Below are 139,529 nucleotides of genomic sequence, written 5' to 3'. Positions count from 1 at the left end.
GCTCTTTTATCAACAACCTTTTCTCTAGATCTTAGTGCATGCATGCTAGGCTTGTTTTTTTTTTTATTATCACAGTTTGGGTTTATTGCAGTAGATGAAAAAAAACCCAAGTAATTCTGAGTTTAAAACTTTGGTAGATGTGTGAAACATGTTTGGGCATTAAAACTAAACAAATGACAATGAAATAGTTTTAAAAAATCATGCTGGTTGAGAGAAATGGATAATTCCTCTAGCCTAATTGTCCTCTCATTGTGATCAAGGAAAAGTCTCATTAATAATTTGGAGGATATTTGTATGGGGTACTTCTGTACAAGAGAAAACTTTGGGAACATAATTATAATAGGCCTATCTGGGGGTCATCGCCCACTCCCACATATCTGAGTTTCCAATAATGCTCCAAAAGCAGTCCCACCCAACCCACAAACTAAACAAAATGGAAATAGAAACATGTTAGGCCTACAGAACTCTCGAGTGTCAGGACACAAAATACAGAAAAAGTGGTCTTATTTCTTTTCTCACTGATGACCTTATACCAGCACTTCTCACTGATGACCTACCAGCAACAACTCATCCATGAGTAGCTAAAAGCCTAATGAAGAAAGAGATATTTATGCAAGCTTTGGTGAGTTAATAATGAGTATAATTGTCCTGTAAACTTTTATCAGCAAGGCCTGAGCAATCAGCCTGTCAAATGATTGCTCCTTGCAGCTGCAATCCGAACAAAGATCACAGCCCAGCAAACAACTAGTATTGTTGATGTTTCAGTGGAGAGTATTTAAGCTTTATTCTGCGAAGCTCTCAGTAAACCCTTATCAGTGTCTGCAGTAAGCCTTTGCAAGTCCCTTTGTATCTTCAATTGTCCGGGTCCACAAATGGAGGTAGCCCAGCACAATACATGTACCCCGCTAAATCAGCAGGATCGATGGAGATAGGCTGATTCTATGCAAAGCACACAACTCTGTGACAGGAAAGTTACCATCCCAGAAATCCCCTACCCCCTCTTGCTTGCCTTGTTCACCAGACCAACTATTGATCCAAGTTCTTTGGTACACCCCTGACACAATTAATGCTTTTGAGTTTACAACCACTGCTTCTTTCCCAGAACACTACTCAAAAGAGATTAACACAAGGTGCTACCTCAAACCATGGAGGAAGCCCCCCCCCCCCCCCCCCCGGGGTAAGTCTCCCCCCCCCTAAACCTCACCTGATTACAATGCTAATTGCAGTCTTTTCATTGTGTCTTGATGGTATGATTGTATGGTGATCCAGGTTTATGGTGGCTTACCATTTTTTAACTTTCCTAAACAAAGTTCTAGGGACAGTTATCAAGTTTTAAGCTTGTCGTTAGCTCAAAAAGGTAGCCATCATAACGCTTGTTTACAAATCTGGCGAAATGTCCTCAACATGGCCACCTTTTGAGGTAAACGTTTGACAGGTTAGTTTTATTGTATGCATCTACATCAATATAGGCTTAAAACAATTGAAAGGTTCCAAAAACCAAAGGTATACAATTCCTTTAAAGGAGTCTTTGGTTTTAATTATCTGAAAGATATAAATGAACGACACAGTAACACAGTACACTGTCTTTGTACTCATAAAGAATACAAAAATCACACGTATGGCTGCGGCCTCTCATTGACAATACATAAATTACCTGTTAAAGATTTTGCAACAGCACTGACCCGTGGAGGTAGTTTCTACCTCCATGACTGACCCAAGTCCACAGAGGGTTTTCAATGGGAGTTAAAAGACCAGACCAAGTAATTTAAACAACCAAAACAATGTTTTGCCTTGCCACACACAAATAACCATGACAACACAGGATGCTTCTCTCAAACATTACTTGTTTATTTCAAACCAATAAATAATTGCATGTTTATAAAACTTAGTGGCATTCAATTCAATTTGCACAATAACAATGTGCATTACGACATCAGTTCAAGTTGCATGTGTGTTAATAGCTAAAAGATGAGGTGCATGCTGGTCTAGCAAATGCTAGACCAGCATGCACCTCTTTTTACAGCAAACCCCCCCCCCCCAGAACTACAAATGTAATATGTGGTTTCTCCAGAAGACGATCAGAGCATACTGATCGCAACTCGAGTTTAAACCAATGGTTCTTTTCAGAACCTCCCCAGAGATAGTCATTACATGGTGTTACTTTAAACCTTTCCATATCGTATTTCCACCATGCAAAGTTTCAAACACTACTTAGAAATATCATGTATTGTGAAGTAGTCAATGCACTCTGTCAAATGAAATGTGAATTAAAAATAGGTAAAACAAGAAAACGAAAAGAGTATTATAGATTTGAGTCAAGTTTTACTGTTAGATAAACATATGAGACAAGGACATGACAAAAAAAAAAAAAAAATCAGCACCAACGAATTCTGAACGTTGATAGTTTGTTGCACATTACAAACCAGTTTATATTTTATACCAATTATGGTTGTCGAGTATACAAACTATCAAAAGAGCTGAACACAGTACACAATACTTTGATAAATTTTCACTGATACATTAGTACATTTATTTCTACAGGACACTGGACACTTTTGGTAATTACTTAAAATAATTGTTAGCATAAAAACTTACTTGGTTACGAGTTATGGGAGCTGTTGATAGTATACAACAGTGTGAGAAATGGCTCCCTCTGAAGTAACATAGTTTTCGAGAAAGAAGTAATTTTCCACTAAAATATTTGAATTTGATTTCTAGACCTCAGAATTAGATTTTGAGGTCCCGAAATCAAGCATCTGAAAGCACACAACTCCGTGTGACAAGGGTGTTTTTTCTTCCATTATTATCTCGCAACTTCGATGACCAATTGAGTTCAAATTTTCACAGGTTTGTTATTTTATGCATATGTTGCGATACACCAAGTGAGAATACTGGTCTTTGACAACTACCAATAGTGTCCAGTGCCTTTAACCCTTTAGAAGACCTTGATGACAACCAGCTGTTTGTACCAAAATTTCCATAGCAGTTGTAAAGGGCCGCAAGGTTCAACCTACCTTGGTTCACTTAAAGAGGTCAAAGTAAAGGTCATGTTCAGATATGAAATTTTCAAATGTCGCAAATTTCAATTTAACATAGTATCCCAGTTTCTGTTTCATGTTATTTCTGTTGACATTTTTACTGACCAAATTTGATTATTAACACTACAAACAATGCATATCTGTTGTGTGATGATATACCGAAATGAATGGTCAATAAAGAGGTTAATGAACTTTGCTCAAGACACCCCAAGCACTTAACATCCAAGATCTCTGCTTCCCCCGTCTTCTCTGCTTTCTGTCTTCACCGTTCTCTCGTCTTGTTGACTTACACTTCCTTTAAGTTCCAGCTTGAAATCTTATAGATCCATCACTGCTTGTCAATCAACCTGTCGTCTGAGCAGATCTTAATTTCAGAATCCGTTTGCTGAGGTGTTCGGTGTGATGCTTCAAGTAACGGATCATATCTGCTTGTCTCTCTAGCAGAGAGTCGACGTATTGGCTGTCCCTAATAAAAGCAAACAAGAAAATTATACCAGAGATATCTGATGAACAGCATCTTTAATACCCAATGAAACTCTTGTTATTTCTTGACTTGGAAAGAAAGTATTTGGAAATACAATTTAAAAAAAAATTTATTTACAGAAAAGCAAAAAGTAGTTAATGGCCAGATGTTTAGACCTTCAGAGTCCTTCTCAAAGGCTAAATGACAACACACATGAAGAGCATAAAGAGGTATGTAGGATTTGAAACTTTGCATGGTGGACGATCAGAGCATACTGATCGAAACGTCGAGTTGAAACAACGGTTCTTTTCAGAACCACCCCAACTCATTAGAGATAGTCATTACATGGTGTTACCGCAAACCTTTCTATATCATAAAGAGGTGTGCAAGTGCATAGAGAAAAAAGTCCTTTCTCTATGGTAAGTGTAAAAAAAGCAGACAAGTGGAAAAACACATGAAAGAGAGAGAGAGAGAGGCAGGGGGCAGAAACCACACAGAAAAAGCAAAGGGTAAACAATGAAAAAGGAGGCAAAGGGGTAGAAGGAAGGAGCTGGTTTGACCACACTAAGTTGGAAACACAAAGGACAATATCAAAGGTGGGAAGAGGGGGGAAAAAAAGTCATTATTGAGTAATTTAAATAGCAAGCTAGGAGGATGGATATGAGGCATGTAATTAAGTCTGCTTGGTGTGTGAACCAGTAATAGAGAGGTTTCGCAGAGTCACCGATACTCTTACGTGAATACTGAACGGATACGTCGTAAGACGTCGTCACTTTTTGAGGTCCATGTGACGTATTAGCGTTGTACACAAGTAAGAATAGTCGCTCAAAACGGGAATCTGTCGCCATACACGTAAGTAAACAACGAGTATATTTTGTTCATGTTTTTGTAGCGGATTGTTATTTTTTAATGCACCAGGTTTTCACCATGTCTATTAGAGGTATCATTCATTGATGTAGTTGGACATTTGTTAACCACCATGCTTCAGAAAAAGAGAAATGGACTAAAAAGTTAGGCGACGGATGTCAGTTTAGCCTGAGGAGTTTTTATGTACTGTACATTTGGTTAATAGCGTCCTCTTGAGCCTCAAGTTGAGGGTATTCGTTAGAATTTTGCGAAACAAAACTACACAGCTCACTTGACGGGAACGCGTACGGTTCGATATCTGTATGCGTATTTGTATCCGCGACTCTGCGAAACCTCTCTCTTATCAGGGTTATCCCCTATTCTTCCATGATAAGTGTTCTGGGTTCTCTTACGTACACTACCAATGAAATGTTCCATTCAAAGGATGAAGCAACTTGACCTGTAAATTGAATTGACTTGCAAAAATTTGACTTGTGACTTGGCCTGAGCAAAGATCAAGTAACATCAGGGTCAACCCCTACTCTTCCACGAAAAGTGTTCTGGGTTCTCTTACGTGCCCTACCAACAACTACAGCTTAAATGTCCAATTCAAAGGACAAAGCAATATGACCTTTGACTTGACATACAAAAATTTGACTTGTGACTTAGCCTTGAGCAAAGATGACTTGCGATTTTGACTTGACATGATAACAAATGACTCGTTTACAACCCTGTCAGGTACCATATGAAAGTAAGAGCGGAAAAGTTAAAGGGTGGCTGGAGTTTTTTTTTCACTCATTTAAACGATTAAACATGACTTTTTAAACCTGATATATTTTTTTATATTTTTTATCAAATGCGCAAGTATTTTAAAAATGGTTTTCAAGAGATTAGGGGAACCACCCCGCCCCTAAAAGGGAGCCTTCATTTGCATAAACGTGACGTCATGTCGGTAACCTGAGCCGTCGGGCCCCCTGTCTGTGTGCATATAGAGACGTGTGCACTGAGTGGCCTGGTACCTAGGCGCGTGTAGTTAGGGACCAGACTCTTTTTGCCGACGATATGTTTGAATTCCCGACGTGACGTCGATGGTAGGGGGCGGTAACAATCCCCAAAAGGGGGGAAGCATGACTTATTCGCTAATTACGCAAGTCAGATATGTCGGGAATAAACAAAACACATTTTATTGATGTTCAATACATATATCAGAAATAAATGACAGCAAAATTAACTGTTTTATTTGAATTCACTGCAGCTCCCTTTAAGAGGAGTGAAGTTGGATGCTAACCTGTAACCGACGTCCGGTAGGTGAGTACTCGGCTGCATCACAGCAATCATCTGCTCTTCATGCTCAACGTCTGGCGCTAGTTTGGCGCTGTTAAACTTGTAAACAAAAACTGTAAACAAATATCAAAACAAACAAATTAATGGACAGAAATTGATGGTTTTTCTAAGACGTAACTTTCCATTTAGAAAGAAGGCTTTTAAAATTAACTCTTTCCTAGATATATATGACATAAAAAATAAAAAACTTAAAGGCAGTGGACACTATTGGTAATTGCTCAAAATAATTATTGGCATAAAACTTTTCTTGGTGAAAAGTAATGGGGAGAGGTTGATGGCATAAAACATTGTGAGAAACGGCTTCCTCTGAAGTGCCATAGTTTTCGAGAAAGAAGTAATTTCCACGAATTTGATTTCGAGACCTCAGATTTAGAACTTGATGTCTCGAAATCAAGCATCTAAAAGCACACAACTTCGTGTGACAAGGTTTTTTTTCTTTTCATTTTTATCTCGCAAGTTCGATGACCGATTGAGCTCAAATTTTCACAGGTCTGTTATTTTATGCGTATGTTGAGATACACCAACTGTGAAGGCTAGTCTTTGACAATTACCAATAGTGTCCACTGTCTTTAAGTACTGTGTCTGAATGACTTCAAAGATACAAGTATATAAAGGACATCGCACCTGCATATCTTAGGCAGCAGAAAAGTGCAACGATAGACTCAATACCAATGATGATCTGTTGGAAGTAAACTCCATACACTGTTCCTGCCTTTAGGTTGAACGAGTTGGAAGGTGGTATGAACATATAGCACAGCATCACTGCTACAAGCATAGCAGCATTACCTAAGGGTCAAAGGTCACATGTTGATTAGAAAACAAACAATCTGTCTTTGTGTCAAACTGCAAAATTCTTTACCCTTTTTTTTTTTATAGCTCAAAAGTGCTTTCAGATTTTGACAGTTGGCCTGGTGCCTTTCTCGGGTTTGGCTCTGGCTCTAGGCTATATCTGCTGATGAACCACCCCATGCAAAATACACAATGCTCCAAAAATGTATAGACCTGAACGCCGAGCTGTGATTCCACTTCTCGGCAGCGCGCGGAGGTCAATGGTTTTCAATCAATCAATCAGTTTATTTCCACAGTTTCAAAATCACAATCAGTATCAAATCATAGGCAATGTATTAGTTGGAAATAAACAAATAAATAGTTGTTTGATAAGATTAATTAAATGACTAATAAGCATTGACATTCTTGAAACTGTGGGGGACCCATACAGAAGCAAGGCTTGTAAGGGTATGGTTCCCTGAGCAAGCTTGTGCATTGAGCCGATAATTATTTAAATTGATGTATTGTAGAAGAAGATACCCCTCCAGGTAGGAAACATGTCCCGCAAAGGACAGGTGTACTCAAAAAGGCTCAATGCACAAGCTGCTAACAATGAAAGTAGTTACCTGTAACAACGAACAATGGAACAATGGTTTAACATTTAAGCAAAATTTGAGTTTAGCGCCCCCGCTGTCCGGGGTATTAAATGCTTGTCGGTGGGCCTTGTGTGTTGGAATATAAAGGCCAGCCCTGTTCGCTTCGTTTTCGAAAGAGCAAGGGTAAGGCTTATGGCTACCTTTCAGGAAATTATAAATTCCTATCTGAGCATGAAGGCAATGACTAGGACTCTAGGAGGCATGGAGGCAATATTGCCTTCATTGCCTCCATAATAATAATCCGTTTTTTTATAGCGCGTTTCACACCCGCAGGACGTCCCAAAGTGCTTCACCCGGTCACCCCTGGTCACTGGGCCTTATAACACTCCTTAAACCATCTCAGCTCCCTGGTGGGGAGTATGCAGCCTGTGCTACATTAATATGCGCTACTCGGCTAAATCACTCACAAGAACCATCTCTGCCCTCACAGGTACCCATTTACCCCTCCATGAAGTATCAGGACTTAAAAGCTGATAGTAAAGATTTCTCACCTAAAGAAAACATGAATTCTGTCGTTCTTCTGATGTATCGAGTATTCTGTGTGAAGTCCAGATACCCATAGCGTCTGAGCACAATGTGTTTATACTGAAGATAGCGGTCGATAATTAAGAGTAGTAACCACATAGCAGGCTGAGCAAAGGCGACGTAGGTAAAGGCGTCGTCAAGCTGTTGTGCTTTGGTCTCGTTGGGATGAATGTGAGGCTCAATTACGTAGGGTAGGACGATTGAGCCGGCCAGAAATAAGACCTGCAAAAGAGGAAAGTTAAAAGACACCGTTAAAGCCATTGGACACTTTCTGAACAGAACAAAAATTAAAAGATTAACAAATAACTTACAGGGTTTACAGAAGGTAATGGTGAAAGACTTCCCTTGAAATATTGTTCCATGAAATGCTTTACTTTTTGAGAAAACATTCAAACAATTATCAACTCTCGATAAATATGCATCGAGAATAACAGATTTATTTTAAACACATGTCATGACACGGTAAAATGGCAGAAACAAGGGTGGGTTTTCCCGTTATTTTCTCCCGGCTCTGATGAACGATTGAGCCTAAATTTTCACAGGTTTGTTATTTTACATGTACATATAAGTTGTGATACACGAAGTGTGGGCCTTTGAACAATACTGTTTACCGATGTTGTGCGATTGCTTTAAAGGAGATCCTGTCCTATGGAGATTCCGCGCCCCCCCCCCCCCATCTGGCAAACTGTGTACAAACTTCTTATGATAGATATCCTCATGGTATGAGCACTAGTGGTTATTTAAATGTCAAAAGAATTTGGGCCTGAAAAGTGTTTAAAGGCACTGGACACTATTGGTATTTACTCAAAATAATTGTTAGCATAAAAACTTACTTGGTAACAAGTAATGGGGAGAGGTTGATAGCATATATAACATTGTGAGAAACGGCTCCCTCTGAAGTAAGGTAGTTTTCGAGAAAGAAGTAATTTTCCATTTATATGTTTGAATTCGATTTCGAGACCTCAAAATTTGATTTTGAAGTCCTAAAATTAAGTATCTGAAAGCACACAACTTCGTGTGACAAGGATGTTGTTTCTTCCATTATTATCTCACAACTTGGACGACCAATTGAATCAAATTTTCACAGGTTTGATATTTTGTGCATATGTTGAGATACAGCAAGTGAGAAGACTGGTCTTTGACAATTACCAATAGTGTCCAGGGCCTTCAAGGAGATACAAAGAATCTGATTTTTTAAATAGTAGTAGCCTAAGGCTGAATCCGAATTGGTGGCTACGGCTGCTGCTAAGGGTGTTGCTAAGGACGTCCTATACCTCGACACATGATGACGCGGAAATCTAGCCGTAGCTGAAGCTGTAGCCGCCGATTCGGATACGGCCTAATACTCACTATCAATATAATCTGACATACGGCAACCCACAATGTGTTGCACTTCTTAAAGTGGCACTCCTCCTCAGTCTGAAGATGGTGTGTTATCAAAAGATCTTCATCTTCTGGCGATTGTAAGACGCTGGGCTCACTAAAGAAAATACCCTGTGAACAAAATATTAAGATTTTATTCAGTTAACAAGTCAATTCAACAAGATGCAGAGAATTCATTTTAAATACCACAAGAGTTCTTATACAATAACAAGTAGAAACAAGAATGGTGTGTTGAGTAAGTTGACACACACAAATGCCCCCTGAGTTTAGTTATGGCACGGGACGGACACAACTTCTTTTGTTTTAGCTATTTATAATGACAAATTTGCTGCAAGGGCATGAAGGGGTCTAACTCTAAAATCAAATAGGCTTCTTGGAGATCCCAAGACCAAGGAAAAGTTTCCGTATGGTGCCACCACTTTTTCATTCTATATGAAATAATATAGTATCTAATTTACCTCAATGATATATCCCTTTTTGTAAAAATGAGTGAAAAAGTGGTGGCGCCATACTGAAAGTTATCCAAGACCAATCCACATATAAAGTTTGGTTGGAGAAGACATTGCAATGTAGATATGCCAGGTTCTTGAGTTATTGCTCGGACAATACTTGCACGCATGGCACCCCATACCAAGGCTTTACTTTAGAATTCCCCCCCTTTTTTTTAAGAGGGGGGGGGGGTACACCCCTTGTGGTTCCTTTTCTATTTTATTCTCAGTCAGTCTCCATATGATTATGAATATGATTATGAAATCACACATGTCCAGACGACCAAAGGCAAACACCGTATAATGTTTGTCCATATTTAATTGTTATGCCCCTTTTTGGTCTGCTTCACCAGAGCAGAGGGACAAAAACGTTAAAAATGAATGAAGCAAATAATGTTGTTATACCTCGGTAACAAACTGTGAGGTTTGATTGGTCGAGAACCAATCATCTGACGTGCAACAAAAACGCATGTTACATGGCTCGACGGGCCGGGTAACATGAAAAGTGATGTACACCGGTGTATACTTCTAGAAACTATAAGGCTCCCCTGTGAGCCTTATAGGGGTCTCATATTTAGGGCCTCCTTAACGCTATACGTTTTTCAAATCAGCGTTGATGGGTGAAAGTTTTACGACCATTAGCCAGCCAGAACTGTAGTTTCCTGTGTACTGTACACCTGAAGCTTTCCCCACCCTACTCAATATACATTCATAATGCTTGTATTTCCTTTTTGTTGAGTGAAATTTAAAAAACATCGTAAAAAAATACAATTTTCTGCTCGGTACTTACTGTTGTTTTCCTGCCGCATCGCACGTTTTTTGACTTCTCAATAATGCTCAACGCTTTATCTTTTGGTCACTCGACCACCAAGCGCTGTACACCAGCCTACTCGCCGAACTGCCAAGCCCCCACCGAGTTGGACTAAACCTTTTTGTGAAAGGGGTGTTCCAAACCCGTGTGGCAGTGCGTGCGCTGTTTGTTTACAATATTAATACCTGCCGGTCACGCATAAAACGCCCAGAATGGTTTAGTCCGACTCGGCCGCGGCTCGGCAGTTCGTCGATCTACATGTAGTAGGCTGCATAATGAGAAGGCAAAAGACATGCGATGCGACAGAAAAACAACAGTGAGTACCGAGCAGAAAATTGTATTTTTTGACGATGTTTTTTAATTTCACTCAACAAAAAGGAAATACAAGCATTATGAATGTATATTGAGTAGGGTGGGGAAAGCTTTAAGTGTACAGTACACAGGAAACTACAGTTCTGGCTGGCGTAAAACTTTCACCCATCAACGCTGATTTGAAAAACGTATAGCGTTAAGGAGGCCCTAAATACGAGACCATAAGGCTCACAGGGGAGCCTTATTAGTTTCTAGAAGTAACCGGTGTACATCACCTTGATCGTTCCCAGCGTTGGTCGATTTCCAGCGCTCTGTACGAAACAACCGCGGAATCGAGGGAACTGTTTCTTGGTCGTCTGCTCATTAAACAATGAGTAGTCTGTCATATTAATGTTTGAAGATTACAACAGAACTTCGGGAAGAGGAATAACATTTATAAATTATACAAAGGTATAAAACAAAACAATTGTTGCACGCTGTAAGTGTGATTGGGGTCCATGGGTTTTGTACACCCTCGGCTTCGCCTGGGGTTCCATTTTCCCCCTCGAGAGTACAAAACGCCATGGACCCCGTCACAGTGTGCAACAATTGTATAAATAATGTACAACACAGGAAAAAAAATCAATAATACAAATCACAGTGTCAATTTATTTGTCACTGCTAGAAAAAAAAAACAATTTAATAAAAATAGGCCTTGCCCTTGGTAGTAGCACTTTCAAACTGCTATTCTAAAATAGGAACGACAGATTACAAAAAAAACGTAAATGGTGCAATACAAAAAATAAGATAAGCCTAAAAAAGGGAGTAGGCCTATGTATATTGTAATGTATAGTCAGGCTAAGGCAAAACAAAACTAAAATTTAATGGGCCTTGAGGCTTGAATGATTTATTAATTAATAACTAAATTAGAAACGTACCCCTCTTTGTCTGTGTCCTTCTCTTCCATCCCCATTAAGACTAACCATGTTCACACAAAACTACCAAGACCAGTGGTTTTCACTAATTTCTGAGACTAGTAAAACACCACAAAATGAAGTTTTAAATTAAACTGAAAAGCAGACTGTCACGTTTTGTCATCACGGACGGGACGGGATGTGGTTTTTATTTCTAAATGCAACAGCGCCACCGTCCGTGTGGTGAAATAAATAACTATATTTATTGAGGGCGCTATTGCACTTATGCGGTTGGTTATCAGTTTATGAGCTGCTCTGAAGGAAAACCGGACTGGGAGCAACTCTATTTATTTCACATTGCGAGCAGTTTTCAAGATGGCGGACAAAAAGGGAAAGCAAGACCCAAATGTTTTTAATAAATCAAAAGGACCTACCAATGAACAGATTGTTGGAAAATTCAACCAGCTTAGGCAGGAACAAAGGTCGCTTATGAGCAAGATAGCTGAGCTAGAAGGAGACCAGAATGAACACAGGTAAAACAAAACCTCGAGTTACTTTCCGTTACTGCAGTGTGACTGTGATGAGTGAGTGTGCACGACGTCCGACCCGCGCACACGCTGCATGCACGATCCGACACGGGGGCACAGCGGACGGGCGGCCACTCGGCCAAACACCTGGCTTTTTAAACAGGCAGATAGATATGTGACTGCATGACGAGACAAGTCGACATTGATATATCTAAATTGAGTTAATTGTTGTTTTACTATAATTGAAAACTGAGATAAGCTAAAGAGTAAAGGAAAGTTATGATGAGTTTTATTTTAATTAAAAAAATATTAAAAGTTCTGCCAATGAATCTCAAAAAACCAACCAACATTCCAACAACAAGACTGAGTTTTAAAAACAACTCTTTTGTTTTGACTTTTGTTTGTAAGTGTGAGACCGTGCTGTGGAGTGCGACTGTTCTTCTGCTGCGCATCATGTGAGAAGTGCAAGTGTGACAGCCGAGTTTCTGTGACAGCTGTCTCTGAGTCACTAACTCAACTTAAGTGTTTTTAACTTTATACAAATTAAAGGAACACGTTGCCTTGGATCAGTCGAGTTGGTCTTTGAAAAGCGTTCTGTAACCGTTTGTTAAAAAAATCGATATGGTTAGAAAGATGTTGTAAAAGTACTAATACAATGATCTACACAAATATGCCTTGAAATTGCGTGGTTTTCTTTTTACCTCGTCGACTAACACGGTCGGCCATTTATGGGAGTCAAATTTTTGACTCCCATAAATGGCCGACCGTGTTAGTTCGCGACGTAATATGAAAACCGTGCAATTTTGAGTGATACTTGTGTGGATCATTATATTCTACTTTTAAAACATCTTTCTAACCGTATGCATTTCATAACAAACGGTTTCAAACGCTTTTTATAGACCAACTCGTCCGATCCAAGGTAACGTGTTCCTTTAAGGGGGAATAAGGAGGGCAGGCAGTGGTGTCATGCATTTACTTACACTTACAATTTGATGCAAGTATAAAACTAGGCAAAGGGGGACGCACAAATAGTGCGTGTCCAAAGTTAAAACTAACACTTGACAGGGTTTCCTGCAGCAGCACTTCTCTGGCTAAACACTACAGTCAATGTCACATCTTTCTGCAACTCCTTATTTTTTATATATAAGATAAGATACATAATTTGTTTTTCTGTTTCCTTTTGTCGTAGACTCGTTATAGAAGCCCTGAAGGATGTTAACGGAGAACGAAAATGTTTTCGATTAGTGGGTGGCGTCTTGGTGGAGAGAACAGTCAAGGATGTGACTCCGGCACTACAACACAACAAAGATCAGGTGCGTTATCCAAGACTCAACAACTGCAAAAACACCAACCATTTTATGTTAGAAAAACAAGTAAATGAGTAATTACTGGACCAGGGTTTTATTTACAAGACAGAATCAAAATGAAAAGAGACTAGAATTAAAGTGAGGACAGGGTTCTACCCAAACTATGTCATTTGAACAAAACACTTAGAGAAACTTTTCTGCAGGATACTCTTCAGGATTTAGAGATATTTGAGATCTCAAACTCAACAGTTTTAACATCTTTCTGTTGAGACAAAATTATTAAATGGGTTACTTTTGAGATGCTTGATGCTTATATATAGTTGACGCTACTCGGGCCGAACTCGACTCGAGACGTTGTGACCTTGGGTTTGTCCAATGTTAGAAATTAGTCTCTGCAATCCAGGCCGATCCAGGGCAGCTTGAATAGCTTGATCGTGTTGTAGGCCGATGGCGTTGAGGTCGTCTACAAGCTGTGATATGTAGGTGCAGCGGAGGCTTCCACCCTGGTGAAAGGGTTCAGATGGCTGGTTTAGTGGATTTACGAAAGTAGCGAGAGGCATCTCAGAGTTAGATGCTTAGAGTTAGACACCTAGATAGCTAACTGCTTGTCCAAGGTGACAGCAGAAATAAAGGTGGCATTTTGCGGCTCTGAGCTTGTGTGCACATGCTCAGTATTGGGTGCGTAGGTGTGAGCACGCGCAATACTAGCGAGAACTTAAAAAAAGAATCATCCAAAGTCTTCCGAATCCATTGAACGAAAAACAAGACCACTGGATAATTTTGTTTTTTACCCATACACCAATGTGTTAGCACTGTAAAATCAGTACTTTCCCCCCGAGTCCTGTGAAAAAATATCATAGGCATATTACTTAGGTGGGATTCGACTTTGAAACCACTGGCCTTGGTAAAATCATATCCTACCTCCATGGTAAAATTGGAGCCCTGGTATTGTGATACTTATAATACAGGACGAGTTAACTCCAGCTAATTGATGTAATAATGTCTCTTTCTTTGCAGCTTGGAAAGCTGGTGGAAGCCTTGACGAAGCAGGTAGAAGCTAAAGGCAAAGAGATTAACGACTTCAGAGAGAAACACAATATCAGAGTGAAAGGTGAACAGGCTCCGGATCAGGCTGATGTATCGAACGACAAAGCCAACACACAAGGAGTCCTGGTTGCTGGAACATAATCCATGTATTATCCCACGTTCAGGGTGAATGAACTTTACTAGAAAATATTGGCCCCGTACCAAGCACTACCCAATGTGGAACTGATCTAATCATTCTTCTTCTCTGTACAGAAGATTATCCATGTTCCGGGAGGAGAGTAAATTATTCATGTTCAAGGACATACTTGTGTGCATGTTTTTATGATGCCGAGTATTTACTTGGATGGGGTTAACCAGTGCTTGTGAAGAATTATGCATGTTGAGGGGTCATTTTTGATTTTATCTTTTTATGTTGTGTGATTGATACCAGTTGTTAACGATTAATGCATCGAAACCAAGAACTTAAAGCAAGGGAAAACAAAATGCCCGACCCCGACCCCAACCCCCTTTGAGCGGTAAAAAAAAAAGGGAAGTTAAAACGTGATTTTCCGTGATCAGAAAGTTTTGTTTAATAGTATGCCACGATCCAAGCACTTTAAAGTAAACCTTACATATCTTTTTTGTTTTATATTCAGTACTCTTTTTACACTACTGTCACAGTTCTTGATTATAATACCAGAATGTATGTTCAAAGACAAGACCTCAGAAACAAGGTTAAATTTGAAAACTTTATTTCAACTTAATACTGATGATTCTTGTTGAAGTTGAAACCCACCCAATCCCAGATTAAAACGTGTAGTTAGAGATATTCCGCTTAGCGTGTGTAAATACCAATATCTTGGAGTTACTTTTAGGTTTTTTGAATTTCTTTTGTAAGACTGTTTTGTGAAGTGTTTTAAATTCCCAGTTTATTAATGCCGCATGCGCTGTGTGAGACACTTGGTGTCTACTCTTTTATTTTCTCAGAATAGTTACCTAGATCTCAATTTTGACCGTTCAAAGTTTCTTGTACTGTTCTGTCTCTTCTAAAAACAATCTTCATTCGTCCGATGGAGATGTAGTCACTAGACATGACATTTAAAGACACTGGACACTATTGGTAATTGTCATAGACCAGTATTCTCACTTGGTGTATCTCAACATATGCATAAAATAACAAACCTGTGAAAATTTGAGCTCAATTGGTCGTCGAAGTTGCGAGAGAGTAATGAAAGAAAACACACCCTTGTTGTACAACTTTGTGTGCTTTCAGATGCATAATGAAAGGCTTCAGTTGAAGCCTTTTGTTATTTGAGTGAGAAATGACCTCTTTCTCAAAAACTACGTTACTTCAGAGGGAGCCCTTTCTCACAATGTTTTATACTACCAACAGCTCTCCATTGCTCGATTCCTAGCAAGTTTTTATGCCAACAATTATTTTGAGTAATTACCAGTTGTGTCCAGTGCATTTAATCCTGGACAAAAAACACACAAATTTTTATTGTGTACAAGAGCTTAGATAATATCTTCATGTGCTTTTAAAGTATATTTAGTAACAATCTTAGAAATTTTGGGGAGGACAACACAAATTGGAAACTAGATTTAAATGAGCGTACCAAGGTGCTCAGTCTTATTTTTCCTGCAAGGTATGTGGAGCTACGTTTGTAAAGTATGAGACCTATTCCTTTGTAGCACCGAGGTAAATGTCTTAAAGGAACGTTACAGAGTTGGTAAGAAACAAAAAGCGTGAAGATCACAGATTTACATAAAACTTACACGGTCTAACATCCCTTGTCATATTTGATGAGAAATGAACAAAACTTGTTTCCCGTTTTGGTGAGCGTTTTATTTGAATCGACGTCATGCAAACTGTGTAATCGGTTTTCACTATTTTCTCCTGATGCAGATGGCCGATCAATCTCAAAATTCTACAGGTTTGTCAATTTATGTATTATGGTGGATTACATAAAGTGCACTGTCAGCAAAGGGTTCTGTAATGTACCTTTAAGTAAGATTTTAACCTCTACATGGCACAGAGTATAAAGTAAAGTAACATCCATGTACCTTGTGGAATGAGAGACACTGTGTCAAGGTCGCAGTGTTCTTTTCAAATTTGCAAGCTTTATTAAAACACATGTACAATTCAAGTACCTTGTGAGTTGTGTTTTGACTTGTGAAGTACAATCAAATTCGTGGAAAATAACATTACTTCAGAGGGAGCCGTTTCTCACAATGTTTTATACTATCAACCTCTCCCCATTACTCGTTACCAAGAAAAGATTTATGCTAATAGTTATTCTGGGTAATTACCAATAGTGTCCACTGCCTTTAAGTTCTATAGACGATGTGACCTATGTTTACATACATGTACATTCAAACTGCTCTCTGTTGACAAAACGCCATACGTCATGTTTCGCTGGGCAAAAAGACGCGCAGTCATGGTAAGATTGCGTGTACTTTCTAGCTGGCTGCCAAAACAAAGGTTTTGCCCGACGGTATGCGCGCGAATCATGTTATGGTTTTCGAGTGACGTCAGAGGTCACATCGTCTATAACCCGAGTTCAAAATGTACACAAAGGAACTGACCAGCATAATGATTTAAATCAAGCAACCATTCAGTACAATTTCTTTAAAATTGACATATAATTTATCAAACAATACAAATATTGCTTATCGGTTCATCAAAGATAATGCAGGAAGAAGCCTACCTGTAACGGAAAGGGTAGATTGATGAAAGGTGAAAATAAATTTATACAATACACCCGAGTGAATCGGTTCGATGCGATCACTTTAAGATCATTTACTCTTCTTATTATAAAGAATAGGAAATTAAAGTAACACAACAATTTGCGCACTGGGATAATCATGTGCTGTGTAAGAGTGCATGGATGTAACGCACACTGGCCATACGATGTGCGCATTTTGCGGAGGTGTGTGCTGCATCTTCAAGGGATCAAAAGATTCAGAAGGACTGGGGCCAGTTGGCACAACCAATAAGTTTGATTATGCTTATAACTTGGTGTGACAATAAGATCTTATGCAAGTCCCAACAACTTGGTGTTGATTGACAAAGGAGTAAAGGAATTTAGAGGATTCGGACTCGCTCTTGGCAAACTGCCTTGTCTGTAATAATCTATACTTTTTTTTGTTCAGGGGTGTCAGATTGAACAACCGTTAACAAGCTCGTAGCCAGGGATCACACCATGTCTTTTAATAATTGATCTGGGGTGGATTTCACAAAGGTAGTCCTAACTTAGGACTAGGCAATGCTAAGAGATAGGACCAGTCCTAAGTTAGGATGAGTTACTGGTCCTAACTTAGGACCAGGCCTATCTCTTAGCATTGCCTAGGACTAGTCCTAAGTTAGGACTAACTTTGTGAAATCCACCCCTGGGTTTGAAATTGGGGGAGAAAATCCAGACCGGAATCAAAATGAAAAGGCATTAGAATCAAAATGAGAACATGGTTTGATCACCTAAACTGTTTCATTTGAAAAAAAGACACAAGAAAAAAAAGTGATCTCTTTTGTTTTATTGATCATACTCGACAGGATTGAAAAACACTTTGAGAACATTTGAACGCCATTCTTTTGAGACAAAGATTTTAATTAAAAATAAAATAAAATTAAAAAAACACAAGAGTTTTCATGTCTTGAGCTTTTGCCCCCGACACTGAAATCACTGGCTTGGATCAAGTGGCCTAGTGAAAATATTGGAGCCCTGTTGATGTATGATGGTCTTGTTTGTGAAACTACACAAGCAACATTTACAACTGATCGGACACACAACTAGGCATGACACTCCTCTCTCAATACTCCTGGACAAGAACACCCAACAGTCGTGGGTTCAAATCCCACCCGAGTAATATGCCTGTGATTTTTTTCACAGAACTCTCGGTAAGTACTGAGTATACAGTGCAAACACACATCAGTGTATAATATGGGTAAAAACCAAAATGAATATTCTCTATCCCCGATGAAAATTTAACATCTATTAAATTGTTGCAGTACCCGTTGCTAAAACATAGGGTTTGAACTGCCTCTAGCTACCAGGCAGTCTCGATGGTCTAGTTGGTATGACACTGCTCTAGAATTGCAAAGGTCGTGGGTTCGAATCCCACCCGAGTAATATGACTGATATTTTTTCACAGAGCTCGAGTAAGTACCAAGTAGACAGTGCTAACACACATCGGTGTATATGGGTAAAAACCCCAATGAATAACGCCCAACCTACAGAACCCTATTGAAGAGACGGAGCACTCATACCAAAATCAACTCTCTGATGACCTGAGGATGGTTGGTATTGGATTGAACCAGCCTCACCAAGCCGCTTAAAATGCAGAATAACATAAAAAGAACGATTATCAAATCAAACAAATTGTAGCCACCGAGCAACGCCTATGCGCTTTCACCATGATGATGGTAGTTCTGTTGTTCATATTTTTATAAAAATACAACCGGTGTTCTATTTGGGTGGAACTAACTTTACACTTTGCCCGAGTATCTGTAGTATTTCTGGAAGTCGTTGTAGAACGTCTTGAAGATTTCTCTAAGATTGAGCGGCATGTTAGCATTCAAGAAGTCAATCGCTCTTTCATCAGCTACATCCAGTAGGTTATACACACCTGTTACTAAGGTTTTCTGCAGACAAACACAACAAAAGAAGAACAATCAAATACTTTCGATCCCAGATTGTGCTCCGTGGACACATCATTTTTATGGGTCGATGTGGCTGGTTGCCAAAACCACACTTGCATGCGTGCCGTGCTATTAAATCTGTTGACCCCCTGTACGATGAGACCAGTCCTGAGATCTATCAGCAATACGCTTCATGTTCCTCGTCCTCGCCTAGCCAGGGACAGGGCCTTTTCCAACATAGCACCAAGACTCTGGAATTCACTTCTTAAATACCTTCAGACAAATGCATAATATTGCACTCTTCAAGCAGAAACTCAAAAGGCACTTGTTCCACTTGCTTTCCAAACAAACTTCTCCTATTAGACCGGTGCCTTTGAATGGTTTACAGGAATGTGCGCCTTACAAAAGCTGTACTAGTTTTATTATTATTATTATTATAAAACAAACACAAAAAAAAAAACTCAAACAAGGGAAATATATATAGAAGAAATGTGACAGATAATTAACCCCCAATTACGATAGAAGTGCTGGATACTGTTCACAATGTGAGACCTGTGATACATACCTTAAATAGAGGGAGTAATGTTCCTTTCTGTAGTTCAGCGATGTAATCAGCAACCAGAAACACTGCCAGTTTATTAACGTCCTCCTTGTACGTTGCTATCATGGTCAGCAGCCTACAAAAGAACAGCTTGTCAGATTAGGGCTTGATTCACCAAAAGTTAATCAGTCTTTATTGCTAAGCAATTTGCGATGTCACATTACAAATCACTATGGTAATATTGAGGAACGTTACAGAATTGGCAAGAAACAATAATCATGAAGGTCACAGACTTACATAAAACTTACACGGTCTAATGATGACAATAGTTGAAAACATCCCTTGAAATATTTCTGTCTGAAATGTCATGTTTGATGAAAAATCAAGAATCTAACTTCGCGTTTGAAGTTTATCGCTCGGTGAGCGTTTTATTCATCTTTATTTTGGCATCGATGCAATGCAAAATTTGTAATCAGCTTCTCACTATTCTCTCGTGACCAAGTCGGCCAATCGTTCTCAAACTTCTAAAGGTTTGTCAGTTTATGTATATGGTGGATTACATAAAGTGCTTACACTGTCATCAACTGATTTGTTAGCAAAAACCAATTCTGTAATGTTCCTTTAAGATGAATCATAATGGTTTGTGAAATCGGCCACAGTTTATAGACGTTACCCTTGTATGTTGCTAAAATGATCAGGAGCCTGAACAAGAATAGCTTGTCAGATCAGGGCCCGATTCCAAAGAAAGTTAAGATTGTTCTGAACTGCAAATCACTCTTTCTGGCTAAGCAATTTGTGACGTCACAACAGTATCACTACATGGTAATATTGACAACTCATCTTAAGCCCAGTCTGAATGGTTTGTGTAATCGGCCACAGGTTATAGACGTTACCCTTGTACACTTTGCTAACATAAACAGGAGCTTGAACAAGAATAGCCTGTGATATCAGTTTATTGATGTCGTTAATATTAATTGTTTCAGTATTTTTTGTAAAGCATTATATTTATATTATATTTAAAAAAAAATTAACAAAACAAATTCTGATTTTTCCCAAGGGGAAACAAATCAGAAAATTTATGATCAGTTTAATCAGGGAGGAAGGGAAGGTCAAGACAAATTTAAATGGGGGACCTCTGTGGAAAAGAAGAAGGCAAACATAAAAACAAAAGTAATGATATGATTGTCTAAATGCAATTAAAGGCAGTGAACACTATTGGTAATTACTCAAAATAATGATAACCTTACTTGGTACCGTGTAATGGGAGAGGTGGATGGTATAAAACATTGTGAGAAACAGCTCCCTCTGAAGTGACCTAGTTTTGGAGAAACAAGTTATTTTCCACGAATTTGATTTCGAGACCTCAAGTCTAGAACTTGAGGTCTCGAAATCAAGCATCTGAAAGCACACAACTTTGTGTGACAAGGGTGTTTTTTCTTTCATAGTTTTCTCGAAACTCCGACGACCGATCAAGCTCAAATTTTCACAGGTTTGTTATTTTATGCATACGTTGAGATACACCAAGTGAGAAGACTGCTCTTTGACAATTACCAATAGTGTACACTGTCTTTAAACTCACCTTTCCATATTTTCTGCACACATATACAAGTCATGATCGCTTAATCTGTCACTGGTACCTGGCCTCTGTTGGCCTCTCTGCATTACATTCTTCAGAAGACGTTTATCTTATGGTTAAGAACAAATTGTGCACAAAAGATGTTCATCTTCGCCCCTCAAAATTTGTTTTATACGTAAAACACTCCAGTGCAATAGTTCAAACCCTAAAGTTATTCACTACGATTCTCAACAACAGAGATTCTCATAACAACTTCGTTCTCAGGGGTGATCCAACTCGCTGTGCCATTTTTTTCCTAGCATACCTTGCTAGTTCCTGACCCCAGTACAGGGATGTGTTTTGGCACCATGACCTTTGACAAGTTTTTTTCTGGCATGAAAATCACTAACCGAAACAATTTCCGAGAGCCACGCGAAAACGGGTCGGTAACCAGAAACAGTTCATGACGTAGATACACCTCAAGAGAATTAATGTTCTTAAAATAAACAGCCTTCATTTTCTTTTCAAGTAATGGAACTTAGTCTTTGGACTTTCATCAACATAATTTAATTGTTATGCTTTAGGGTTTTTTAATTTGTGAAAGAATTCTATTGAAATGTGTTAAGACTTCTTAGAATCCTCCATGTTGAAACCAAGCCTAACCGAACCAAGAAAGTCGGTTACTGTTTGGTCAGAACGAACAATCTCAGCAACTGATAACGCGAAAACACTCAACCAAATGAAAACAAACTCAAACATGTTTCTGGTTGGGGTATCCAAGACGCACTCCTTAAATTGGTTCAATAAAATGTGGCAAAATCTACAAAAACAATTTTCTGGCAAAAAAGTACCTATTTCAGGAATATTTTTTCTTCGAAAAGGATATTTTGAAGACACGCAAAGTAGCTCGCCAATGATGCCATCACTGTCCTTGGGTAGCCAATCAGAAGATGTCTTAGTATCTGGCACAGTGTGTTGAAGACCAATGGGAACTCAGCATCAGTTACCATGGTTACGGGTATCAAGACGCAAAAGTGTTGGGCATACAATGTATCGTCAGGTAGAACAAGAGACTAAAAACAGAAAAAAAGTAAAATACTTAAAAATTGAACTCATATTTAAATTTGCCAGTGTTCAATAGATGGAAATTTACATTGGGGATAAAGAATATTAATAAGGGAATCAATGTGTGGTGAAGAGGTTTTCAGCTAGTGGTGTAAACCCGCCGAGGCCTGGTTCTTGAAAACCGATTCAACACACTTTGATTCCCATTCATAAATACCTTTTTGGTCAAAAACATCAACACTTTTTGTCAAAAAGTAAAATAAATGCAAAAATTATAATTATTGTTAAATGATTTCTTTCAACACAACACCCCTCCAGCTATGATATGGTAAGGCCCTCGGGTAAACAACTCCTTATTAGGAGATTGCTGTGCATCGGGTGATGTGGCACAACTGTCCCGGCCGTTGCTCTCGACCAAAAGGAATGAAGAAACTGTCCTGTAAGTACAGGTGCAAGCTCGCGTGTCACGCCCATGTTTCAACACTTTTTACTGGTCATTATCAAAGGTTTAAACACCCCCATGTGATGCGCTCTCCACCAACAGGAATAGCGAAACTGTCATAAGTATTTATGAATTTTGGTTTTACCCATATACACCGATGTGTGTAAGCACTGTGAACTCAGTACTTTCCCGGGACCCTGTTTTAGAATTGCAAAGGTTGTGGGTTCGAATCCCGCAATATGCCTGTGATATTCTTTCACAGAGCTCAGGAAAATACTGACGGAGTATACAGTGCTTACACACGTCAGGTTAAACCAAAATTAAACAGTGTTCAATTGGAAATAATCAAATTTTAAAATGGTGATTAAAATAAAGTATGTACTGAGAAACAACATTTTTGAACACAGGCATGATAGTTGCCTTGGAAAAAAAAAATAGGCAAGTTCTTTTTTGAGTACAAGGGTCGACCTACATGTACACATGATGTAGGCTCTAGTAAGACATAAAAAACCTTGATAATACTCCAAAAAGATGGCTCGCACAAGTTTAAAAAGCACCAAAATATCAAAAAATTACAAAAGGCAGAAATCTTTTTACTTTCTAGGCATTATTATCACTAACACTTTTTTTGATTTTACCAAGGGCAACAAAAATCGGAGAAAAAACTAAAGTAGGAAGAAAATCATGCCTGTAACAGAGCATCTTCGTGTCAGATATGACGCTGTTAAAAATCGAGACCAAAGTCTTCACAAAATCGTTTTTTTTTGCTCAAAATACTGTTGCAATTTGTGAAAATTTGTTTACAGGAAAATAAATATCCAAAAACGTGTCTTCTGATTTGTTGATTTGATTTACCTCTCCATGTTCAATAATACTGGTAACAGCTCGTAGAACCGACAAAGCTATAGCGCCACCTCCAGTCCAGTCTTGAACAGCATCTAGCAGAACGCTCATCAAGTTATGAATAAGCTGAAATAAATAACAAGAAACTTTTGTTGAACTTTACAATTTTAGTTTCTATGGTTGGAGTTTTATACTTTTTAATTTTATGTTGTTCATTTATAAAATCTAAATATGTTTTGTGATTCAAATTCTGGTAGAAGACAAATAACCATGTATATTTGTTCTCCTTCTTCTCTACTTGCAAATGCAGACTTGCGAATAAACTATATTATAATAATATAGAAGTCTTATATAGCCCAGGTATCTACCAACTAGGTACTCAAGGCGCTGAGTACATGTTTATACAAACTTTCAGGATAGGTTATTGCAGAGATGAATTCTGAGACCCAATTATGTAGCACCTTCTAAGGGTTTACAAGGTGCTACGGCGCATACAGCAGCCACAGCCAGGAACACCGGGGCGAACCCCTTCTCTTTACGATGAGTGTACAGGGTTCTTTTACATGCGTTACACAACACATGGGACTATCGGCTTTACGTCCCATCTGAAGGACGACGCAATGGTTAAGTGTCTTGCTTAAAGGAACACGTTGCCTTTGATCGGACGAGTCGGTCTATTAAAAGCATTTAAAAAAAAAAGCATATGAAATTTATATGGTTAGAAAGATGTTTTAAAAGTAGAATATAATGATCCACACAAGTATCACTCGAAATTGCACGGTTTTCCTTTTACGTCGCGAACTAACACGATCAGCCATTTATGGGAGTCAAATAAATGGCCGACCGCGTTAGTCAACAGGGTAAAAAGAAAACCATGCAACTTCGAGGCATATTTGTGTAGATCATTGTTTTCTACTTTTACAATATCTTTCTAACCATATACATTTTACAACAAACAGTTACAGAACGCTTTTCAAAGACCAACTCGACCGATCCAGGGCAACGTGTTCCTTTAAGGACACAAGTGTCACGGCTGGGAATTTGAATCCGCACTCTGCTGATCAGAAACACCAGAGTTTGAATTTGGTGCTCTGAACCACTCGGACATTTCCAAAATGACACCGTATGACACTACAAAGTTCAAGCTGAGCTCCTATCCCAAATTATTCCGACTCAAAACCAGCGAGAGTCACACTTTGACAAAGGTTTCCTAAACAAACATTGCCTAACAATCTTGTCTTGCCTTTTCACCTCTGGGACCCCGGTTCAAATCCCACTGGGGGCACTGTGTGGATTGGGTTTTCAGTCAGTACGTGATTGTGTGGGTTTTCCCTGGAATAATTCTCAGGGGTTCTCCCACATCTAAAACTGAAACTTCCTTCCTTATTTTCTCTCTATTTGGGCATTTGGGATTTAATTGGGGTATATAGGCTAGTAAGTGTAATGCTTTTCATTTTGCTGTTAAAGCCATTGGACCCTTTCGGTACAGAAAAAAAAAAAAAAAAGTTCACAGATTTACAAATAATTTACAGGGTTTACAGAAGGTAATGGTGAAAGACTTCTCTTGAAATATTAGTCCATGAAATGCTTTACTTTTTGAGAAAACGGTAAAACAATATAAATTCTCGTTAGCGAGAATTACGGGTTTGTTATAAACACATGTCATGACACTGCGAAACGCGCGGAAAAAGGAGTGGGTTTTCCCGTTATTTTCTCCCCGACTCCGATGTTCGATTGAGCCTAAATTTCCACAGGATTTTTATTTTATATATAAGTTGTGATACACGAAGTGTGGGACTTGGACAATACTGTTTACCGAAAGTGTATAATGGCTTTAAGTGCTTTGAGGAATGCCAATTCATACTGCGCTATATAAATACTGTTTTTATTATTATTATTATATTATTGGGCCCAATTATTACGTTTGGGGGGGGGGTTTGCTTTTCTTAAAGTCCTTGGCTTCACAACCAGAATCAATAAAGAAAATGAAATGAAAAAGTGATTTTTTATATCGGACCTTGGGAGTAACTTCAGCCAAGGCTCCTTGTGACTCCTCCGATTCAACACTGCTTGGTAACAGTTGCCATGCAAACAAGGCTCCAAGGAGGTTCTTATGACTAGCATCGTCATCTTTACTGGGTGCCTAGACAACCGGAAACAAAGAAGACCAACAATCAATTAAACAAACTTATTCCAAAAACTGTTAGTAGCCTCATGTTTCGACCCTAGCAGAATTTAACCTCTGCATTTTAAAATGTATAAGTTTGTTTGTTTTCAACGTGAGGGCTACATTTAAAGGCAGTGGACACTATTGGTAATTACTCAAAATAATTATTATCATAAAACCTTACTTGGTAACAAGTAATGGGGAGAGGTTGATAGTATAAAACATTGTGAGAAACGGCTCCCTCTGAAGTGACGTAGTTTTAGAGAAAGAAGTAATTTTCTGCGAATTTGACTTTGAGACGCTAGATTTAGAATCTGAGGTCTCGAAATCAAGCATCTGAAAGCACACAACTTTGTGTGGCGAGGGTGTTTTATTATTTCATTGTTATCTTCGACGACCAATTGAGCTAAAGTTTTGACAGGTTTGTTATTTTATGCATATGTTGAGATACACCAGGTGAGAAGACTGGTCATTGACAATATGTACCAATAGTGTCCATTGTCTTTAACTGACTTCTGCTATGGACCCAAATCAACTGGCACATTGCCACCTACTCCTGTGGCTGAAACAGGGTTACCCCACCCCGTTCATAGTCCGTTAGGATGTACCCATGCACTCTTTGGTAAAATTGAATTCACCATTTTCTTATTATTTGAGTTACACACGACAAAGTGTAATGATTATAATGCAGGCCTTAGAAGAGCCCTTGTTGTTCAGGCCCACTGGCCTCAGTCCTTCTGAAGAATCCTTCTCTTTGCAAATGGATATCAGAAGAATTTTGAAGTCTCCGATCACTGTAAGAGTGAAAACTTGACAAAAGAATTCGAAAAACTTACTGTATCTTTTAATAGATCACTTAAAGACATCTGCAGCTGGACCATATCCATTGTCCCAACAATTCTTTCAAAAGTAGTCTGAAACTCTGAAGAAAAAAATAAAAAATAAAAATAAACGAATGTTATTATTTGGAGATGTTTATTTAGAGATGCAGTTCTTGCTTAATGGCATTATGGTAAGGTTGGATTGCTAAAGCAAACGGCTCTTTGTGGCGTGTCATGGCCGAGTGGTTAAGAGCACTGGATTCAAGCTCTGGTGTTTGATCGGCAGAGTGTTGGTTCGAATCCCGGTCGTGACACTTTTGCTAGGCAAAATTGGGGAGGTAGTGCTTTCTGCTCTACCGGCCAGGCTTCGGATTGATGACACCCAAGCCTACATCCGTATGGACTGTAAAAGGGGTAACCCTGTTTCAGCCCTAGGAGTAGGTGGCAACGGCCTCTGGAAAAAAAATACTTGTAGCCCACACCTTGAAGTGGCCTTCAGGCCTTGTGTGTCTGGCGACTTGCATAAAAAAAAAGAAAAAAAAAAAAGTTGTAGGTTCAAATTCCACTGTGGATTTTTGCCTTTGGATTTTTTTCTCCTCAGAACTCAGGAAGGTATTAAACGTATACAGTGTAAGCCAGGTTCATACTTCCTGCCAATGCAATTGCGTTACGAATTTTGACATCACTAAATAACTTGCACCGCATAATTCGTAGCAGTTGAAATGCGCTCAACACCTGCGAAACATTCGCTGAGAAAACTGATGTAAAAATTAATTTCGCATTCGCGTTCGCAGGAAGAATGAAACAGGCTTCCTACACAGGCTTCCTCGCATTCGCGTTCGCAGGAAGAATGAAACAGGCTTCCTACACAGGCTTCCTCGCATTCGCGTTCGCAGGAAGAATGAAACAGGCTTCCTACACAGGCTTCCTCGCATTCGCATTCGCAGGAAGAATGAAACAGGCTTCCTACACAGTTAAAACAAATCATAAAAGTCGCTTACCATTTCTCATTTCCTCCGTCCATTCGACCCTGGTACCCATCAGCGATATCAAAGCCAGCCACATCGAACTGGTGTCCATGCCACTCGTGCTCACACTACAATGTCGACCAATGAAAATAGAGCTCGTTTGCATAAACGAAAGGCAGCAACCAATCACCGGACAGCTCTTATCGTCAGCTGATGTGAAATAATAAGAGATTTCTGACAACATTAAGTTGATAAGATTCCGCCATTGTTTGGCTGTGACTGTTACCACGGAGACGTTCGTTTCCATGGCGTCAGAGTCATCTTTAGAACTCTCAGCCGATGTTTCAAAACTAATCTTAGTGAAACGGAGGGCGAACTTCACAAGTCCCGTCGCAACTTTCGTCATGTGGTGAAACAAACGTGGACTCTTTCTCGAGCATTCAACATATTTCATGACAGCACTGAGTGCGTTAATGATCCCTGGTATCCTGTCTTCGACCGACTCGCTGGTTTGGGATATGAGCGATCCCCTGTTGCCGGCTAAAATTGCGTTGAGGAGTGTCGTGCAGGTCGTTAAGAGTGGAATGTTTTGAGTCAGGAGGTCGTTGGGATGCTTAGACTTGGTCAGATGCTTGACGAGTTCACTCAACCTGGATTCCATCTGAAATTCAAACAAAACAAATTCTATATATCAAATACAGAGTAGGCAGTTCAGCTAGCATGTGGCCTCATTACTCCAATATCCTCTCCTCCTATGTCACTCCACAGGGGTTCCAAGGGTAATCGATCTTGCCTCACCATTTTTCTGAACATGCCTTGCTTGCTCATAACCCCTTGAGTCGGTTCGTTAAAATTGTGCTGGAATCTTGCACATTAGGCTTTTGGCCGATCCACTCCATGAGTCTTCTCAAGTATGGTAACCTGCAAAAGAGGCACTGTGTCAACGAGCAACTGGTCCCCTCTCATTCTTCTTTGATCTTTGATCTTTTTTTCACAGGACTCAGGAAAGTACTGAGTATACAGTGCTAACACACATCGGTGAATGGGGAAAAAAAAAAAAAAAAAATAAATAAATAATGTTCTTTATCACCGATGCAAATTTAACATCTCTTATATCGTTGCGGTACCCGCTGCCAAAACATAGGATTCGAACTGCCTCTAGCTACCGGACAACCTCGGTAGTCCAGTTGGTAAGACACTGCTCTAGAATTGCAAGGGTCGTGGGTTCGAAACCCACCCGAGTAACATGCCTGTGATATTTGTTCACAGGACTCGGGAAAGTACTGAGTATACAGTGCTAACACACATCGGTGTATGGGTAAAACGCCCCCCCCCCCCCCGCCCATTGTTGCGAGGCTGGGTATTTTGTTTTGTAACTTTCAGGAACAATAAACAGACAAGCCAGTCCAAAGAATTTTAATCAGTACATTGGTGCTTTAACTGGCATCACGTCAGTGAACCTGTTTTTACTTGGAAAAAAACTGCCTTCATAATTCTAAACTTGAACAAAAAAATAAAAAAAATAAAAGGAATGCATGAAACAATATATATACCATAATGCAATAGTCACTGGCAGCAGCTTCCTGATTGGTCATATGCATGACTCTTTTCAGCCAATAGGTGAGCAGTTCTTCGGTGACATCATTCAAGTCTCCGGAGCTCTGTTCTGTTTGCGTCGTACTCTTTTGGAATATCTACAAGATGACATAAAGAAAGGTTTGCTAAGATTTGAAAACAATATCACATAATAAAGTCGCGTCCCTATAAGATGATCCCCTGCATGGCTGCCGCTTACCAGCTTGTAGCGTAAACTTGGGTGTGACTCCTGATTATATACAGCAGTTACAGTTGTATGGCTTCTGACTGGCACCTCAAACAAAGATATTGACAAAATAGGGAGAACGCCAAAACAGGGCTAGATAGCTCAGTTGGTAGAGTGCTGGAGTTAATCCGGAGGTCGTTGGTTCAAATCTTAGTAAAATGATGTGTTGCAATGCTGTGCTTTCCATGCCCATCATTTCCTACTCTTGAAGATGAACAAAACATGTTTGTGTTTGTAATAATTTCAAAGGAAAATTTTTGCAAAACAAAGGGGGCCTATAAACCTACCTGATTGTCAGCTTGAAGAAACACATTGGTGATTTCAGTCGCAATTATTAATGCATCAATACTGTGCAGGAATTCAACCTTTCCAATCCCTTTCAAGATGGCCGCTTCCACTTGTCTGCATAACAGCAGTGTCTTTCCAAACTCGAGGACGTCTTGCGATTTCTTTGGAGGTTTATAACCAATGGTTAGGTCAACGAAGAGCAATCCCAGCATGCATCGGGCTACGTTGCTAGGCAACAGGTGGTGGAGAGGTAAGAACTGAAAGATCTGTTGATTTGAGAGGGATCAAGATAATTTTTCGGAGAGTTACTCTTTTTGGTCATTATGGTTGCATTCAATTAGCTTACACGCTTAAAGCCATTGGACACTTTCGGTAAACAGTATTTTCCAAAGGCCCACATTTCGTGTATCACAACTAATGTATAAAATAACTAGACATAGTGTTTTTTGTTAATTACAAAAACACGGTGTTCGGTTGGACGTTACGTGATGACGTAGTTCAAAAACATTGAACCATAAAGATGTTTTTTATACAATGCGTCGTTATTTTATAGTTAAGCTTGTATCACACTTTTGAACGCCTTGTTTCTTCACAAATGCAATATGTTTGTGTGAGATTGACATCAGTTTTTTTGTTTGCAACTTATGAAAGCCCTTTAAAAATCTAGCTCACCCCTGCACTGGATGCTGTACACAGATTTGATAATCAACAGCGCCCTCTTTGGTGGGCAAAAAGAGAGCGCTGTTGGGAATTCCCCCACAAACTTTCGCGCCATATGATTTTTACACATTTTATTGTTATTCAATACCTGATGACGTCATTATGACGTAATTAGGCCTGTGTTGTCTTAAAAATACTAAGGTTCAACTATCTATTGAGTTTCAAGGTTCAAATCGATCTCAATCTTGAGTTATGCCGTAGATAAGCTCAAAAGTTGTTTTTTTATGGAAAAAACACGAAGGCGAACTTTGACCCAGGGTAACGACCCGGAAGTTAAGGTGGTACGATTTTAGCGTTAACTTTTCAAATGTTGTCCAAGTCTTTATCTATCCGATGCCCAAGTATGAACATCATAGCTTTTATATTCGTTGAGATACAGCAACTAGCAAATGGTCCTTTTTTAACATTAAAAACCCTGTCATGACGTCATCATTCTAAAAAAGTGGCGGTTTCATCAACTCACTGGTGCCTATGTACATAGTAAGTTTTAAGTTTATACAAGCTTAACTTTTGTTTAAAATTGCTTGGGAAGGTCAGAGGTAAAGAAGAACACGAGGAAAATTAAATCTATGAACAGATTGTTGATAGCTTTTTAATTTTCACAGAAAGTAAAAGTGTAAATCTATTACATTTATACCTTTCTTTGCACAGAAAACAAATGCTAAGTTCAATACTTGTTAAAGCGATGTATTTTATTAGTAAAGAGCTAACTATGTGCAAAGTTTGAAGGTTTTGTGATCCTTGTGATGTTTAACTCAAGAGTAAACTTCTTAAAAGGTTAACTGGATTTGGGGAAACTTTATACGAAACAACAGTTTACTAATTTTAGACTTGTGAAGTAAATAACTGTAAAAGACTTATTTATTAAGTATTACAGAGGTTTCGCAAGTGTACGACACGGGTACAGATACAACTAAGATAACTGGGATGCACGTTAGATTTTGTTAGGCATTAAATAAACACTTATTTTGAAAAGCAATGATTTGTACACAAAGCTTTACCGTGTAGCGCGCTAAACACTGCCGTGAGTGCCGGATAGAAACACCCTTCACGAGTCGATGTCACGAATCCGCTTCCCGGTGTTTGATCAAAACATAACCAATGTTCGTCTTTTTCTGGTTGCATTTTCTCACATAATTAAAAGTCATACGAATCGCTGCAGTAGGTGGCCATCTCAGCGAAGCTTCGTCTTTAATTCCGTTTTGATAATTAAGCCATGAGAAGGGCGAACAGGGGAACAATTTGACGCCGAATATGATATGAGCGGACTTCAATTGTAAAATGTAGGTACACCATTAAACTAGCGCTACGTTGTAAGTACAATGACCTGAGACTTGTCAAAACATGAATCGAAATCACGCGTACAGTCAAACGATGCACTATTCCGAGCAGAACACACAGGCCTCGTGGACTGAACAAGGTGTGATCAATGGAGCGGAACGGCCAGCCAAAGCGCTTTTGCAGTGTACGCAGTTATCACGCGGGTCAACACATCAGTTGGCTTTATCGTCAGAGTTTCAGGTCAAATTGGTATCATCTCTGTGGGAAAGTTTGAGCAGGATCACTCATCTATAACGGGATGCAAAATTTATGTTGAAATGTTACGTAGTTTTAGAGATCAAAAATTGTAAAATTGTTCAACCTTTGGTTTGAACCGGAAGTCAAGGTCAAATGGGGTCATTTTGTGTGTAGCGTTTTTTGAAGTTTGATCGACCTGTCCGATGATATGTAGATTGTCAAAATCCACCATGTGGTTCAGGAGTTATGATTTCTTTAAAATATTTAACTTTGATTTGTTGTAATTCAAAACCTGATGACGTCATCATGACATCATTAAGTTTGTGTGGTCTTATTAGTAAGGTTCAATTGTCTGATGAGTTTCAATGTTAAATTCCATATCAATCTTGAGTTATGACAACAAATTGTCTTTTTTTACAAAAAAACACAAAAAACACAAAGGCAGAGTTTGACCTTCCGGTACGACCGGAAGATGAGGTCATACGATTTTGGCGTTAACTTTTCAAATGTTGTCCAAGTCTTTATCTATGTGATGCCCAAGTATGAACATCATAGCATTAATATTCGTTGAGATACAGCGAAAAGCAAATGTCGTTTTTCAACTTTAAAAACCTTGCCATGACGTCATCAATGACGTCATCATTCCCAAAAAGTGGCGGTTTCGTCTACTCACTATTGCCGATGTACATAGTAAGTTTTAAGTTTGTACAAGCTTTACTTTTGTTTAAAATTGCTGGAGAAGGTTCGCAGGGAAAGAAGAACGCGAGGAAAAAAAAAAACAAAAAAAAAAACAGAACAATAACAATAGTTGTTCGGCTGTTGGCCGAACACCTAACAAACCTGTGAAAATTTAGGCTCAATCGGTCGTCGGAGTCGGGAGAAAATAACGGTAAAAACCCACCCTTGTAACCGGACGTTTCGACCGTGTCCTTGACATGTGTTTAAAATAAATCCCTAATTCTCGACATCGAGAATTGATATTGTTTTAATGTTTTCTCAAAAAGTAAAGCATTTCATGAAATAATATTTCAAGAGAAGTCTTGTACCACTACCTTCTGTAAACCCTGTAAGTTATTTGTAAATCTGAGAACTTTTATTTTTTTTTCTGTACCAAAAGGGTCCAATGGCTTTAGAGGGTTTGGGTACTTTTTGTAGCACACAAAACAAAATGTCCACAGATTTTCTTGAAGATAATGATGGTAAAAAGATTCCCTTAAAGGCACTGTACACGTTTGGTAATTGTCATAGATCAATGTTCTCACTTGGTGTATCCCATCATAAGCATAACATTACAAGCCTGTACAAATTTGGCTTAATCGGTCATCGAAGTTGCGAGAAAATTATAAAAGAAAAAACACCCTTGTTGGAAGAATTTGTGTGCTTTCAGATAGGAAAAAAAGACTTCTAGTCTTTTATTATTTTAGTGAGAAAAAAAAACTACGTTACTTCAGAGGGAGTCGTTTCCCACAATGTTTTATATTATCAACAGCTCTCCAATGCTCGTTACCAAGTCAGTTTTTAAGTTAATATTTGTTTTGAGTAATTACCAAACGTGTACCTTCCCTTTACCATCTAGCTAGAAGTCTTTTATTCCTACTTAAAGCACACACAATTCGTCATCATTTTCTCCCAACTCCGATGACCAATTGAACTCAAATTTTCACAAGTTTGTTATTTTATGCATATGTTGAGAAACATCAAGTGAGAACACTGGTCTTTGACAATTACCAATAGTGTACCTTCCCTTCAAGTGGTTAAACGATGATGAAACGAAAAACAGATTTTGTAAGCGAGGCGCACAGGATTGGAGCATGAAAAACCTCTAGGCCTGGGGCCCTAACGACATCATGAGCATAAGGTATATAGCATTACTGTAGAAACTTTCATAAATCAAATAATCAAGCTTCATATACCAGTTTGTTCAATCCATGTCTCGGTACATGAAGGAATTTACCTTAAGTGTTCCATACAGCGATGTCATGGTATTCAACCCAACAGGGCGAACTTTTTTCTTAGCGACAGAACGATCGGTCAGAAGTCGGTTGAAATCCATGGCAACATCTTCAAGATGTCTAGACACATCATCGTCTTTGCAGGAGTCTGAACTCTCTACTTTACTCAGTCTTTGGATGAAGGCCACTTCTTGTGGTGAGAAAGAGCTGTATATAAAAGGCAAAGAACTGATTGTTTTAATCAAAGGGTGGTACGAGTTCTTCAATGTTCGTTTAAAAAACCTTGCAGGGTCGTGGCTGTTTGACAAAGGACCTCGCCGCCGATTACCAGTGTATCTATTGCATTTTGCATATAAATAAGAGCCAAACGTAAAGCTTGCGCGCCATGCCTTTGTTTCCACATTTCTAGCCGTGTTTTTAACACGTCTAAACACACCCGCGTGACGAGCTATCCACCAATAGGAATAGCGAAAGGTATCTTGGGTATTTATGAATCCTATGTAAGAAAAGATTTTTATCTAGATGCAATAAAACTAACACATGAACATTTCATTTCAAAAAGGTGTTTTTGAGTTATCATCGAAAATCAGGAATGATAATTTCCACATGGGAAGATTAATCCGTAATTGGAATGAGATGTTACAGTCAGTAAAGCCTGGACATTTTGTAGAAACACAAGCCCTCATGTGTCTCATGATTAAATTCAGAAAAAGATTCCAGACTACTTGGTATTTGCCCCTTCAGCAATACTGTTGTTACATGTACATTGACTAGAATTGAACAAAGCCTGGAACCTTAATAGAACAAAAAAGTGAGAAGTAGAACTCGAACTGACCTTGTGACCTCAGAGAGTTTGTTCAAGACACAGTTCACCAGTGCAGTTTGTAGCCTCCTAGACTCCATACAAAACTCACTGCTCACAAATTGCTCACATACTCTGTACAAAACTGCATCTTCCCCTGGGCCCTCTTCTAGTAACTGCTTGTCTGAGAGACTACACCTTGACATTAGTATCTCACAGAGGAGACTAATTAGCTTAGCGAGATGTTGGGACGGAAGATATGGTAGGAGGATTGGAAGGTGTTCTAAGAGAATCGGCAGCAGGTTCCTGGAGCTGCTTGGCTGCGAAGAGAAAACAATTGAGTTTAACTATTTGTTTCTAAAAAAAAATATTTTTTGGGGGTTGAACAAAGAATTGACTAGAGTGGGATTCGAACCAACGACCTCCGGATTTACGTGCCGGTGCTCTACCAACTGAGCTACCTATAGCCCTATGTTGGCGGTGTCCCTAGGGCTAGGTAGCTTAGTTGGTAGAGCGCCGGCACATAAATCCAGAGGTCGTTGGTTCGAATCCCACACTAGTCAATTCTTTGTTCAACCCCAAAAATAATTTCAAAATTTACCCAGTCTGTTTCCCTTGTGGTTTATATTAATAAAAAAATATTTTCTTTCTACTGAGGGAGAACTGGACACTATTGTTAGCATAAAAAAACTTACTTAGTAACGAGCAATGGAGAGCTGTTGATAGTATAAAACATTGTGAGAAACGACTCCCTCTGAAGTAACATAGTTTTTTCAGAAGTCATTTCTCACTAAAATATTTCAATTTAATTCGAGACCTCAGCTGTGGTTCTCAATTCAAGGCATCTGAAAGCACACAACTTGTGCCTAAATTCACACTCTGAGATGGTTGGTGTTTCTCTTGAAACTGAACACAGTTGTAATCATAGATTATATGTAGAATTAAATAACTATAGATCGGCCGCGCGTACATACGCGGGTTCTGGCATTGGGGCAGCCATTAGCCTATCTTCAACGTTCATGCAAACCAGCACGGGACTTTTAGCGCGTCCATGGTGGTTTAAGGCCTATCTCCCATGTTCATCTCCAGCGCGTTAAAACCAGCACGTGACTTTTTAGCGCGTCCATGGTGGTTTAAGGCCTATCTCCCATGTTCATCTCCAGCTCGTTAAAAACCAGCACGTGACTTTTTAGCGCGTCCATGAAGAACCAGGAATGTTTGTGCGCGGCCGATCTAGGTGTTATATTCTATATCTACGAGTTGTAATCTATAGACTCACCTCCATGTCGGTAACTTTGTTACAAACTTCTATGGTCATGTTAGTGAGACTCTGTTGAACAGAGTCAACTTCACTGTGTAGGATCAAGGCTCTGATCTGCTGTATCACAAGAGATATCTGTGAAAATATGAAACGGTTACAAATATTGTTATGTAAACCATTATCGGAGTCTGACAAAATAGAACAGTAGTTATGGCATACAAATACCTTAAAGGCACTCAGTATGCCAATATGTCGATATGGGTTGATATGTCGATATGAGTAAGGGCTAGTCCTAACTTAGGACAATTCCTAGGAGATATTAACAACTTAACCAGTCCTAAGATAGGACAAGCAACTCGAGATAAGACTAGTCTTTACTGTTTGTGAAATCCACCCCTGGACAAGTTTGGTAATTACTAAAAATATGAGTTAGCATATAAACTGACTTGGTAACGAGCAACAAAGAGCTGTTGATAGTATAATACATTATGGGAAACGACTCCCTCTGAAGTGATGTAGTTTTGAAGAAAGAAGTAATTACTCACTCAAACATTTGAATCTGAGAAAGTCTTCAGGCCTGCAGCATTTCTCAGGCATCTGAAAGCACACACATTTGTGCACAAGGGTATGTTTTCTTTCTGTATTATTATCTCGCAACTTCGATGACCAATTGCGCCCAAATTTCCACAAGCTTGTTATTTTATGCATATGTAGGGATACACCAACTGATAATACAGGTCTTTGACATTTGCCAAAGTTGTCCAGTGTCTTTAAAGTGTTTCGCCAGCTGTATTCAACTACAGTTTTAACAAAAGATATTAACTTCTGAAAAACAAACTTACCTGCAGTTGCAAAATGTCCTCTTTGTCGCAGAACAACTCACTAAGACTTGACCAATCAGGCAACGAGTCTAACCACAAGGAGTCTGTAATGTTCCACAAGGCACACTTCTCGGTCCTATCTGCAGAAGGGTTCCCATAGTTGGTGTGTTGAGACAACATGAGGTAAAGTTCTCCCCATACATGACATAGAAGAAGAGTGCAGTGAACTTGGCTCTCGGACAGCTGTAACAAAAACACAGATTTGAAACTGATTGTTAGATTGCTGGGGCTAACGCTAGATTGCTGTGTCATAATTTCATTTACTAATTGTTTCCGAATGCATAAAGTCAAGGCTGTGTGGTTCTTTTGTAAACATGTGATGTCACAGATTATAAGGTCTGTACTTTAAAACTACAATAAACATAAAGACAGATGAGAATGAAATCATACAAAACCTTCCTTGACTTAAGGTTCACAACAATTATCTTTAATGGCAGTGATTGTAGTGTGTCTTGGCCAAGCAGTTTAGTTCAACAGAACTTTGGTGCTGTCTGCAGCAGAGTGTGGGTTCGAATCCCGGTCATGACACTTGTGCAAATGGCTTGTGCAAGTGACTTAAGCAAGGCACTTAACCTTAGTAGTTCCGTAAACAGTTGGGAAGGTACTAGCCTACGTCTTTACAAACGGTAAAGGGGGTAACTCTGTTCCAGCCCCAGGAGTAGTGGCAATGTGTGGGTCAGAGTGTGGGTTCGAATCCCGGTCATGACACTTGTGCAAGTGACTTAAGCAAGGCACTTAACCTTAGTATTTCCGTAAACAGCTGGGAAGGTACTAGCCTACGTCTTTACAAACGGTAAAGGGGGTAACTCTGTTCCAGCCCCAGGAGTAGTGGCAATGTGTGGGTCAGAGTGTGGGTTCGAATCCCGGTCATGACACTTGTCACCTTGAGCAAGACACTTAAACCATTAATGCGTCGATAGGGTGGGGAAGGTACATGTAGTGCATTCTGCTCTGCCAGCCAGGCTCCTAGCGGATGACACCCATACCTACATCCTTAAGAACAGTGAGAGGGGCAACCCTGTTTCAGCCCCAGAAGTAGGTGGCAACATGCCCCTGCTTACAGTTGATTTGGGTCAACAGCACAAATCCGTTAAAAGAAAGCCTGCACCTTGAAGTGGTTGCCCATAAAAAAAAAGTTAAACAAAGTTATGAGGGGCTTGTTCAAATAAACTACAAAAAAATATATAACAAAAGCACAAAGATAATTACCTTCGACTTTCGACTCCTATCCAATAAAAGTTCCAAAATGTCTCCCTTCATTTCATTCATCACCACTTCTACCCGCTTCAACAATGGAGCAGTCAGACTGGCATCGACCAATCGCATGCTTCGTAGATAGAGGTGAAAGGTCCTTGACAAGGGCTCAATGTTGACCTCTTTGGCAATCTCTTTGACCTTCTTCCGTTTCTTGCTAGGAGACGGCGAGGAGATGGTTGAAGACGTCTGGTTGAGTTGAGGAAGGTAGGTCTGGGAGAATGCTTGGTGGAATTGCTTCCAGATGGTGAGAGTCAGGCCGGGTGGTAATAGTTGCACGCTCTCCGAGAAACTACAACAAAAATAATTTAAAGAATCATTACAGGACTGGTAAGAAAAAAATTGTGAAGACCACAGATTTACATAAAACTTCCACAGTCTAATGATGATGGTAGTAAAAAACATCCCTTATTTCCCGTTTGGATTTTTTAACCCATTTTTGTTTAAGCGATGGCCGATCGATCTCAGTTTATGTCAGTTTATGTATGGGGAATTATACAAAGTGCTTACACTGCCAGCAACTGTTTTGTTAGCAAAAAACAATTCGGTAATGTTCCTTTAAGTAGGAATTGAAACTTAAATGTTTTAGAATAAACAAGATGAAAGTCTGTAGGCTTATTCATTTTACAACTGCACACTCTCCGAGAAACTACAACAAAATGAATTTCGAAAATACAACATGAAAACCTGTAGGGTTACCGTAATTCTCTATGTATAAGGGGCCGTACCCTTAGATTGCCGAAACAAGATGAAAGTTTTAACGTATAAGGCACACCGCCACAGCAGTGTACTGTTTACAGCATGAAACATCACTGGTTCGCGCCGGTATTATAATATTGTTATTGACTCGTGGGCACTGCAGCAGCATTGTCAGTGGTTTCGTTCTACTCTTAAGTTTTATCAAAGCATGTTTTAACTATACAACGAGAAGGGAGTAGGTTTTATTTGAAGTAAAATTAAAGCAAGTGTAGTGAGTGTGCGTTGAATAGCTTGTTGCTCTTTGAGAATGAATAAGTCAGTGCGTCTCATAATGAACACAATTTGAGTTCTGTCTGCGTTTTGCTGCAGAGAGAACAATGACCCGTTGGCAGTACAGTACAATAACTTACCTGTCAGCAAAGTGTTGAGGGTAACCAAGTCTCTGTGAAGTTGTTGAGATCATGCTGGCCTCTAACAGAGCGGCAACAACTTTATCAAACTTTAATAATGGAAAAACAAAACAAACAAAATCTAATTAAATTCATCAATGTCATTTGCCCTAATTCTTTTCCTGAGACTACAAAATACACACCAAAAAAACCCAAGCTTTTTCTAAATGCTGATCCCCCAAACCCCTTACACCACGGAAAAGTATACCTGAATTTTTTTGAACCGTTCGATTGCTTTAATCCTCTACAAAATGTAGGAGTCTACATAAAAAACTAACATGTAAAATTTCCTTATAAAAGGTTGTATAGTTTTTGAGATATTTGAAAATCCGAAACGATGTCCATGCAGGAAAAATAATCTGTAATTGGAATACACAGAAGAGAAACATCCGACAGTCAAGTTTCTCAGATTCAAATTTTGTTGGAATAAAAACTGATATAACCCTAATAACTACATTACTTTGAATTCATAGATACCCCCAGACAGTTTCGCTACTCTTTGGTGGAGAGCGCGTCATGTGGGGGTGTTTAAACGGTTGATAATGACCAGCTGGAGCTGTTTGTAACTGGCTGGCTTCCGCGTGTCGGGCGCGCGTACGCCGATATTATCACGCGGAAGGCGCAATTCAAAGCTATTAGTAACAGCGTGAATGTATTTCTAAGCGTGCGCGTGTACACAACCCACGCGCATCAAACAGATTCTTCACAAAGTTTTTGAAAAAAATACTTCAAACCTCAAATTTTCAATTGTCAAAGTGTCTCTAATTGTATTTTTAAACGTTTTTTAACAAAAGTGCATTTATGAATAGGATTAAAGGCAGTCTGGCAGTGGACACTATTGGTAATTACCCAAAATAATTATTAGCATAAAACCTTACTTGGTAACCAGTAATGGGGAGAGGTTGATGGTATAAAACATTGTGAGAAACGGCTCCCTCTGAAGTGACAAAGTTTTTGAGGAAGAAGTAATTTTCCACAAATTTGATTTCGAGACCTCAAGTTTAGAATTTGAGGTCTCGAAATCAAGCATCTGAAAGCACACAACTTCGTGTAACAAGGGTGTTTTTTTTCTTTCATAGTTATCTCGCAACTCCGACAACCAATCAAGCTCAAATTTTCACAGGTGTGTTATTTAATGCATATGTTGAGATACACCAAGTGAGAAGACTGGTCTTTGACAATTACCAATAGTGTCCATTGTCTTTAAAAGAGTAGTGACTCGTTCTTAAATGTCCGTTTAAAACCTTGGCCTTTATCACATGGCAACGACCGTGCCGGTTTTAAACGGCTATTGAAGAACTCTTCACTACCCTTTTATTCCCTTAGTAAAATGATTCTCAAAATGCTTTATACTATCAAAAGCAGCTGTATTCCTAGCCAAGAAAGTTTTTAATGCCAATAATTTGAAGAGTACTTACCAAATGTATAGCTTCCCGTAGAGCTTTTTGTAGAATTTAGAAGCTTGTTACTAGTTTCAGGACTGCTCTAGAAATCAACAAATCAGAGGCAAACTAATTTTCAGGTTAAATCTTACCTGTCTCAGCTTTGTGTAGACGCCCAATAATTTCTCCAAAAAAGAATCCCTCAATTCAAGAAGCTGTGCGTTCTTCTCTGGGCTTTCTTTGGCCGAACAATAGAGGGCCTCCTTCAGGATCTGTGGCAATTTATCTTCCAGTAAAAGGTGGTTCATATCCAATAATTTGTGAAGACAATTGAACCAAGATATTGAAGAGCTGTAAAAATAACAAAATAAAAAAAGGATAGGATTCGAACTGCCTCTAGCTACCCGGCAACCTCGGTAGTCTAGTTGGTAAGACACTGCTCTAGAATTGCAAGGGTCAGGGGTTCGAATCCCTCCCTAGTTACATGTCTGTGATATTTTTTCACAGCACTTGGGATAGTACCGAGTATAACACACATCGGTGTATGGGTAAAAACCAAAATAAAAAAATAAAATAAGAAAATCTGAATATCACATAATATTTGGGTATAATTATTTCATTATTGTTTTTATTATTGTTATCTCTAAGATTACAATTCTTATCCTAGATTCCTCTTACCTGTCAGCATTTGACATCAATTCATTGACAAGATGAACAAGCCATGCAAATTGGACTTTGCCTTCCATATTGTCAGATGCCACCTGAAATAGTAATCACAAAGAACAAGATCTCAAACACCTTTTTTCAATTTTAATTTTATTTCATACGAGCATAAAATCACAAGGCCGGAAAGAAACTTCCAAGGCGCAGCTACTTTGGGTTGACTGACCCACAGCAAATGTCACCAGGGGCATATTTCCACCCACTCCTGGGGCTGAAACAGAGTTGCCCCCTTTACCGTTTGTAAAGAAGTAGGCATGGGTATCATCCAGTTGGAGCCTGGCTAGAAACTTTACAGCTGTTTACGGAACTACTATGGTTAAGTGCCTTGCTTAAGTCCCTTGCACAAGTGTCCTGTCCGGGACTCGCTCCCACTAAGCTTGGGCGATATCGATTTATTTTATTCACGATATATCGGCGACAATATATCGCGATATTCGTTATAATCGTGATTAATTAAATTTGACATCATCAGTCTTAAAACTCCAAGTGAAAGTTGTAGAAGAGACAGTCATGGCATAAGAGAGGTGTTCTAATGACCTATTCTTCTGGTTTTACTCCGCTAGGAAATGTCTCAGCTAGGAAATACATTGCGATATTGCGATACTCAATCGATATATCGCGATATATCGATATATCGATTAAAACCAAATCAAAATCGCTTCCAAATTAGTATCGCGATATTCGATAATATCGTGATATCGCCCAAGCTTAGTTCCCACACTCTTCTGCTGACAACACCAGAGCCTGACTACGCTCTGCCAAGACAAGCCAGGGATGAGAGTCATTGCTGACAAAAAAGATGTGAAACTAGGATCAAAATTTTAGGTGCGTTGAGATGAAGGCATTGCCACCCTCTTGTAAAGCCCTGCAAGGGCCTGGGCCCAATTTCATGGCTCTGCTTACCAACGATTTCTGCACTTAAGATCACGATTCCCCGCTTACCTGCAAGCGACGAATTTCTGCGCTAGCCTCGTAAGCCTAGAATGCCTAGTAACGGGGAGTACGCACGCGCAGAAGCCAAAATTCGCCGCTAACTCGTGAAATAGGCTTGCCGTAAGCACAGAATTCCCTGCTTCCGTAAGCGCCGATTCTGTGCTTACTGTAAGCAGAGCCATGAAATTGGGCCCTGTAGATGTCAAGCGCTAGAGAAGAGCAAAATTCCATTATATCTGAAATTGGGCCCTGATGTATTACAAATATAAAGATGACCATTTCAACATGTTAATTGACGTTAGTCTTTAGAAAGTTTGTACCTCATAAATTTGTTTCTCAGAAACAACATCAAGGAGTTCGCTCAGGGGTAGGAGACAAACACTCCAGTTTCCACGGTAACCCTCCCTCGAGTCTTTCTCCTCTTCCATTGGCTGACAATCTCCACCTTCGATATCTTCTGTCTCTGTGTTTGGTTTTGATTTAACTTCCAATGGCATGATACCCATGATGTGACAGAGTTTACAAAACAGGGCAAAGGAGACGTCCTTTGGGTATCTGTGAAATCAATCAACATTTTATTTTAATTTATTCTGGTTGTGACGCCAAGGACTCTCAGAAAAGCAAAGTTAACTAGCCGATAACCCAAATGGAGAGCAGACAAGGAAGGAGGTTTCGATTATAGATGCGAAAGGAAAACACACATAGTTAGGTAAAGACTGAAAACCTAACCTAGCCACAAACTACAAAATAATTCTTTTTGCTCTCCCCGCTTGAGATTCCGAAAAAAGCACAAGACAGGAGAGAATGGGAAAAGCAGCCGACTGAAGATGAGCGAATAAATGAAGTAATCAAATGATACTCACTGCTGTATACTCAAGAATGCCGAGAATAAAACAGGCATGCCGGCTATGTAGGAACATGAACAATCATCCTATAAGAAACAAAAAACATCACATGCTCTTTATTTAAAGCATGAACACTATTGGTAATTACTCAAAATAATTATTAGCATGAAAACTTACTTGGTAACGAGTAATGGAGAGAGCTATTGATAGTATAAAACATTGTGAGAAACGGCTCCCTCTGAAGTAACGTAGATTTCGAGGAATGGACAGAGCTATTGATAGTATAAAACATTGTGAGAAACGGCTCCCTCTGAAGTAACGTAGTTTTTGATAAAGAAGTAATTTCTCAATAACAAATTCAAATTAGATTTTGAGGTCTCGAAATCAAGCATCTGAAAGCACACAACAAGAGCGTTTTTTCTTCCATTATTCTCTTGCAACTGCCGACATTTGAGTTCAAATTTTCACAGGTTTGTTATTTTGTGCATATGTTTGAGAAACACCAAGTGAGAAGACTGGTCTTGGACAATATTACCAAAGGTGTCCAGTGTCTTCATTGAACATAGTTTATCAGCAATTATGAAGTTAAACAGAATGGACACATTTTTTTGGTAAATAATGTGTAATTATTATTATTTTGTTGTGGCTCGCACTTCCACCACCCTAGGCTCACAAGCCCTACCAAATTACCCCAGACACCAGTGTCCAGACTGGCTGTTTGTGACTTGATAGATTTATGTCTTGTTAATGACCTCTGGCCACCCTATCTTCACTGACCCGTCCTGGCCAATCCATATCTAAGAGCCCCGTTTCCCACTAGACCCCGCATTGATCTCGCAATTCGAGAAAAGGGCAGTCAAGACCCCAATCAAAGAGAAATAAGCTTAAGTGGGAACGTGAAGGCGGTCAGGATCTGACCATGCAATTTTGATCCTCCTTTGGGAGTAGGATTAAAGTGGGATCAAAATGGATGAATAGGCGATCAAAAGTCAAGTGGGAACGCAAAGAGCGATCCGACCCCGCAATTTTAAGGGTGGATATCCGGTAGTTGCCTGCGCACTTCACACTTGAACTACCTTCGTTGGTGAACTTTGAATCCACTTCCCGTTCCCAAAGGGGGGATCAATGCGCGATCATACTCAAGTGGGAACGTGCCCACGATTTCACCCCTGCAACTGTTCCTGTTGCGGGATTCCGATCACGCAATTGTGGATCCAGTGGGAACGCGATCTAAACGTCTTATTTTTCCAACCCCATTCATTCTATCCGGTGCTGGTTACCCAATTAAGTGTCACTGTGGTCCAATCCAGTCTCTGTAATTCTGCTTTGGTTTACCTCTTGCTGGTGCCACACTTTGCCGGAGATGTTTTTCCAGAGGGCAATGATTGCTTCATGTAACAGCTTGACCTCTTTCTGTTTGTCTGTGTTGACTTCACCCGGTGATAACCTCAGATATTTGATGTGACCATCAACTAAGTCTCTGTAAAAAACACAAAAATATAGAGCTATTAATAACTTGTCCTGACAACTGTCCTGCTACCGTGGCGGAAGTTAGGAATTCGGCCAGGACTACTACTTTCACATTGTGGATCCAGGGGCCTTCTCAATATTGAAAAACCAAAATTTACTCTTTGGCAGTAGAATAAAATAATAGAAAGACAAGTACTGAAAATAACATTATCTACCCAGCAAGTAGGTAGCTATACAAATGGTGTCATCGCAGACCAAATATAGATTGATTTTTGTTTTTTTTGGTGAACAAACTCATCATACTAGCCAAGAACCCAATTGAGAGAAGATAAGAAAGTTTGAGATGTTTTAGAGAAGTATTCCAGGGAAAACCCATGCCGTCAGGCACGGATTGAAAACCCTAATCCACATAGTGCCCTCGATGTGATTCGAACCAGGGTCCTAGAGGTAGAAGGTGAGGAGAGTTACAGCTACGCCAACTCGGCTGCCGAAATCTCAAATCATCAGAATATTTGTAATTGGCAAGCTTTTAATCTTGTAAGGTTTGCAAAGAGGTAGGGACCGACAACCCAATTGAGACAGTGCCCCCCATGGGATTCGAACCGAGGTCCTAGAGGTGGAAGGTGAGGAGAGTTACAGCTACGCCAACTTGACTGCCGAAATTTCAAATGATCAGAATATTTGTAATTGGCAAGCTTTTAATCTTGTAAGGTTTGCAGTCAGGTAGGGACCGACAACCCAATTGAGACAGTGCCCCCCCATGGGATTCGAACCGAGGTCCTAGAGGTGGAAGGTGAGGAGAGTTACAGCTACGCCAACTTGACTGCCGAAATTTAAAATCATCTGAATATTTGTAATTGGCAAGCTTTAATCTTGTATGATTTGCAGTCAGGTAGGGACCGACAACCCAATTGAGACAGTGCCCCCCATGGGATTCGAACCGAGGTCCTAGAGGTGGAAGGTGAGGAAAGATACAACTACGCCAACCTGGCTACCATAAATGAACATTGAAGTTTGTAACTTACCGTTGAAAGAGTCCATTTGCAATAAGATCCTGAATACACGTTAGTGTATCTGTGTATAGAGCATCAGAAGTGGGACTCAAGGATGTAATGGTGTAGTGTAACATTAACGATGGCTGGAGCAGTTTCGCAAAGATAATTGCAAGAATCTGTCGTTCAAAAGAAGATGCAGATGAACTCAATGATAGGCTTTATATCAAGTTCAACCAAAACAAGCATTAACACAAGTTTTGTGATAGAGGTTGGCACAAATTGCAAGTAACAGGAAGGCGAGATCAAGTTTAATTCTCAATTCATAAATACCCCAGACAGTTTCCTAGTGGTGGAAAGTGCGTCACCTGGGGGTGTTTAAACGGTTGAGATTGACCAGCAGCTGGAGCTGTTTATAACCGGTTGTGCGGGTTAGCCCACAATCTTGTTTGCAGGAGTGATCGATCTCGCCACGCCATGGATACGAGGATGCATTACGCGCACAAATACATATCTGAAAACTGTCTCATAAAAATGCACCACACGTACAGAGCTAGACATCGGGAAACAGATAACTTTTTACAGAGTTTCCTACTTTATTATGTCTTTTCACCGAAATGGCATTTATGAATGGTAATAAAAGAGTAGTGACTCATTCTTAAACTGCTGTTTAAAACCTTGCAGGGTCGTGGCCGTGCGATAAAGGCCCTCGGCTTTGGGCTTTTATCGCAAGGCCACAACCCTGCCGGTTTTAAACAGCAGATTAAGAACTCATCGCTACCCTTTCATTCTCTTATTTATTTACTTTATTTTGTTGCATCGTTTTCCTTTCATATTTGTTCATCATTTAGTGTTACATTCCCAACAACATAGATAATTTTCATGGTCATAAACTACGTTAAACTAAAAAAACTCATGAAACGAAATCTCGCCCGCGTAAAACTCTATATCGTTAGGTCCACAATGTTCCCAGAAGTTTGAATACTCACAAGACTTGCACAAGTCTATTGGCTTACCTTTCTTGGGTTGGGCTGCTGTCTCTGTAGTGAAGCAAAACTCTCAAATGCTTTATGCACCAAGGAATTCAACTTGCTACAAGTCCTTCCATCGTCAGCTTTCAGATATGATATCAACAGATTCAGTACAGCACTAAGAAACTTGACCTGGGTGGAAACAGAAATACTCCAATATCATTATCAAGTGGAGACCGAAGGCCTTTTCACAATACTCTATTCAGACATGATATTGGGTCCTTGCAAAAAAGTAGGAACATTTCACTAAAGGATTTGGGTACTTTTTGTAACACAAAACACAATGTCCACAGATTTATATTAAACTTACACCGTTTGAAGATGATGATATTAAAAAGCTTCCCTTATAATATTAGTTCCTGAGGTGCTGTAGTTTTTGAGAAATGACTAAAAACAATGTAATGAAAATAAATTTTAACATGCTAGAATTTTTTTTGTCTCATGATCACTGAGACGATTTTTTGTGTTTTTGTCCTACAAAAAGTACCTAGACCCTTTAAATGCAAGGGCTGACCTAGAGCAAGTTCGAGTGCGCACATTTAGTCCACCAGTGGTCGACCACAGACTAGCAACGCACATGCGCAGTGACGTACTCACCCGAACGACTCGTTTGGTAGTCTAGTCAACCTTCCCCCTTTTCGCTAAAGTGTCACTGGTTCCCCTCTGCGCTTAACACAATGTTAGAATGGAACATGCTGTTGGGACCAGTGAAGAAACCATGGGCTCGAGACTGATTCCAAATGGTCGATCACAGTAGTCAACCAACGGTCGACCAGCCTGGGGTTCGAGTCAAAATGGTCAACCTTTAGTTAACCATTGTGCACACTCGAACTTGCTCCTATGTGCAGGCCTTGAACTTCCCTCTTGAAGGGGCGCAGGAATTTCCCTCTGGTAAGAGGCCCCTCTGTGAGGAACCTTGCACAGGGCACCACAGCAAACGCACAGGGCACCACGGTAATAGACCGATCCACTAAGCTCCGCCCCATTGCTAATTGACCAATCACAACGCGACGAAGGTCCGACAAATAAGGTCCGACATGCGTTCGCGTATTATGGCGTGCACGGCAGAGTTGTGCGGAAAGGCATTGGAGAGCCCCACGTGTTCTTGCTCACACGTGCGTCATGGGCGGAGCCTACTGGATCGGTCTATTGATGTGGGTGCAGTGGGTTATTTTGAGGGCTGTACATACTATGGTGTAAGCATTAAAGGATTCGGGTACTTCTTCAAAATGTCTACAGATTTACATTAAACTTACATGGTTTGAAGATAATGATAGTGGAAAGCTTCCCTTCAAATATCACTAACTAAGGTTGTGTAGTTTTTGAGAAATGAGTAAAACAAGTCACAAAATAATTTTTGTCTCATGAGACCAAAATTATTTTAGCATGTAAAAATCCCCTTAACCAGTTATGATATTATACCAAAACCATAGCATAACTGGTTGATACGTTTTTACATGCTCAAACTGAGGTGAAAATTATTACTTTTACTCATTTCTCAAAAACTACAGCACCTCAGTACGTAAAATTTCAAGGGAAGCTTTCTACTATTATAATCTTCAAACTGTGTAAGTTTAATGTAAATCTGTGGACAGTGTGTTTTTTGTTAGGAAATAGTACATATACCCTTTAAATCACTCCTTAAACCATCTCAGCTCCCTGGTGGAGAGTATGCAGCCTGTGCAACATTAATATGTGCTACCTGGCTAAATCAATCACAAGAACCATCTCTGCCCTCGGAAACCAGACTTAAAGTCACCTGGAAGTGGTATTTTTTCAAAATAAAGCTTTTGTCACTAATATATGTGTTTTGATGAGTGGAATGTGAATAAACAGTTAGCTAAGGTTTAAAAAAATCAGTTCTTATGTTATTTACAAATTTAAGAGTAGACCCCGACCCGAGAGTGAGCTGTTCGTGACGTCAATCGAAGCAGACTTTGCCTGTAATGCGTAGAGTAAACACAATTGCAAAGTACATGTCGGACCAAGTCGTGAGTTTGTACGTTTCTGAATGCAGAAAAACACTTTTTGAAATGTACCAACTCACGACTTGGACGTACATGTACTTTGCACGTGTGTTTACTATACGCATTGCAGGCAAAGTCTGCCTCGATTGACGTCACAAAAGGGGTAGGCGGAGTCAGCCCCCAAACAACTTTATATATTTTTTAAACATATAAATCGTGACAAACAATTACTAAAAAAATTGTTTTATTGTTCGTAAGCATATACTCTTATGTTTGAAAGAAAAAAAAATTCTATTTCCAGGTGACTTTAAGTAGGAAGAATATCATGTCTGTTTATTCTTCGGGTTTTCCCCCAGGGAATAAAGCCCACCTGTTCACATTATGATCGCTTAACCCACGGTCTACCCTGGCAAAATGGGCATACCCCAGGGAATAGCCAGTAGCCACCCCTGCTCCGGAGTAAACCTGGGTAAGCAGTACAACCCTGGGGTATTATTGAAATGTGCAACCGGAACACAGTGGAATAGAGACACAGTGTGAAAGTGCGCCAGAGTTACGGTGGATTAAAAATATAAATAAACGTTCTGTTGAGACCACAGCAGCCACAAATGGCTTGTACCAAATGCCATGGCAGCCTCAAAACGGCTGCAAGAACCCAACATACGACCAGTCAACCCAAAACTGCAACTTTGTTTATACAAAATTACACAGCCAGTCAAACTGCAGAGTGCTCAGCAGGTTGCATTGGCACACAGGGCTTGTATTTCATGCACTGGAGAACTGTGTGCCTTTCAGGGAGTAAAAACATGTCTCTAATGACTTTTTGGAATAGGGGTAAGCGGTAAACCCCGGGGGGTATTCTTGAACTGTGCAACCGGAACCCTGTGGAAGGTGCGCATTTGATGCTATTGCTCAGTTGAGGGGGATCTTGTCAAAAATAATTCAAGACAGGTAGCTGGATAACAATTCTCAAATTTGTGTTGGATTTCAATCGGACTATATTTCTATGAGAGACATGTCTCAAAATTATAATAAAAACATTTTTTTTTTTATTTCTTCAGATAAATAGATTTTAAGCTCACATGAGGAATTTTAAAAATAGCATCAAGTAAAATAATTTAGAACCATTTTACCTGATTTTCTAGTTGCCCTGTGATGACAGTCCCTAGTGAAGCGTAGTCTAGTAGATGAAGACAACATCCTATCGCTTGCTCCTCATACTTATGATGAGGTTCTAAGGATGAAATCAGCACCTGGATGGAGGAGAGAGCAAAAGATTCAAATGAACGTTAGTTAAACGCAAAGTATGCTTTTTTGTTTAACCTTTAATTGTTGCAATCGTATATAAATGTAGAAATATGCAATACTTCAAAGTGAAATGTTTCTCATGAGGTTTTTTTGTATAGGATTTGAGGCATTGCATGGTGAGGTATCAATATATATTTGGTTTGCGGTAACACCATGTGTGTACCTACTTGCCAGGTAGAGTTTGTTCTTAGCGAACTGTCTTTCTTTATTGTACTACCGCGGAGTAGATTGTTCAGGTGTTCAGGGGACTCCTCAGATCTGAAAAGAACTGTTCTGCTTTTTAACTATTCCCCGGGCGGATGGTATAGAAAATAGGCTGGGACTACTACTTTAGCTTATAGGATCGTAATTAACTGTACTACCGCGGAGTCAGTTCTTAAATTGGTCTCATCATTTCGACTAGCTTGCTCTAGCCATCGTTATGAGACTGAATTTTTTTTTTCTTACTATTTAAAGCTGCTTCAGGCTTCTAACCAATGGGTTTCTATTGCCATTATTTTTTAACCAAAAGTATACCTTCTCTTTAAAGTCACTGGACACTGCCAAACACCAGTATTCTTACTCGGTGCATCCCCACATATGCATAAAATAACAAACCTGTAAGAATTCAAGCTCAATTAATCGTTGAAGTTGCAAGAGCATAGTGAAAGAAAAAACACCCTTGTTGCACAAACTGTTGTGCTTTCAGAAAGGCTCTGAGAAAGGCTTCAGGCCTGAAGTCTTTTTCAGATTCACATATTTGAGTGATGAATTACATTTACCTCTTCCTCAAAAACTATGTAACTTAGGGGGAGACGTTTTTCGCAATGTTTTATACTATCAACAGCTCTACGTTGCTCATTACTAGGTAAGTTTTTTATGCTAACGCTTTGAGTAATTACTAAATAGTGTCCAGGGCCTTTAAAACACCCAAAGACCTGGGAAGTGTCTATTTTATTGAGGGCGTACACAGTAATGCTGACTTACTGGAAATAAACTTGGTCTGATGGAAAGTCTTTCAAGTCGACTCCCCATGCTCTGAAGTTGTTTGCTCTGGAGGACATCTTGAAGAAATTGCCACAGGGCGGGAATGACATTGTCTGGGATACTGAACCTAAAAAAAAAAAATAAAAAAAACATAAATTGTTAGTCATATTGTTGTTGTGAGAAGTTTCATGCAATATTTGGTTTTGCTTGTGTTTGTTTCACATCTTTAAGTAGTCTATCGATTTTCTCAAAAATAATCTAAGAAATGATATCAAATTATGCACAAATTATCAGCTTTTAGCTCTAAACTGGAATTACAATACAGTCATTAAGACATTAGACACCTTTGGTGATTGTCAAAGACCAGTCTTCTCACTTGCTGTATCTCAACATATTTTTATGCACAAAATAACAAACCTGTGAAAATTTGAACTCAATTGGTCGTCAAAGTCGCGAGATAATAATGGAAGAAAAAACACCCTTGTCAAACGAAGTAACTTGTGTGCTTTCAGATGCTTGATTTCGGGACCTCAAAATTTAATTCTGAGGTCTCAAAACCAAATTCAAATATTTTAGTGGAAAATTACTTCTTTCTCGAAAACTACATTACTTCAGAGGGAGCTTCAGTGGCAAGCAGAATCGTGAAACTGGGCCTCGAGCTTGAGTCAAGTGCCCATAACCGCTTGGCCATGACATACCACAATGGAGAAATACTATAGAGTTATTTATAAGAACTAGAGGGCGCACTGGTGATGCTTCTTGCACAAACACGACGGGACTGCAAGGAGACACGCGCGCCATTCTGCACGCGCGCTAAATATAATGTACACTTTGGGAATTTGTGTTTATTGAACGCCGACGCGATGCTGTTTTTTCAACTTACAAAATGGCCGCACAAACACACGCTAAGCATTGCCTGTTTTGTCAACTTAGAAAATGGCTGTCTGCGTGCATGCCGGGACGCATATATAGGCCAGTGCGCCCTCTAGTTCTTATATATAACTCTATGAGAAATACTTACTTGGAAGCGTTTACTATTGAGTTTATAGACCAGTCAATCAGCACTTGCTCCCTGTTCGGAAGGAAGCATTTGGGAGAAATCCAAGCAAACTTTGCCAGTTGTATTTTCTGTAACCAAGGGGTAGATGCATCTTTCAGTAGCCGATTGACACCTAGAAAGTGAAAGAAAAAGACCATTATCTGTAGTGAACGATTTCCCTTGTATAGCAGAGCAAAATGCTACACAAAGTGTTTCAATTGCTACATCTGTACACCTATGACAATTAAAGCCTTTTCAGCATCCAGACAAGGTGAGACGACAACGAAGACATTTCAGTTTTAGAAGTGGGAGGAAAACTCCAGAGAATTGTACCAGGGAAAAACCCAGGCAGTCAAGTAGGGACTGAAAACCCAATCCACATAGTGCCCCATGGGTGGATTTCACAAAGGTAGTCCTAACTTAGGACTAGTCCTAGGCAATGCTATAAGATAGGACCAGTCATAAGTTAGGATGAGTTACTGGTCCTAACTTAGAACCAGTCCTATCTCTTAGCATTGCTTAGGACTAGTCCTAAGTTAGGACTGCCTTTGTGAAATCCACCCCTGGTAGGATTTGAATCGGGGTCCCAGAGGTGGAAGAGAAGGCAAGACACCACTGCGCCAGCCTGACTGAAAACAAATCATCATTCGATACTCAATATTAGCATTCAGTGTGCACAAATTAAGTTCAGGATAAATTTCTTGCTAATGCAAAATTTGCTGGTCGGTATCATTCCCTGGTCTGATATAAAACAGAAAATTAACTGAGTGTGAAGCAACGACCTCCATTAAAAATCATGTGTAGAAATTACACTGTTTACAAGTTCCAAGTTGGAAAATTTCTGTATCCGCCACCATTTATACACTCATCATAATTTTTACCACAGCAATCTACATGTAACTTTTGTAATAAGAATACAAGATACCATTTGACATCATAATGTAAACGTTTATGAACGAAAAAGTTGTCAGTAAGTACTGTAGCCGGATACGGACATTTCCCCCACAATTTACGTACTGAACCATTACACCTACTGACCGGTGATCCTTCTGATCTACCCATCCTATTCACCATTTTGGGCAAAATTTGCAATGTTCAGTTCAAACTTCAATTCCAAAGAAAATCAAAATACATAATTTACCCTTAGTATAGGTCTGCAGACTTAAGTCTCTGTAAGACTTTAGTCTAGACACTGTAATTGTTATTATTATGGAGGAATGGATTATAATAATAACAATAACACTTGACACTGCATTAAAAGTATGCAGACCAAGTAGACGTAAAGAAAATATGTATTTTTATTTTGAAAGAACTGAACAATTGCAAATAAATAAACCAAATTCTAACTATCTAACAAACATAACAACTGGCACTGAACTGGACCATCATTTGGTGGATATCAAAACGTGGTGCCTGGTTTTCTGTTGTTGAAAACAGTACACAGTGTAGACCTGAGAACTCTGTCCTTTGTAAAAAACAAACACTTTAAAGTTAACACTAAAATTAACAAGACAACGGAGCAAGTTGACATGTGTCCGGAAATTGGGCATGACATGAGTAAAAAGACCTGTACTGTGTTGGCTAATTTTAACCTACAACTTTACAGCACAGTACTGTGAAATGAGGAAATAATATTATGACATAAAAGCACCATGTTATACAACAAGTAGTTTTGTATTTAATTTTTGTTTTGATTTACCTGCGTAAGGAATCGCCATAGCTGCCCGACATGTGTTTCGCCATTCACAGAAAAGTACACACACGCACATGTGGATGATAGCGCCCTCTCGTGGGGAAACTTATTGTGACAAACTCAACAAGAAAAGGGCGCAACACTTGTAATACAGTGTGGTCCTGCCGCCTTCCATATCCCATCTCTGCCCCGGATCGAATCACACGTCCCGTGGTGGGCAAGATTATAATTATGGGGATTTGCTTTTCAGTCCCTCTACTTTACTGCGTGGGTTTTCCCTGGAATAATTAATAATAATAATATTAATAATAAGAAATACTTATGAGCGCAATTCAGTACAGTGCAAGTACTCTCAATGGCTTTACAAAACAAAATAATAAACAAATTTAAACAAGAAAAAGTAACAAATAAACTAAATAAGATAACAAAAAAGATTGAGTGAACAGGTGGGTTTTGAGATGTAATTTGAAGAGGTCCGGTTTTATCTGGGAACGGAGGGTAGCAGGAAGAGAGTTCCAAACGGTTGGTGCGCTGAATGCAACGCTCTCTAATGGGAGACTTTGATGCGCTAGGTGGCAGCAGACTTACTAGGTAAATTCCCATTGTTTACGTAGTTCTGAGCATGCGCACATTACCGAGAACAATGAATTTGACCTGGTAAGTCTGCTGCCACCAAGCGTCCTGTAAGTCTCCCATTCTCTGGGGTTTTCCTCCCACATCTAAAACTGAGATTTCTTCGCATTGTCTTCTCTCTTCCCATTTTGCTATAATAAGAACCATGGAAGTAGAACGTTTTGAGAGAATCGAAATATTTTGAAATCCTAATAAGGTAGCAAAATCATAGGGGATACTCAGAAGTGATGCCCCAAACCGTACGTGGAGTGCGCATACTTACATATAGTTTCTTTCTATAATCTCCCCCATTTAAAGGCACTGGACACCACTGTTAAATATTACTCAAGATAATTTTAAGCATAAACAATAATGGTAACGAGCAATGGAGGGAGCCCTAGAAAATTATGAGAAACGGCTTCCGTTTGAAGTAACGTACTTTTTGAGAAAGACTCTCCCACTCAAAATAGAGAAAAGCTTCAGGCCTCACCAGAAGCCTTTTCTAGGCATTATGAAAGCACACATTATTGTGCTAAGCACACATTATTGTGCTAAGCACACATTATTGTGCTAAGCACACATTATTGTGCTAAGCACACATTATTGTGCTAAGCACACATTATTGTGCTAACAGGGTGTTTTTCGTTCATTACTCTCTTGCAACTTCGATTGACCAATTGAATTCAAATTTTTACCAACAGATTTTGTATAAGTTATGCACATAAAATGGGACACACTAAGTGAGAGTACTGGTCTTTGACAATTGCCAAAGGTGTTCAGCGCCTTTAAATGAACACGTTGCCTTGGATCGGTCGAGTTGGTCTATAAAAAGCGTTTGAGACCGTTGATTTTTTAAATGCATATGGTTGGAAAGATGTTTTTTTTAAGTAGAATACAATGATCCACACATGCTTCGAAATTGTGTGGTTTTCCTTTTACTGTGCGAACTAACGCGGTCGGCCGACCGTGTTAGTCGAGGAGGTAAAAGGAAAACCGTGCAATTTTGAGGCATGTTTGTATGGATCATTGTATTCTACTTTTATAACATCTTTCCAACCACATGCATTTTATAACAAACGCTTACAAATGCCTTTCAAGACCAACTCCACCGATCCAAGGCAACGTGTTCCTAATTGTAAATTTGATTTACCCAGTTCAACCACAAGAGAATTGTCAAGAATTTTTTTAAAGTTATGAAAAAAAGGTGTAAAGGCTCATAAGCTATCGAGAGACACACAACACAAAATACCAAAGAGATACAATACAACCAAGTTCATGCATTATTAAGTGTGAATTATTGGAGCGTGCACTCCCTATAAATAGTCAGTTGATCTTGTGGGCGAGCCACAAACTCATTGCGACGACTTTACGCTCTATACCCATACAACAATGACTTCTTGTGTGCCGGAAGCTATGCATGCTACTGCTTGACGTTCGATATCGTCTTGGACGCTCAGAGTACGGGGGGACTTCAACCTTTTGTCTCTGTCAAGCGAGACTTTTTTTGTTTTGATTCAACGCCGGAGAAGGTATAAATCTTTCTGGGGGAGGTGTGAATGGCGACAGAGGCTTCAAAATAAGCTACATACACTAATTACGCTGCTCAGTGAAATGAAAATCCTGGATATTTAATCTGCTATTTTTAATAATGCAAATCGTATCTTAATAACAGATAAAATCTTAATAATACTTGATTTTAAGACCAGAATAATGCTGTCAATAGTATGAACTCTATCGCGATTCTAAAAATGAAACAAATTTAGTGTGAAGAAAAGTTGGACAACATTTACAAGTTTTGAAAAAGAAATAAGAGGAACTGATTTTTGTCAAGCAAGCAAGTAAGAGAAATCTGCTTGATTTCGTTCACTCACTTACAAAAAAGGAGGTAATTTATATCGCAGTCATGGATACATCAAGAATCGCAATGTTTCTCTTTGGCACAATTCTGTGGACAGCAAACATTGGTAAGTTTTTTTAAAACTTTATTTTTGATAACAACGTATAATGATGACGTTTAGAAAATAATGGCTTAGCATTATTTTTTTACTTTTAAAAGCAAAGTTTGTTTTTAAATGCATTCTGCTACTATGTTTTTTTTATACAGGGGTTGGAATAAAGCTTATGTAAATTACTACTCATACTGTTATACAAATCTTATCAGATACTAATGAGGACACAATAATTTCAAGCTTTCTTTGAGAAGCTCGGAGATTAATTTTATGGCACTGCTTAATGCGGTATTGCTCTTTTCGGCACTCTGAAATGGGCTGGCGTAGCACAAAATTCAGAAATGAGCAGAGCCATGTGTAGACCTTTTTGCTTAAGTTGGCTTTTAAATTGAAGGTATAAGTTTGGTAATCACTCTACAAATAATGGCAAACAACTTTTCGGTAGAAGCTTAAAGCAGTTGTTTTTAATTAAGCGTCTCTTTTTAAAAGAGATTATGTCATTTATTTTTACCGTTAATCTATTTTTATGGGGTGAAATTTAGGTCACACTAATTTTCTTCTATTCATTGCTTTTGCGTCGTTTTTCGTTATTTCTAAGCACCTCCCCAGAGAAAACAGCATCTGCACTGGATGTGTTCTTTATTGAAAATGACTCGTAAGCCGTCCGTACCTCGGCTCGAAAGGAAAACTTAGTGTGCTTTTTGAGGATTTGTTAACGAACTTGCAAGTCTCGAATGTATGTTGACCATTTTTTATGGGGCCACGTTGGTCTCCGCGTGCATTGCGTTTATAAAGCGTGAAGGAAACACACTCACATCATTAATATGAATCACATACGCTGGTCCAAAGGTTCAAATAGGCCCAGGGTTTGCGGACTTTTTCGTTTTTTTTTTAAATTACCTCTTATTTGTCGAAAATGACTGACAAACATGTAATTTTTTCAATTTCATGTTTTCATATTGTTATCGCAGTGTTCTTATATAAACTAAAAACCACCGACTGGTTGCCTTATAATCTACGGAACCATTGATCCGTTAGAAATTGGGCTGAAATATCGACTTGAAATTCTACCAATTAATCACAATCTGATTGATCAGCCTACGTGGTGCCAATTAGCAATCAGGCAGAAACGTCCAGAGTATACAGGCTCAGCAATGAATAGACTAACAGTTGAAATAAAGTTATTGTGTATACAATTGTTAATCGGTTTTGTATAATATTATTGAAAGGCACTGGGCACTGGTAACTTTATTGTCAAAGACCACTTGGAATATCTTTTAAAACAATTAATGCATAAAATAAATAAATTGGACTCAATTATTCATCGAAGGAGCAAGGTATTAATGAAAGAAAATCACCATTGTTGCACACAATTTGTAGGCTTTTCAGTTTGAAATTACTTTCTCAAAAACTATCAACAGCTCTCCGTTGCTCGTTACCAAGTAAGTAATTATTTTGAGTAATTTCCAATGGTGTCCAGTGCCTTTAAGTATGTCATTAGCTTTGAACGGTGGACCAATCATTTATATAAGTATGGTGATTATTGGAGTTACATTGATAATTAGTTCACTTTTAGGTAATCTTGGTTTCGTTACCAAATTGGAGTTTTCCAAGCTTGACTAATTATGAATAGTTAGAACTATTCCATCATCCAAATAACCTTTGTTTTGTTAAAATTCTGTCATTGTAATTTGACAGGTAGTCAAAGCATATTTCATAGGGTGAAAAATTGTGAGAGGCTTGCAAGCTACATTGATTAAGTTCGCTGATACGGCATCATTGGTTCCATTTCCAAGCTGACCACTTGCTAATTATGACCATCCATACACCACCATTTAAATAGCATATGGTTTTTCCTTTTAGAAGTCTCATTTGCTGTGGACGAGTAGGACTAGCATTTTGTATATAGGTAGGGTGATACATTTTGAGTAGCTACATTAGGCTTGCAAACTACAATGATAAAGTTCACAGATATTCTTTGTTTCAATACAAAGCTGTAGTTTACTCAAACTGGGGTAAAATGCTAACTAATATCACTATTGTTTTGTTCTTGTTAAAGGCACTGAACACTGTTGGTAATTATACATCAAAATAATTGTTAGCATAAAAACTTACTTGTGTAATGAGCAATGGAGAGCTGTTGATATTATAAAACATTGTGAGAAACGGTGTCAGATGCAATTGTGTCCGCCATGCAATACTGTCCGCTCCGGACACTTTTGCATATGCAATCGTGTCCAGGGCTTTGCAAAAACCTTCCGGTGGACATGTACATGAGTGTACATGTATGTGCGCGCGTAAGCGAGCGTGCATGCGCACTGAACCTAATATGCAGCATGAATATTCACGTATTTTATAATTGCAGCGAATACCCAACGGCCGAACATTTTCTATGTCATTTATGACATGCACTTAGCTTGTAAAAAAAAATGGCGAAAGTGTTCCGTCTACCAAGGGCGTTTAATTTAATGCAAGGACGGTTTTGCACGGTGGCGGACACAACTGCATACGCAAATGTGTCCTGGCGGACACAGTTGCATTATGCAGCAGCGTCCGGGCGGACACGATTGCATAATGCAAAACCGTCCAGCGGACATTATTGCATATGTAATAATGTCCCCCGGATAGTATTGCATAGAGGACATAATTGCATGCAACAACGGATCCCTCTGGAGTAACGTAGTTTTTGAGAAAGAGGTAATTTCTCACTCAAATAAAAGACTTCACCATACAGGCCTGAAGCCATTTTTAGGCAGTTAAAAAAACACACATTAAGTGCAGCAAGTGTTTTTTTCTTCTTTCAATATTCTTTGGGAACTTTGAGGACCAATATTGAGTCCAAATTTTCACAGATCTGTTATTTTTGTGCATTATGTTGGGATGAACCAAGTGAAAATACTGGTCTTTGACAATAATTATCAGAGGTGTCATGTGCGCTTATGTTCATTGAAGGCATTCTTGGTTTTATTACCAAACTGTATTAATTTTTATTCAAACTAGAGCAAATGCCAATTATGAATTCTACCATCTAGATAGTCTGCTTTTTGTCTTTCTTGTTGGGTCTGCTATTAGCTTTGTACGGGTATAGGCCTAGCTTTTTATACAGATAGGGTGATAAATTGTGAGTTGATTGGACGGGACGGACGATAGGTTCCATATGTTTTACGGGTAATTTGACCTACTTCGCGCACCGACGCCTTAGCTGAATATGATGCATACTTGATTTGGCTTATTTATGTTGGGGAAATTCCTTAATAATTTGAAGAAAACTTATATAATTAGAAAATGTATGGTTTTATAGCGGTTATTATATATAAATAGGGAAACCACCGGCATATGTCTATATAGTTCAGTTGGTAGATCGAGCACCGACACGTTAATCCGGATGTCGTTGGTTCAAATCCCGCTCTAATTATGTTTTTTCTTTCAACCCCAAGTTATTACAATCTATTGCGAGGACACTTTGGTGCTTTTGGAGTCTTGCTGGGTCACACAATGGGTTTTGGGAACACTGATGGTACTTGTGTATTCCTTTTTGTGTATAGTGGTATTTCGGGGACCGACACCTCTTGGGAACATCGATGGTCTTTTCTTTGTCCTTTGCAGTTAAAATCAAAGTATAAAAAAGTTCAAGTAAACTAGTGTTGAAGTATAACATAACTCCCTGCGATTATGATGCACACATGATTTGGCAGATTGTGAAGGGGGAATCTCTTTCAGCTGACCACTTGTTAAGCCAGTAAATGTTTATTTTGTTATTCTTTTCAAAACGTGCAAGGGCCCAACCGATATTTCGTGTCGAATATTCCCTCATTTTGATCAGAGAAGTTATAGCACAAACGAAACAGAGCAGGGGACTGGCTGGTACTTCTGTTTGGTGTTACACCTATAGTTCACTGTAGTTTCTTACAGTGTTCATATAGGGAGACCGCCAACAATAGAGGTAGACTGCTCAGTTGGTCGGTCGCCGGCACGTTGATATACAGAAGTCGCAGGTTCAAACTTCGCTTGCATTTGTCTTGGTTCAACCACAAGTAAATGATGTTTAAATGAACGTTTTGCGTAAATACACGCTTAGAAACAAAACATTATTTGAACAAACAATTAAAGATCTGAAAGTTAGTATAGCTTGCTTACTTTAAAGGAATATGTTGCCTTGGATCGGTCGAGTTGGTCTTTGAAAAGCGTTTGAAGCCGTTTGTTATGAAATGCAAATGGTTAGATGGTTAAAAGTATAATATTATCATGATCCACACAAACATGCCTCGAAATTGCACGGTTTTCCTTTTACGTCGCAAAGAAACACGGTCGGCCACAGATGTGGAGTCAACATTTTGACTCCATAAAATGACCGACCGTGTTAGTTCGCGTGTTAGTAAAAGGAAAATCGTGCAATTTCGACTGACATTTATGTGGATCATTATACTCTACTTTTAAAATATATTTCCAACCACGTGCATTTCATAACAAACGGTTTCAAACGGTTTTCAAAGACCAACTCGTCCGATCCAAGGCAACGTGTTCCTTTAATGTCGTCTTGTCGGCTTTCCGAATATCTCTTCAAAATGATCAAGTAAAATGTTTTAGATGAACCAGTGGGACTTTGCCTCGACAGCCCCTGTATACCTCTACATGCATCGTGTATTCCCTATGACACTCTTCTTCTGGCGTCGTGAGTATTAAGCGAGGTTTAATGTAGATGAGCCATAGTAAATGAAGGGGAACTAAAGATACCAATACTGCTAATTCGTTATCATAATGACACCTTCATCGTATTAAAGTATACGTGACTTTAATGTTTTTATGAAATGCATTTCTTTATTCGTCATTTTTGCGGAAACTCAAATCATTTTGACTGGCACCGTGTAGAGCGTTATGGAAACTTCAAAGAACTGCCCAGACATGATAATATTGTAGCAAAAACAGCACCTTAACGGCACCTGACACCTTTGGTATGCAAGTACCAGACTTCTCAATTTGTGTCTCCCAAAATGCATCAAAAACAAATCTGTGAAAATGTTGACTAAATTTCTAAAAGGCATCTGAAAGCAAACAGTCATTTGTTTTTGCAACAAGGGTGTTTTTTTCTTCAATATTCTCTTGTTTCAATCTTGCAACTTCGATGACAGATTTAGTCCAAATTTTCACAGACTTGTTATTGCATAATGGTGCCACCAAAGGTGTCCGGTGCCTTTATCTGTCTTATCTCAAAGGTCTATTGATTGATAATACAACTACCAACGGTAACAAAGTACATTGAAATCAATTTGTATTCCAATCATCACGGACGAGCATTGTCTCAAAGTGTCTCAATATTAAGCAATGGTTTTCAACTTGGTTTATAGTGCCCATCGTTAATCATTACATAAATTTAAGACAGTGGACACTATTGGTAATATTGTCAAAGATTAGTATTGACAGTTGGTGTATCTTAACATATGCATAACATAACAAACCTGTGAAAATTTGAGCTCAATCGGTCGTCGAAGTTGCGAGATAATAATGAAAGAACAAAACACCCTTGTCACACGAAGTTGTGTGCTTTCACAGATGCTTGATTTCGAGACCTCAAATTATAAACTTGAGGTCTCGAAATCAAATTCGTGGAAAATTATTTCTTTCGCGAAAACTAAATTACTTCAGAGGGAGCCGCTTCTCACTATGTTTTATACTATCAACCTCTCTCCATTATTCGTAATCAAGTAAGGTTTTATGATAATAATTATTTTGAGTAATTACCAAAAGTGTCCACTGCCTTTAAACAATTCTGTAAATAAATAATATAATTAAAGGTGTACAACCCTTAAACTAATCCAGCATGCCTTATATAAAAAATCTACATAGCAGTAATGTTACAAAATCTCAATCATATATCAAAAGCTGAACGTTGAATTTTATCACACCTCGAAGCTCTTTCCCAGCCACGTTTTTTTCTTCTCTCGCTCTCTTGGCATTGTGTCTAATTACTGCACCATCCCCAGGGCCTTTCGAACCGTTGAAGCGAAGCTCCCCCTGGTTTTTCATAGCTGGTTATTTACTGCGTCATTGCATTGTAAAGTGTGATGCATTTTTTTTCGAGATTTCTTTTTCTCCCATTTCCGTCCCCTCTGGTACAATTTACTCCGGTGGGGTTAAAGTTTATATTAAGTGGGTTGCTTTGCGAGCAGGTTCAGGACGAATTGTCATGGGATGAGAGTTGTGGTTCATTGCATTTTCTTTTTTTGCAGTCGCTTGACAGGTTATCTTTTCCTATCAAAATGTTTGTATCTGTAGGTGTCATTTGATTGTTTGCATTAAATAAACATCAAGGCTACATATTATTCTTATAAAACATTTTGCTGCTCGATGATTTCCTTTTGAAGGATTCGGCAGCTTGCATTTACAAAATTTTTCACGATCTAGTTTGAATAATTCGGACAATACATTGCAAAAGATAATACTCTCAACTGTTTTTATACTTTCAAACTAAGGACATCTAACTTAGGAACAAAGTGATTTCATCCCATTTGCTCAACATAATGCATAACACAACAAACCTGTGTTAGAATCTGTTTTGCCAGGCAGTAAGTGCAGGAGAAAAACATTGTTGGTGCAAATTTTTCAATTTTGTTGCACTGGATTGGGTTTGGGTGAGCGTGTGTTTCCTCACATCCCCATACAAAAAGGAGTCTAGGTTACAAGCCGTATTTGTTTGTTGTCACTTCTGCGGGCCACATAATGGCTTGGAGTAGTTACTACTATCAAAAGGCGTCTTCAGTTTTGGTGGTATGATTGCTTTGAAGCAAGACTATGGGAAGACCCCCACACGTGCAAGAGTTACCTAGTGTGTGACCCCTCGCTAACAAGCGCCCATTTTGACATTTTGATGGTGTAATGTCGCTGGCACCATGGGGCAATCGCCATCACCAACATTATTACCGAATAGTCCCAAAAGACATAACGATCAGACCTGATCTCTGCATAGCAAACGAAGCTCAGATTTACCAAGAGTCTAGTTTAAAGGCACTTGTGTGATAATTATCAAAGACCAGTATTCTCACTTGGTGTATCTCAACATGCATAACATAACAAACCTGTGAACATTTTGACACAATTGGTCATCGAAGTTGCAAGAGAACTAAAAGAAAAAAAACCCACCATTGTTGCACAAATTTGTGTGCTTTCTGCGATGTCTATATTATTATAAAAGGCTTCAGGCCTAAAGTTTTTTATTATTTGAGTGAGAAATTACCTCTTTCTCAAAAAAACTACGTTTACTTCAGAGGGAGCCGTTTCTCGCAATATGTTATACCATCAATAGCTCTCCATTGCTCGTTACGAAATAAGTTGTTTTGTACTAACAATCATTTTGAGTGATGACCAATAGTGTCCAGTGCCTTTAAAATAATGACAATAAACATTTGGTCTAGACACCTACAGCAGCTTTCGATGATATAAAGCCTTTTGAGAAACAACTTCGATAATGTGTAAAAAGGTAACAGGTTTTATGCCCTAAAAATGTGAACCGTAAAAGCGTTACCGCATAACGCTTCTCAGATATTGTATTCCTTATGGATTTTTCTTCCTGCGTGGACATTATTCGCCCCGGATTATCAGCGACGTCTCAAAAGCACTACCACCTTGTGAAATTAAATTTTTCTAACATTTAGTTGTATACATCTATAATTATAATAATATTTATTTAGGTAAACACATTAACAAGTACATGTACACACATTTATAGAGAATTAAAACAATCAAACGTAGGCCGATACCTTGCCTTTAAGGGAACACCTCTAATACCGAAGACAGATTTACCATCAGATCGACTTTAGCAAAATAGTATTTGTTTTTCTCGTTCCATCCGAACACAAAAATCACACTTTATGAATGATTGCATCCGTCTGCCCCTGAAGACTGAAAATCATTTCACATTAGACCACTTACAGATTCCAGGCATTCTCAAAAACGAAAACTTAGTCACAGTGAAATTGTTTGACTATTTTCAAAGGAATTGTTTTGGTGGGTTTATACAGCTAGACGAATGTTTCTTGTGCTATACCGAAGTGTTTTTAATGTGTCTGTCAGTGCAGCTGTGTGCCTCGCCTCCAAAGAGTCGTTAACAACTGCACTCTCTGGCCTTCCGAGAAAATCGGCAAACATTTAGGAGACTATGTGACGGGGGTTCTCGCCTAAACCATTAATGACTGGAATAAACACATCATGATGGATCTATTTTGTCTAATGAAATCATCTTTCAGAAACTTGATACTGTACTGTTTGACTTCGTTATGTTCACTTGGTGCATGCAGCCTTTCTACCAATTCTGTTTGTTGTTTGAGATAATCACGAGAATAGTGACCAACAAACAATACCCAACCCAAACATTCCAACAAACGAATAAACAAATACACAAAATGGACAAACATGTAAAACACCCTCACCCAGCACCCCCTTAAAAAAAAGGTGGCACAAATTACAACATTCAATTAAAATGGCTTAATCTGCGTCTAGACGTGTTCTTGGCTTCAGCAGTCACGTCTGAGAATGTTTTTATTCAATGTGCGGGTAGTTAAAGTCGGAACTGAAGCCTTGGAAAAGGTCAATGAATGAGTAATTTGTTGCTTTTGACACATTACAACCAGTCAGCACATGGAATGGTGATTCGTATTTAAATGTTTAATAATCAGTGTCAACCCTTATGGTTTTAACTTCTTTCCCGTATTCACTTTTGAGCCACCAGCCTTTTTCAGCTGCTACCCGATTCAGTCCTTGAAGTAAAACTGACTGAATAGTGCATTTAATATTGATCTAAGCTTGAAATGTGTAATGCAAAAAGTGAATCTACAAATCTGTACAATTTGTCTTAAAAATAACTGCATCAATATTAGTTTTATGTTATGAGTGTTCTTAATAGCATAGGACAACTTTGGTAATTACTAAAGACCACCTCAAACTTAGTGAATCCATGCATATGCATAAAAACACAAATCTGTGAAAAATTTTGACCAAATATTGGTCATCGAAGTTTCAAGAGAATAATAAAAGAAACCCTTATGGTTTTATTATACCTTTCCCGAGTTTGCTTTGAAGTAAAAGTACGACGAGCATTTTGCATAACATCTGCTACCCGGTTTAGTCCTTGAAGTAGAACGGGCTGATAATGATATAAATAGATCTATTTGAAGTTGTTTTCTGACTTCCTCATTTGAATGGATATAATAGAAACAAATATATCTACAAAATGTGTACGTCTTAAAAACTTACTTCATATTAGTTACTAGTTAGTGTCCTTTAAGGCAAAATAAATATCGGTAGAACACTTAATTTACAAGATAATTAACAAGATACGAATGAGAACAATAAAAAAAAAAACAAAAAAAACAATTGACGAACCAAATAAAAAGAAAGAAAAATAAGAAGAGAAAAAGGAATTAAACTAATTAGACAATGACAACAATTTCAAACCCGATATTTCTTTTTATAGACCATGGATATTTTGAAGCAATAGCTACAGCAGCTTAAAATTAACGCGATGACCTGATCAACAACTCAAGAAATTATACACCCGCAAGCCTTTAAATTGTCGTGCTCCCTCTGGTAAACTATCACCCAAATTAATGGTAATACCCCCTGGCAATGCAAGAGCGTAAGAGGTGTTTGGGTAACACGTACTGGAAATCTTGCACCATAGATCAGGTGCTAACTGCCTGCGCTGTAAAAAAACCTAAGACTCCGTCTAAGAAACTAGCCAGGCTGAGTATATTGTGTTTCGCCCACACATGTCAACATGTGGAGACGACCTAAGATAATGTTGAAGGCACTGGACACTATTGGTAGTTACTCAAAACAATAATTTGTTAGCATAACAACTTAAAGGCAGTGGACACTATTGGTAACTGCCAAAGACTAACCTTCACAGTTGGTGTATGTCAACATATGCATAAAATAACAAACCTGTGAAAATTTGAGCTCAATCGGTCATCGAACTTGGGAGATAATAATGAAAGAAAAAACACCCTTGTCACACGAAGTTGTGTGCGTTTAGATGGTTGATTTCGAGACCTCAAGTTCTAAATTTGAGGTCTCGAAATCAAATTAGTGGAAAATTACTTCTTTCTCGAAAACTATGGCACTTCAGAGGGAGCTGTTTCGCACAATGTTTTATACCATCAACCTCTCCCCATTACTCGTCACCAAGAAAGGTCTTATGCTAATAATTATTTTAGGTAGTTACCAATAGTGTCCACTGCCTTTAATTGATGCGGAGCAAATGGAGAGCTGTTGAGAGTGTGAAACATTGTGAGAAACGACTTCCTGTGAAGTAACGTAGTTTTTGAGAAAGAAGTTATTCCTCACTCAAAATATTAAAAAGTGTAAGACTTGAAGCCCCTTTTTTGGAATTTGAAAGCACACAAATTAACTTGTGCAAACAATTGTGTTTTTGCTTTCATTAATCTCGTGCAACTTCGATGACCAATTGACACGCCAGAACTATTCTATGAACGGAAGTAATAATTTCACTTAGGAGTCCTATGTTTTCGTTTCCCAAATATTGTTAAAGCAAATTGAATGGTACTATATTGGCGTATTTCCCCCAAGGGCAATATGCTGCTTGCCACTGTTTTCTGCGGTATTAGCGACCATCCGTTTTTCGCTGTTTCAACTGGTTGCTATATCGGTTCGTTTCGAAGAAAATTCGTGTACAATTTGTCTGTTGTTATTATTTACTATTAGTAGTATACTCATTTTTAGGATGAGGTGTTAGGGTGTAAGGTTGATGGTAACTATAATTGAGAGTAAGATTTGAAACTTGCACGGTGTGAGTATAATCACTCAGCTGAGGTGTCCGGTAGAACCATATACGGGGTGTCGTGGTCAAGCGGATGAGAGTGCCGATAACTCAAGCTCTGGTGTTTCTGTTCAGCAGAGTACTGGTCGTGACACTTGTGTCCCCGAGCAAGCTCTGGTGAACTCACAAGCCCTAATGTTCCTGTTCAGCAGAGTGTGGTCATGACACTTGTGTCCCTGAGCAGGACACTTGACTATAATTGCTTCTCTCCACCCAGGAGTAAATGGGTACCTGTGAGGGCAAAGATGGTTCTTGTGACTGATATAGCTTAGTAGCGCAAATTATTTGTTGCATAGGCTGTATACTCCGGGGAGCTGAGATGGTTTAAAGAACGAAATAAAGGACCCAGTGAAGAGGGGCAATGATATTGGACGCGCTTTGAGACGCGCAGTTAAGCGCAAAACACCCGATTATTATGGTTATTATAACGTTTTGGTCAGTATGATCGTCTCAAGGAGAAAGATAAATGGGAGGGCATACCTTGTTATAAGGATGCTCCCATGAGTATAGTCTGTGAAAGCCATTTACATTTCTAGCTGCAGTAACATTGACTTTAATTGTTCCCTTGATTTTGCCAGTCCCCATAGAGTCCAGGGAAGTCATCGTCATTGGCACAACCTCGTTCCCAGCGGGGAAGCGAAGCGAGAAATGTGTGAAGAAGCTCACAAATTCCGAAGCTAAACCTGGCAAATTCATGAATAAGTGTATATCCGCAAGTACCACGCTTCTAGGTACGGTAGAGGGTGTTTTGCAACACCTTAAGTTTTGTCTTCTTTTTCTTCTCAAACCTCTTTGTAAACCTCCCGGCTCTTGTAATGCTGTTTGGTTGTCCCATGGAGGAAAGTTTCTTCATCCATGGTTGTCCCCCGCTTCTTGTGGGTCTGTAGCTTGCTGCTGTGCTTTAGGTGTTATAGAGGTTTTCAACGGAACTGGCGTTTTTGTTTAAAAGACCTTAAACTAATTAGGCCTAAAGTCTAAATCTTTGTCGTTGTATATTCTTGAAGATTTAAGGAGGCCTATATAATCTATCCGTAAAAATACGAAAAGTTATTTTTTTCACTGATACACAGAAAATACTATTACAGACTAATAAACCACCGAATACTTTTATTTGAGCATTTTTGTCGAGTGTAACGATATGCTTGATTTATAATTGACAGTCTCACCGGAGTCTGTGGTCGTTGGAACAGTCTCGGTCCCAGACGACACCCTGACAAAGAAGTGTATGTCACGACCAGAAATGGCAAACACTCACATGCCAGGCTGGTTCCTGATCGAATGCCGGAAAACAACCACGACGGCTGTAGGTAGGGGTTAAAGGTCAATGGCAGACACTGGGGCTGGCTTTTTACTTGCCTGAGATTACTTGGGACACATTTTGTATTACCTTAAATTCGATTTTGGCTTTGCAGATGTAATGCGTAGAAATCGTTTACTGGTTGCCCTTTGACTTCGTGATCACGGCCCGCCATTTTGTATAACCAAATATTTGACTGCCAAGATGGTGGACCGTGCTAGTTCACTACTTGTGAAACGCTAGGTGGCAGCAGACTCACCAGGTAATTTTCCATTGTTTACGTATCTTTGAGCATGCGTACATCACCGAGAACAATGGATTATCCTCGGAAGTATGCTGCCACCAAGCGTCCCAAAAGTTCCCTGTTGTTGTTGATAAACCAACGAGCTAGAGTCAAGCCACCCCTGGTCTGTCATTAGGAAACACAGTTAAAAGTGTGGATAATTCAACTAAAAACACTAACACCAAGCCTGCCGTAATTCAATCTAGGAACTCAGCCTTTTTCACTAACACTGCGTTATTCCAATGGGAGACTTTTGAACGGTAGGTGGCGGCAGTCTGGTAAGTCTGCCGCCACCTATTGTCCTAAAAGTCCTCCATTATAAAAGAATGTTCTCACATCACTAACCTTTTGCGTCATAATTTAAATTGCAACAATCTAATCGTTAACACATTTGTTTGTTTACACAATACAAACATTTTCCATGAAACTGATAGCTTTAATTAACATTTTTAGATACAACATTAATAACTACAACTAACATTTTCATTGAATAACTACAACTAACATGTTCATTGAATAACTCATGTTTAACTTAATGAAATGGTTTTGGAAGGTTCCAACTTTTACTTTATAGCAGCATTTCATATGTCTTCCTATTGCTCAAACAACGAAGGCGAGCCAAACGGTTCCTCTTTCAGAGTAAAATCTAAATTTATAGAAAAAACACTTTCTGGGTCAGGATTGACCCGGATCCTATACCTGGATTCTGGTCAGGAGTGAGTGAGGTGTCTCGATCAGAATCCAAATTAAAACTCAATTCATAACCACTTTCTGGAAGTTCAAATTGACCCAGTTCAAATGGGTTAGGCCCCAGAACAGGATTTTGTTGTGGGACACCGAGTCAAAACATCATACACGTGTTGGGTACTCGTTGGGTTGCTACATCTCTTTAAATTACTCTTCAGTATAGCTGAAATTTAAAAACGTATCACTTAACAAAATTACCATCTTTAACTGGTTCTGCAATGAAGACCTCTATAACACTGCTATTATAAAAAAACTACTAACACTGAATGCTTCTGCCACAATTTTCAACTCAATGTACTAACTGCACTGCAATAATAATAATGCACTAACACCGCGCTTCACGGCCGCCTTCGTTTTACGGTCACTCATTTATTGTTGTACTAACACTTCACTCTGGTGTTTTTTTTTATTTTCGTCGAAGTGAAAACTCACAGACGTTTTACGGTAAGTATGAAATAGTTTTTAACTTTAAACAACTACTTTGGGCAAGCTTTGTAAAGGGAATGCTATTTAAACTTCTTTATAAAGTGTCTGTTTCATTTTAATTGTAAATTTGATCATAACTTTGTCCAATTTGATTTTTTCGTAACTTTTGATCATCTAAGACCTCAAGGTTTTTACAAATGAAAGAATAGCTAGTAGACCTCCTGCCGTTAGCTACTTCACTGCGGTCATGTGGTTAGACTGCAGGGCTTTCAATCACATGGTTGTGGGTTCGAATCCTACCAAGTCAACCGCTGATTTCACAAGCTGAGTAATACATTCTTGGTTTGTTTAATTCATAATCGTAGGCCATAAACCAATGTTTGTAGGACATAGACTAGCTGTTGCCAGCTTGGTGTTTATTTTCCCGAACGTTAATTTTGCCGATTTCCTTTGACGGAAAAATAAAGTCCACATTTTCACGACCGGACCAACTCAACGACATAACAGCAACTGTTGGCACGGTTTATTGATCGAGCAGAAGCACATTACGTGTTTTGACACTTTCGGATTTATGATTTATTTAATTTATACATTTTTGCAAACTGTAGTTGTAGTGTGACCTCACCAGGTTCGAACGAATACTTGTTTAGTTTTAACATATTATACTCGTGGTTTGAGACACTCTAAGTGGATGCAATTATCTTTCAGCCATGAAAATCCTGCATTCATCGACAGCCATACGGACGTAAATCAGTTTGCGAAATATGCAAAGTTATCTCAGCTTTTTAATTGAACTGGAAATTCAAGTCACAACTTCATGTGTTTCCTCATTAGACTATAACACCCAAATAATCACAGAATAAGTGATGTGCATAGGTTTGCATTATAAGCAGCACTTGGTGTTATGTCCGTTCTAATTTGCATAAACCAAAACAGAGACAAAGGGAAGACCTTCGCATTTTTTTCCCCTGCTGAATAAGACACCGATCAAGAATTGCAAATGTAGTGGGTTCGAATTCCAACCGAGTAATATGCTTGTGATTTTGTTGAACAACAGAGCTCGTATAAGTAAGTGCCTGAGTAGGCCGTAGACACTATTGGTAATACTCAAAATAATTATTGGCATAAAGCCTTTTTTAATGACGAGTAATGAGGAGATGTTGACGGTATAAAACATTGTGAGAAACGTCTCCCTCTGAAGTGGCGTAGTTTTCGAGAACGAAGCAATTTTCCACGTATTTGATTTCGAGACCTCAGATTTAGAACGTGAGGTCTCGAAATCAACCATCTAAACGCACACAACTTCGTGTGACAAGGGTTACTTTTCTTTCATTATTATCTCGCAACTTCGATGACCAATTGAGCTCAAATTTTCACAGGTTTGTTATTTTATGCAAATTTGAGCTCAATCGGTCATCGAAGTTGCAAGAGAATAATGAAAGAAAAAAACCTTGTTGCACAAATTGGTGTGCTTTCAGATGCATGATAAAATGCTTAAAGGCACTGTACACGTTTGGTAATTGCCAAAGACCAGTGTTCTCACTCGGTACATCCCATCATAAGCTTAAAATAACAAGCTTGTGAAAATTTGGGTTCAATTGGTCGCCGAAGTTGCGAGAAAAATATGAAAGAAAAAACACCCTTGTTGGACGAATTTGTGTGCTTTTAGATAGGAATAAAATACTTCTGACTAGAAGTCTTTTATTGTTTTAGTGAGAAATTACCTCTTTCTCAAAAACTACGTTACTTCAGACGGAGTCGTTTCCCACAGTGTTTTATACTATCAACAGCTCTCCAATGCTCGTTACCAAGTCAGTTTTTAAGTTAATTTTGTTTTGAGTAATTACCAAACGTGTACCTTCCCTTTAAGCTGAAGTCTTTTATTATTTTAGTGAGAAATTACTTCTTTCTCAAAAACTACGGTTTTACTTTTCTCACAATGGGTTATACTACCAACAGCTGCTCTCCATGGTAAACAGGAAGATCTCAAGCCGTCTGTTTCATATTCATGGTAATCGTTTAGTACATGTCAAAGTTAATTTGCTATCATTGCAGACGGGACCACCATTGAGGCTCGACTTATCATATAAACACAACCTAACTGACCAGGAATAAACCTCTCGATCATAATACAGGGTTATGTCAAATCAATTATACAAAATAGATACTTTATCAGCGTAAATGGTTCGGAACCGGATACCATCTCGACACCTAATAGAAAAGAGAGAAGCGTTTACCAACGGCCCGTGAAAAACAACCTACAACGGGTCACTCATCTTCAGTTTCCTCACGAATTTTCCCGCCTTTTTTTTACGAGGGTCATGCAGCCAGACGGTGGTCGTGAGGTGACGCTATGAGCATCTCATTTGAAACCCAGAAGAGGTGTTTGGGCACGGGGTATGCATTACAACTTGCTGACGTGCAACAACAACTGCCGGCTCTTTGGTATATCGGGCATCGGGCAGTTGTGCTTTTAAAGGCAGTGGACACTGTTGGTAATAACTCAAAATAATTATGAGCACAACAAACCAGTGCCATAGTTTTCGAGAAAGAATAATTATCAACTAATTTGATTTCGAAACCGCAGATTTAGAACTGCATATGTTGAGATACACCAACTGTGAAGGCTAGTCTTTGACAATTACCAATAGTGTCCACTCACTGCCTTTAACGCATAAGTTCAAAATCTTTCCTATGAAGTCATTTCCAAGTGACTCATCAAACATCCTTAAAGTATCCATTGGCAGTTTTATTACTTTCTTCTCCATTATATGTTGTGTCAAATTAAAAAGCCACCGACCGGCAACAGTTTTCCCTTTTGAGATATGGTGAACATTATAGGGGTGCATTGTTTGGTTCGAAATACCTGCTTCTTCTCATCCATACACACTTAATTTGTTTAGATGTAATACAAGGAGCCATTCCAATAGCTTTATTCTAGTAAAAACACCACATTGGAAACAAAATTATCCCTTTCAATTTCCCTTGTAGTATACTTGATAAAATTACCCAAATTCTAATCGAACTTTCTGATTGGAGACCTGACTTTCTGCTTCTTCTAACCTATACACTCTTGATTTGTTGACATGTAGAACAAGGAGTCATTCGTACACCTTTATTCAACGTACTGCATCTCTTTGGAACTCCTTGCCTGGTGGATGTTTCCCCCGTCCTACAATAATATTTCCTTCCTTCAGCTCCTCCGAGTTTTTCCCGCTGTAATATTCTTCTTGTAGTCCCATAGTGGTTTAAAGGCTTCTTTTTGGCGAACTTGCCTTAAAAATATACAGACAAATTTACCCAAACCTAATATATAGTGTCTTAGCATTGTGTGTCCACCATATCTCATAAAGGCTTATAATGAATGACCAGTTGTCATCAGTTAATGCAATTGTAATGGACGATAGCTATTATTGCAGTGTAATATTAATGTAAATTGGTCGTTTGCCCGCCTGCCGCTAACGAGCTGTGATAATCACCAGCCGATCGTCAAGCCACCTGCTCATTCGAAATTACCCTCTTGTCTCGTCAAGTCCTTTCCACATTAAACAAACAGAACATGTTCAATACAGTCAATCGTCGATATAAAAAGCACGTTTAAAGGCAGTGGACACTATTGGTAATTACTCAAAATAACTGTTAGCATAACATCTTACTTACGAGTAACAGGGAGCTGTTGATTGTATAAAACATTGTGAGAAATGGCTCCCTCTGAAGTAACGGAGTTTTGAAAAAAAAAAAGAAGTAATTTCTCACTAAAATATTTGAATTGAATTCGAGAATTCACAGCTGAGGTCTCGAAATCAAGCCTGAAAGCCCACAACTTGTGTGACAAGGGTGTTTTTTCTTCAACTTGGACGACCATTTGACTTAAAATGTTCACAGGTTTGTTATTTTATGCATATATGTTGATATACACAAAGTGATAATACTGATATTTCACAATCACCAATGGTCAATCCCAGTGATCTTGTCAGAAACGCAAGTAGACTGTACATAAGAATAATTTGTTATAACCGCTCACACTTAGTGTTTTCTTTCAGTGTCATGAAAATATGAAAATATTAAAATTTTCAGCATTTGTGTTTTTTTTGGGGGGGTTAAATTATTCTAGTCTCCCCAAACCTTGAAACATTAGTATGGGTCTTTTCCTGTTGATTTTGAAAAGTAAGATTTATACACTTCTTTTCCTTCTTCAGAAAGGGAAACTTCTCTTTAATTTTGAAAGCTATAATTTGAGGCACTTCCTCTCGAAAAAAACAAAGAGGATTTTGTTTTACTCCATGAATAAGCCAGCGGCAAATATCTCAAATTACGACCCGTCCCAGTACATTTAACGCCAGATGAATTCATGAATAATTTCTACGGCGTATAGAGGAAAAACACCGGTTCACAAGTCGTTTGGACTTTCCCTTAAACCACCATCCAAACGGGGTATCTCCTCAAATATTCAGAACTGCAGATCGACATTTAATCCACACTCGAAAGATGACTTCGGCCTAAGGTAGTAAAAATATTGCCCATTTCGGACCTGAATTATTGATGGCATCTTCTGCGGTGATAGCCAACGACCATGGAAGTTGTCCCAGCGAGATCGTCTTTAATAGCCAATTACGAGCACCCTGCCATCACTTTTCCCAATCTTCATCCGTATTCATCGCGATCATTTACCGGCCACGTATTTGTCACCGGTAAGAGACGAGGTGGCGACGCTAGCTTGAGACAAAACAAAAACCCTACCGTGTTTATATGCCCCGTGGGCTTCCTGAGGCAAAAACAGGTAAAACCAATCGCACAGGAGTAGGTTAAAAGATGAAGTGATTCGGAGCAAATCTGACAACGTTGTCACTGAGGAATTGTAACATTTAGGTCTTGGTGGCACGTCTTTTAAATCTATGCGTTCTGTGTAATTATTTAATGAGTTGGGACGGGCCCCTTTTTTAAAGCGAGAATAAGAAATTTCGTGAGGGAAACAAATTATGGTGAATTGAGAGGATGAAAAGGATTGATTACGACGTTATAGGCCGGGTCCGAATTAGCGGCTACAGCTACACGGCTACGGCTAGAGTCCTGCGTCATCATGCGACGAGGTATAGGACGTTCTTAGCAACACCCTTAGCAACAGCCGTAGCCGTATCTGTAGCCGCCAATTCGGCCACGGCCTTATATGGGGTGCGTTCGTTTAGCTTCCCTGGGTCGACCCTGGTGTGTGTGTTTTTTTTTCCAGGACGAACGTGGGTAATTATCTGCACACGTTCGTCCTGGAAAACAAACCCCGCCACACACCGGGGTCGCCCCGGGGAAGCTAAACGAACGGACCCATGATGTGGGTAATATTGACGTCACGAGAGAATTCAAAATGACGTCATCAGTTGAGAGAAATATTATGCCTTTTGAAAAAGCTGTTGTTTTAAACCGTTGTGGCAGGAAATCCCGTATCCCATACGGCAAAAATGTGTATACACTTTTCAGAATCAACCTCTTCCGGCCTATGCTATTTTCCCAATTGGGGGACAAAATCTCCATCGGAGGACATAATTATTTGTGTGGGTAATACTGACGTCATGAGATACGATCTACATGCAGTGACGTCATCGGTTCAGCAAGTTATTATTTTTGTGTGAGAAGTCTACGGGTTTAAACAGTATCTGAAGTTACGGTTCCAGCCAGATAACAGGTTTGATTGTGTTTTTTTCAACCTTTCTGTTTTGACAAGTGTCGCTGTTCAATTTATTTGATGGTCGTGTTCAACAGTTTTTGTCTGCACAGCCAAAGTGTACTTCTTCCGTAAACTAATCAGATGTGTGTGTTTGGTTTCCTTGTGCACTGACCCGCAGCATGTTAATCTTCAAATAGCACCCGACTAACATCTATTAACCCTAAACTACAACCACCGTAGTGGAACAAACTAATGTTAACACTCACGACTGCTTTAATGCTCGCAATGTAAAAGTAAAGATTGTTTCTTATTTCTTGATTTTCATTTGTAGTTACATTCAATATGATTTTAAAATTAGTCTGGTGCCAGGTTTGAATCGAACGCTGTCAACTTTAGGACGTCATAGCATAGAAAGTGAGACTAAGTTGCATTGCATTTTATTGGCTACCAATGGGTGCGTTCGATTAGCTTCCCTGTGTCTACCCAGCGGTGCTCACTCGGGTGAGCCCCTGACAAGAGCTAAACGAACGATCACTCACCGCTCTCGTACTGGCGTCATGCACCTGGGCCAGCCCCCAATTAGTGACCCACTCCACAAGCAGGGCACTGGGGGGCTGACCCGGGTGAGCCCCCGGAATGACGTCAAAGCTATTCGAACGCACCGGTGGCAGACCGGGGTCGACCCAGGGAAGCTAAACGAACGCACCCATGAAGTGCTTTCGGCTTTACTATTCTGCGAAGACCAAAGTTCTGATGGGGCTCTAGGCTGCACATGCGCTTGTCAAGCTGGTATCACCGTTTGCACTAACCACTTTCTTCAATAACAGTCTCGCTGTGATTAGAATCTGAAAAAGAAATATATGGAGAAATGTTGCTCCATGATATTTGTAGTTACTTTCCAAAATGACACAAAAACAACATCAAAGTATCAATACAAGCGACTACAAATGAGCTGATTGCTCAGCCTGTACACGGAGCTAAAACCAAACTTCTGAATTTCAACGGACGCTTTGATAGTGGACAATAACATTGAACATAACTAAGCTCCGTTTCAGCTCATGTTAGGCTGAGCTTAAAGTCCAGTTTTACTCGCGTCCCCTTTTGCACTCGTACAATAACCAACAGAGCATAACTTTGGTGCCAGACTAATAATAACGTCAAAGGCGAGTCCGAAATGGTGACTTCGGCTTCAGCTACGGCTAGATCGAGCTGCTATTCTCCAACACTGGCTGACGCACTGATCTAGCCGTGAAGCTGCGGCCAAAGTCACCGTTTCGGACATGCCCTAAGGGCCATGACACACGAGGAAATTTACGGGCAACCAGTTCCAGGCAATCTCCAAGAAGAAAAGGCATTTCCATTTGAATGTTAAAATTTCTCTTTTGTGGATCGTAAGACGATGCTATAAAATTGACTCCTGTGCTACCAAAGTGATCGTGTAGTATGTGCTGCAGTTGGTTGCCTCAAAGTTGCCTGCAAAAGTTGCCTCGTGTGACAAGGCCCTAATAAGCCTCAGCCACATCGCTTGAAAAGTTTAAACTGCAAGGACCACGGCTACACTGTGATACAGATAATGTTCTATCCTTTTAGTTCCTGGATCACCGACCGTCGAAACGTCCGGACCGGCGCTGATATCTAAACATGAGGGTGATGAAGTTGTTCTGTCGTGTACAGTCACGAATCGGGGCTCTGGGACCATTGTCAGCTGGCTTCGTATCAGACCAAGAACCATGAGTAAGTTTCAATAAAATCAAGTAGCTTATTATAGGTTTTCTCGGTCAAATTCGGCAAATGAGCAGTCAAATTCATTTTCATGCATTCGAATTAAAGCTGTTTTGCCTCTCCAGTAGTTTCTGCGTTTCAAATTCAGAATTCGGCCATTCAACTTCTTTTAGAGTCGAGTCAAATTCCTTTAGTAGGGTCATATCTTTGGATTCCGTGACCATTTTTTTGCTACCTTTTTTTCTCGATGGATTTGACTTCTGGAACCAATTAAAATGAAAATTAACTCCTATGAACCTCTGAAATGTGATAGGAACTTTTTTTATAGCGCATTATTCAAAATGGCCGCCGACGCCATCTTGAAAAACATAAATTGTAATAGCTCTGGCACCAGATGACCTAGACGGACAAAAGAGATGTCCTTTTCCACTATATCTGGCATGACAAATACACTGGAGTGGTAATTGTAAGGTTTTGGGACCATCTTGACCTCTAAATCCAATATGGCCGACGACGCCATCTTGAAAAACATAAATTGTAATAGCTCTGGCACCAGATGTCCTAGACGGACAAAAGAGATGTCCCTTTCCACTATATCTGGCATGATAAATACACTGGAGTGGCAATTGTAAAGTTTTGGGACCATCTTGACCTCTAAATCCAATGTGGCCGCCGTCGCCATCTTGAAAATGATGAGTTGTATAGCTTATTAGGCATCAAAAGAGCTTTAAGGAAAAGTAGGGTGTAGATTTTCACTATTCATGACATTTCAATTCCACTGGAATGGCAATTGTAGAGTGTTGGGATCATCTGACTTCCAAATTCAAGATGGCCGCTGCCGCCATCTTGAAAATATGAAATGTGAAAGCTCTGGCTCAAGAACAGCTATAAGAACAAATAGGGTGTAATTTTCCGCTATTTCTGGCATTACAAACTAATTTTAAAATGTTTTTCATAGTTCTGGTACCATCCTTGCCTCTTGATCCAAGATTCACATATCAGCTTCACTATCACCAGCTGAATCACTGTATGAACTGTAGCTTTCAGACTCACTTTCAACACTTTCGCTGCCACTATCACTGTTGTCATCTGTCTGCGGGTTTGTTGGTAGAGATATGGATTTGGGAATGGGGGGCTTAGTATAACGGATTGTCAGACACAGGTCATTTTCTAGATGCCATCTATGGCCTACTGGTGAGGGGTGACTTCTTAACTGGTAATGTTGTTGCACATATGCAAGATAGTTTGCACGTTCCAAGTGTGGACGGAGACTGTCCAGGTCAGGCACAAGCCGAAAGTGGTATATTTTTCTGAGCTCTCCACTTGCCAGCTAGGACTTCTCCCAGGGTCTTGCTTTTAATTGCTCCAAATTGCTGATTATCCCCTTTGTCACTGGGAGCTGTTCACCATACCTACTGCTAGCAGGCCTTGTGCCTCTTTGGACTTTTCCACACGACTGGTCCATAGAACCCAGAGTTAGAACACGTACTGGTATGATGGAAGTGTCCATTGCCTCATCGCACTAATACCGGGCACTTATTAACTGGTATTTGCATTTCATACACAGCCGCGTTGTAGTCTGAGAAACATATGCCACTTGTACTTAGTTGCCAGGGTCCTCAGTATCAAGAGTGACTGCTTCTGAGTAGCCTTCAGAACAAAGCACACTGTAGATGGTGAATATGGCCGTGTCTGCCTCATGGGCAAAATTAAGCTTTGGCATCAGACTGCCTGTGGTGAGATTCTTAGCAGTGCTGCCTACTACAGTAGATGATCTCAATACTGGTTGACTCTGCTGTTCCCAGGAATGCTTCTTAATGGAAGGCTTGAGGCGGATAGCACGGAAGTCTTTACATGAAGGACATTTATCTTCTGATTTCATGAAAACATTACTGATTGGCAGTTTTTTTTGCCGCAATCTGTGCTCGCTGTCTTTTATCGAGAAGTTCTGATCATATTATGACTCTTGTCATTGACGCAAATAATTCTATGCTATCTATGCTTGCTATGAGGAATTATGTCACTTAAAGACTTGTTCTGTGAATACAATCTCTCATTCAAGAACATGTTCACTTCACTTTTGCCATCCTCCTTTGCCGATAACAAGTCGGCAACAAGAACTTCAAAGGCTGGGATTCCTGACTGTAGGGATCGAAGTGCTCTCACACGATTCACATTCCGAGTGTTTTAAAGGAGTTGCTTTTCGAAAGCATGAGGTTGATTGAAGACTTGAACTCTGATGACATGGGTGTTTTGAGTCAAACCTCCACCATTTCCATGAAGGAAATCCAGTATTGTGCTTGTTGGGAACCCTCAAAGTCATGAAGAGAGTGTCAACTAGGTCATTTAGATCAGCAACATACTTCGTTCATCATGTGAATCTGAAAGTTCTTGAGCACTGTTTGAAAGTCTCAACTTCTTCAGATAGCGAATACGCTTCAAGTCATGTGTTTTTGGCTTGGCATGATGGACCAGTCTCGTAGAAGAGTCACAGGCTTCAAACCACGCGCTTAACATAATTCCAACGAAGGGCCTGATCAACAGAACCATCTGCAATGACACCCGCTGCAACCCAAAACAGCTAAGATGCCAGATCCTTTGAACCTCCAGAATATAGCGTAGATGAATGACATATTGATGTGGAAAGGTCCAATGAAAGGTACAATTTTTGGGAAAGTTTTGCAATCCTACTTTTCAACTCTAGGTAAAGCACGTACACAGGTTGGTCACCAACAATCAATCAATCGACCGCAGAGACAGCAAGGGTCCGTTGTGCCGATCTCCTGTGTCCACGTCCTACAGCCTCACGCCACATGTGATCGATTTCGCTAGGCCGGCCAAGTTGTTAGGCCGAGGATGATCGAAGGCGGCCTCTGAGGCTCTTCCAGCCAGGAGCCGCTGCTACATGTAGGCCTCCCCTGGAGTTGATGGCGATACCTAGAACTTTTTTTTAGCTGGGATGTTGTCAGCTAGGCGAGCGACATGACCAAAGAAGGCAGAGCGGCGACGTTGAATTAAATGGTTGATGGGGGCAGGCATGTTCTTTAGGTGACCTCGTTGTTGATGACGAAGTGGAACCACTGGATGCCGAGCATTGATCGTTGACACCTCATGTGGAACGATTCTAGTCGATTGAGGTCGGATTTGAGGAGGGTCCATGTTTCTGAGCCATACAACAAGACAGTAATGACTAAAGTCCTGTATATGGCCAGTTTAGTAGTTAGTTTTCAGCTTCCAGATTCTGCGCAGACTATGGCAGATGAGACTAGTCCAAGCCGTCTGAGGACATCGGGTTCGCATCTTCCGGAGCTGGAGATTTTACTTCCGAGGTGAAGTCCTCCACAACGTCGACAGACTGCCTGTTTATCATGAAGTGAGAGGGAGTGCCATTGCCACTGTGGTTCAGAACTTGGACTTTTGTTTTCTGCCAGGAGATATTGAGGCCCAGGTTTATAGCCTCGCTCTGAAAAGACTGGAGTGCGTTGCTCAAATCATGGGCATTATTGCTGACCAGGCAACGTCATTTGCAAAGGTCCATGCTGGAGAACCTCGATTGGCCGATGGTGATCCCTGTGTCTGTGGATGCTCTGTCAAGGATCCAGTCAATGGCACGGCAGAAGAGGGACGGAGCCAAGATGCAACCCTGTCTTACACCTGATCTTGTGGGGAAGCATTCAGATGTGTTCCTTCCTTAGCGTACCTTGGCAGAGGTATTGGTGTGAAGATCCTTAATGAGGATAAGGAGAGGAGACGGTCGGGAACCCCTATGCCTTGGAGAGCTTTCCAGAGTGCGGTTCTATCGACGGAGTCGAAAGCAGCCTTCAGGTCGACGTAGGCCACGGACACTAACAATTATTGCGAAAGGCATCTTTTTCTCATCGATTGACTTTACAAGTTTACACATCACATCAAAGAAATCGTCTTAGTTGGAGGGTTTGAGTATGTCATATGATATATTGCTCGACTCTCCTCGTCTGGTTTTGACATGTTGGCGTAAAACCCCTGAAAACCCTGGCACAGTCTGTTCTTCTGGTTTTAGTCTCACTTGGTCATCTTTTGCCCTGGCCAATGCGTGGATTAAACCACGACTTCTTTGAGCATATGTATCGAGATTGCTCGAATAAGTTATAATAAGTTTTAATGCCAGAAATAGTGGAAAATTACACACCTCTGTTTGTGCCCAAGGTATTACATACATGTACAACACGAATTTCAAGATGGTGATGGCGGCCATCTTGGATTTGGGATTTAGGATGATCCCACCCTCTACAATAACCATTCCAGTATAACTCTTACGCCAATCTTATTGAAAAATAATATATCTTTTGTCAGTCAAGGTCATCTGGTCGGACACATTTATTACAATTTATGTTTTTCAAGATGGCGTCGGCGGCCATATTGGATTTAGAGGTCAAGATGGTCCCCAAACCTTACAATTGCCACTCCAGTGTATTTGTCATGCCAGATGTAGTGGAAAAGGACATCTCTTTTGTCCATATAGGACATCTAGTGTCAGAGCTATTACAATTTATGTTTTTCAAGATGGCGTCGGCGGCCATATTGGATTTAGAGGTCAAGATGGTCCCCAAACCTTACAATTGCCACTCCAGTGTATTTGTCATGCCAGATTTAGTGGAAAAGGACATCTCTTTTGTCCGTCTAGGACATCTAGTGTCAGAGCTATTACAATTTATGTTTTTCAAGATGGCGTCGGCGGCCATATTGGATTTAGAGGTCAAGATGGTCCCCAAACCTTACAGTTACCACTCCAGTGTATTTGTCATGCCAGATATAGTAGAAAAGGACATCTCCTTTGTCCGTCTAGGTCATCTGGTGCCAGAGCTATTACAATTTATGTTTTTCAAGATGGCGTCGGCGGCCATTTTGAATAATGCGCTATAAAAAAAGTTCCTATCACATTTCAGAGGTTCATAGGAGCTAATTTTCATTTTAAATGGTTCCTGAAGTCAAATCCATCGAAAAAAAAAGGTAGCAAAAAAATGGTCACGGAATCCAAAGATATGACCCTACTAGCACTCTGTTCAATTTAGCGTACCGTCATTCCTTTTCGTCAAACACCCGCCTCAAGAAGCGCCTGCGAATTTGAATGCTCCTTTGATGAATTTTAAATTGAATGATTATTTTGCTAAATTGAATGACGCAACATTACATTTGACTAAATCATAAAACGAAATCGAATTACCATTTTCAGTAGCATTCGATTTCGCGCGAAATAGAATAGCTTGGTGTCAAATTGACTGGGGTCGATTACACAATGAGTTAGGACTCGTCTTATCTCGAGTTAGGACGAGTAACTCGTCCTAACTTCGGATTGATCTTAAGGTCTGCATGCTACAGTGCAGGTATATGACTCGTCCTATAAGTCCTAAGATTAGTCTTAGTTAGGAAGAGTTTTGTGAAATCGACGGCTGCTCATTTGCCGAAATTGACCGAGAAAACCTATAGTTAATTTGAAGGTTAATTACAAGGAGTGTTATAAAATATGTCATTGTATCACTCGTCAGAAACATCTAAAAGAGGCGTAAGCCTTTCAAAATGTCGTCCTTCAGATTGGACGTATAGCCGTTGGTCCCGGGTGTTGTGTAACGCATGTAAACGAACCGAGTTCACTGTCGTAAAGAGAATGGGTTCGCCCCGGTGTTCCTGGCTGTGGGTGCTGTATGCGCCGTAGCACATTGTAAACCCTCACAAGGTGCTACATAATTGGGTCTCATAATTCATCACTTCAATAACCAATCTTTCTGTATAAACTGTAAGCGCCTGGAGTACCTTGTTTGGTAGATACGTGCGCTATATAAGACTTTGATATTATTATATTATTTAAACCCACACCTGTGACGTCATGCTATTGTTAAATCGCTCCATTATTTTGCACGAATGGCGCGATGGGTACATCTATACACAACACTGCTCAAACTCACATGTTCTGTTAACAATTTCTCTGTCAAGAGCATTTGAACATTTATATGGAAAACGGCTATAAGTTACATTATTATTGTAGTGCATGTAAAAGAGTTAGGGAATAAAGTAGATGAAGGCATTGACGCCATGGATCCCATATTATTTTGTTTTTAATGGTTTTTAGCACAGGACATTCTTACCATCGATTGGCGCGCACCTCGGACATTATCCTATACATTTTTTTCTTTTCAAAAAACAACTTTAATCTAACAATAAGCTGTGTTTTGTTTCTTTTAGCTTTCTTTTTCAACTCTCAGCGAGTCCATATGGACAAGAGATTTCGTATTGAGACCGATTCGAACACAACGTACAATCTGAGGATCACCAGAATAACACGAGACGATGAAGGGGTCTATGCTTGCCAAGTCAACACTCTACCCGCGCCTACATATATCAATATCACCCTCCAAGTTGTCGGTAAGGATGCCTCTAACGAGCCACTAGTCTTGGTTCAAGACTCTCCTGGATTTGTCACAACAGGGCGCGCTATCACCCCCAACGCGCTATCAACCACGAACCGCTATCACTCGAGAACCGCTATCACACAGGAGAGTCTTGGCACATTCGTCAAACCTCCTCCCCCCCCAAAAAAAAGGGGGCGGGCTCTGCGGGAAACCTACGCACGCGCATTATGTTTCCCCCCGATTTCGGGGGGAGATTTAACGAATGTGCCAAGACTCTCCTGTGATAGCGGTTCGTGGTTGATAGCGCGTTGGGGGTGATAGCGCGCTCTCTTGTTACAAATCCAGGAGAGTCTTGAACCAAGACTAACGAGCCACCAGAGGGCTTTTATAATTATTATTATTATTTATTCAGACATTTCAACAATACATGACAATAAAAAAAAATACTTCCAGATGGGCTAGGAGAAACAAAAGCAAAATAATTACTGTGGTCCATAGACCTGCCTCCCCACATCTGGGTGTAATACAAGTAATAAAACGAGTAATAAAATATGTATAAAGCAATTTATGTACAAAAGGATAGGAAAGTTAACTAAACAAAACATGTCTATGTGCATCAAAGTTGGCAACTAAAACACAAAATAATATAAAGCATGGACTATTTGAGATAAGAACCAGTTTTAAGAAAATTGCAAAAAATTTGTTCCTTGATTCTTAACTGACTTTATAGTTTGTATTCTTCACCACCCTCATCATCATCATCATCGTCGTCATCATTTACGCTGTTTTCATCCAGTGTAAGATGTAGCCCTCCTCATGTAGACGTCAGCCATTTCCTATTTCTTGCAGCTCTGGACCCCAATTTCATAGAGCTGCTAAGCACAAAAAATTGCTTAGCATGAAATTTCTTCCTTAATTAAAACAGGATTACTAACCAAGATCCACTTGTTGCATTTTGATTGTTACTGTTTTCAACTCTTGTTTGCAATATCCTGAAAATCACGTGGATATTAGGTCGGGGAATCCTGTTTTTGTCAAGGAAGAAATTTAATGCTAAGCAAATTGTTGTACTAAGCAGCTCTATGAAATAGGGACCCGGTCCATGTTGTTCCCTATGTCATCTCCCCTTCTTCCTCTTCCCTGTCCACCTCTTTTCCTTTCCCCCTGTGCTGTTTATTTTTTAAAGGAGTACAAAAGGGATCAATCAGTTCAATTTCACCTTCAGATCCACTGAGTTTCTGCATTTCTATGTTTTCTTCCTTGTAGCCCTTTACCGAGAGTGGCTTTTAGCCTTGTTTTGGGCGACTTGATCAAACAAAAATGCGATGAATACATTTTTGTTTTCCGACAGATTATTTTGTAATTTGCGCCGTAAGACTATAAAAGCGTCTTTCTGTTATTTAATTTTTTTATTTTTTTATTTTTTCACTCAATTTGGTACAACTCGTCAGTCCTTCCACTGCAGCCAAAACGAAATGTTCGGAAAAATTGCAGTTTCAGTTCAAATATAAAACACTGCCGTTTCAAGATCTGATTCCTTTTTACAAATATTTAATACCACAAGAAACCTGACTTCTTCATTAATAAAGACAAACTTCATAGATAAACAGAAATGTATCAGGGAGTTGTAACAAAAAAAAGAACGATTTGCAAAATAATTGTTGTTTGGTCCATCCCCAGTTCGAGGCGCGGTCGAGAAACTGTAGATGTGTTCTTATGATTTGTTTAGGCCTAAAAGAACTCGTCTAAATATTAACTAAGCAATCAAAGGCTAAGCTTTAAAGGCAGTGGACACTATTGGTAATTACTCAAAATAGTTATTAGCATAGAACCTGGTTTGGTAAGGAGTAATGGGATGGGGAGGGGTAGATAGTATAAAACATTACTTGAAACGGCTCCCTATGAAGTGACATAGTTTTCGAGACAGAAGTAATTTTCCACGAATTTGATTTTGAGACCTCAGATTTAGAATTTGAGGTCTCGAAATCAAGCATCCGAACGCACACAACTTTGTGTGACAAGGGTGGTTTTTACTTTCATCATTATCTCATAACTTCGATGACCGATTGAGCTCAAATTTTCACAGGTTTGTTATTTTATGCATATGTTGAGAAACACCAAGTGAGATGACTGGTCTTTACCAATAGTTTCCAGTGTCTTTAAATAATAATTACAATTTGCAACTTACTGAAACTTGGAATGATGCTAACCGGTTTCATCGGGCTGTGGCGTGGAGCTATGTGTCATTCGATTCATTGACGGAACATATATAAATAAAAAATGCTAACCAAAATAACAGGAAGAACGAAATACTCAAAACATGTCTTGCCGATGTCGCTTCTTGTGCAGGAATGATTGGATTATATAGCGCTGCCAATGCAGGATAGCCACACCCTTAACGCCTCAGCGAACTGCAAGTATTCTTTATAAATTGAAGTTGAATCTGTGCGTTGGGTACTTATAAAGAAAGGAAGGCCTTTACATGATTGAAAATAACTATACGCAATCAATAATTGACTAGGTACTTCCAAGTCATTTAGCTACACACACCCAAACGACAAAACGTATAGGCATTTTTTTTTTGCAATACTCAAGTTTACACATACATGTAACAATACAACATACAAGTACAAATTACACACCAAGGAAAATAAAGAGGGGAAACAATAAACAAAAAACAGACAATCCGGTAACCTGGCATCTTATTTAAAAAAGGTCATTTCTAAGAGCAGTCCACTTATTATCAAATTTGTACAGGTTGTTGTTGTCCAAAGCTATTTTTTTTCCCCAATGTGTAGTGAAACTTAACTAAGTTCAAAAAGGAGGTCATATTCGGTTTCTTGTTCTTGAACCTACACTTGTAGATAGCTTTCTTCGCCAAACTAATACATAAATTTTAGGCATTTCAATAGGCATTTCATGACTAAGCCACACATGAATTACAGTTTTATTTTATTTGTTATGATGATTTGTATAGGCCCCATAAAACTAGACTATTAACACAAAAAAAATACACATTATGAAGAAAACGTTATTTCTGGATGCGGCATTCGAAAATCTTCTTGGTGTTTTGTTGTAAACATTATGACTCTTACCGGCACTTCGCTAATTAGAGCCGTTTCTGTGTTGATAATAAGGGAATAAAGGGTAGCTACTAGTTCTTTCACGGCCGTTTAAAACCTAACAGGGTCGAATTGCCAAATGGCCGTGAAAGAACAAGTAGCTACCCTTTTACTCCCATTCATAAATACATTTTTGGTTAAAAGGCGTAACAAAGTAAGAAACTCTGTAAAAGTTACCCGTTTCCGACGTGCTTCAGCTCTGGATGTACGGCGTCCGTGTGTTGCATTGTTATGACTGAGACGCCCAGTTTCCGGATCCTTTAGTGCGCGTTGTAGACTTGGTGCACGACGTTCTCGTTTTCATTTAACACACAGCGCGGCCAACTCACCGACAGCGCCCGCATCGCCCGTAACAAGCAACGTCTTGTACCAAGACACGCGAAACTTTCTGAGGTATTTATGAAGTTCCAATAATACAAACCTTGTCACGTTTTAAATGTAACATTGTATCTTTTGCTGTGACTTTTAAAGGGTATTATGTACATTTTCCTAACAAAAAACACAATGTCCACAGATTTATATTTAACTTACACAGTTGAAGATTATGATAGTAGAAAGCTTCCCTGGAAATTTTACCTACTGAGGTGCTGTAGTTTTTGAGAAATGAGTAAAGTCATAATTTTCGTCTCAGTTTTAGCATGTAAAAACGTATTAACCAGTTATGCTATGGTTTTGGTATAATATCGTAACTGGTTAAGGGGATTTTACATGCTAAAATAATGTTGGTCTCATGAGACCAAAACTATTTTGTGACTTGTTCTACTCATTTCTCAAAAACTACACAAGCTTAGTCAGTAATATTTGAAGGGAAGCTTTCCACTATCATTATCTTCAAACCCTGCAAGTTTAATGTAAATCTGTGGACATTTTGAAAAAGTACCCGAAGCCTTTAAAGAAACCACATCGTATCCAATTATCAATAAGTTTAATCAGTCTACTTTGTGATTTTTTAAACAGTTGCACCCACCATTCTCGGGATAGCCCAGGAGTTTGGGAGTACACCGCCCTCTATTGACAATGCAGTACTGTCATACAACGAATCTGACAACGTCATACTTTCTTGCGAAACAGACGGCTCGCCGAAACCATTGTATGGATTTACCTTTTCAATTCATTACTTTTCGATTCAATGGCTTTCGTTGGGATTTCTACACAATAAATTATATTTCACATGTTCCCGAATGTAATAAAACAGACCATTGCATTCTAAACATTCACGATTCAAAACAAATCTGGACATCAGGCTCTGTGGGTCCTGATGAACGAGTTTGGAATTAGCTTGCCTCTCATTTTATAACATGGCAACCGGGGCAAAGCCCAATTTGCACACTGCACCGTTTTTTACTTGCACAAAATCAATTGGCACGTGTGTAAGTAATAACAGCACAACCAGAACGAAGTGTCCGCCTTATTAATAATGAGCACTTTTTGTAGACCGCATATCACAATCACAAAGAAGTCTTTATGCGTTTTGAGATGAAAACCAAAAGGGAAGTAAAAGTTAATAGAGATGTGAAGTTAATAAAAAAATAAAATTTGGAAGTACCACAGACCAGACCCTCATCTGGTTTCTGGTTAGGCTTAAAGGAACACGTTGCCTTGGATCGGACGAGTTGGCCTTTAAAAAGCGTTTATAACCGTTTGTTATAAAATGCATATGGTTGGAAAGATGTTTTAAAAGAAGAATACATTGATCCACACAAATATGCCTCGAAATTGCGTGGTTTTCCTTTTACTTTGCGAACTAACACGGTTGGCCATTTATGGGAGTCAAAAATTTGACTTCCATAAATGGCCGACCGTGTTAGTCGACGAGGTACCCATGAATGGCCGACCGTGTTAGTCGACGAGGTAAAAGGAAAACCGTGCAATTTCGAGGCAGGTTTGTGTGGATCATTGTATTCTTCTTTTACAACATCTTTCTACCCATATGCATTTTATTAAAAACGGTTACAAACTTTTCAAAGACCAACTCGACTGATCCAAGACAACCTATTCCTTTAAAATGAGAATCACCATAGAAATACAAAATAAAAGCAATTTCCCATCACTTACAACCATTAATAACACGTCTGCTCAAGAGAATCAGACAATGTTGATCGAAAATCTAACTTGTCAACCACCGGTTCTTTTCAGAGCAAAAGAGATTTACACTTGGTGGTACAGTGAACCTCACCAATTTTGCCTCCACCATGCAAAATTATAAAACTCTTCTCTTCTTCTAAAGCCCCTTTCACACGAGAGCAAATTAGCAAGGGTCCCATGCTAACTTGTAGCATTGTTTTAAAATTTACAAAATGTACCTCATGTGAAAGGACATTATTGTTTTGTCAATCTTGTCAAAGATTGCTACATTTTACAACCAGGCTACAATTAAGCAAGGGACACCAGTTAGATTGCCGTCGTGCGAATACCACTCAACTTTTTGTTTGTTCCCGCTTTTTTCCCCCAGTGTCACCTGGTACTCGTTCACAGCGCGTCAGGTGATATCGTACAATTCAACGCTGAAGATTCTCAATGTACAGCGGGACCAGGGAGGTCTCTTCAAATGCGTGGCAGATAACGGCTATGCAGAAACTCTTGTGGAGAAGTGGATTGAGATCATTGTTCAATGTAAGTATACAATAAATATTAAAAAACATAATTTGTTTTCTCCTAAAATGAGATTGACGACTCTAGAATCAAAGTTGTTCTTTGGATGATCCTTTTTAAAGCTATTGGACACTTTCGGTAAACGGTATTGTCCAAAGGCCCACACTTCGTGTATCACAACTGATTTATAAAGTAACAAACCTGTGAAAATTTAGGCTCAACCAGTCATCGGAGTCGGGAGAAAATAACGGAAAACCCACCTTTGTGTCCGCATGTTTCGCCGTGTCATGATTGTGTTTACTATGATCCGTATTTCTTGTTGTCGAGAATTGATAATTGTTTTAATGTTTTCTCAAAAAGTAAAGCATTTCTTGGAATAATATTTCAAGAGAAGTATTTTACCATTACCTTTTGTAAACCCTGTAAGTTATTTGTCTGTTCCGAAAGTATATAATGGCTTTAAGGCACTGGACATGTTTGGTACTGTCAAAGACCAGTATTCTCTCTTGGTGAGTTCCAACATGCTTATAAAATAACAAACAAAATTCGGGCTCGATTGGTCATCGAAGTTGCGGGAAAATAATAAAGTATTTATAAGATTAAAATATTTCAGTAAGAAATTACCTCTTTCTCAAACAAAATTACCATTCTAATAAAGAAATACCATGTGAAAATGTTCTGGTAAGCACAAACTACACGGACAACATGTGAAACAGTACTTGGCTGGATTAAACCTATTCTGTTCAGCATAACATGTGTGGTACATTGGGCTTCATTTTGGAAGGCATTAATATATTTCAATCCATCTTTGTCTGGTCTAAACTTTCGGTTTTAAATTTTGATCTCTTTGTGTGATGTTTAATACTGTGTGACATTGTCCTCGTGGTTGTCTGTTCCAGTCTGGCTCCATTTTCATAAACTCCTACACAAAAAGTTTGAACAATCCAATTGTATTGTTTTATTAATTACCTGAACTCATCGACACATCTGTATCATTTTCCCGAGTCAGTATGAAATAAATGTGTTTGTTATTAAACCATAGACCAAGAAGTTATATTATTTACCTTTTCAGATAAACCAGAAATCATAGCCGTTGAAAGGGACATACGATGTGGCGAGGGGGACTATCGTCAGCTCCAGTGCAACGTGAACGCCCGCCCTCAAGCGACGAACACGTGGATCAAAGATGATGAGATCTTGAAGGGAGTCGGCATAACAAAACGTTCCATGACAACGTATGTAGTGTAATAGTCTACTTATTCTAGACTACCTTGAAGGTCTCTAGAGTTGCTTGGTTATCAAACCTTCGATTTGTTAACCAAAAGTTCGCTCGTCTTTGTTTTGTTACACATTGAGTAGCATTCGATTTCCGTAAAGCTTGGATATAGCCTCTCTTTACAAAAGAAAACTGTGTGTATCATTGGTTTTTCCGACCGATAACTTCTGCCACTTTTGTTCTTCTTCTCATACTTGCCCACAGGGTACCAGTTGAATGCCCAGGGAATACAACTAGGCAAGTTTGGTGTCGAGTCTCCGACCCGATCACTATTTGTTTCCTCCCAAGTCCACCATGCCAACCTTCCACTCCTTGTGTGCACTTATTACCTATCTGTGTTCATATACCTCCTCTGTGATTGTCAATAATGGTCACACTTTAGCTTTTAAACAATATTAAAAAGAACATTCATGGAATTTGGTGTAAAAAGCAAAGTGTACGTTTTATTTGTGGAACCGTTCGAGTGTATTAATAAAACGACAAAATAGATGGTTAACATTAGAAACTGGCATGTCAAAATTTAATTTCAAATGGTGGTCACATTTTTTAGATATCACCGGAAATCTGGAGCAAATAACTATGTCCACGCAGGAAGATTTAATCCCTACTAGGAAAACACAATCTGAAAAGCGATACTGCAGTAATGCTTATCAGATTCAAATGTTGGGACACAACAACCGTTATATTTTTTTTACAAACACATACTTCGAAGTGAAAATGCTTTATAATATCGAAAGCTGCTGTAGGCTCGCAAAAAAAGTTTGTATTTTTATTTCTTTCGATAGTGGCCAGTCAATGTTTGCATTGTAACAAATCGAAATTGTCCACAAGGCTGGGAAAAAATATGTGTTTCTCAAAAAATGTGTATCTCAAAGGTTAATTAATTCATCAAATCAAAGCTCATTCTTTGCTGGGTATTTGCTGTCTGTCTCCTTCATGTTGCCAAAGTTATTCTGACATAAAGCACCCTCATTGATGCAATGCTCTATTCTGATCATATCCCCGTGCTTTCCTCTCATTATCCAGTCATGCTACTATGTGTATAACTAAACGTTTTCATGAAATTATGTGATGTCGGATTTCCTTTGAAGTTTGTTTCCTTTCTGTCTTCGGCTTCCAACCCGTCGCTCACGTCAAAGGTCTCCCATATACGTTCCTAAAGTGCGCTGAAATACCCATCAACCCCTTAAAAAAACATTGAATGTGTGCATACATAGTATAATATTATTGTTATTATTTACTTATTTGTTTATTTACTGATTTGCTTATGATGTTTACCAGTGTAGGACTATAAATAACACACAATTCAGGAAAATACTGTGCCCGGCAATGGCCCATCATGTTACAGGTGCTCTTGAAACTATACTTATAAGAACTGATATTCAGCAGCATGATTCAGCTTAAAAACTTTTAAGAAATGACCAATGTAATTTTTTGTTTAGCGGAATTAAAAGTCTTCAGACAGTTTGACATAATATTAGTTCGTTGAATCGCACAATATCGACTAAACTGCTTTGTTTTTGGCTTCTTTCGCTTTAGAACAAACCAAAAATTGTAAGCCTCTTTGTTAGTTGTTTGCGCCCCCATTCCAACAATACTATACATTTTCACTGGTTGATGCGCAGCTTGTATAATAGTATTATAATAATAGCAATAAAAATAAGGGTCACACAATAGTACATAATAGAAATTTGCCTAAAGCAGCTCTATAAAATCAAATAATTACATTCTACAGTTTTTCAAATGTACTCTGCGGAGCCTATGCCTATGTATTGGCATTTTATGTACATAAAGTATGCTTCCTAACTCTGGACTTCACCTAAGAACCCGCAAAACCCCCAAACCTAACCAAAACATCAATTCATTAGGTGCCGTAATTATGTTTCTTTGTAGGCTTGTGATTGTCAGTGTTCAACCTGACACGGACTATGGTGTGTACAAATGCCAAGCTACGAACATTCTGGGCACAACAGAAGATGTGATTGAAGTCAGTGGTGAGTACAGATCCTTTATTGTCACAATGTAAACATCAACAACAACAACACAAATACCAGGAGAAACAACACCGACAACAACGACAACGTCAACCCCAATGACAAGTACAATGACAATGACAATGATAATTGAAAATAATAATGACACCGACTAGACAGTGACAATAACATCAAAACGAAAATTACAACGATATTGACAACAACAACGACAACGACATTGACAACGACAATAACAACAAAAACGACAACAACAAACACAGTTGATGCCTTTCAGATCTGTTTGTTTTCTGCAAGTGTCACGTGCCAAACTTGATAACATGTTCACGAACGACAAAGCTTACAAAAGTGCTTAAGTTTAGAATTATTGGTTTTTGATGCTTAGTATAAAAAACATTCACGTTTTGTTCAATGGGAGACTTTGGGACGCTAGGTGGCAGCAGACTTACCAGGTAAATTTCAATTGTTTACGTAGTTCTGAGCGTGTGCACATGACCGAGAACAATGGATTTTACCTGGTAAGTCTGCTGCCACCAAGCGTTCCAAACGACTCCCATTGAAACCTTAAGCATGATGCAGGCTCACATTCCAACTTGTTTAATTCTCTCCCACTTTTAAAACTATAGTTATTTAAGAAAGGAAAGCACTAAAACTGTTAATGTTTCATTTCCCCCTCCCTTTTACTAACTTTAGGTCGGCTTCGTGCGCCCAAAATTGTGAGTGGTCCTGTTGGTGTTAGGCGCCATTCTTACAAACTGCAATGGGTTGTGGGTAATCGCTTGCAGCAAGGCATGGCGGGATTCACACCAATAGACGACTACATACTATCGTACTATGGTTGGTGGTATCAGGTAAAGTTATTCTTTTTGTTGAACAATATGCACGACGGAATGAATTTCAACAACTTCAATACCATGTGTGATGTTAACCCTCGTACCTTTTTGATCTTGTGACTAAGTTCCCAGTGCCACGTTTTAACACGCCACACTGTTTTCGTATATCGAACGTTTAAAAGTGACCCAGTTATGTCCTCTCGATCAATCACAATGGACTATATAACTGTCCCGAGTATGATTAAATATTTACTTCAGCTTCGGGACTAAACATAAACATGTACAATTCATATTTTGGAATTGATTTTCGCATTATTCAGATAAAACAAAAAAATTCGGAACCTATAACACTTAGTTTTTAAATCGTGAAGGGCTTGGATTGCATGAAGCGCAGTAAGTTAAGACAAAAATCTTGAAATTTATCCTTTTTGTGAAACTCTGAAAAACCTCAGCAAATATAAAAGTTGTCTTCATGGAATTGCATTGTGTTACAGGAGCGGGAAGATGGCGGGACAGAAAAGGTGTTCTCTCATAGCAGAGACTCGCCTCTAGAGGTCGCTATACCCCACGACCCGGATCTAAGCAGACAAGTTTACATTCTTCGAGACTTGAGGGCAAATGTTACTTACGAAGTTACCCTTAAAGGAGTCAACAAATATGGAGATGGCGACAATGCGTCGTTCACGTTTTACACGTCATTGGGTGGGTATTTCATGTTGAGTGTTTGCTTTGTAAGACCATCAGGCTGGTGACACTTCTCTACCATTCTCTTGATGTTGAGCGAGTAAAAACTCGCTCAATAAAATCACTATCCATACGGGTCCCAGCAAACAAGGATTGCTACAAACACTCGTTCCTACCGAAAACTACAGCAGAATGGAACCTCCTCCCAGCTGCTGTGAGAGAAGCTCCCTCACCTGATAAGTCAAAAAGTCTACACAACTTAAATTTGTTAAACATCAAAAGTAGAGCGCAGAGTCCCAAACTGCACATCCCGGAGATTGCTTGCAGTACTGAACTTTTGAAAATAGAAATCACAGAAAATGGCGTCTAAACCTACATACCTTTGTAACACTAGAGTTTTTCAAGATATCAATTATTCTTCTTTTAGTAGGCACTGGAATCCTTATATCTGATAAATATCCCTTTTCTATTGTTACAGCCTAAATTAATAAGCAATACATTACGAAATAAACTTGCTACTCCGCGTGACACCAAAATGAAATCGGATTAAAACAGAAAGTTTTCGTTTTCACAAAGCAACACACTCCAATGTGTACAACTCTTAACTGTGTAACCTTTCGTAAAAACGGAGGTCCGTGCTCTTGTCAACACCCACAGTTAGTTTGTGTCAGAATTCATGAATATTTTTTTTCCTCACATTTTGAGCATGGTGTCCCAAATTGTTTACATCACCAAGCAGAGTTTATGAGCCTGAATACGGTATTTTACTTTGGTTGTGTGCCCCCCTTTTTTGTATCGTACACCACCTTTTAAATCACAAGAATCTATATCCCACACTGTATGTTGTTTCTTTATTCTTCTGTTGCACACAGTACACATAACACATTAAGACGGCGCTTACCTCACAATCTTTCATTGACCACACATTTTCATTTGTTACTTTTGTTTGCGGCACTCATTTCACCTTTTGCACCTATTTACAGAGAAGCCATCGAGCACTGCACAAGGTAAAATGATGTATAAAGGCAGTATATACCTTTGTTTTTGGAAACGTTCAATTGTTTTAGTCCTATATAAGACATGGGGTGCGTCACCTTAAAGGCGCTACACACGTTTGGTAATTGTCAAAGACCAGTCTTGTCAATTGGTGTATCTTAGACTTGAATCAAGTCCCAATCCCGTGCCATCCCCAGGAAACTATTGTTTTGTGATGCTCTGCATTCCCAAACCTGTTCCGCATTCTCGGGACCACATTTTGACGGCGAGCGCGCACTGTACTGTATGCTCCGGGTTGTTTCATAGTAAGTTGGGGTGACATGCTTAGGGACCTCTCACACAAGAATGGGACTTGAATCAAGTCTAGGTGTATCTCAACGTATACAAATAACAAACCTGTGACAATTTTGACTCAGTTGCAGGGAGAATAGTGGACAAAAAAACAAAGTTGTGTGCTTTTGCTTGAGTTCGAGACCTCAGCTTAGATCTCGAAATCAAATTCAAATATTTTAATGAGAAATTACTCCCTACTCAAAAACTGTGTTACTTCAGAGGGAGCTGCTTCTCACAATGTCTTATACTATCAACAGCTCTCCATTGCCAAGTAAGTTTTTGTGCTAACAACTATTTGGAGTAATTATAGTGTCTACTGCCTTCAAAGGCAAAGTATACTTTTGATTTTTGGAACCTTTGCAATTGTTTAATCCTTCATATTAAGGTATGGCTTAGGTGCGTCGCCTTAAATAGTGCGTAGACTATTGCAGAGAAATACAAGAATGATCAACTAGTCAAAAACAGTTGCCAAACCAAGATTTATTTATTTGATGACGTCAACAGATTTAAATCAATTGATTCTTCAAACACTTGTTTAATCTTCAACCAGAACGGTTGTTAACAATAAGTCTGCATGCTTGTTTTGATGATCACATAAATGATGACCGTTTCGTTTGTTGAATGAGTAAATTCATCCTAATCATGTTTGTTTTATAATTTTGTGTTTACACTTACGTAATAAGATTGATGTCAAGAAAATTAACAACGTTGACGAACGTCACGAGTAGGGGTTAAAGACATTGGACACTATTGGTTATTTTCAAAGACCAGTCTTCTCACTTGCTGTATCTCAACATATGCAAAAAAAAAATTGAGCTCAATCGGTCATCGAATTTGCGAGATAATAATGAAAGAAAAAACACCCTTGTCACACGAAGTTGTGTGCTTTACAGATGCTTGATTTCGAGACCTCAAATTTTAAATCTAAGGTCTTGAAATCAAATTCGTGGAAAAGTACTTCTTTCTCGAAAACTACATGACTTCAGAGGGAGCCGTTTCTCACAATATTTTATACTACCAACCTCTCCCCAATACTCGTTACCAAGTAAGGTTTTATGTTAATAATTATGTTGAGTAATTACCACTGCCTCGATTTACTCTCAGCGGTAACTTGAGAACCATCGACTATTGATCCAGTGTTGTTTCTGCAAAATTTTCGGACATTCAGTATGTGAGTGTGCTATGTTGTTGTTTGTGAATATAGACAAGTATAATGTCAAGTGACACTGCACTGAGCACGTTGCACGAAATTATGTTCCTATTTGATCAAGAGATTTAAGGTATCTTGGAGTATTTTTTCAATTTCTTCGTTATGTGTAATACCTTTCGAGTCATTTGATTATGTTATTACATTTTTTGATGAACTAATTAGCATAATTACCGGGTGAAATCCATTGTTCTAGCTAGTCTGTGCATGCTCAGAACTACGTCAACTATGCAAATCTATTTGGTATAATATTCCGCCATCTATAGCGTTGCAATTGGTTCCATTGTAGCTCAACAGCGTACCGCTTGCACGGTGTTTAATTTCCACAGGAATAGAGTTTGGGGAAAAAATGTCCAGTTTCCCGTTGAAAAACTGAATTATTTCAAAATAATAATGATAATAATAGTACAAATACGAGAATTATTTTGCGAAATTTTCACAATTGTTTTCAATTTCATGGTTACCTTTAAACATAAACTATTATTTGAGGGAATGGATGATGTTGGTAACTTATTATAGAACCTGACTACTTTTCTAGCTAAGAGAAATTGACAGCTTTTTATCATTTCTTTGTAGTCAACTCTTGGGAAACAACGCCATATCCTGTCACAAGAAAAACAGTCAAGCCACAACGTAAGTCATCACATTCACATTATCGACTAGCTACTCTGAATCAAAATCTGTCATTTTTCAAAAATAGTTTTCGTTTAATTTGTTTTTGTTAATCGGCTGTTAGCAAGGCTATACAGCAGGAACGTAACCATGTGACCTAAACAACTTAATGTTCTCTTGCGCGTTATACGACAGAGAGGACGGCTTTACGTCCCATTCGAAATAACGGTCAAAGTGTCTAAAGCTGGCCACAGGTCGACACAAAAAACAGTCAGCGACTGACTTTTCAGAATCACACTGCGCCTGAGCTAAGACCTTCGGGAACTTTTCAGTCGGCGATTATTTACGACCTGAGCGTAACTGCGATGATTTTAAGACAATCTGAAACAGTCGCCTGCTCGAAAAAATTTCAACTTGTACAACAATTTCAACTTGTACAACGTGATCCCGGCCGTCGGGAATCAATCGCTGGCGCACGATTTCTCATTTTTTTGTGATCTGAGCATATTTTGCCGACGGTTTGTTGCGGGCGCAAGAAAATCGTATAGGTCAACCTGAGGCCGGCCTATAACTTCTAGTGGTCTGTGACTCGAACCCCCCAAACCACAGAGCTCGACTAAATCCATTGCGTTTCGAGCCGCAATCTCGGACATACTCGAGTTGAACAGTAAAACAAGAAAGGAAAAAAAAAAAAAAAAAAAAAAAAACACAAGGGAAAAGCAACGAAAGCAAAACTACTATCTATATCAACTGTCATCACTCAGTTTAACCGTTTCTGATACAGCATTGATGTTTATTTAACAGTGTTGTTTGTGTTTTTTTCTCAACAGGATCGCTCAGATGGGCAAACGCTGGACCAGCTCTATTCACTGTTTTCAGACAAACTTCTATTCTCACAGCTTCAATCTTATTAACCATCGTATTGATGTAGTGAAACTGGTGCACTGCCAGGCTCTTAAATTATCGTTCAACAGGGCCCAATTTTATAGAGCTGCTTAAGCACAAAAATAAGCTAAGCAAAACAAAATTATGCTTATCAGAATTAGGTTAGCATCCAAAATTACCATGTCACATACACAATCTGTGACTTGTTTCCTGCTAAAATTTGCCTAGGAGAGATTTTTTAAGCAGTATTTCTGAATATTAATGTTGGTTTTTACCAATATACACCGATGTGTTCAGTACTAATACTCAGTACTTTCCCCGAGTCCTGTGAAAAATATATCACAGGCATATTACTCGGGTGGGATTCGAACCCACGACCCTTACAATTCTAGAACAGTGTCTTTCAAACTAGACTACCGAGATTGCCCGGTAGAGCTATGAGGCAGTTCCTATGTCTTGGCAGCGTTAGATGTCAATTTGCACCGGGTACGCTTACGCAGCTCCATGAAACAGGGCCCGGGCCCAATTTCATAGAGCTGCTAAGCACATACATTTGCTAAGCATGAAATATTTCCCTTGATAAAAACAGGATTAGGCCTACCAACCAAATGTCCACGTGATTTTCAGGATATTAAGCAAACAACAGCTGAATACCAGCAACAAGCAATGATGCTACAAATAGAAATTGGTTTGTAATCCTGTTTTTATCAAGGAAGAAATGTCATGCTAAGCAAATTGTTGTGCTTAGTAGCTCTATGAAATTGGGCCCAGGTTTCTGATTATTGTCACTGAATATACTCGCACACAGGGCTCTTTGAATGGCCCGCCAATGGCACACTTTACGTAGGTCAATGGGAGACTTTCTGGGACGATAGAGGGCAGCAGACTTACCGGGTAAATCCATTGTTCTCAGAATTATGCGCATGTTCAGAACTACGTAAACAATGGAAATTTACCCGGTATGTCTGCCGCCACCTAGCGTTGGAAAGTCTCCTATTGAGGCCTTGAAAAAAGAGACAGGCAAAACTGGTACCAGGATGTGTACTAAATCCAAAGACATTTAAGAGAGAGCCCTATCCATATCCATGTAGTTAATACACAGTTGTATAAAACTAGCAAGCTTAAAATTAATGTAAATAATAACGTCAGTAACCACAGTCATTGTTTCGGCAGGTATCGAAACGACTTTAGCTGCTAAGATTTAAAACTTGCTTTTGTAAATGTATAATCTGTGTGTGACAATAACTAAGCTGCTGCAGCAATAACTTAAACAATCATTCATAAATACCTCAGACAGTTTCGCTATTTCTATTGGTGGAGAGCGCGTCACGTGGGTTTGTAAAAAGGCATATTTGTGTGGATTATTATTTTTTACTTTTGTAGGATCTTTCTTACCATTTTGATTTTATAACAAACGGTTTCAAACGCTATTCATGGACCAACTCGACCGATCCAAGGCAACGTGTCCCTCTACAAAACTCAGGCGGGGCACATGTTTAGTTGCAACATCCAATGGTACGTTTCTCAGCACATGGTTCGAAGCTGCTTCGTTATTAGATTGTTTTGTTTAGCATTCTTTCCTAAAATTATTAATGTTAAGGCACTACCTGCGTTAATTAAACCCTAATTGCTTGATTGCTTAATTAAGCACTTAATTAATAAGTTAAGTTATCCTTGTAAATATAGTAGAGCTGCAAGCACATGCTGGGGCAATGTTAAAATATGTCAATGTAATCATTGGAAAAGGTTGCCCACTGAACTCTCTTCGACAGATACTAAGGAATGCTTTTAGGAAAAAAGTGTTTTGTACAGTGTTTAATAACCCAGTTAACGACCAGTCGAAAAAAATACACATAAGGGATTCAATTGTTGTTGAAATGCACATTTACAAGCCTTCAATGCCATGAAAGGAAACAGTTTCGTTAATCAGTAACTTGCGTGTTCAGCAACACTATACATTTTGCAGTTTCGTAAATTTCTAGGCACGATGCCAAATAAATGTGGCGTGACTTTTTGTTTAAGGGAAAACACCCAGTGAAAGCAGATTCAAGAATGAAGAAAATTGACAGTCGTGTGTCAGGGCCTTGTCACACGAGGCAACTTTTGCAGGCAACTTGGAGGCAACCAACTGCAGTGCATTCTACATGACCAATTTGGTAGCACACGGGTCAATTTTCAAACATTGTTTTGCGATCCACAAGAGAAATATGTGAACATTCAATTGAGATTGCCTGGAACTGGTAGTCTGTTAATTGCCTCGTGTGACATGGCCCTAAAGGTTATAAAATTCCTGCAGTGAGGGCCGTTTAATATTTTGTATACCTCCATAATTAAAAAAGCCCACAAAACCCTCAAAACTGGTAGGCCTAATACTTATCAGTGATTTAGTTAGAGCGGGGCAAGAATGCAAAAGATATGAAGAAAAAGAAGAAGAAAACACAAAAGACAAGACTTCTGCCATAATCATGTGTGTGTATACAATCAGTGAGCCATTGTCCATGGTAAACTTAACACAACTTTTCATTTAAACTATATTCAAAAGTACATCTCTCTTATACAACTTGAAGTAAACGATTTATGTCAGACGATGTAATATAATCCTATATAAAGAAAAATGTACACATTTAATAATAAAGAAATTGAAAAACATTTAAGTAATTACAATGCTTTCTTATTCTAAAGTTATTACATCCTATGCTACAATCATGTCTAAGTTGCAGTCTTTTGAAGTTGGCCCATCCCCGAACCCCCCCCCCACCTAAAAATTGGTTTCCTACTATGACTAGTTTATTACACATTTCACAACAATGCCGTTCCATTCGTACAAGTTGCGAGAGAATTATTGAAGAAAAAACACCTTTGTTGCACAAGTTGTGCGCTTTCAGATGCATTGAACTCGATACCTCAACCGAGGTTTCGAATTCGATTCAAATATCTTTATGGTGAGAAAAATAATTATTTATCAAAAACTACGTTAATTCAGAGAGAGAGAGAGAGAGAGCTGTTTATCACAATGTTTTATACTATCAACAGCTCTCCATTGCTTTTACCAAGTAAGTATTTATGCTGACAACTATTTTAAGTAATCACCAATAGTGTCCAGTGCCTTTAAGCAAATTGTTTGCGTGTATATAAAACCAACTGGATCTAAACTGGATCAAACAAAAGTGCAAGTTCACATTACGCAAAGGAGAATGAATTCACTTCGGTACAACTTTCTTTGTTGATTTTGGATAATGCATTAATTATTGACAAGGATAAGGAATATTATTACTGAATATGAATAGTTTCTATTTCATTTTATTTATGTGGACATCATGTGAACTGCGAATAAAGCAGTCCATACGAATACACACATCCATGAGCACAATATGACTTGACTTGGGCGATATGTACCAATGTTGACTCTACAAAATACTGTTTCAGGGAGGAATTTTATAGAGGGAGACCCGGGTGGTTGTTTCCGGGGAAGAGTTTTGTTGGGAGAATATTGGAGGAATTTTACGACTCGAGTTAAGGGTAGTCCTAACTTAGGACTAAAGGATATATTAAAAACTTTAAGGCGAGTCCTATTAAGTTAGGACGAGTAACTCGTCCTTACTCGAGATAAGACTAGTCTTAATTCTTTGTGAAACCCACCACTGGTTTAAAAATGATAGTCTTCTAGTACTTAGAAATGAGTTATGCAAAAAGACGTCCCTGTTGTCGCACTGTAAGCAACTATAATGGCCCTTTTCGAAACCACTGCTTAGGCTCGTCCGAAGCCCTTCAGGGCTTCAGAGGAGCGCATACTCAAGCACGCACAATTATCAAAGCAGGGCCAAGCTAGCACGAGCCGAATCCAAAGCCGAAGCCGTGGTTTCGAAAAGGGCCTCTGACGTAGTGCTCATTACCACATCCAATGAGGTGGTTGGTTAAAAATCCCACGAGGCGGTGGGGGCGGGCTTGGGGCTTCATCTTCCCCTTCAGCCAAAGACAGCCTCGCCTCGGCATATGTATGGGCTATGACGTTGCGATTATCGGCTGTCGATATTGAATGTTCGCCAATCTCCCTGACTTCTTCATAAGCCGTTTCTGCATCTAGGCAATATGCAAACGGTATACAAAAAAAGTTTCCATATGTTCAACGGATACATGCAGAAAACAACTTTTAACTAAACTTTTTTCGTGTAACAAACAGCAACATTCTTAAAAAGTGAACACAAAACAATTGCATCTTTTTGGAAATCATAGTTGAAACAGACACACAAAGAAGACAACATGTTTTTAAATCGATTTGTTCCTCTTCTTTGAAATGAAACGAACACCGCGATCATTTTACACCTTTTAAATAGTTTTACATGGGGTTACCGCAAACATTTCTATATCGTATTTCCACCACGCACATCTTAAAATCCTACATATACCTTTTAATGATCGCGTAGTTTATTATTTGTTGCTGTTTCGCAGAAAATGAAGGCCAGTACATGAAATAAAAAATAGCTGGAGCAGCACACCGCAAAAGCGATATTTGTAACGGATGGATGAAACATCCCCAAAAGCATCATATCTGCCCTCTTGATGAGTTTTCTTCCAAACTTTAAAGCAATCGCACAACATCGGTAAACAGTATTTTCCAAAGGCCCACACTTTGTGTATCACAACTTATATAAAATGACAAACCTGTGGAAATTTAGGCTCAATCGGTCATCGGAGTCGGGAGAAAATAACGGAAAAACCCACCCTTGTTTCCGCATGTTTCGCCGTGTCATGACATGTGTTTACAATTAATCCGCTATTCTCGATATCGAGAATTGATAGTTGTTTTAATGTTTTCTCTTAAAATAAAGCATTTCATGGAATAATATTTCAAGGGAAGTCTTTCGCCATTACCTTCTGTAAACCCTGTAAGTTATTAGTAAATCTGTGAACTTTTAATTTTTGTTCTGTTCAGAAAGCCACTGGCTTTAAACAGTTGTAGTTCTAACAAAACTTACGCAAACCAGTATTGTTAAAAAGATTATTGATTTTATTATGTATTGATTTTTGTTTACCTTGGACTTCAAATCTGCTTGACAGATTGGGTCCAAATCGAATGCTTCCTGGTAAAGGGGCTCGTCTGAAGGCCACAGTAGCTCTGTTCGCATCATTGCTGTTTAAACAAGATTTTGTTAAGAAGTAACTATAAATACTAAATAGTAAACTTGAGGATGTAATCTCCTTTGAGGGAGTGGTGGCTCTAAAAAGAGCCGATGTGGTTTAATTAGGTGGTTGTGTTGTTTAATATACAGTTTGCTCAGTATATTTAATGGAGAATGATATCTGAGTTTTTAAATTTGTTTTACTGAAGTTTCTCTTTTGCCCCATGTGCAACGTACCTCCTCCTTGATTTTGAGCTTCCTCGTTTTACTTTTTCTTCACCAAACCACCAAAAATCGAACAAACAATCAAACGTATCAGTCGGATGATAATGCCTTCCAGCCTTCCCCCAAAATGGAAAACAAAATAATAACAATAAAAACAAAACAAATGAACAAATACAAATAAACAAATAAATGGATGTTGCACTAAATGTAGAGCTACTTACGTTTGGTTGATCTGGACAGCAGAATGACCTGGGAAAAAACATAGACTTTGGGGTAAAGTGTCTTAAGGTTGGGATAAATAACATGTTTCTCCCTCTCTCTGACTCAGAGATGTAACCATTTATAGCAAGGAGAGCTAATAGACTAGGCCAAACAGCTTAAACTAAACAGCTTGATGGGGGCTCCAACCCCTGAACCCCCGCAAAGGGCATGACCCCACCAGGGGCCCTTGACCACAGGCCATATATGTTATTACTCTTAATGTCCCCAATATTAATTACATACAGATTGACGCCCATAAGTAGAAATTAAATATTAGAAGGTAAGAATCCTCACAGTGTTATAGTCTTGCATTCCTATTCAATGCAATTTATTGACTGAAACGAATCTGAGTAAGAACAAAACCAAAATCATGTCTTCCCTGAATTTAAATAATTGCACAAGTGGCAAAAAAAAAACTCTAGTTTGAGTTAATTCTGGCTAAATACATCAATTCAAATGTGTGTTATAGACCTTTTTAAGGATTTTCTGCTGAAATTTGTTTGGAAAACCTATAGGCCTGTTTCCCTAATTTTACGAGATCCCTAAATCTCTAAATATGACAGGTAGCCTTACGATCTTTACGAAGCCTGGATGCGACAACCATCAGGCTAATTGCGACCAGGAAAAGTCCGGATGACAACACCGCTGTGATCAAAATAATGTCTTTCCGAGCAATGGTATCCAACGAAGTAGCTCCTGACCCTTAAAACACATAATTACGAGTTCAAAACACATATTGCTTTAAAGACACTGGACACTATTGGTAATTGTCAAAGACCAGTCCTCTCATTTGGTGTATCTCAACAACTGCATAAAATAACAAACCTATGAAAATTTGAGCTCAGTTGCGGTCGTCGAGTTTGCGAGATAATAATGAAAGAAATAAACACCCCCGTCACTCGAAGTTGTGTGCTTTCAAATGCTTGATTTTGAGACCTCAAATTCTAAATCTGAGCTCTCGAAATCAAATTCGTGGAAAATAACTTCTTTCTCGAAAACTATGTCACTTCAGAGGGAGCCGTTTCTCACAATGTTTTATACTACAACCTCTCCCCATTAATTACTCGTCACCAAGTAAGGTTTTATGCTAATAACTATTTTGAGTAATTACCAATAGTGTCCACTGCCTTTAAAGGGTCTGGGTGCTTTTTTGTAGGACACAAAACACAATGTCCACAGATTTTTATGAAACTTACACGGTTTGAAGATTATGACGATAGAAAGCTTCTCTTAAAATATTACTTGCTTGATAATACAAAGGTCGTGGGGTCGAACCCCACCCGAGTCTCCTGAGACGATAATTGTTTTCGTGATTTGTTTTACTCCTTTCTCAAAAACCTCGAGGTGCAGCTGTAGTTTTTGAGAAAGGAGTCAAACAAGTCACGAACATAATTTCGTCTCAGAAGACTCGGGTGGGATTCGAACCCACGACCTTTGCATTATTTAAAGTTGATTCACCTGGTCCCGTTTTTAGCGTCAAACTGCTTATACTCGTTGATTGGCCTTCATTCAAGTCTGTTGTTGCTGGCAATGTTGTGATGGATGCCGGTTGATCTATAAATGATGTCCAAACATAAATTTCATATTAAACTAAAATTAGGCAGTGTTTTTAATATAGGCCTTTGACTGTCTCCATTGTGTGTGTAGCTTGTTCAGCAATCTCCACTGCCACAAATTTGTCTTGTTGAATGTTGTCTAGCTTCAGGGAGAGACAAGAATAACAACATAGTCTTTGAGAATATTGCTTTTCTTGACACTATCTTAACGAGTAGATCAAGCAAACATTATTTCGGGTAAAGGCAGTGATTGAATTCAAGCATGCTTCCCTTTACCCAGCCCGCAAGGATCGTTGGTAGAGACTATGCCACATGTTAAACCACATTATAAGCCTGACATACTGTAGGTGTAAGAGTTTAAACCAAAACTAATAGAAGAAAAAGATTAGCATGGTCCAGGATGGTTGCAACTTGAATACTTTAATAGCGTCACGGTATCACAACTTTGTTTAAATGAATAATCGTTATTTTGCAAACTTACTCCTGAAGCCAATTGTTGTAGAATTGTAGTTGGACTGGTTGTAGAAGGAGTCATGGACGTCACATTGGTATCTTCCTTCGTCCTTCAAGTTCAAGTTTAGAATCGTAAGATTACAGCTTGTCTTGCCGTGATGAAGCGCGTACTTCTCCCTCTGGTCGGAATGAAAGACCTCGTTTGATGGATTGCACGACTGCAGTATGGTGTTGTTGAGTGACCACTCAAAGGTGAAGTTCCTCTTGTCAGTTGTGCCGCTGTCGATCACAGAGCACGGCAAGGTAGCACTCTCTCCTTCTCCTGGCGTAAGTTTTCCATCAGTCTGAACAGCAAAGTTGGCTTTAAGAAAACACAATGAACGCTTTAAGAAAGTTGGCATTAACGAAACATTAAACACAATGAATAATGATATAAGAGATGTAAAATTTGCATCGGGGATACTGAATTTTAATTTTGTTTTTTTTACCCATACAACGATTAAAACAAAAATGAATAATTATATTTCTCTTTTCTGACATGTTTTTGAAATATACAGCACAAAGTTTCAATGTAAAACGGATATGGTAAGTTTACAGATGTATAATGCGTCACTGCAGCATGATGTGGTATCACAGGTGAAACTTCTTAGGTCAGTTGTGCCGCTGTCGATCTTGTAGGATGATAAAAGGGAGCACCCCCTTCCCCCGGGTTAAGTTTGCCTTCTGGTCACCAAAATGGTCTCGTACAATTTTTACAATGATCACGACGTACGTTTTCCTTGCAAACTACTGCTTTTCTTGGTCAATTTCGGAAAATAAGCAGCCAGTTTAACCTACAGCCTATTCTATTTCGCACGAAATCGAATGCTACTGAAAAGGGTCATTCGATTTCATTTTAAGACTGTAAAAAAAAAATATATATATATATAAAAAATATGGTCGGAAATGTGACAGAATGTTATACGGTGTCGATAGAGTAAGTTTACAGTGTGAGCGTTTCGTTATGAACATACGGCACTGGTTTCGGGAAAATTGAAGCAGGTTTCGTTTCGTTTTTACTGCTATACAAATTAGAGTCCGAGACGTTTAAACAACGGTATCATGTAGCATGTTTAATAGTATATATAAACCCACAATTGATATAGTAGGCTTACACCAATTTAGATCATTGCAACTGAACTAACATGACAACCCTAAATCGAAAAGGAAACATGCATTTTAACGACACTGCCTTAAACTGTAACCCTCAATGTTAAACAGGGTAAATTATGGCAAATATAAAGTACGTTTACAGTTTGAGGTTTTCGTTAAGAACAAACCCTAAATCAACAAGGTAAACACGTAACGAAATTTCCTTAAACTATCTATAACCAATGTTTTACAACATAATTTTGCACATTTTTTTCGTACGAGTGTGTCCTTATTTTAGCAACATAAATTGTTGGTAATTTTTGTCAGACAATTTTTAGTAATATTGGTATATAAGAAAAGGTGATAAATTCAACTTGAAGATTCCATTCTTTTTTAGGTAAACACTTACCTTTTTTAACTTTAAGATATGTCATGTTTGAGTAACTGCCGAATACTGCTAATACTGTACACAGAACCACGGCATCATCTGCAAGGCCAACTTCCAATATTTTCAGATTGCCATTGTCTTGATTAAACTCCACAGTCTTGTTCCTGAACGACGTAACAACATTACATCCAGCAATGTAAACACCTTCCATGTTGTCTTTAAGAAATATCCATTTAAATGTGACGTAATCTCGCTCATCACACGGTGGGATCAATGGACCATTTGCAAACCGAGCCTTGCATTCTAACTCTACGTCTTCACCTTCAAAAACTGAGACGACTGGTGGCATGTCTATCATGATGGTCCCAAAAGAGACGCCACCTATTCAAAATACAAAGAAGTATAAATTTACCCAATAGTTGAACCATTCGCAAAGATAATTCACACGAGGTTAGCATTAGTAACTTTACTTTCGTTCGTTGATTTTTTTTTTTTGACACTGCATAAAAGTTTGTTTATTTTTAGGTTGCTTTTCAAATAAAGACCAATACTAGTATTAATGTCTTTATGCACGGTATCTCTATATTGACACTTGACAAATTGGTCTTTTTGTCGACTTATCTTGAAACATAATTCCAATAACATTACATTCGTTTGTATGTTTTTGTTTTTGACACCGCATGATATGTATTTATTTTCAGGTAGCTAAGGCAGTGGACACTGTTGGTAATCCTACTTAAAATTGTTATTCGCATAAAACCTTACTTGGTTATGAGTAATGGATAGCTGTTGTAAGTATAAACATTGTGAGAAACGGCTCCCTCTGAAGTAATAGTTTTCGAGTAATTTTCCACGAATTTAATTTCGAGACCTCAGAATTAGATTTTGAGGTCTCGAAATTAAGCATCTTTAAGCACACAACTTCGTGTGACAATGGTGTTTTTTCATTCATTATTATCTCGCAACTTTGATGACCGCTTGAGCTAAATTTTTCACAGGTTGTTATTTCATGTCTAGATACACCAAGTGAGAAGACCGGTTTTTGACAATTACTAATAGTGTCCATGTCTTTAAGGTAGCTTTTCAAATAAAGACTCAAACTATTAGTAATGTTTTTATGCACAACTTATCTATATATTTACGCTATAGGCTTGACGAGTTCTTCTTTTTGTCGACTTACCTTGAAACATTATTCCGATAATTAACGAGACTGCGAACTCCATTGTGTTAAGGCGACCATCCATTACACTAAGATTTAACGTGATAAGTTCTTCTTAAACCATGTTAAGAAACTGCAGCGAAACCTTAACTAGTACCAGTTCCATCGGCTTAGTGAGGGTATTGCTGGTCGATTGGAAACAATGTAAAGCAAGAAGTGATGAAACTTTTACTTTTTGCAAACATGCACACTATTTACCTTAAAAGAGAAACTACTGTCAATCTTCTTTCGTGAGGGTTGGTTCCACTATCATTTTCTTCTCTACCTATCAAACAAAACGGCTGCGAAAACAACAGCTTTCAGGCTCAAGGCTAGTAAAAGGTTTCGTTTTTCTCTATTAGAACACAGAATGCAGAAAAAAGGTTCACACGTTTGGCAAAAAAAAAAAAAAATAATAATAATTTGGTTACAATAATTACCGTTTACGTCGTATCATGAAATTCATGTTACTCAACCAGATCCCGTAATAACCCGTTTCTTCCTTTCACCCGCACCCTGTACTCTAGCAACACCCTTCGATTCACTGGTCCACGTCTTTTGGAACGAAGAAAACTCTTATCACAATGAAAATAGTTTGGTTACAATTACCGTCTACGTCGGTTCATGAAATTCATGTTTGCAAAACCAGATATCGTAACCTGTTTCTTCCATTTATCCGCTGCATCATTCGATTCTTTGGTCCATGACTTTGGAACTCTAATTCCTAGCGATTTAAGAACAATGCCGTCCGTGGGTCGATTAATAAGCTCTCATATAAAAGAAATCTCCTCTCACCAAAAAATGTAACTAAGGCCGTGTCCAAATAGGCGGCAACAGCTACGGCTATGGCTAGATCTTGCGTTCATTTAACGACTTGAGACAAGTGTTAAAAAATGTCTGCCGCGGTGATAACCTTCCGACTCTCCCCGCGATTTCCGCGATATTCCCGCGAGACTGCTGGCCCCGCGAGACTACTGCTCTCGACAACGGTCCCATTATGGGGAGTAGAAGTCGGGCAACCAGCAGTTCGCGCGCGAGCAGAGTGATCTCGACTATCTCACCGCGTGGGACCATTAACGACTTGTCAACAAGTCTAGTTGAAGGATTTGGGTACTTTTTCAAAAAGTCCACAGATTTAAATTAAACTTACAGGGTTTGAAGATAATGATAGTAGAAAGCTTCCCTTCAAATATTACTCACTGAGGTTCTGTAGTTTTTGAGAAATGAGTAAAACAAGGCACAACATAATTTCGTCTCACATGAGACGAAAAGTATTTTAGCATGTAAAATCCCATTATGGTATTATGCCTTACTCATAGCATAACTGGTTTATACGTTTTTAAATGCTAAAACTGAGGCGAAAACTATTTGTTTTACTCTAGCATTTCTCAAAAACTACAGCCCCCCAGTAAGTAAAACTTCAAGGGAAGCGTTTTACTATCATAATCTTCAAACTGTGTAAGTATAATGTAAATCTGTGGGCATTGTGTTTTGTGTTAAGAAAAAAAGGTACATAGACCCTTTAAGCAGAAACCTTAGCTGTAGCCGCTAATTTAGACATAGCTTTTTCTCGCCTTCACTATCTATTTACTTTTATCGTATACAGTTAGCCTGGTACTTGTATTCTTTGTATTTTGTCGTCAGTATTTTGTGATGTTGTTTGTTTTCAGGCTTGTCTTTGTTTCGTCTTCGCTGTTTGTTTGTTTGTCTGTCTGTATAAAGGCTGTTGTCTACAAGCCTCGGCTTACTCTACCAGCCCCATGCTCTTGCTCCTCTCGTGTACATAGTTAATTCGGAGTTACTTATTTATTATTTGCTTTCACAATAATTATATTTATTTTTTATAGGTCTACTTATTTTGCACTTTTGATTTTGTTACCTTTCTATGTGCTGATACAATCTCATATTGTACTATTTTCTCAAAGGAGTATAGAATAAATGTCATATTATAGATTTGACTTGTATTTTTATTATTTCGTACAAAATTGGAAATCTGTTAACGAATGGTACTGGTGTCGTAACTTTACAGTGTGGAAATTGTATTTTCTTTAGGGGAAAAACCCGAAATAAATTAACAAACGGATTTTAAATGGTTTACTACCACTGAATCGAAAAAAAAGTAACATTTTTATTTTAGGGTTTCAGTGTTTCTCCAAGGTTTGTGTTATTGAACAACTAGGTGGTAATCTCTTACAGTACAAACTTCCGTACCATTGGTTTTCCGAGTAGAAACGTAGAAACGTTTAAACACAACGGCATTGGAAGGTTCCATTATCGTAAATTTCGGCAATTTTCATGCTACTTCGCTGCGCTCATACGCATGAAAAAACAGTTTGGTTTAATACGCAAGAGACACTAAATGACACAATGTACAATAAATATTCTGATGCATTGAATTTATTAATTATATATTAATCAGACAGCATGGGGTGTAGGCTTGCATGCACGGAGATGCAAGCTGGAATAACAAAGTATAATGCAAAATATAGGTCTACCTCAAAAAATACGACGGTAAGCAGGAGAGGACGTCTCAGAGCCATTTAAATCACGTCTTTTTTCGTTTTCGGGTCTTGAGTTCCATCAAAGCCTCTTCTTCAGCTATCTTAACACTTTTCTGCTGCTCTACTGATAGGTGCACTGAGCCCCCTTTCTGAAGCTTAGACACTGTCACCCAGCCGGCCTAATTCGTCGGCGATTCCATTTTCTTCTTTCGCTCGGCAACTAACTCTTCAGCCTCCAGAAGCGCTTCTATTGCTGAATCTTGACCATCAACCCTGTTAATCAAGGCAAGCTTGGCCTTCTCTAAATCTATTTCTGTTTTTACCCGCAGAACTCGAACTGTTCGATATTCGTCCAAAACTTGGGATACTTCAGTAAATAAGAGCAAACCGAGTGAACAGCGAACCAGCACCCATGTGCGTAAGCCTGAAGGGCGTTGGCCAGAGGGCATGCGTATATACCATGGTGACTCAAGCGTAACAATAAGTACAACACGTAGAAAAGGTTACGTATATAATGGAGGAAAGTAGGTCCTTTTTGTGCAAAACAAAACTAAATTGTTGCAGCACTTACCCTTTCTCACTCTTACTTGTGTCTCTTTTGAATAATGGCCGATTTCTCCCACCACTTCACACCGAACCACGGCTTCATCTGCAAGGCCTATATTCAATATTATTAGATTACCATTGTCTTGATTAAACTCCACAGTCTTGTTCTTGAACGATGCCACTCTACCACATCGTGCAATTTCATCACCTGGCATGTTTTCCACCCTATAAACTAATGTCCATTTCAGTATAAAGCCATGTAGCCCATCACAGAATGGAATCAATGTACCATTGGCATACCGAGCCTTGCATTCTAATGCTACGTCTTCACCTTCAAAAACTGAGACGACTGGTGGCATGTCTATCATGATGGTCCCAGAAGAAATAGCATCTATATGCAAAATAGAAATAAATTTAAACTTATTCAATCACTGAACAACTCTTCAAAGTAATTTCACGCGAGGTTAGCATTGATAACATTTTTTTTTCTGCAAGTCGCCAGACACACAAGGCCTGAAGCCCACTTCAAGGTGAGGGCTACAATTTGTTTGTTCCAGAGGCGGTTGCCACCTACTCCTGGGGCTGAAACAGGGTTGCCCCTTTACAGTCCATACAGATGATATGCTTGGGATCATCCATCAGAAGCCTGGCTGGTAGAGCAGAAAACACTACCTCCAAAACTTTACGAAGCAATTATGGTTAAATTTCTTGCTTTAAAGACTGTCGCGACAGGAACTCGAACCCACACTCTGCCGATCAAACACCAGACCTTGAATCAGGTGCTCTTAACCGCTATGCCATGCCACGCCTCTACTTCCGTTTTTTAGTGCACGTTTTTGTCTTTGACACTGCATCAACAAGTATTTATTTTGAGGTTGCTTTTCAAATATAAACTAATAATATTTTGAATGTTTTATCGACACTTAAGCTTGACGACTTACCTTGAAACATAATTCCAACAACTATCAAGACTGCGAACTTCTCGGTAATTGCGCCTCCCATTTTTTTGAATAATATTGACACTGTGAAAACGTTGTTGGATCACAGCTCACTTAGGTATTTTGTAAAAGGTTGTTTTAATTCATGACAATCAAAAACATCTCGTCACTCAACAGTACACTGAGAAAACACAACTGAGCAAAACTGATGGTTCGAAACAAAAATTGACATCTGTTCAAGCCAGAAAAGGTGAAGTTCTTACATTTTGCAAACATGCAAACATGCATTTACCTTATAAAAGAGTGAGTATTGGTTCCACTATCGTTTTCTTTCTTACTTAACAAACAAAATGGCTACGAAAACAACTATTTTACAGGTTTAAAGGATTTGGGTACTTTTTGTAACACAAAACACAATGTCCACAGATTTACTTTAAACTTACACAGTTTGAAGATAATGATAGTAGAAAGCTTCCCTGGAAATAATAGTTGCTGTGGCGCTGTACTTTTTGAGAAATGAGTAAAACAATGTCATGAAAATACGTTTTTACAAGCTAAAATAATTTTCGTGTCATGATCACTGAGATGAAAACTATTTCATTACATTGTTTTACTAATTTCTTAAAAACTACAGCACCTCTGCAAATAATATTTTCAGGGAAGCTTTCTACCATCGTTATCTTCAAACTGTGAAGTTTAATGTAAATATGTTGACATTTTGTTTTTTCCTACAAAAAGTACATAGCCCCTTTAAGGGTAGTAAAGGGTTTCGCTTTTCTTTCTTATGTTTTTGAAACACAAAAGGCAGAACAAAAAGGTTCGCACGGTTGTCAAAAAACAAAATAGAAAGACACAAATCTTCAAGGCAAAACTTTTATCACGTTGAGAATCATTGTTACCATTACCGTTAGACTACCGATGTCCTTTTTGTTGCTTACTAGTGTTCATAGGTTTTGGAGGTACGTCGGCCGGTCGACCACGTCAGAGCCAATAAACAGCTCTCCCTGGGTAGTTACACCCACAATTTACATACACGACGAACGTTGCACAAGGTTCCTTTATTGTGATTCATTGCAGCAGGGTGAATATTCATGCATCGGCCTCTGCGATGACGAAACACCTGGCAAGCTTACCCGCGCTATTCGAAGGCGAATGAGTAAACTGTGTGCTTGTGACATACCTGTGAAACAAAGAACTAAAAAACAGCCAACGTGAGTGGAGACAGTCCTGCATTGTTTTTAACAGATTCTATTCATTCGCCTTTGAATAGCGCGGGTAAGCTTGCAAGGTGTTTCGTCATCGCAGAGGCCGATGCATGAATATTCACCCTGCTGTAATAAAGGAACCTTTATGCACTGTCCCTAACTTAAAGGATAGAGCCCTTGTTCTTTAATACAATTTTGAATAGGCTCCGAAGCTGGTTCCTGTCATAAAACTAGCACCATTTGTTGATAAAAGCCCTTTCTATATAGACCAAAATTGGAGACACACCACCCCCCCCCCCCTCATGGTGTGGCAACCTTTTGAAATTGTGGGATACTTCCCAGTTTCGGTTGCCACAGCAATGCATAAAAGGATAACATGTACATCATGTAATTTTTTTTAAACTAATTGACTTGAAATATTGACTTGAAAGCATAAAATGCAGACAATTATTTGTCGGGATCATATTGGCGCGCGTAGTTTCATGACGACACAAATCGCCCGAAATAATCGTGAGTGTAGTTGGGTATGAATTATGACTCTTGACCTTTGTTATTTTTGCGCGCCAGCATGATCCCAATTATTTTTCACTACAAATCTGTTAAGGAACACGCAGATTAATCTCCGTCATATAATGGCCTACCCGGGGGAAATCGTGCGTGGCCGATGCAGAGATTAATAACCGCAGTCTCAGACTTGAAATCAAGTCTACCAAAGGGGAGGAAGCTGAGCACTGAACAATACAGTTGTACCACTACAGTAAAAAGCGGGCATTTTCACTACAATATATAGGCCTAAGAATTGTCTTGCTTGGTTCACAAACACAATGTCTATTTTTTTAAACAAATTTCTTTATTCTTGGATTAAAACTAAATTAATGATTATTTGTCTATTTTGGTTTTCAGTGCTGAACGTCATTTTCAAACTGCGTCATCGCAACAGTTGGAGAAAAAGGATACCATACGGCATAAAATAATCTTTCAATTTACAATAACATTTAGTTTAGAAAAAATCACTTCAGTTACAAAATTCATTGTTTGCTGAGCAAACTGATGTTGTGTTCACGAATCTTCACTTTCTCTCGTCGTCCATTCTCTTTAACATAATCATAATAATGAAAGTTGATTTTGTCCATTATCTTTTTTCATAGTTGTTAATTCTACACATACATGCACTATTTTATCTCTTCAAACAAGTCAATCAATTATACATGCCTTCAAAAAGAAAAGTGAGCCTCCAATAACAAAGACGTTTATACGACACTTCTGTTTTAGACCAAGAATGAACAGCAGCAGAAAGTTCAAACAGTCATGACATTTCATTTTAGTTTGACTCAGTAGATAAATATTTCGGTTGAAAGTTAAATCGATCAAAAGCAAGTACACTGTAGCTGTTTCAACAATCGATAGATAGTGCATAACGCTATCTTCTGTTTAAATCTACCTAATTAGTCGAGAAAATCTCAATCCAAAGCTATCATTTCAAAGAATTATCTTATAAAATATTGCTCTTATTTTTGTTTGTACATTTAATATCGTTTTCATACGTAAATACCAGTTTTTTCGTTTATGTAAGTTATTTAAACAAATTTAATTAGTAAAATTCAGCAAAAGGGGCCCAGTCTAAATCCAATGAGGTGGTTGGTTAAAAATCCCACGAGGCGGTGGGGGCGGGCTTTGGGCTTCATCTTCCCCTTCAGCCAAAGACAGCCTCGCCTCAGCATATGTATGGGCTATGACGTTGCGATTATCGGCTGTCGATGTTGCATGTTCGCCAATCTCCCTGACTTCTTCGTAAGCCGTTTCTGCATCTAAGCAATATGCAAACGGTATACAAAATAAACCGCGCATCTTAAGATTTCCATAGTTTCAACAGATACACGTAGAAAAAACTTTTAACTTTACTTTTTTTGTAACAAACAGCAACATTCTTAAAAAGTGAATACAAAACAACTGCATCTTTTTAGAAATCAGACAGATTTAGTTGAAACAGACACACAAAGAAGACAACGTGTTTTCTAATCGATTTTTTTCTTCCTCCTTGAAACGAACATCATGGCAATTTAAATGGTTTAACATTGTTTTAACCTTTCTATATCGTATTTCCATCTTCCAATTAAAAAAAAAATCCTACTCATACCTTTTAAATATATCAGTGTAGTTTATTATTTGTTGCTGTTTCGCAGAAAGTTAAGGCCACCGCAATTTATATATTGAGCAGTACACCGCCAAAGCCATACTTGTAATGAATTTATGAAACATATATACCCCAAATCAGTCATATCTGACCCTTGATGAGTTTTCTACCAAACTTTAAACAATTGTAGTTCCTAAAACACAACTTTTTTACGCAAAATGAATGTTATTTACTTTCTTACGTATTGATTTTTGCTTACCTTGTTGTTCAAATCTGCTTAACAGATTGGGTCCAATTTGAATGCTTCCTGGTGAGGGAGCTTGTCTGAAGGTCACAGTAGCTCTGTTCGCATCATTGCTGTTTAAACAAGATTAAGAAGTAACTATAAATACTAAATAGTAAACTTGCGGGTACAATCATGTAATCTCCGTTGAGGGAGTGTTGGCTCTGATAAGAGCCGGTGTGGTTTAATTAACAGATTGTGCTCTTTAATTTTCAGTTTGCTCAAATAACCTCCTCTTGATTTTTAACTTCCTTGTTTTGCTTTGTCTTCACCAAACCAACAGACGTATCAGTCGGATGGTGTGCCATAAAAATTGATGATGTTAAAATAATAAAAAATAATAACCAAAATAAATTAATACAAAATAAAATAAACAAATAAATGGATCCTGCACTAAATGTAGCGTTACTTACGTTTGGTTGATCTGGACAGCAGAATGACCTGGGAAAAACAGAAACATTTGGGTAAAAGATTTTTAATGTTTTGATAATAACCATGTTTCCATCTCTCTGAACCAGAGATGTAACAAGGAGAGCTATGCCAACCAGACATGCTTAAAGGGTGGCTGCAGTTTTTTATTTTTTTTTAAACAATTAAACATGACTTTTTAAACCTGAAATACTTTTTTTTATTTAATGCGCAAGTATTTTAAAGGTGGTTTTCAAGAGATTAGGGGAACCCACCCCGCCCCTAAAAGGGAGCCTTCATGTGACGTCATGTCGGGAACCCGAGCCGTCGGGTCCCCTGGCTGTGTGCATATAGAGACGTGTGCATTGTGTGGCCTGGTACCTAGGCGCGTGTTGTTAGGAACCAGACTCTTTTTGCCGACGATATGTTTGAATTCCCGACGTGACGTCGATGGTAGGGGGGCGGTAACAATCCACAAAAGGGGGGCATGACTTATTCGCTAATTACGCAAGTGAGACATGTCGGGGAAAAAACAAAACACATTGTATTGATGTTCAATACATATATCAAAAATAAATGACAGCAAATTTAACTGTTTTATTTTAATTCACTGCAGCATCCCTTCAAAGACACTGGACACTATTGGTAATTGTTAAAGACCAGTCTTCTCACTTGGTGTATATAAACATTATGCACAAAAAAACAAACCTGAGAAAATTTGAGCTAAATTGTCGTCGAAGTTGCGAGAGAATAATAGAAGAAAAAACACTTTTGTCGCTCAAGATGTTGTGTGCTTTCAGATGCCTTGAATTCGAGACCTCAGCTGAGCTCCCGAAGTCAGATCTTCAAATATTTTAGGGAGAAACACCTTCTTTCTCGAAAACGACGTTACTTCAGATGAAGCCGTTTCTTACAATGTTTTATACTATCAACAACTCTCCTTTGCTAGTTACCAAGTAAGTTTTTATGCTATTGATCATCTTGAGTAATTATTAATAGTGTCCACTGCCTTTAAGAATCCCCACAAATACTCTTGAACGCCTATTAAATTCATTTTATTGACTGAAACAAAACTGAATAAAAACAAAAACAAAATCATGTCTACCCTGAATTAAAATGAATGCATTTAAAGGCAATGGACACTATTGGTAATTACTCAAAATATTTATTAGCATAAAACCTTACTTGCGTGGTAACTAGTAATGGGGGGAGGTTGGTAGTATAAAACATTGTCAGGAACGGCTCCCTCTGAGGTGGAGTAGTTTTCGAGAAAAAAGTAACCTCAGATTTAGAATTTGAGGTTTCGAAATCAAGCATCTGAAAGCACACAACTTTGTGTGACAAGGGTGGTTTTTCTTTCAATAATATCTCGCAACTTCGACGACCGATTGAGCTCAAATTTTCACAGGTTTGTTATTTTATGCATATGTTGAGATACATCAAGTTAGTGAGAAGACCGGTCTTAGACAACTACCAATAGTGTCCAGTGTCTTTAACATAAACAAAAAACCATAGTGAATAAGTGCTAAATATATAAATTCAAATGAGCTTTTCAGACTTGTAATGATTTTTTTGCTGAAACTTGTTTGAAAAAAATATACTGCCATAATTTTCGAGATCTCTAAATCACTAAATATGACAGGTCCTTACGATCTTTACGAAGCCTGGATGCGACAACCAGCAGGCTTATTGCGACCAGTACAAGTCCGGATGACACCGCTGTGATCAAAACAATGTCTTTCCGAGAAATGGTATCCAACGGAGTAGCTCCAGACCCTTGAAACACATAATTACGAGTTCAAAACACACATTGCTTTTAAGGGGCTTTAGGTACTTTTTTTTGTAGGATACAAAACATAATGTCTACATATTTGAATTAAACTTGAAGATTATGATGTTAGAAAGCTTCCCTTAAAATATGTGTTGCTGAGGTGCTGGTGTTTTTGAGAAATGAGTAAAACAATGTCGTGAAATTACGTTTTCTACATGTTAAAATTATTTTCGTCTCATGATCACTGAGACAAAAATTATTTTCATGACATTGTTTTACTCATTTCCAAAATACTACAGCACCTTGGCAAGTAATATTTTCAGGGAAGCTTTCTACCATCATTATCTTCAAACTGTGTAAGTTTAATTTAAATCTGTAGACATAGTGTTTTTGTCCTACAAAAAATACATAGACCCTTTAAATGGTCTTTAAGTACCTTTTTTGTAGGACACAAAACACAATGTCCACAGATTTGAATTAAACTTACACGGTTTGAAGATTATGATGATAAAAAAGCTTCCCTTAAAGGCAGTTGACACTATTGGCAATTACTCAAAATAATTGTTAGCATAAAACCTCACTTAGTAATAGGGAAAGGTGGGTAGTATAAAACATTGTGACAAACGGCTCAGTCTGAAGTGAAGCAGTTTTCGAGAAAGAAGTAAGAAGTAATTTTAAAAGAATTTGATTTCGAGACCCCAGATTTAGAATTTGAGGTCATGAAATCAAGCCTCTGAAAGCACACAACTTCGTGTGACAAGAGTGTTTTTTCTTTCATTATTATCTCACAACTTCGATGACCAATTTTTTTATTGAGCTCAAATTTTCACAGGCTTGTTATTGTATGCATATGTTAGATTCACCAAGTACGAAGACTGGTCTTTGACAATTACCAATAGTGTCCAGGGTCTTTAAAATATTACACTCTAAAAAAGAAGTGTAACAACTTGCTGAGTAAATGTTCTGGGTACCAAAATTGAGTACCTTCTTACGCAATGTTGGGCAACGAGGCGATTTGGCTAGTGCCCTCGAGAAGGTAACTTGTACCTTTTTAAGTTGCATAAAAAAATTAGCCAGTGAAAGCAACTTATGTGTACAAAAACACATTTTCCTCGCCACAGGGTCAAGTTTACCTTGCAACGTACTACAAAATGCTCTTTTTTTGTGGTAAAATGTTGCACGTAATTGGGTAAACTGCTCCTCGTGGAAACTATTTTACCCATAATGCAAAGTGCACATTACACACACACACACACGGACGTATCGTACAAGTCGCATGGCACAAGTCATAATCAAAGATGGATGGGGTGGACATAATTCTAATGTTGCAGGTCGTTGATGTCTGATGTTCATTTAACCACGGTTGTCAAGAGAGAATTTTGGCTTTATGGTAGTTAGTCTGTTTGAGCATGGAGGCTTCCTCCATGGTTGAAGGGAGAAATGCATCACCAGGAAATACGCGGATGAGTAGCTTCAACAACTTCGTCAATAACAGGTCTGGCAAAACCAACCGGCTCTTTTCAGAGCCACCACCGCTTCTAAAAAGAGATTGTTACATGTAGTCTGCTCGCAAGACTTTTGTGTTCGTGTTTCACCCCCTGAATGTACACAAACTCTCCGGTTGTTTTATGCAAGGTGATTATTAGGTTATGATCACCATAGATTAATCGGAAATTATACTGTGCAGTCAAATTCAATGTATATGGCTTTTTAAAAATGTTTTATTAGTGTCCGTGTTTGCTGCAAAAATGCATTACTTCTTTTTTTACTTAACACTAGGGGTTATGGTGCTCATATACTGAGTAAATGGGTAGTCGAATGTTGGGTACATTTTGACACAACAAAGTTGGGTAAGCAATTTGACGCGTAGTTGGGTAGCCGTCGAGTAAATTGAGTAAATTACGACGCAACCTCTGTTGCGTAGCGTTTTACCCTCCAAACGACCATGTTCCCTCTTGAACACCACAAAGAGTAAAATTTTACGCAACATTGGGTATTTTTTTCTCAGAGTGTACTTGCTTGATAATGCAAAGGTCGTGGGTTCGAATCCCACCCGAGTCTCCAAAGACGAAACTTATTTTCGTGATTCGTTTGACTCCTTTCTCAAAAACCATGATGTGCTGTAGTTTTTGAGAAAGGAGTAAAACAATGCAAGAAACTACGAACCCACGACCTTTGCATTATTTGAAATTGACTAACCTTGTCCCGTTTTCAGTGTCAAACTGCTTATGGCCGTGGATTGACCTTTGTTCAAGTCTGTTGTTGCTGGCAATGTTGTGATCGATGCCGGCTGATCTGTTAATGATATCCAAACATAAATTTCATATTACAATAAAATTAGGCGGTGTCTCAATATAGGCCTTTGACTGTATCCATTGTGTGAGTAGCATGTTCAGTATTTCTCCACTGTCACAAGGTTTGTCTTGTTGAAAGTTGTGCTGTGTCTTGCTTTAGGAAGAGACAAGAACAACAACAAAATCTTTGAGAATAATAATTGCTTTTCTTGATACACTATCTTAACGAGTAGGTCCAACAAAAGGCAGTGATTGAAGCCAAGCATGCTTCCCTTTATCCAGCCCGCAGGGATCTTTGGTAGAGATTATGCCACATTTTAAACCCCATTATAAGCCTGACATACTGTAGGTGTAAGGGTTTAAACCAAAACTAATAGAAGAAAAAGATTATCATCATCAAGGATTCCTGCAACGTGAATACTTTGGTGACATCCGGCATTACAACTTGTTTTAAATGAACAATTTTTACTTTGCAAACTTACCCCCGAAGCCAATTGTTGTATAATTGTAGCTGGACTGGTTGTAGGAGGAGTCATGAACGTCACATTGGTATCTTCCTTCGTCCTTCAAGCTCAAGTTTAGAATCGTAAGATTACAGCTTGTCTTGCCGTGATGAAGCCCGTACTTTCCCGTCTGGTCGACGGAATAAAATACCTCGCCTGATGGATCGCAAGACTGCAGTATGGTGCCGTTGAGTGACCACTCAAAGGTGAAGTTCCTCTTTTCAGTTGTGCCGCTGTCGATCACAGAGCACGGTAAAGTGGCGTTCTCCCCTGCTCCCGGAGTAAGTTTTCCATCAGTCTGAACAGCAAAGTTGACTATCGGACAAATTATTATTATTACAATGAGTGATGTGTTTTCATTTCCCGACTTGTGTTCGGAAATGTTGAAGTGTAAACGGTATTGATGTGGTAAGCTTACAGTACGAGGGATTTGAGGCATTGCAAGGTATCAATGTTATTTGGTTTGTGGCAACACCAATATCTACTTGCTGGGTAGATTATATTTTTCTTTAAAGAACTTCCAACTGCTTTATATTCTACTAAAGCGGAGTAGGTTTTCTCGGGACACTTCTCAGTTCTGAAAGGAACTGTCTTACTCTTCAGGACAGTTCGTTTTGTATTATTACTGAAGGGCTACTTACCTTAAAGAACGGGAACAAGTGGCAGTTTATAGTTTTAGATTAAATCACTGATATACACTTGGATAGGATGTTTAAATTAAACTGACATGACAATCTTAAAGCAACAAGCAAATGCATGGACAATAACACTTTATTAATATGTGTTAGCAATCACCAACAGCTTGGAAATAATTTTTTTTCTTCTGAACAATAAAGTAATTTTTGTTAGTAATTGTTTGTCACGATTTATATGTTTAAAAATAGATACAGTTGTTTGGGGGGCTGACGCCGCCTACCCCTTTTGTTACGTCAATCGAGGCAGACTTTGCCTGCAACGCGTAGAGTAAACACACGTGCAAAGTACATGTACGGTTCAAGTCGTGAGTTTGTACGTTTCGAAAACAGTTTTGTTTTCTTCATTTTTCCGGCAATGCCGACCAGGTGTATTGCTGCTGGATGCAGACAAACAACTAAAGATGGGCATGTGTTTCCTGCAGATTCCAAGTATAGGCGGTTGTGTGCCGCGAAAGTCAGACTCACAAGAGCAATAGTGGTCCGATCCGACGTCTGTTCAGCGCTGTGCAGCGAACATTTCGAGCCGTTGTGCTTCGAATCCGGAATACAACACACATTTGACTTGAAGAGAAAAGTTGTTCTTAAACTTGACGCAATCACAACAACTTTTCCAAGGTGGGAAGTCAAAGACGTGACAACAAACTTAGAGGAGCGTATGCGGAACGTGCAAAATTCGGGTAAGTTCGAACGTTGAGGGCATGTTTTTAGCTTGCGATTCATCGTGCAGGGTAATCTGAGTGGACCGTCCGCACAACAGCCGTAGTGCGGGACTGCTCCGTACGTAGGCATCATACCGATCAGGGCCCAATGTCATGGCTCTGCTTACCGTAAGCACAGAACCGGCGCTTACGGAAGCAAGGAATTGTGTGCTTACGGCAAGCGTATTTCAAGGGTTAGCGGCGAATTTTGGATTCTGCGCGTGCGTACTCCACGTTACTAGGCATTCTACGCTTACAAGGCTAGCGCAGAAATTAGGCGCTTGCATATAAGCGAGGAATCGTCATCGTAAGCCCAGAATTCGGCGGTAAGCAGAGCCATGAAATCGGGCCCAGTTACCCAGACGTAGTGTACGGGCCAGACTACACATTTTCTCTTCAATATCGCGCATCGATTGACGTCACGTATAGCGCCCTCTCGGGTCGGGGCCTACTCTTAAATTTGTAAATAAAACGAAAACTAATTTTTTTAGAACCTTAGTTAATAACTGTTTATTCACATGCCACTCATCAAAACACATATCTTAGTGACAAAAGCTTTATTTTGAAAAAATACCACTTCCAGGTGACTTCAAAGGTCACAATAAAGGTCACTTAAAATGTTGGTGATTTTGTGAGATATACTTCAAAGTTAAATTCAACAAGGAAAACAAGGACATGTTTAAAGGCAGTGGACACTATTGGTAATTACTCAAAATAATTATTAGCATAACAACTTACTTGGTGACGAGTAATGGGGAGAGGTTGATGATATAAAACATTGTGAGAAACGGCTCCCTCTGAAGTGATGTAGTTTTCGAGAAAGAAGTAGTTTTCCACGAATTTGATTTCGAGACCTCAGATTTAGAATTTGAGGTCTCGAAATCAAGCATCTGAAAGCACACAACTTCGTGTGACAAGGGTGTTTTTTCTTTCATTATTATCTCGCAACTTCGATGACCAATTGAGCTCAAATTTTCACAAGTTTGTTATTTTATCGGATGTTGAGATGCAGCAAGTGAGAAGACTGTTCTTTGACAGTTACCAATAGTGTCCAGTGTCTTTAAGCTTTCTATAGGTTCCATTATAGTCAATTTCAGGTGGCAAGACTTACCTTTTTTGACTTTAAGATTTGTCTCATTTGAATAACTGTTGGTGTGATCATATGCTGTACACCGAAACACGGCTTCATCTGAAAGGCCTGTATCCATTATTTTAAGATTGCCATTGTCTTGATTAAATTCCACAGTCTTGTTCCTGAACGACGTAACAACATCACATCTAGCAATGTAATTACCTTCCATGTTTTCTTTAAGAAATATCAATTGAAATAAGAAGTAATATCGCTCATCACACGGTGGAATCAATGTACCATTTGCAAACCGAGCCTTGCATTCTAACTCTACGTCTTCACCTTCAAAAACTGAGACGACTGGTGGCATGTCTATCATGATGGTTCCAAAAGAGACGCCACCTATTCAAAACACAAAGAAGTATAAATAAAATTACCTTAAAGTTGAACCATTCGTCAAAGATAGTTCACACGAGGTTAGCATTAATAACTTTACTTTCGTTCGTTGAATGTTTTTTTTGACACTGCATAAAAGTTTATTTATTTTTAGGGTGCTTTTCAAATAAAGACCAATACTAGTATTAATGTCTTTATGCACGGTATCTCTCTGTATTGACACTTGACAAATTGGTCTTTTTGTCGACTTATCTTGAAACATAATTCCAATAACATTACTTTCGTTTGTATGTTTTTGTTTTTGACACCGCATCATATGTATTTATTTTCAGGTAGCTAAGGCAGTGGACACTGTTGGTAATCCTACTTAAAATTGTTATTCGCATAAAACCTTACTTGGTTATGAGTAATGGATAGCTGTTGTTAGTATAAACATTGTGAGAAACGGCTCCCACTGAAGTAATAGTTTTCGAGAAAGAAGTAGTTTTCCACGAATTTGATTTCGAGATTACAAAATTAGATTTTGAGGCTTCGAAATCAAGCATCTGAAAGCACACAACTTCGTGTGACAAGGGTGTTTTTTCTTTCATTATTATCTCGCAACTTTGATGACCGCTTGAGCTAAATTTTTCACAGGTTTGTTATTTCATTTCTAGATACACCAAGTGAGAAGACCGGTTTTTGACAAACACTAATAGTGTCCATGTCTTTAAGGTAGCTTTTCAAATAAAGACTCAAACTATTAGTAATGTTTTTATGCACAACTTATCTATATATTTACGCTATAGGCTTGACGAGTTCTTTTTTTTTTCGACTTACCTTGAAACATAATTCCGATAATTAAGAAGACTGCGAACTCCATTGTGTTAAGGCGATCATCGTTACACTATGATATAATGTGACATGTTTTTCTCAAACCATGTTAAGAAACTGCAGCGAAACCTTAACCTGTACCAGTTCCATCGGCTTAGTGAGGGAAATGCTGGTCGATTGAAAACAATGTAAAGCAAGAAGTAATGAAGTTCTTACCTTTTACAAACATGCGCACTATTTACCTTAAAAGAGAAACAACTGTCAATCTTCTTTCGTGAGGGTTGGTTCCACTATCATTTTCTTCTCTACCTATCAAACAAAACGGCTGCGAAAACAACTGCTTTCAGGCTCAAGGCTAGTTAAAGGTTTCGCTTTTCTTTATTAGAACACAGAATGCAGAAAAAAGGGCACACGTTTGGCAAAAAAAAAAATAATAATAATAATTTGGTTACAATAATTACCGTTTACGTCGTATCATGAAATTCATGTTACTCAACCAGATCCCGTAATAAAATGTTTCTTCCTTTCACCCACACCCTGTACTCTAGCAACACCCTTCGATACCCTTCGATACACTGGTCCACGTCTTTTGGAACGATTTAGCGAGTTAAGAAGAAAACTTTAATCACAATGAAAATAATTTGGTTACAATTACCGTCTACGTCGGTTCATGAAATTCATGTTTGCAAAACCAGATCCCGTAACCTGTTTCTTCGATTTATAAGCTCTCATATAAAAGAAATCCCCTTTTACCAAAAAAATGTAACTAAGGCCGTGTCCAAATAGGCGGCAACAGCTACGGCTATGGCTAGATCTTGCGTTCATTTCTCCCCGCGATTTCCGCGATATTCTCGCGAGACGGCTGGCCCCGCGAGACTACTGCTCTCGACTACGGTCCCATTATGGGGAGTAGAAAGTCGGGCAACCAGCAGTTCGCGCGCGAACAGAGTGATCTCGCGAGAGCACCGCCACAACTCGACTATCTCACCGCGTGGGACCATTAACGACTTGTCAACAAGTCTAGTTGAAGTATCGTCCTTTAAAGGATTTGGGTACTTTTTCAAAATGTCCACAGATTTAAACTAAACTTACAGGGTTTGAAGATAATGATAGTAGAAAGCTTCCCTTCAAATATTACTTACTGAGGTTCTGTAGTTTTTGAGAAATTAGTAAAACAAGTCACAACATAATTTCGTCTCACATGAGACGAAAAGTATTTTAGCATGTAAAATCCCATTAACCAGTTATGGTATTATACAATGTACAATAAATATTCTGATGCATTGAATTTATTAATTATATATTAATCAGACAACATGGGGTGTAGGCTTGCATGCACGGAGATGCAAGCTGAAATAACAAAGTATAATGCAAAATATAGGTCTACCTCGAAAAATACGACGGTAAGCAGGAGAGGACGTCTCAGAGCCATTTAAATCACGCCTCTTTCGTTTTCGGGTCTTGAGTTCCATCAAAGCCTCTTCTTCAGCTATTTTAAACACTTTTCTGCTGCTCTGCTGATAGGTGCACTGAGCCCCCTTTCTGAAGCTTAGACACTGTCACCCAGCCGGCCTAATTCGTCGGCGATTCCATTTTCTTCTTTCGCTCGGCAACTAACTCTTCAGCCTCCAGAAGCGCTTCTATTGCTGAATCTTGACCATCAACCCTGTTAATCAAGGCAAGCTTGGCCTTCTCTAAATCTATTTCTGTTTTTACCCGCAGAACTCGAACTGTTCGATATTCGTCGAAAACTTGGGATACGTTAGTAAATAAGAGCAAACCGAGTGAACAGCGAACCAGCACCCATGTGCGTATTAAGCCTGAAGGGCGTTGGCCAGAGGGCATGCGTATATACCATGGTGACTCAAGCGTAACAATAAGTACAACGCGTAGAAAAGGTTACGTATATAATGGAGGAAAGTAGGTCCTTTTTGTGCAAAACAAAACTAAATTGTTGCAGCACTTACCCTTTCTCACTCTTACTTGTGTCTCTTTTGAATAATGGCCGATTTCTCCCACCACTTCACACCGAACCACGGCTTCATCTGCAAGGCCTATATTCAATATTATTAGATTACCATTGTCTTGATTAAACTCCACAGTCTTGTTCTTGAACGATGCCACTCTACCACATCGTGCAATTTCATCACCTGGCATGTTTTCCACCCTATAAACTAATGTCCATTTCAGTATAAAGCCATGTAGCCCATCACAGAATGGAATCAATGTACCATTGGCATACCGAGCCTTGCATTCTAATGCTACGTCTTCACCTTCAAAAACTGAGACGACTGGTGGCATGTCTATCATGATGGTCCCAGAAGAAATAGCATCTATATGCAAAATAGAAATAAATTTAAACTTATTCAATCACTGAACAACTCTTCAAAGTAATTTCACGCGAGGTTAGCATTGATAACATTTTTTTTTCTGCAAGTCGCCAGACACACAAGGCCTGAAGCCCACTTCAAGGTGAGGGCTACAATTTGTTTGTTCCAGAGGCGGTTGCCACCTACTCCTGGGGCTGAAACAGGGTTGCCCCTTTACAGTCCATACAGATGATATGCTTGGGATCATCCATCAGAAGCCTGGCTGGTAGAGCAGAAAACACTACCTCCAAAACTTTACGAAGCAATTATGGTTAAATTTCTTGCTTTAAAGACTGTCGCGACAGGAACTCGAACCCACACTCTGCCGATCAAACACCAGACCTTGAATCAGGTGCTCTTAACCGCTATGCCATGCCACGCCTCTACTTCCGTTTTTTAGTGCACGTTTTTGTCTTTGACACTGCATCAACAAGTATTTATTTTGAGGTTGCTTTTCAAATATAAACTAATAATATTTTGAATGTTTTATCGACACTTAAGCTTGACGACTTACCTTGAAACATAATTCCAACAACTATCAAGACTGCGAACTTCTCGGTAATTGCGCCTCCCATTTTTTTGAATAATATTGACACTGTGAAAACGTTGTTGGATCACAGCTCACTTAGGTATTTTGTAAAAGGTTGTTTTAATTCATGACAATCAAAAACATCTCGTCACTCAACAGTACACTGAGAAAACACAACTGAGCAAAACTGATGGTTCGAAACAAAAATTGACATCTGTTCAAGCCAGAAAAGGTGAAGTTCTTACATTTTGCAAACATGCAAACATGCATTTACCTTATAAAAGAGTGAGTATTGGTTCCACTATCGTTTTCTTTCTTACTTAACAAACAAAATGGCTACGAAAACAACTATTTTACAGGTTTAAAGGATTTGGGTACTTTTTGTAACACAAAACACAATGTCCACAGATTTACTTTAAACTTACACAGTTTGAAGATAATGATAGTAGAAAGCTTCCCTGGAAATAATAGTTGCTGTGGCGCTGTACTTTTTGAGAAATGAGTAAAACAATGTCATGAAAATACGTTTTTACAAGCTAAAATAATTTTCGTGTCATGATCACTGAGATGAAAACTATTTCATTACATTGTTTTACTAATTTCTTAAAAACTACAGCACCTCTGCAAATAATATTTTCAGGGAAGCTTTCTACCATCGTTATCTTCAAACTGTGAAGTTTAATGTAAATATGTTGACATTTTGTTTTTTCCTACAAAAAGTACATAGCCCCTTTAAGGGTAGTAAAGGGTTTCGCTTTTCTTTCTTATGTTTTTGAAACACAAAAGGCAGAACAAAAAGGTTCGCACGGTTGTCAAAAAACAAAATAGAAAGACACAAATCTTCAAGGCAAAACTTTTATCACGTTGAGAATCATTGTTACCATTACCGTTAGACTACCGATGTCCTTTTTGTTGCTTACTAGTGTTCATAGGTTTTGGAGGTACGTCGGCCGGTCGACCACGTCAGAGCCAATAAACAGCTCTCCCTGGGTAGTTACACCCACAATTTACATACACGACGAACGTTGCACAAGGTTCCTTTATTGTGATTCATTGCAGCAGGGTGAATATTCATGCATCGGCCTCTGCGATGACGAAACACCTGGCAAGCTTACCCGCGCTATTCGAAGGCGAATGAGTAAACTGTGTGCTTGTGACATACCTGTGAAACAAAGAACTAAAAAACAGCCAACGTGAGTGGAGACAGTCCTGCATTGTTTTTAACAGATGCACTGTCCCTAACTTAAAGGATAGAGCCCTTGTTCTTTAATACAATTTTGAATAGGCTCCGAAGCTGGTTCCTGTCATAAAACTAGCACCATTTGTTGATAAAAGCCCTTTCTATATAGACCAAAATTGGAGACACACCACCCCCCCCCCCCCCCCCTCATGGTGTGGCAACCTTTTGAAATTGTGGGATACTTCCCAGTTTCGGTTGCCACAGCAATGCATAAAAGGATAACATGTACATCATGTAATTTTTTTTAAACTAATTGACTTGAAATATTGACTTGAAAGCATAAAATGCAGACAATTATTTGTCGGGATCATATTGGCGCGCGTAGTTTCATGACGACACAAATCGCCCGAAATAATCGTGAGTGTAGTTGGGTATGAATTATGACTCTTGACCTTTGTTATTTTTGCGCGCCAGCATGATCCCAATTATTTTTCACTACAAATCTGTTAAGGAACACGCAGATTAATCTCCGTCATATAATGGCCTACCCGGGGGAAATCGTGCGTGGCCGATGCAGAGATTAATAACCGCAGTCTCAGACTTGAAATCAAGTCTACCAAAGGGGAGGAAGCTGAGCACTGAACAATACAGTTGTACCACTACAGTAAAAAGCGGGCATTTTCACTACAATATATAGGCCTAAGAATTGTCTTGCTTGGTTCACAAACACAATGTCTATTTTTTTAAACAAATTTCTTTATTCTTGGATTAAAACTAAATTAATGATTATTTGTCTATTTTGGTTTTCAGTGCTGAACGTCATTTTCAAACTGCGTCATCGCAACAGTTGGAGAAAAAGGATACCATACGGCATAAAATAATCTTTCAATTTACAATAACATTTAGTTTAGAAAAAATCACTTCAGTTACAAAATTCATTGTTTGCTGAGCAAACTGATGTTGTGTTCACGAATCTTCACTTTCTCTCGTCGTCCATTCTCTTTAACATAATCATAATAATGAAAGTTGATTTTGTCCATTATCTTTTTTCATAGTTGTTAATTCTACACATACATGCACTATTTTATCTCTTCAAACAAGTCAATCAATTATACATGCCTTCAAAAAGAAAAGTGAGCCTCCAATAACAAAGACGTTTATACGACACTTCTGTTTTAGACCAAGAATGAACAGCAGCAGAAAGTTCAAACAGTCATGACATTTCATTTTAGTTTGACTCAGTAGATAAATATTTCGGTTGAAAGTTAAATCGATCAAAAGCAAGTACACTGTAGCTGTTTCAACAATCGATAGATAGTGCATAACGCTATCTTCTGTTTAAATCTACCTAATTAGTCGAGAAAATCTCAATCCAAAGCTATCATTTCAAAGAATTATCTTATAAAATATTGCTCTTATTTTTGTTTGTACATTTAATATCGTTTTCATACGTAAATACCAGTTTTTTCGTTTATGTAAGTTATTTAAACAAATTTAATTAGTAAAATTCAGCAAAAGGGGCCCAGTCTAAATCCAATGAGGTGGTTGGTTAAAAATCCCACGAGGCGGTGGGGGCGGGCTTTGGGCTTCATCTTCCCCTTCAGCCAAAGACAGCCTCGCCTCAGCATATGTATGGGCTATGACGTTGCGATTATCGGCTGTCGATGTTGCATGTTCGCCAATCTCCCTGACTTCTTCGTAAGCCGTTTCTGCATCTAAGCAATATGCAAACGGTTTACAAAATAAACCGCGCATCTTAAGATTTCCATAGTTTCAACAGATACACGTAGAAAAAACTTTTAACTTTACTTTTTTTGTAACAAACAGCAACATTCTTAAAAAGTGAATACAAAACAACTGCATCTTTTTAGAAATCAGACAGATTTAGTTGAAACAGACACACAAAGAAGACAACGTGTTTTCTAATCGATTTTTTTCTTCCTCCTTGAAACGAACATCATGGCAATTTAAATGGTTTAACATTGTTTTAACATTTCTATATCGTATTTCCATCTTCCAATTAAAAAAAAAATCCTACTCATACCTTTTAAATATATCAGTGTAGTTTATTATTTGTTGCTGTTTCGCAGAAAGTTAAGGCCACCGCAATTTATATATTGAGCAGTACACCGCCAAAGCCATACTTGTAATGAATTTATGAAACATATATACCCCAAATCAGTCATATCTGACCCTTGATGAGTTTTCTACCAAACTTTAAACAATTGTAGTTCCTAAAACACAACTTTTTTACGCAAAATGAATGTTATTTACTTTCTTACGTATTGATTTTTGCTTACCTTGTTGTTCAAATCTGCTTAACAGATTGGGTCCAATTTGAATGCTTCCTGGTGAGGGAGCTTGTCTGAAGGTCACAGTAGCTCTGTTCGCATCATTGCTGTTTAAACAAGATTAAGAAGTAACTATAAATACTAAATAGTAAACTTGCGGGTACAATCATGTAATCTCCGTTGAGGGAGTGTTGGCTCTGATAAGAGCCGGTGTGGTTTAATTAACAGATTGTGCTCTTTAATTTTCAGTTTGCTCAAATAACCTCCTCTTGATTTTTAACTTCCTTGTTTTGCTTTGTCTTCACCAAACCAACAGACGTATCAGTCGGATGGTGTGCCATAAAAATTGATGATGTTAAAATAATAAAAAATAATAACCAAAATAAATTAATACAAAATAAAATAAACAAATAAATGGATCCTGCACTAAATGTAGCGTTACTTACGTTTGGTTGATCTGGACAGCAGAATGACCTGGGAAAAACAGAAACATTTGGGTAAAAGATTTTTAATGTTTTGATAATAACCATGTTTCCATCTCTCTGAACCAGAGATGTAACAAGGAGAGCTATGCCAACCAGACATGCTTAAAGGGTGGCTGCAGTTTTTTTATTTTTTTTTAAACAATTAAACATGACTTTTTAAACCTGAAATACTTTTTTTTATTTAATGCGCAAGTATTTTAAAGGTGGTTTTCAAGAGATTAGGGGAACCCACCCCGCCCCTAAAAGGGAGCCTTCATGTGACGTCATGTCGGGAACCCGAGCCGTCGGGTCCCCTGGCTGTGTGCATATAGAGACGTGTGCATTGTGTGGCCTGGTACCTAGGCGCGTGTTGTTAGGAACCAGACTCTTTTTGCCGACGATATGTTTGAATTCCCGACGTGACGTCGATGGTAGGGGGGCGGTAACAATCCACAAAAGGGGGGCATGACTTATTCGCTAATTACGCAAGTGAGACATGTCGGGGAAAAAACAAAACACATTGTATTGATGTTCAATACATATATCAAAAATAAATGACAGCAAATTTAACTGTTTTATTTTAATTCACTGCAGCATCCCTTCAAAGACACTGGACACTATTGGTAATTGTTAAAGACCAGTCTTCTCACTTGGTGTATATAAACATTATGCACAAAAAAACAAACCTGAGAAAATTTGAGCTAAATTGTCGTCGAAGTTGCGAGAGAATAATAGAAGAAAAAACACTCTTGTCGCTCAAGATGTTGTGTGCTTTCAGATGCCTTGAATTCGAGACCTCAGCTGAGCTCCCGAAGTCAGATCTTCAAATATTTTAGGGAGAAACACCTTCTTTCTCGAAAACGACGTTACTTCAGATGAAGCCGTTTCTTACAATGTTTTATACTATCAACAACTCTCCTTTGCTAGTTACCAAGTAAGTTTTTATGCTATTGATCATCTTGAGTAATTATTAATAGTGTCCACTGCCTTTAAGAATCCCCACAAATACTCTTGAACGCCTATTAAATTCATTTTATTGACTGAAACAAAACTGAATAAAAACAAAAACAAAATCATGTCTACCCTGAATTAAAATGAATGCATTTAAAGGCAATGGACACTATTGGTAATTACTCAAAATATTTATTAGCATAAAACCTTACTTGCGTGGTAACTAGTAATGGGGGGAGGTTGGTAGTATAAAACATTGTCAGGAACGGCTCCCTCTGAGGTGGAGTAGTTTTCGAGAAAAAAGTAACCTCAGATTTAGAATTTGAGGTTTCGAAATCAAGCATCTGAAAGCACACAACTTTGTGTGACAAGGGTGGTTTTTCTTTCAATAATATCTCGCAACTTCGACGACCGATTGAGCTCAAATTTTCACAGGTTTGTTATTTTATGCATATGTTGAGATACATCAAGTTAGTGAGAAGACCGGTCTTAGACAACTACCAATAGTGTCCAGTGTCTTTAACATAAACAAAAAACCATAGTGAATAAGTGCTAAATATATAAATTCAAATGAGCTTTTCAGACTTGTAATGATTTTTTTGCTGAAACTTGTTTGAAAAAAATATACTGCCATAATTTTCGAGATCTCTAAATCACTAAATATGACAGGTCCTTACGATCTTTACGAAGCCTGGATGCGACAACCAGCAGGCTTATTGCGACCAGTACAAGTCCGGATGACACCGCTGTGATCAAAACAATGTCTTTCCGAGAAATGGTATCCAACGGAGTAGCTCCAGACCCTTGAAACACATAATTACGAGTTCAAAACACACATTGCTTTTAAGGGGCTTTAGGTACTTTTTTTTGTAGGATACAAAACATAATGTCTACATATTTGAATTAAACTTGAAGATTATGATGTTAGAAAGCTTCCCTTAAAATATGTGTTGCTGAGGTGCTGGTGTTTTTGAGAAATGAGTAAAACAATGTCGTGAAATTACGTTTTCTACATGTTAAAATTATTTTCGTCTCATGATCACTGAGACAAAAATTATTTTCATGACATTGTTTTACTCATTTCCAAAATACTACAGCACCTTGGCAAGTAATATAATATTCAGGGAAGCTTTCTACCATCATTATCTTCAAACTGTGTAAGTTTAATTTAAATCTGTGGACAAAGTGTTTTTGTCCTACAAAAAATACATAGACCCTTTAAATGGTCTTTAAGTACCTTTTTTGTAGGACACAAAACACAATGTCCACAGATTTGAATTAAACTTACACGGTTTGAAGATTATGATGATAAAAAAGCTTCCCTTAAAGGCAGTTGACACTATTGGCAATTACTCAAAATAATTGTTAGCATAAAACCTCACTTGGTAACGAGTAATAGGGAAAGGTGGGTAGTATAAAACATTGTGACAAACGGCTCAGTCTGAAGTGAAGCAGTTTTCGAGAAAGATGTAAGAAGTAATTTTCAAAGAATTTGATTTCGAGACCCCAGATTTAGAATTTGAGGTCATGAAATCAAGCCTCTGAAAGCACACAACTTCGTGTGACAAGAGTGTTTTTTCTTTCATTATTATCTCACAACTTCGATGACCAATTTTTTTATTGAGCTCAAATTTTCACAGGCTTGTTATTGTATGCATATGTTAGATTCACCAAGTAAGAAGACTGGTCTTTGACAGTTACCAATAGTGTCCAGGGTCTTTAAAATATTACACTCTAAAACAGAAGTGTAACAACTTGCTGAGTAAATGTGCTGGGTACCAAAATTGAGTACCTTCTTACGCAATGTTGGGCAACGAGGCGATTTGGCTAGTGCCCTCGAGAAGGTAACTTGTACCTTTTTAAGTTGCATAAAAAAATTAGCCAGTGAAAGCAACTTATGTGTACAAAAACACATTTTCCTCGCCACAGGGTCAAGTTTACCTTGCAACGTACTACAAAATGCTCTTTTTTTGTGGTAAAATGTTGCACGTAATTGGGTAAACTGCTCCTCGTGGAAACCATTTTACCCATAATGCAAAGTGCACATTACACACACACACACACGGACGTATCGTACAAGTCGCATGGCACAAGTCATAATCAAAGATGGATGGGGTGGACATAATTCTAATGTTGCAGGTCGTTGATGTCTGATGTTCATTTAACCACGGTTGTCAAGAGAGAATTTTGGCTTTATGGTAGTTAGTCGGTTTGAGCATGGAGGCTTCCTCCATGGTTGAAGGGAGAAATGCATCACCAGGAAATACGCGGATAGTAGCTTCAACAACTTCGTCAATAACAGGTCTGGCAAAACCAACCGGCTCTTTTCAGAGCCACCACCGCTTCTAAAAAGAGATTGTTACATGTAGTCTGCTCGCAAGACTTTTGTGTTCGTGTTTCACCCCCTGAATGTACACAAACTCTCCGGTTGTTTTATGCAAGGTGATTATTAGGTTATGATCACCATAGATTAATCGGAAATTATACTGTGCAGTCAAATTCAATGTATATGGCTTTTTTAAAATGTTTTATTAGTGTCCGTGTTTGCTGCAAAAATGCATTACTTCTTTTTTTACTTAACACTAGGGGTTATGGTGCTCATATACTGAGTAAATGGGTAGTCGAATGTTGGGTACATTTTGACACAACAAAGTTGGGTAAGCAATTTGACGCGTAGTTGGGTAGCCGTCGAGTAAATTGAGTAAATTACGACGCAACCTCTGTTGCGTAGCGTTTTACCCTCCAAACGACCATGTTCCCTCTTGAACACCACAAAGAGTAAAATTTTACGCAACATTGGGTATTTTTTTCTCAGAGTGTACTTGCTTGATAATGCAAAGGTCGTTGGTTCGAATCCCACCCGAGTCTCCAAAGACGAAACTTATTTTCGTGATTTGTTTGACTCCTTTCTCAAAAACCATGATGTGCTGTAGTTTTTGCGAAAGGAGTAAAACAATGCAAGAAACTACGAACCCACGACCTTTGCATTATTTGAAATTGACTAACCTTGTCCCGTTTTCAGTGTCAAACTGCTTATGGCCGTGGATTGACCTTCGTTCAAGTCTGTTGTTGCTGGCAATGTTGTGATCGATGCCGGCTGATCTGTTAATGATATCCAAACATAAATTTCATATTACAATAAAATTAGGCGGTGTCTCAATATAGGCCTTTGACTGTATCCATTGTGTGAGTAGCATGTTCAGTATTTCTCCACTGTCACAAGGTTTGTCTTGTTGAAACTTGTGCTGTGTCTTGTATTAGGAAGAGACAAGAACAACAACAAAATCTTTGAGAATAATAATTGCTTTTCTTGATACACTATCTTAACGAGTAGGTCCAACAAAAGGCAGTGATTGAAGCCAAGCATGCTTCCCTTTATCCAGCCCGCAGGGATCTTTGGTAGAGATTATGCCACATTTTAAACCCCATTATAAGCCTGACATACTGTAGGTGTAAGGGTTTAAACCAAAACTAATAGAAGAAAAAGATTATCATCATCAAGGATTCCTGCAACGTGAATACTTTGGTGACATCCGGCATTACAACTTGTTTTAAATGAACAATTATTACTTTGCAAACTTACCCCCGAAGCCAATTCAGGAGGAGTCATGAACGTCACATTGGTATCTTCCTTCGTCCTTCAAGCTCAAGTTTAGAATCGTAAGATTACAGCTTGTCTTGCCGTGATGAAGCCCGTACTTTCCCGTCTGGTCGATGGAATGAAAGACCTCGCTTGATGGATTGCAAGACTGCAGTATGGTGTCGTTGAGTGACCACTCAAAGGTGAAGTTCCTCTTGTCAGTTGTGCCGCTGTCGATCACAGAGCACGGTAAGGTAGCACTCTCCCCTTCTACTGGAGTAACTTTTCCATCAGTCTGAACACCAAAGTTGGCTTTAAGAAAACACATTGAACGCTTTGAGAAAGTTGGCATTAACGAAACATTAAACACAATGAATAATGATATAAGAGATGTAAAATTTGCATCGGGGATAACGAATTTTAATTTTGTTTTTTTTACCAATACAACGATTAAAACAAAAATGAATAATTATATTTCTCTTTTCTGACATGTTTTTGAAATATACAGCACAAAGTTTCAATGTAAAACGGATGTGGTAAGTTTACAGATGTATAATGCGTCACTGCAGCATGATGTGGTATCACAGGTGAAACTTCTTAGGTCAGTTGTGCCGCTGTCGATCTTGTAGGATGATAAAAGGGAGCATCCCCTTCCCCCGGGTTAAGTTTTCCTTCTGGTCACCAAAATGGTCTTGTACAATTTTTACAATGATCACGACGTACGTTTTCCTTGCAAACTACTGCTTTTCTCGGTCAATTTCGGTAAAATGATCAGCCAGTTTAACCTACAGCCTATTCTATTTCACACGAAATCGAATGCTACTGAAAAGGGTTATTCGATTTCATTTTAAGACTGTAAAAAAAAAAAAAAAAAAAAAAAAAAAACGCACAAAAAGTCCCCACATTTTAACATAAAATTTTATCATTATTTTTTATGTATAAAAAATATGGTCGGAAATGTGACAGAATGTTATACGGTGTCGATAGAGTAAGTTTACAGTGTGAGCGTTTCGTTATGAACATACGGCACTGGTTTCGAGAAAATTGAAACAGGTTTCGTTTCGTTTTACTGCTATACAAATTAGAGTCCGAGACGTTTAAACAACGGTATCATGTAGCATGTTTAATAGTATATATAAACCCACAATTGATAAAGTTGGCTTACACCAATTTAGATCATTGTAACTGAACTAACATGACAACCCTAAATCGAAAAGGAAACATGCATTTTAACGGCACTGCCTTAAACTGTAAACCCTCAATATTAAACAGGGTAAATTATGGCAAATATAAAGTACGTTTACAGTTTGAGGTTTTCGTTAAGAACAAACCCTAAATCAACAAGGTAAACACGTAACGAAATTTCCTTAAACTATCTATAACCAATGTTTTACAACATAATTTTGCACATTTTTTTCGTACGAGTGTGTCCTTATTTTAGCAACATAAATTGTTGGTAATTTTTGTCAGACAATTTTTAGTAATATTGGTATGTAAGAAAAGGTGATAAATTCAACTTGAAGATTCCATTCTTTTTGAGGTAAACACTCACCTTTTTTAACTTGAAGATTTGTCATGTTTGAGTGACTGCCAACTATTCCAAACACTTCACACCGAAACACGGCTTCATCTGCAAGGCCTATATCCATTATTTTAAGATTGCCATTGTCTGGATTAAAACCCACAGTCTTGTTCCTGAACGACGTAACAACATTACATCCAGCAATGTAAACACCTTCCATGTTGTCTTTAAGAAATATCCATTTAAATGTGACGTAATCTCGCTCATCACACGGTGGGATCAATGGACCATTTGCAAACCGAGCCTTGCATTCTAACTCTACGTCTTCACCTTCAAAAACTGTGACGACTGGTGGCATGTCTATCATGATGGTCCCAAAAGAGACGCCACCTATTCAAAACACAAAGAAGTAATAAAATTACCTTAAAGTTGAACCATTCGTCAAAGATAATTCACACGAGGTTAGCATTAATAACTTTACTTTCGTTCGTTGAATGTTTTTTTTGACACTGCATAAAAGTTTATTTATTTTTAGGGTGCTTTTCAAAAAAAGACCAATACTAGTATTAATGTCTTTATGCACGGTATCTCTCTGTATTGACACTTGACAAATTGGTCTTTTTGTCGACTTATCTTGAAACATAATTCCAATAACATTACTTTCGTTTGCATGTTTTTGTTTTTGACACCGCATCATATGTATTTATTTTCAGGTAGCTATTAAAGGCAGTGGACACTGTTGGTAATCCTACTTAAAATTGTTATTCGCATAAAACCTTACTTGGTTATGAGTAATAGATAGCTGTTGTTAGTATAAACATTGTGAGAAACGGCTCCCACTGAAGTAATAGTTTTCGAGAAAGAAGTAGTTTTCCACGAATTTGATTTCGAGATTACAAAATTAGATTTTGAGGTTTCGAAATCAAGCATCTGAAAGCACACAACTTCGTGTGACAAGGGTGTTTTTTCTTTCATTATTATCTCGCAACTTTGATGACCGCTTGAGCTAATTTTTTCACAGGTTTGTTATTTCATTTCTAGATACACCAAGTGAGAAGACCGGTTTTTGACAATCACTAATAGTGTCCATGTCTTTAAGGTAGCTTTTCAAATAAAGACTCAAACTATTAGTAATGTTTTTATGCACAACTTATCTATATATTTACGCTATAGGCTTGACGAGTTCTTTTTTTTTGTCGACTTACCTTGAAACATAATTCCGATAATTAAGAAGACTGCGAACTCCATTGTGTTAAGGCGATCATCGTTACACTATGATATAATGTGACATGTTCTTCTCAAACCATGTTAAGAAACTGCAGCGAAACCTTAACCTGTACCAGTTCCATCGGCTTAGTGAGGGAATTGCTGGTCGATTGAAAACAATGTAAAGCAAGAAGTTATGAAGTTCTTACCTTTTACAAACATGCGCACTATTTACCTTAAAAGAGAAACAACTGTCAATTCGTGAGGGTTGGTTCCACTATCATTTTCTTCTCTACCTATCAAACAAAACGGCTGCGAAAACAACTGCTTTCAGGCTCAAGGCTAGTTAAAGGTTTCGCTTTTCTTTATTAGAACACAAAATGCAGAAAAAAGGGCACACGTTTGGCAAAAAAAATAAATAATAATAATTTGGTTACAATAATTACCGTTTACGTCGTATCATGAAATTCATGTTACTCAACCAGATCCCGTAATAAAATGTTTCTTTCTTTCACCCACACCCTGTACTCTAGCAACACCCTTCGATACCCTTCGATACACTGGTCCACGTCTTTTGGAACGATTTAGCGATTTAAGAAGAAAACTCTTATCACAATGAAAATAATTTGGTTACAATTACCGTCTACGTCGGTTCATGAAATTCATGTTTGCAAAACCAGATCCCGTAACCTGTTTCTTCGATTTATAAGCTCTCATATAAAAGAAATCCCCTTTTACCAAAAAAATGTAACTAAGGCCGTGTCCAAATAGGCGGCAACAGCTACGGCTATGGCTAGATCTTGCGTTCATTTCTCCCCGCGATTTCCGCGATATTCTCGCGAGACGGCTGGCCCCGCGAGACTACTGCTCTCGACTACGGTCCCATTATGGGGAGTAGAAAGTCGGGCAACCAGCAGTTCGCGCGCAAACAGAGTGATCTCGCGAGAGCACCGCCACAACTCGACTATCTCACCGCGTGGGACCATTA

General features: G+C 38.8%; 5 protein-coding genes across 9 annotated transcripts; 2 read left to right on the top strand and 3 right to left on the bottom strand.

Annotated features, from left to right (window-relative positions):
- Positions 1 to 2,860: 2,860 nt before the first annotated feature.
- Positions 2,861 to 11,756, bottom strand: LOC117301578 (transmembrane protein 192-like). The gene is made up of 6 exons (XM_033785608.1): positions 11,552 to 11,756; positions 8,991 to 9,134; positions 7,607 to 7,862; positions 6,316 to 6,477; positions 5,636 to 5,744; positions 2,861 to 3,504 (listed from the first exon to the last, which is right to left on the bottom strand). The coding sequence occupies exons 1-6, from the start codon at positions 11,597 to 11,599 to the stop codon at positions 3,381 to 3,383; spliced, it is 843 nt and encodes a 280-aa protein (XP_033641499.1). The 5' UTR covers positions 11,600 to 11,756; the 3' UTR covers positions 2,861 to 3,380.
- Positions 11,757 to 11,852: 96 nt separating this feature from the next.
- On the top strand, positions 11,853 to 15,214 carry LOC117301580 (prefoldin subunit 2-like). The gene is made up of 3 exons (XM_033785609.1): positions 11,853 to 12,060; positions 13,244 to 13,367; positions 14,379 to 15,214. Exons 1-3 carry the CDS (start codon positions 11,903 to 11,905, stop codon positions 14,547 to 14,549), a joined length of 453 nt encoding a protein of 150 aa, XP_033641500.1. The 5' UTR covers positions 11,853 to 11,902; the 3' UTR covers positions 14,550 to 15,214.
- A 3,312-nt stretch (positions 15,215 to 18,526) lies between these two features.
- On the bottom strand, positions 18,527 to 53,506 carry LOC117301594 (unhealthy ribosome biogenesis protein 2 homolog). The gene is made up of 27 exons (XM_033785622.1): positions 53,427 to 53,506; positions 51,710 to 51,860; positions 50,689 to 50,815; positions 49,548 to 49,667; positions 46,433 to 46,579; positions 45,450 to 45,595; positions 44,290 to 44,434; positions 42,973 to 43,040; positions 42,430 to 42,664; positions 41,132 to 41,214; positions 40,606 to 40,804; positions 39,033 to 39,121; positions 37,879 to 38,215; positions 36,631 to 36,852; positions 35,807 to 35,923; positions 34,561 to 34,847; positions 33,728 to 33,932; positions 29,535 to 29,801; positions 28,979 to 29,119; positions 27,459 to 28,086; positions 26,473 to 26,558; positions 25,487 to 25,612; positions 23,482 to 23,595; positions 22,006 to 22,192; positions 21,144 to 21,243; positions 19,589 to 19,700; positions 18,527 to 19,026 (listed from the first exon to the last, which is right to left on the bottom strand). The coding sequence occupies exons 1-27, from the start codon at positions 53,494 to 53,496 to the stop codon at positions 18,871 to 18,873; spliced, it is 4,665 nt and encodes a 1,554-aa protein (XP_033641513.1). The 5' UTR covers positions 53,497 to 53,506; the 3' UTR covers positions 18,527 to 18,870.
- Positions 53,507 to 55,399: 1,893 nt separating this feature from the next.
- On the top strand, positions 55,400 to 98,151 carry LOC117301512 (neurotrimin-like). 5 transcript variants are annotated; one of them, XM_033785536.1, is made up of 14 exons: positions 55,400 to 55,996; positions 67,973 to 68,119; positions 76,815 to 76,958; positions 83,166 to 83,345; positions 87,412 to 87,544; positions 88,907 to 89,067; positions 90,119 to 90,281; positions 90,527 to 90,559; positions 92,216 to 92,316; positions 93,007 to 93,164; positions 93,641 to 93,848; positions 94,814 to 94,837; positions 96,943 to 96,999; positions 97,809 to 98,151. In XM_033785536.1, exons 1-14 carry the CDS (start codon positions 55,936 to 55,938, stop codon positions 97,907 to 97,909), a joined length of 1,671 nt encoding a protein of 556 aa, XP_033641427.1. In that variant the 5' UTR covers positions 55,400 to 55,935; the 3' UTR covers positions 97,910 to 98,151. The 5 variants fall into 5 exon arrangements, with proteins under 5 accessions (XP_033641427.1, XP_033641426.1, XP_033641430.1 ...); XM_033785535.1 differs by lacking the exon at positions 67,973 to 68,119 and adding an exon at positions 67,391 to 67,543; XM_033785539.1 differs by lacking the exon at positions 67,973 to 68,119.
- Positions 98,152 to 100,912: 2,761 nt separating this feature from the next.
- On the bottom strand, positions 100,913 to 127,712 carry LOC117301420. Its single transcript, XM_033785396.1, has 15 exons — positions 127,333 to 127,712; positions 126,417 to 126,782; positions 120,758 to 121,093; positions 120,181 to 120,276; positions 117,861 to 117,986; positions 116,216 to 116,243; positions 115,779 to 115,876; positions 111,268 to 111,633; positions 107,019 to 107,378; positions 105,507 to 105,839; positions 104,928 to 105,023; positions 104,043 to 104,171; positions 103,430 to 103,457; positions 102,897 to 102,994; positions 100,913 to 101,943 (listed from the first exon to the last, which is right to left on the bottom strand). The coding sequence occupies exons 1-15, from the start codon at positions 127,391 to 127,393 to the stop codon at positions 101,753 to 101,755; spliced, it is 2,712 nt and encodes a 903-aa protein (XP_033641287.1). The 5' UTR covers positions 127,394 to 127,712; the 3' UTR covers positions 100,913 to 101,752.
- Between the last annotated feature and the right edge of the window lie 11,817 nt (positions 127,713 to 139,529).

This window comes from Asterias rubens, chromosome 17 (assembly GCF_902459465.1).
Source record: "Asterias rubens chromosome 17, eAstRub1.3, whole genome shotgun sequence".
NCBI lineage: Eukaryota > Metazoa > Echinodermata > Asteroidea > Forcipulatida > Asteriidae > Asterias > Asterias rubens.
This window is presented reverse-complemented; position numbering and strand designations above follow the sequence as displayed.

What these genes read in the sequence shown, in the direction of transcription:
- LOC117301578 (XM_033785608.1), bottom strand. Translation starts at nt 11,599, where the DNA reads ATGGTTAGTCTTAATGGGGATGGAAGAGAAGGACACAGACAAAGAGGG. An exon ending in TATGTCAGATTATATTGATA is followed by an intron (nt 7,863 to 8,990) that starts GTGAGTATTAGG and finishes CCTCTTTTGCAG; the next exon opens with GTCTTATTTCTGGCCGGCTC. An exon ending in CTACCGGACGTCGGTTACAG is followed by an intron (nt 3,505 to 5,635) that starts GTTAGCATCCAA and finishes TGCTTTTATTAG; the next exon opens with GGACAGCCAATACGTCGACT.
- LOC117301580 (XM_033785609.1), top strand. Translation starts at nt 11,903, where the DNA reads ATGGCGGACAAAAAGGGAAAGCAAGACCCAAATGTTTTTAATAAATCA. An exon ending in GGAGACCAGAATGAACACAG is followed by an intron (nt 12,061 to 13,243) that starts GTAAAACAAAAC and finishes CTTTTGTCGTAG; the next exon opens with ACTCGTTATAGAAGCCCTGA. An exon ending in TACAACACAACAAAGATCAG is followed by an intron (nt 13,368 to 14,378) that starts GTGCGTTATCCA and finishes CTTTCTTTGCAG; the next exon opens with CTTGGAAAGCTGGTGGAAGC.
- LOC117301594 (XM_033785622.1), bottom strand. Translation starts at nt 53,496, where the DNA reads ATGTGCGTGTGTGTACTTTTCTGTGAATGGCGAAACACATGTCGGGCA. An exon ending in TCAGACCAAGTTTATTTCCA is followed by an intron (nt 49,668 to 50,688) that starts GTAAGTCAGCAT and finishes TCCTCCATCCAG; the next exon opens with GTGCTGATTTCATCCTTAGA. An exon ending in CAGGGCAACTAGAAAATCAG is followed by an intron (nt 46,580 to 49,547) that starts GTAAAATGGTTC and finishes GTTTCCACCCAG; the next exon opens with GTCAAGTTTCTTAGTGCTGT.
- LOC117301512 (XM_033785535.1), top strand. Translation starts at nt 55,936, where the DNA reads ATGGATACATCAAGAATCGCAATGTTTCTCTTTGGCACAATTCTGTGG. An exon ending in CGCAAGTACCACGCTTCTAG is followed by an intron (nt 67,544 to 76,814) that starts GTACGGTAGAGG and finishes CTATCCTTTTAG; the next exon opens with TTCCTGGATCACCGACCGTC. An exon ending in CACGTTTTACACGTCATTGG is followed by an intron (nt 93,849 to 94,813) that starts GTGGGTATTTCA and finishes ACCTATTTACAG; the next exon opens with AGAAGCCATCGAGCACTGCA.
- LOC117301420 (XM_033785396.1), bottom strand. Translation starts at nt 127,393, where the DNA reads ATGGGAGGCGCAATTACCGAGAAGTTCGCAGTCTTGATAGTTGTTGGA. An exon ending in ACAAGTAAGAGTGAGAAAGG is followed by an intron (nt 121,094 to 126,416) that starts GTAAGTGCTGCA and finishes TTTGTCCGATAG; the next exon opens with TCAACTTTGCTGTTCAGACT. An exon ending in GACGCTAAAAACGGGACCAG is followed by an intron (nt 104,172 to 104,927) that starts GTGAATCAACTT and finishes ATGTGTTTTAAG; the next exon opens with GGTCAGGAGCTACTTCGTTG.